The sequence below is a fragment of the Ptychodera flava genome, chromosome 3 (assembly GCF_041260155.1).
Source record: "Ptychodera flava strain L36383 chromosome 3, AS_Pfla_20210202, whole genome shotgun sequence".
NCBI classification, from domain to species: Eukaryota; Metazoa; Hemichordata; class Enteropneusta; family Ptychoderidae; genus Ptychodera; species Ptychodera flava.
In genome coordinates, this window is record NC_091930.1 from 36,223,852 (window position 1) to 36,367,004 (window position 143,153).

Sequence of the window (143,153 nt, forward strand, 5' to 3'; positions counted from 1 at the left end):
TGATAGAATAACAAACAAATGCTGATACACAGAGATGAACATTGAACAAATGCTAAAAATTACAGCAAATATTCAGCATCATCAGGTTGGGTTTACCTTGTAGCTTGTAAAGCAGTGTAAAGTTGCATGATAAAGAAGTGTTAATTTGTGCAAATGTATGCAAATCACCTGATTTCTTGGCTTCTTTTGCCTCCCAATTTCAAAATTTCCGAAGAATATAACTCCACTCCGACTGGGTCAAATTTTCTGAAATTTCACATTATGTTTTTTAAATGCTATATAACAAAACGACTATCAATTGGTTTTGTTTGGCAGTAAAGCTCTTACATTTTTAAAAAGAGGCATTTTGAATAAGAGGCATTTTAATTTTGCTGATCATGATTTTAATCAATTATTAGAGTGTCAGTCTTTAAACCCCTACAATTTTAAAATGAGGATGGATAATGCCAAATAAATTAGTCGTTTTATTCTACATTTACCCTCCTTTCAAGTGAAATATTACATTTCAGAAAATACTGTCTAGTTTTTTACTTAAATTAATTTTATCATTAATACCAAAATTGAGGTTTTTTACCCCAAATATACACCCACTTCATCCTTTGAGTAAACTACTGCTACCATACTAAACTTTAGAGTCTCTGCTTTTTGAAAATATACGGTATGAGGGGGTTTCCTTGTCATCTTTGATGAGAAATATTGCTTTGAAAAAAACTGTGTTGGCAACATGCAGCTCCACCTTAATTCAAACAAAACGACTTGCTACTCTGCCACTTCTTAAAGTAACATGGTCACGTTGGTTCTCTGGGATTTCGTCAGTTCAGTGTCTGTGTCACTATTATATTCAGAACCAACACCATCATCATCACTCTCAATGACTCCATTGACAGAGATTTCCAATTCAGAGTCACTGCTATCTGACTCTGACTCATCTGTGACATAAGTTGTTACATCTTTCCCTGACAGTTTTCTTAAATTGAATGAAGGTTGTGCATGTATATGTGCAGTTATAATTTGAACTTTTTCAGCTTTCAATTTTTTTTGTTTTGGTAATTTATGTTTATCAAGGTATTTATCTAATTCTTTTACGTTTAAATTTTGAAGGTTCCCACTCAAGAGCAACTTTAACCAGTCATAGTCCTCGTATTTTTTATCCTCTTCTTTTCTGTCCTTTTTCTATGTTTCATTCTCATCAATTTTACCCTTTCTAAATTTTTTAAATGTTTTACATAACCTTTTACAGTGCTTACATCTACTATAAACTTTTTTGAAATAAATTAATGGCCGTCTCATCTTCAAGTTGCTTTTCAGCGAATAGTTTTTTAATGTTGAAAATAAAAATATTATGTATTACTGTCAAAAATATATGGTGAAAAATTTATAAAAGGGTTGATTTTCCAATAATCCTGTATGTGCATCCAGAAGATCATGTGGCTCTGCATCAATGCTATGGTGTCGGATTGTTGAAATATTGTGTACACAAGAAATTTGCTGTAGTCCAAGAAGTGATCTCAGTGTGTATGAGGCTAGGAGAAATGTGGATAGGCTTACACATTGTGTATTGATGCTAATTCTTTTGTGTCCCATTCATTCTGATATGTATAATCAAAGATTCTCAGTGGCGGCTGGCAGAAAAGGCAAAAAACAAATTAACATGTATTGTTTCATGTCATCTGAAAAACATGCGCATCATGACTATTTTAAGATTAAAGTTTGTTAAAAAAAATTTGAAATATGAATGCTCTGTCAATTTGAAAAATACTGCTGACAAAATGTGAACTTTGACTTACACAGGGTTATCTGCATTTTAATATGAACATTGGATTGTTAATGGAATGAGCAGAATAACATGTGAATTCATGTTTTTAATAAGGTGTTTTGTTCAAGAAATGATCTAAAATATTCCTCAGCATTGTTGCTTTCCGTGGCAGCTACTTGGTTTTATGACAACCAAATTAGAAAAAAAGAGAAAATTAAAAACAAGTTGGCTTTCACCAATTTTAATTCCTAATGTTTAAAACTTTCACCGTGAGTCTGCATTCAGCATCATCAAATGAAATGTATGCTGAACTTGTGCATGTACATGTACATCTTACTTTCCAGAAATATCTGGATATCTGCAAATGATGTACAATTAAACTTCTAGATATATATCACTTTGCCAATTATCTGCTCCTCTGATTTCCTCTTCACCATTTCTAACTGACATGTTTACTTATCTTTGTGTGCATCATATGTATCAGTGAGACATAACGAAAAACGTATTCATATTTAGTAATTAACTTTTCTTCAGAAATTTACAACCAGATATGTTTATTGCTACCCTTTCCAAAAGTGTGCCACTTGCAGTCCCTGCAAATCATTCTTTTTATAGTCACATAACCCTGAAATGATTTGTTATATCATCGATTAAATGTCCACTACAGTTCCTGCAACTTGTTAGACTGGATATGTCTATAGTGTATAAGCATGCATGTATATATTAGGGGGGGCATGGAAAAAAAACACGAAAGATGAGGGGGGGGCCATAGATTTTTTCTATAATTTACTAGGGGGGCGTGGAAAAAAATCACCCAGAAAATAGAAAATCCTCCGCCCCCCTGGAAGTAAATTCTGAATCGTCCCTTACAGTTTTCTGAAATAGAAGAGATAATATGCATAATGATGAAGTGTCATATACTAATATGACATATGTGACGTGTGAATTTTGTGTTTTCGCGAAAGTCAGACACAATTTTCTGCTTGCAGGTGAGAACTACACGCCTGGTGCTGATAATACCAAACGGAAATACAATAAAAGTGTTTGCGAAAAAATGTTTGTGGAATCTTTTGTTGTAGGTTGGGCGCTTTAGCCAGTACTGGCGGGGGATGACAGAGAGGTGCCTTTGTGATGGGAAGAAAATCGACGAGAGGTTTTCTTGCGGGCAATGGAATGAAAACGGCAACAAAGTGAGAGTCCGTCAGAATAATTGAAATTTGACACTATACTGCCATTGAGATTTATTGAAGCGATATTTTAAAGCTTCTTTGATGATCAGTGCTAACGATTTCTATTAGAAAGATTTATATGGACGTATCAGCCTAAATGTCAATACCTGTTCGTTCGATCAGGCTTGGAATATAATCGTTCCAGATGCACATTCTCTGGTATTATGCCATGGCTGGTTCCATGTCGACTGACCACACTGTAAAGTTAAGTGTCAAGATAGGAACACCAATTAAACGCCTTTTTGTAACACTTTTGAACGCCTCTGGACGTTCAGAAAATTAACACTACGTGTTCAACCAACGTTCAATTTTGAACACACGTGTGCAGATTTTGAACGCTACGTGTTCATCAGACATTATATTGAACACCATGGTGTTCCATATCTGAACACACGTTGCACAGGAAATGTGTTCAAAAATTTGAACGCTTTTACGCGTTCAAAGGGCTGTAACACTTTTTGAACGCATGGACGCCGTTCAACGATAAGCGTGTTAAAGGCTAGAACACATGAAGCGCGCTTATTGAACACCTTTAATTTTGGGCGTTCAGAGGGTGTTCAAGCCTGGAAATAACATTACAGACGATTTATATCCAGTGAAATTATTTTATTCTAAAAATACACGAAACATTTCTAGAGTAAAATACAATAATTTACTGTAAAATGGGCAAACAAACATTGCAACTTTGTATGTAAAGTTTGTCAGAGGAAAAAACCAACAGTGTTAACACCTTGCCTATCAAAAAAAGCAATAAAAATCACCATATTGTGGATTACGTTTTCATGTTCATACTTGTTTAAGAATGTACAAAAATCATCTTAAACGCTCAAAATCTGGCATACTTATTGTGTTGAAAGGACCTATATGTATGAAATGCATTCTGCATTTTTGTAAGATGGTTTCTTAAGACATTTCCTCTTGTATAGACAATTGTAAATTTTGAAGAAAATAGAAGTTAGTCAAGGTTTCTCTGGTTCAGATGGTATATAGTTGTCCACACTAAATTAAACACAACATGTCAAGTTGTCAAAGTATCACAGTAAGGCACAACATGCAGAAAGTGGGGAAAGTGGGTCCTTGGCAGGGAAAACCTATTTCCTTGACCAACAAAGTCCTTCATAAACAAAAAGGTTTGTTTTTTTGTAATATCTTTAAATAAACCCTGAAATAAATGGGTGACATTTCAAAAATATACTTCTCGGGAATTTAAAAGATATTCGTAAAGACCTTTCAAATTCTGGTGTACCCTGCTATTAATTTTCTTCAATTTTTTACCAAAAATTGTAAAAATCACCCTTAAATGAAAAAAATGTACATTTCATCATAACTTGAATATATCACATTCTGGTAATCCCTAAGTCTTAAAAATGTCTGATATGTCTTTAATGTCCTAAAAATACAAAGTTGCAAATTTCTGCATAATTTGAACAATCTGAAAAAGACTATCAGTAGAGATCTATGTCCTAAATATCAAAGCTGTTCGATTAGCAGTTTTGAAAAAGATCTTTAAAGATTTTTGACCAAAAATGACAAAAATTGCCGTGAAAATTTGAATATTTCATCACAACTAGCACAAATTTGACTAAGGTCATTTTTAGGGACATGTTTACCAAATATTGAAGACGTCAGAAAAAGAGAAGAAGATTTTTGCCAAAAAATAGCAAAATTAGCCTCAAAAATATAAATTTGCAGATTTCATCATAATTTGAACATATCTGATTAGGGTAATCCCTTGGGACTGTAATCCAAATATTAAAGATTCGTACAGGCTGTTTTGAAGAAAAACCTTTGGATGTACAAATTTAAGGACGATGCTACAGATCCACCTATTTAGCTGACGGCAAAGCTAAAAACCAGTTGCTAAGTACAAGAGACGTGTTGAGCTACAATACAAAATAATCTACGGTTTGGTAGCAGGCTATGATCAACTAAATGTTACAAGGGCATAAGCTTTCAAAGACGTGAAATCTCCTTCATCAGTTGCAAGGGGGGATGAAAAATTGAAGCAGAAAGTGACAGAAAATTCAGAGTGAAAATTACAGAAAAATCAGTAATTCAGAGTGGACATTTTTACTCTGAATGGTCTGTCGCTTTCAGCTTTATTTAAATAAGGGAGACTACACGTCTGTGAAAGCTTATTCTCCGGCAACATTTAGTTGATCATAGCATGCTACCAAAGCTTAGATTAATTCAAAACAAAAATACAGAAATATTATCAAATTCAGTTACTGACCCTTGGAAGTTTAAATCTACATTAAAGATGAACTGAGGTTCTCAAGCTTGTTTCCAGACTGCTACCTGTACACTCATCTTCTTCGTTATCTGTACCACCAGCTTCTATAACAACTCTTAGATTTTCAGTTAAATCCAACTTTTTACATCCTGAAAAAATGCAACAATAGGTAATATGGCGAGATGAAGCTTTAAATGAAAGACATGGGCTGATAAGGTTAAGGAAAAGGGGAGACTTTCACTATACAGTGCCTCTTTCAATACTGTTACAAAATATTTGCTGCTTCTTGTCATCAACTGATTAAAATAAAAAAGCCAAACTCTCATATGCTGAAACAATACATTGTGTACTCTATGATGTTTAACTGATGTTTTGCATGCGATTGTGTCTACTAAAAGACATGTGTTAGCTGTGATTACGCAGCGGTACTATGCAAGGCGTATCGATCGCGCTCAGGTCAAGGGTTACCGCTACAGCTGTGTTGCGATGACCCTTGCATGACCCGAGTGAGATCGATCGATATGCCATGGCCAAAAGTACCACGGCGTAGTCACAGCTCGTTGTTGGTATACCAGCCACTGAAAGAAAAAGGTTTCTTCACGTAGTTAAGCTATTTCAAGGTACAATACAATTAATTTCAAAGGACGATAATATAGATGCTTCAAAAATCTAACAACTTTTACTATTTTGGAGAGGAAACTTACCCTTTCTGGTCTTGCTTCCGCACGATCACGACTTCAGGGTGCGTTTACAAGAAAAATGTCGCAACTTCCGTTTTGATGCATCATGGGATAGGAAAAGGCACCAAACTTGAACACCAAGTGTTTAGAAGTAGAACGCCTCTTGCACGCCGATGTTAAAATTAAAACGTTCATGGTGGTTTCTGATTTTCGTTTCTAATTTTTAAACTTTTAACACGTAATAAACGTGTAAAATTATTTTGTATACTTCCTTTTTTAGAAAAAACATGCTTTCAGCAATTGTAGGCCGGAAATATTTTTCACATAGTGTGAAATTCGTTACACCAAAATCCGTGTACGATTGCCTGACAGTGAAGCAATAGTAAATTTAATATAGCGATTGTAAAGTAAAAAACACAAAAGACTGTTAATTGTTTCACAGTATTGTAAAATTTCTGTGATGCTGAGTTTTTGAACACTTGAAGGGGGTCGATGTTAACACATAGTGTTCAGGTTTAGAACATCATTGTTAATAATATGAACACTAGTGTTAACAATATGAACACTAGCCGTTCAAATTTGAACACCGACATCTACATTTTGAACACGTAAAGACGCGTCTAGCGTCCGCTATTTTTACAGTGCAGTCTTTGTACGCTAATCCGGGAACTGTAACAAAGCCCATTCTTCGTCCTGGGATTCATCGCTCGGAGGTAGGTTTGGATTTCTGAAATCAACCGTATAGAATGAGATAACACGACATGTTCAGTGCCATGATTTGCCACATTAATCACGTGGTGGGGACGTAGATAAGGCTCGTGCCTTTGAAGTTCATTCATGGTGCACTGGCATGAGGACAACGACGTCAGAGGTTACAAGTTCCTTGTGGTAAATTCCCAGGGAACTATTTTGGTGAAAGAGGACCTCGTCGCGTGACCATATATGGTGGTGTCGTCTTGCAAGGTGGCAGGTGGCCAAAGCACCATGAACGACGAGGTCCTTGCAACCTGGCTGAAATTTTGTATTTGATCAGAGAAGGACTTTGAGAAACCTAACGAAATGGGAACATATAAAAAAGAGACCTTTCTGTTCACATTTATTGTGTGCTTATATCGACTCATACATTGGCTATCTTACTGTTTTTTGTTATGGTACGTCTATATCTAAGCTCACATGTTAAGTCCGGGTCGATGGTGTAATATGCACACACACACACACACACACACACACACACACACACTCACTCACTCTCTCTCCCTCTCTCTCTCTCTCTCTCTCTCTCTCTCTCTCTCTCTCTCTCTCTCTCTCTCTCTCTCTCTCTCTCTCTCTCTCTCTCTCTCATATGTATGTGTACATATGTCTATATTAATTTACCCTGTTCTTGCAAAGTTTGTCCAGTACTTCATTATCTGGAGTGTCATGTTTATCTCTTCTTGTGGCATTATGATGTAGTTTAAGAAGTGAAAACCAAACACAAACTGGACGTCTTCACCATGTGCTGCACCCATCCAAGGCATAGGCCAAAATGTTGAAGCCGGTACATGGGTCAGAAATACCTATAGACCTTACTACCTGCCTCGCTGTACGCCCGGGCTGACAAATCCGTCGGACAAACAAACATTTGATCGCCGATCATCTGAGACAACGCTTCGGCGTAGTTAGCATCATCAGAGCCCTCTTTTGCCCAGTCCACGTACATTAGCTTGACGGCGTCGTGTGCAGCCGGGCTCCTTTTCGCGGGGCCGAAGAGGAAATCTGGCAAGACTCCTCGAACTGAGATTTACTCACTGTAGGCTTAGTCTGGTTCACCGTGTACGGTAATATATCAGCAGCATGAACGTACCCTCGTCAGCATTTGCACCCATCAGTATGTCAATACTCGTTCGGGAAAAGCGCTCTTCGGCAACGACCTCTTTGGGGTTTTCTGGCAAGACTGTCCCGTCAACAAAGGAGAAAACGGCCCTTCTTCCAGCTGCTCTCCGATTGCATCTGATATTATATTCTACAAAGAAGAAATGGTGAAGGCATTTAGGTCAGAGGCGTAGAGTTTTGTGAAGCCTTTTGGGACGAACTATGTATAAAATGTGTTGCAAAATGGTGGTTGCCGATGGTAAAAATAGGTAAAAATTGTTAGTATGGTTATTTTATGTTAAGAATTAATTCAAAGGCTGATTTAGAAAAATATTGATATTAATTCAAACAAAATCGAAACAAGAGGTACGATTGCAAACAAAATTAACATGAAAAGGAAAATAATTCTTTAATAAAATAAAATAAAATAAAATAAAACTAAATAATTAAAAACTAAGTGTTATAGGATTATTCATGATTCACTCACCGTAGCTGGGTTGCTTGGATCATTGAAGTCTTCGGCTTGCACGGTACGGAGACACTTGACAAGTTCCTCCGATGTTTCTTCTCGCATCCCAGCACTTTGCCGAGACCGTGGGCGATCTTGCTTTGTAACGCCTTATCCATTATTGGAAAGGTCGGTATTGTAGCTGTTCCACTCTGTAAATATAAGTGCGAGATATTTTGGAACATGGTGCGGACTTACTGGACTTAAAAGGTCGCATTGTACTGACTTGTTACGCATACAATGTCCTATTTGAACATGCTAATAGCTGATTAATGCTAAGAGAAACTAATGAGCTATATGTCCTTTGTATGCATGCATGTATATATAGCTTTACACAGTAATTTATCACACATCTATATCATATATCTTTGAACCATTTCACTGAAAATGTATACAATTACTCAGAGAGAATGGAGAATGAAAAGGACAATTTTATAGCCGGTGTATTTCCTTCGTGTAATTGTTTCGATTTTAAAAAGAACCGTTCAAAATAAACGTGTACATCCTCAATCGTAGAGGAATAAACAAACGCTTTTTCGTAGGTCGGAAACTGAAGATATGTTTGCAATATTAACTCGTTTCCGTCTTCATCATACAGAGGACTAAATGTTAGCAATGACATTCATCCTTAACGCTTAAAATACATTGATGATTACAATAAACACACGTCACTTTTCTAATGCAAAGTGAGCCTTGTCAGGTCTACTTGAAACTTCCTTATGTACGACTAAAACAATATTGTAATTAATAATGCCTGTATGTTAGTATGAATGCATGTCGGTATCAATGTATGTATGTCAGTAAGTCTGTATGTCTGTATTTATGTCAGTCAGTCAGTCAGTCGGTCAGTCAGCCTCTATCTCTCTGTCTGCATGTATGTATATATGCATGTCAGTATGTTGTCAGTATATATGTCAGTAAGTCAGTATGCAATATGTATGTATGTCAGCATGTCAGTCAGTCAGTCTCTGTCTGTCTGTCTGTCTGTCTGTCTGTACTGTATGTATGGTAGGTCGAGTGTAGGTAGGTAGGTAGGTAGGTAGGTAGGTAGTAGGTAGGTGTAGGTAGGTAGGTAGGTAGGTAGGTAGGTAGGTAGGTAGGTAGGTAGGTAGGTAGGTAGGTAGGTAGGTAGGTAGGAAGGTTGGTGGGTAGGTAGGTAGGTAGGTAGGTATGTAGGTAGGTAGGTAGGTAGGTAGGTAGGTAGGTAGGTAGGTAGGTAGGTAGGTAGGTAGGTAGGTATGTATGTATGTATGTATGTATGTATGTATGTATGTATGTATGTATGTATGTATGTATGTATGTATGTATGTATGTATGTATGTATGTATGTATGTATGTATGTATGTATGTATGTATGTATGTATGTATGTATGTATGTATGTATGTATGTATGTATGTATGTATGTATGTATGTATGTATGTATGTATGTATGTATGTATGTATGTATGTATGTATGTATGTATGTATGTATGTATGTATGTATGCATGCATGCATGTATGCATGTATGTATGTATGTATGTATGTATGTATGTAGATAGGTAGGTAGGTAGGTAGGTAGGTAGGTAGGTAGGTAAGTAGGTATGTATGTATGTATGTATGTATGTATGTATGTATGTATGTATGTATGTATGTATGTATGTATGTATGTATGTATGTATGTATGTATGTATGTATGTATTGTATGGATGGATAAAACTTTCATCATTTTGAAGGACCGGAATTGTAAAGGCTAGAGGCTAACGAAAGCAAATAAATACTAACAATTTTGAATGTTCAACGTTTGAGCTTACCTTCATAATTGCCCGGTGGAAGAGTCCCTCCGCCAGTGGCGAAAACAACAAGAGATCGGCGCTGATTGACCCGGCGCTTTGCCCAGATATTGTCACTGTGTTGGCATCTCCCCCAAATGCTATCGAGATAGATAATAAAGATTAGCACTAGTATTATCAGGACAATGTGAACATTTTGCGTATGCCTTGATGTTAAGTGAAGGGGTTTAAGTAGAGAGGAACTACGACTGTGATAAAGTTATCAGAGAGAGAGAGAGAGAGAGAGAGAGAGAGAGAGAGAGAGAGAGAGAGAGAGATGAGATTAATTTATTCGTTAATTAATGAATTCATTTTTGAAGTACAATTCATTAATTAATCAGTTTGATTATTCATTCACCTATAACAATGTATTAATTCATTCATTATACTAAGTCATTCGTTAATTTATTCATTGTTTCATTACTTCATAAATTGATTGGAATTATTGAATTTCAAGGTTGTGTTTTGTTTGTTTGTTTGTTTCTATATCAGTAGGCTGATATGCTTCCATGCACACATGATCTGTTCTTGAAGATTAATGCATACCGTCATCCCCAATCTGCTACGGGGAAAACATACGACCCTTACTTAGACTAAAGAACCAAGGCAAAGCAATCGTTGTCGCTATGTGTTCCTGGCGCCTTAAAACCAAAAATAAATAGTTCGTTTATCAATGAAAGCTGTCCTGTGACAAATGAGTGATTGTATTACTCGACAAACACTTTTCCTTACTTGGTGGGTAATAGACGCGCCACAGCTAACTGATTACGCATGTTCTGGTTCATCATATTAGTGAGCGAAAGTTTAACAAACCAAATTTACGGGAGCCGCCATTTTTGAGAGCTTGTAAAGAAACAAATACGAAATATGCAAAGTAAACACGATCGGAACTAATATGGGATAATTGGATTTTCATATTTTAAAAATTCTCAAAAGTGTTAGGTGCCAGATAGTTGAGTCTTGCCATATTACAAATTACTCATAAAAACAAGTGTGTAATGTAAAAAGAAAAGCAGATGAAATTACATTTTGAAGATTAAATCGGCATTATTTCAGCATCCAATAATCCCAAATTAGTTCCAATTGGTATATTGTTTTTTAACACGCCATTAGAAAAATATAGCACTGTCATATTAATTCTCCCCCTCTTAATAGATACAAGATATCATTACCATCACGCCTAAAGAGTAAAATGAGAGAGAAAATTGGACACATGCCAAGAATGCTGGGATAGAATTTAGAAAAGTGTCTTCTGTATCAATAACTAGGTGTTAAAATTGTTAGATGGAACGGTGGTTATCAGCTTGCAATTGGAAGTTGGGCAGTACAGTTGCTATCGCCACCAATGCACAATACGTCCCTTATTAAAGACATTTGGTTGCTCATATGGTAAAAATTGCCAACTTATGTCAAACTTTTTGACAGTTTAAACAGAAAATCTATACCTACTGGGATGTGACAAAGCGTGTACTGTTTTCATTAGAGGGCTAAACTGGGTGTTTGAATTTAAAGTTTACGCAATAAGAAGTGCTACTTGGGCCCTCTCATGTGTACAACCGCCCAAGTTGTCGACAGTGCATCTTCAGATGGAAATAAAATTTACTATTTAACGTCTGGCGCTACGCCAAGGGCTGAGTCCTAAATAATATTTTTATACCTTCTCAGTACATAATCGAAGCTCGGTGAGTCATACCTGCTATGTTGTCCTGTACCCATTCCAATGCTGCTATCTGGTCGAGCAGCCCATAGTTACCAGTGGCGTGCTCGTCACCTGCAGTATGATGATAATGTTGCCATGATGAATCAACTATCTGCTGACTATATATGCTTATCAAATTGCAGGCGTATGAATAAATAACAATGGTCACATATATTATCATGAGTCATCCGCAAGAAATGGTGACTCAAACGAGTGACCACAACTCGTAAATACTTGCGTCAGTCAGTTGCACTTGCATTTCCAAACAAAAGCACAACTCATTGGTTATTGTCGTGTTCAAGCTAATGTCCCTTCAATTCCACTCTCTTCCTTTGTGAAGCCTACTTGCATTCGTTCAAGTTACATAGTATGACAAACAGCGCGTGTAGCGTTTGAAACTTTGACTCGCCTGTAAGAAAGAACCCCAGTGCACCAAGCCTGTAATTTATGGTTACCACGATGACGTTCCCAATTGCTGACAACTGTCGTACAATGAACCAGACCCAACGAGGAATCCGCCGCCGTGAATCCACACCATCACAGGCAGAGATCCGGACTAGGGAGAGAGAGACATAGAGACAGAAATACATAACAAGAGACACGTAAAGAGATTTACACACAGACAGACACATAGGTAGGTGCGAGCGAGGGAAAAAGACACTTCAGTAGCAAGTGAAAGGCTTAAAGGTTATCTCCTCGCTTGAGAAAGCTGGCTATCACCCTACGCGCCCGCGAAGGAAAACTTGTCATTGTTGACTTACATTACTTTTTTATGACCTAACGGCCTCTGTGTGCCGTTCAAAGTAACTTCTGTACTTCGCAGTTCTTCTTTGCTTCTCATACAGGACCGCCGTTGAATAGTGTCGTGTGCCATTCTTGTACATTTACTATTGTTTTAAAGGTGATTTAGCTGAAGCTCAGAAATAATAGTGAAGGGAATTGCCCTTACCTGTGTCACAGAGTAACATAAACAGAGTGGCAACACTTGCATGCCTTTTGTTCCATGGTCGTCTCAGTAGACTATTGGCTTTTCATATTAAAATGAGCTTCAAAGGTGTTAAACTTTTTGGAGGCTTTGTTTGTGGTTGATAATTACACGAGATTATGCGAAACATACGACGAGATGGCATCGTACTGCCAGTCGCGTAGCAACCATAGTTACTTTGTGAGCTCTCAGGCCAGAAACACTGCTTCACGCCAATCAAAACATAACAAAACATGCAACACTTGCATGCCTTTTGTTCCATGGTCGTCTCAGTAGACTATTGGCTTTTCATATTAAAATGAGCTTCAAAGGTGTTAAACTTTTTGGAGGCTTTGTTTGTGGTTGATAATTACACGAGATTATGCGAAACATACGACGAGATGGCATCGTACTGCCAGTCGCGTAGCAACCATAGTTACTTTGTGAGCTCTCAGGCCAGAAACACTGCTTCACGCCAATCAAAACATAACACGCCAGCAGTTTCATAAACATGTCCTTTTTTGACGCACGTGTAAAAGACGGTATGACTGACCGTAAGCCATTGAGTAAAACCAGACAGTATCGATAAAAGACTTTCAAATTTTGTTCAAACACACTCATTATATATTCATAAAAATATGAGAGGAATTTTTAAAACGGTGACACCCACTTTCCTGAAGCTCAAAACACTCCCGTTTTTGCCAGCACATCAATTCCGATCAGCACCACACGACAACAACAACACAAACTTTGTCGAACATACTTTCGCTTAACAATTGGTGAAAATCCGAAAATTACCGAGGGTGCATGGTCGGCACTCTTCGGAAAAGAGAGCCAAAAGCTTCGTGAGGCGAGGCAAACATGGATTGCTTACGTAACCGCTTCACGCCTTAAACAATAGGTGTTGCCACTCTGTGTATCTTACTCTGTGCCTCTGTTTGCGGCGCGTAAACATTCAAAAATAAACAGTCCTCACTCTGCGGTTCAGATCCAGGCTGCAAACTGTACATCGGCTGAATGCAAGTGGGGCGAAACTCCGTAGCATTGTAAACGCCTTCCCAGGCTGTTTTACTTTTTGGCGGTTGAAATCTCAGCTCGCCTACCGGTGGCTCGGCATAGGGTATCCCTCTGAAGACGTCGACCGTACGTTGAATGACGACGTCAGGGTGGATGAATTCAACAGCTGTGCCGGCTACCCTTCCCGAGGTGACCTCAACCACGGGGGCATCAGCGGCAACACAGCTAAAAAACGCGAGGCCGATTACGATATAGATATGCATAATATCTCCTGCAAGCGGCGAACTGTGTTCTCACGATACGGACTAAGACACGAGTCTGAGATGACAGTCAACAAAAGTCTGACAAAATATAGCCTATTTGCATATGAGTACAGAAAATCTTGAAGTGTCCTATAGGATCACTCGCAGTGAATGGGACACACTGTAAACATATGACTGACTGTCCACAGGTCAGTAGTCGTTTATAGGGTGGGGCTCAAATTTGAGAACGATTCGGGTGACGTAAACATTATTTCTGCAGCCGAGAACTCACGTTGTTTTCATTTAGAGAATGCTCAGATGGATTCATAAAGTCAACAAAGAATTAAGCAAATCATTGAATTGTGTCCTGTAAAAACACAAACGGAAAGCAACTCTTTCAGTCAGTAATTTCTCTCCCCATCTACCTACCAGCCTTGCTTTTGAGTGGTTTCATAACCAGTAGGTTTAATATGCATATCACTATTCCAGAATGGGATATTTAACGGGAAGATTTTGAATAATCTTTTGTTACCAAACAAATTCTTTAACGCTCCAATTTCTGATCAGAAATCAATTTTGACTGAATGTTTATTTGAATCTTTACTATCGCATTGTCAGGTGATATGACTGGCTGTAGGTGAATTTAACGGTACGAAAAACAAAGAGGCCCGTAGACCAATAAGGGTATAGTATCTCAGTCTATTTTGAAAATCATCACAAAGCTGCAAAGTCGATCTGTAAGCCAGGGATCGGAAACGTCAGGGTAACTGGTAACTCAACTGTTACGTTATTGAAAACTTCCATTTGAAACACGATTGGAACTAATTTGGGATAAGTGGATCTTCTTATTTTTCAAATTCCTCAAAAGTGTAAGGTGCCATATAGCTGAATGTTGTAATAGTGCAAATTACTCATAAAAACAAGTGTGTATTATAAAAAGAAAAGCATATGAGATTACATTTGTAGATTAAATCGACATTACTTCACCATCCAATTATCTCGAATAAGTTCCAATCGTGTTGTGAGTGATAAATTAATCACCACTCATGTTTTACGTTTAACTGACAGTAGCATTGATTAGCAGGGAGCTTAATGATGCATCCGGATGGGAAGATATCGAGGTGCACGTGACCCAAAAACTTGCATCGGTCGTTTCCGGTTCGTATACGTTCAGGTATAGGCAATCTTCGCTCTTGATTTCAGCGATGGGTTTCAACCAGAGGCACATGACATGTCGCTTCGCGATCGGTACTGATTCACAGTAAAAAGAGAGAGGAGAGGAGAGAGAGAGAGAGAGAGAGAGAGAGAGAGAGAGAAGAGAGAGAGAGAGAGAGAGAGAGAGAGAACAGATCGCGAAGCGACGTGTCAAATGCCTGCGGTTCCCAACGGATCGCATAAGCTTGAATACAAGCTGATCCATAGAAAGTAGTCTCCTCATCATACACCATCCCATCGAACGTCCGAGTCGGTCTGGGGTGGTCGGAATGCCAGGTCACCAACCGGTGGTTTGGCGTACGGTACACCCCTCAATATGTTTACTCGGCGCACGATGTCGACATCCCGGGCGAATATTCCACCGACTCGCAGGGCAGTTTTTTTTCTGAAACGATTTCTATAGCCGGGTCTTCGGATGCAACAAAACAAAGACATGCCATGTAGCTTGTATCAACGGCGACATCAAACCGACGTTTACAACAGCGCACGTCATGAAAAAATGTGATTTATTTTCACGGTTGTCTATTTATAAGGCTTTATTTGTATACAGAACAATGTTATCAATAATTTGACCTTTATTAATCATAGAATAATATCACAGAACCGCCATGGCGAGACAGTGCAAGTGCGAAAAACTCGGGGTATTTGCTTGAGTGCTTGCGGTATTCTGCGGTCGTCCCTGAACAGGCGTCTAGCGAATGTTATGAGAGCAGATAACACCGCAAGCACCCGAGTGCAAATACCTTGAGCACATCGTGCTTGCTCTGCCTCGCCATGTTGTTGAAACGGAAACACAAACACAGTGATACCCGGTACGACGCGTTTTGACGTCTGAAATTGGCAGAATGATATCTGCCAATTCAATTACTACTTTACATTTGCTTTGATGTACGATGATGTCATTAACTTCTCATTGGCTACTTATGCCACTCTCCTATTTCTGATTGGATAAAATTATAAAGGTTCGTGTATTTGCAGAACAGGTCCCGCTAAACTTCAAACATTTCGTTGCAATCAGAGCGGGAAAGAATATAGCAAATAGCTACACTCATTCATAATTAAAAGGGTTTGTGCTAAATCCTTTACACAGTAGACATATGAGCAACAAAGAAAACAGTTGTAAAAATATAGCAAAACTTTAAGAACTGTGATTTAACTCTCTTGGATATATTTCTTCATTGTGAAGAGGTGTAGCTTGTATACGATACTTTTCGGTTTGCTTATGAGATACTCGTTGTTTACAAACAAGTCCGGGTTAAATTGCTCATTGGCATACAGTTATGGCACCTGACATGCATTTGGTATTACACTGCATCGCAAAATACCGATGGTACGCGCCATTGCGTTAAACCGTTCCCTTTACGGGAACTAGAAATACTGTCTAAATTGAGGAGTTACCAACCCTGTCAAGCGTAGTTATCGTCTAGGTGATACTTTCAGTCGATCTCGAAGAACTTCACTCTGTGAAAGTTGAAACATTGTCTATGGAAGGAGGTCAGACGTAGTCAAAACGACACCACTCGCATCTCCTTAAATGCAAAGAACGCATCTTTTGCAAAGTTACGAGGATGGTGCGGTTCAGGTGGCGCTGTTTTGATTACTTCCAACTGTTCAACGTAAATCACTGTAATCACTGGTCTTTGCGATGTTTCCCTTGTAAATATATGCGAAACAGTGCACAAGAAATAAAAAATATATATAATTCGTCGGTGTGATTCGAAAACGGATCAAAGAACATGATTCCCTCATTTGCGAAAATTGTTCTTAATTAAATGTGAAATCGAGAAGTTTGTAAAGCATAAGCATAAAGAAACCGACAACTTTCATGGAGGGCTTGATGTCTTGGCCGGCACTCGTGCACTCATTACAGTTTTCTGAAAGCGAAGAGATATGCATAATGATGACGTATACTCATAAGACATATGTGACGTGTGAATTTGTGTTTTCGCGAAAGTCAGACACAATTCTCTGCTTGCAGGTGAAAACTGCATGACCGGTGCTGATAATACCAAACGGGAAGCCAACAAATGTGTTTGCCAAAAAAATGTTTGTTAGCATCTTTTACTGGCAGTTTGACGCTTTAGCCAGTACCAGCTGATGAACGAACTGCGGATAGTCAATTTTTATCGTTGGAGGGCGGGATGTAAGCAGACTGTTTTATTGTTCAGTTTTATTGCCAATGTGATGGAAGGGAAAACTACGGTTCAATGAGGAAGGGATTGGCGGGCTTCTTTAGTTAGGAGATGACAGAGAGGTGCTCTTGTGATATGAAGAGAATCGTTTGGAGGGGTTTTAGCCAGCAATGGAATGAAAAGAGAAACAAAGTGAGAGTACGTCTGCAGGGTTATTGAAAATCGACCTTATACTGCTATTTTATACAATGAAGCACTGTTTTTAAAGCTTTGTTGAAGATTAGTGGTAACGATTTTTATTAGAAAGATTTTTATGGACGTAACAGCCCAAATGTCAACATACCTGTACGTTTGATCAGGCTTGGAATATAATCGTTCCATAATGCACATTCTCTGGTTTTATGGCCATACTTGGTTTCCATGCCGACTGACCAGTCTTTGTACGCTAATCCGGGAACTGTAAACAAAGCCCATTCTTCATCCTTGGACTCATCGTTCGAAGGCAGGTTTGGATTTCTGCAATCAACCGTAAAGAATGATATAACACGACATGTTCAATGCCATGATTTGCCAGATTAATCACGTGACGGGGATGTAGATACGGCTCGTGCCTTTGAAGTTCCATCACAGTGCACTGGCTCGAGGACAGTGACGTCCGAGGTTACAAGTTCCTTGTGGTAAAGTGTCAGGGAACTATTTTTGTGAAACAGTACCCCACCGCGTGACCGTACATGAGGTTGTCGTCTGCTGGTCTTGCAAGGTGGCGGGTGGCCAAAGCACCATGAACGACGAGGTCCTTGCAACCTGGCTAAAAATTTTGTGTTTGATCAGAGCAAGATTTTGAGAAACCTGTCAAAACGGGTACAAAACCGGACTTTTCTGTTCACAATTACAATGTGATAATATGGACTCATACGTTGGCTGACTTGCTGGTTATTCTTATGCTACGTCTATATCTCAGCTCACATCTAGCTACGAGTCATTGATGTAATATACTAAATACTGTATGAAATGCAAATGTGCCACTGGGTTGATCTTGTATCAAATCAAATCAGTATGACAAAATATTTTGTGATCGTAACCTAACAGGCCAAATTTCTCTCTCTCTCTCTCTCTCTCTCTCTCTCTCTCTCTCTCTCTCTCCTCTCTCCTCTCTCTCTCTCTCTCTCTCTCTCTCTCTCTCTCTCTCTCTCTCTCTCTCTCCTCTCTCTCTCTCTCTCTCTCTACACATGTATGTATTTATTTACCCTGTTCGTGCAAAGTTTGTCCAATACTTCATTATCTGGAGTGTCATGTCTATCTCTTCCTGTTGCATGATGGTAAAGTTTATGAAGTGATAACCAAACACAAACTGGATATCTTCGCCATGGGCTGCACCACTCCAAGGCATAGGCCAGAATGATGAATCCGGTACATGGGTCATGAAATACCTATAGACCTTACTACCTGCCTCGCTGTACGCCCGGGCTGACAAATCCGTCGGGCAAACAAACATTTCATCGCCGTTCATCTGAGACAAAGCTTCGGCGTAGTTAGCATCATCAGAGTCCTCTTTCGCCCAGTCCACGTACATTAGCTTGACGGCGTCGTGAGCAGCAGGGCTACTTTTCGCGGGGCCGAAGAGGAAATATGGTAAGTACTCCTCGAATTGAGATTTGCTCACTGTAGGTATAGTCTGGTTTACCGTGTGAGGTAATAGCTCTGCCAGTACGAACGTACCCTCGTCAGCATTGGCACCCATCAGTAGGTCAATACTCGTTCGGGAAAAGCGCCCTTCGGCAACGACGTCTTTGGGGTTTTCTGGCAAGACTGTCCCGTCAACAAAGGGAGCAAATGGCCCTTCTTCCAGCTGCTCCCCGATTGCATCCGATATAATATTCTACAAAGAAGATTGGTGAAAGCATTTACGTTGGAGGAACAGAGTTTGGAAAAGCTGTATGAGACGAAACTTATAAAAAATACGAGTATATCGCGTTGCAAATACAAGGTGGCCTGGAGCTGCCGCAGATCAAAATACGTCAAAAGTATTAGTATGATTTGTTTTATGTTAAACATAATTTATAGGCTGATTTGTAAAAAAATAATTTATATTAAATTAAAAGAAACAAAAACAAAGAAACGATTGCCAACAAGACCAAATAAATTTGAAAAAGAAAATTTTTTGAAAATAAAATAAAATCAAAGTATTATCAAAGTACAACATTCAAAATCATTCATGATTCAATCACCGTGGATGGGTGGCTTGGATCAATGAAGTCTTCGGCTTGCACGGTACGGAGACACTTGACAAGTTCTTCCGATGTTTCCTTCTCGCATCCCAGCACTTTGCCGAGACCATGGGCTATCTTGTTGTGTAAGGCCTTGTCCGTTAGAGGTATACTTGGTGTTGTTGCTGTTCCACTCTGCGAACAGATCGTGCGAGATAGTTTGAAATATGGTGCGGACTTACTACATTGAACTCACCTCGGGGACAGATAGTCGGACTCAAAATTTTTACTTTTTTGTTTGATCTTAGACTTATCCGGGCTCATTGTAAAGCTTTTACCGTCTTTGTTTTTCCAAATTCAAATATTTTACCCCATAGAGTTAACACAGGAATGTACGTCATTTTGAATTTGAAGTGTTGCAAAATTTTGTTTGTTTCACTAGTTCCAAACTTTGCATGGTGACCCCATTATTTTCAATTTGGTAAGAAAAGTGTTGAAAGTTGCTTTGAGGAAAGTTCGAGCAAAAGTTGAAGTCTTTCACTTTCGAGGAGCACACCATTTCAAAAAGTCCCATTGTGCGAACTTGTCACGCTTACAAAGTCCAATTTGAACATGCTGATAGCTGAATTAATGCTAACAGAAACCAATTAGCTATACCTGTGTATGTATGCATGTATAGTTTTACACAGTAAGTGAAAAGATCACATCATATATTTTGAATCTTTTAATTGAAATTTGCACATTTACTCGGAGAAAATGGAGAATGAAAGAGGAGATCAGTTTAAACCTTTCACCCCCAGTTCCCTGTATACAGGTCCAACTTTACCATAGAAAACAATGGATTTGGGACAAACCATGATGGTGAAAGGGTTAAACCCGGGGCATTTCCTTCACGAAATCGTCTCAATTTTTACAAGAACCGATCACAATGACAGTTTCAAATGAATCTGTACATCCTCAGACCTCATGAAATAATACACATTATTTAGGTCGGAAATTGAGGATGTGGTTGTGGTATTAATTCGTTCCCGTCTTCATCATAAGGAGGAAAAAAACTAAGAAATGACATTAATCCTTAAATATTGAAATACATTGGTTATTACAATTAACCCAGGTCACTTTTCAAATGCAAAATAACTTTTACATCTGAGCCTTGCCAGGTGAATGTTAGTCAGTCAGTCAGTCAGTCAGTCAGTCAGTCAGTCAGTCAGTCAGTACGTACGTACGCAGGCAGGCAGGCAGGCAGGCAGGCAGGCAGGCAGGCAGGCAGGCAGGCAGGCAGGCAGGCAGGCAGCAGGCAGGCAGGCAGGCAGGCAGGCAGGCAGGCAGGCAGGCAGGCAGGCAGGCAGGCAGGCAGGCAGGCAGGCAGGCAGGCAGGCAGGCAGGCAGGCAGGCAGGCAGGCAGGCAGGCAGGCAGGCAGGCAGGCAGGCAGGCAGGCAGGCAGGCAGGCAGGCAGGCAGGCAGGCAGGCAGGCAGGCAGGCAGGCAGGCAGGCAGGCAGGCAGGCAGGCAGGCAGGCAGGCAGGCAGGCAGGCAGGCAGGCAGGCAGGCAGGCAGGCAGGCAGGCAGGCAGGCAGGCAGGCAGGCAGGCAGGCAGGCAGGCAGGCAGGCAGGCAGGCAGGCAGGCAGGCAGGCAGGCAGGCAGGCAGGCAGCAGCAGGCAGGCAGGCAGGCAGGCAGGCAGGCAGGCAGGCAGGCAGGCAGGCAGGCAGGCAGGCAGGCAGGCAGGCAGGCAGGCAGGCAGGCAGGCAGGCAGGCAGGCAGGCAGGCAGGCAGGCAGGCAGGCAGGCAGGCAGGCAGGCAGGCAGGCAGGCAGGCAGGCAGGCAGGCAGGCAGGCAGGCAGGCAGGCAGGCAGGCAGCAGGCAGGCAGGCAGGCAGGCAGGCAGGCAGGCAGGCAGGCAGGCAGGCAGGCAGGCAGGCAGGCAGGCAGGCAGGCAGGCAGGCAGGCAGGCAGGCAGGCAGGCAGGCAGGCAGGCAGGCAGGCAGGCAGGCAGGCAGGCAGGCAGGCAGGCAGGCAGGCAGGCAGGCAGGCAGGCAGGCAGGCAGGCAGGCAGGCAGGCAGGCAGGCAGGCAGGCAGGCAGGCAGGCAGGCAGGCAGGCAGGCAGGCAGGCAGGCAGGCAGGCAGGCAGGCAGGCAGGCAGGCAGGCAGGCAGGCAGGCAGGCAGGCAGGCAGGCAGGCAGGCAGGCAGGCAGGCAGGCAGGCAGGCAGGCAGGCAGGCAGGCAGGCAGGCAGGCAGGCAGGCAGGCAGGCAGGCAGGCAGGCAGGCAGGCAGGCAGGCAGGCAGGCAGGCAGGCAGGCAGGCAGGCAGGCAGGCAGGCAGGCAGGCAGGCAGGCAGGCAGGCAGGCAGGCAGCAGGCAGGCAGGCAGGCAGGCAGCAGGCAGGCAGGCAGGCAGGCAGGCAGGCAGGCAGGCAGGCAGGCAGGCAGGCAGGCAGGCAGGCAGGCAGGCAGGCAGGCAGGCAGGCAGGCAGGCAGGCAGGCAGGCAGGCAGGCAGGCAGGCAGGCAGGCAGGCAGGCAGGCAGGCAGGCAGGCAGGCAGGCAGGCAGGCAGGCAGGCAGGCAGGCAGGCAGGCAGGCAGGCAGGCAGGCAGGCAGGCAGGCAGGCAGGCAGGCAGGCAGGCAGGCAGGCAGGCAGGCAGGCAGGCAGGCAGGCAGGCAGGCAGGCAGGCAGGCAGGCAGGCAGGCAGGCAGGCAGGCAGGCAGGCAGGCAGGCAGGCAGGCAGGCAGGCAGGCAGGCAGGCAGGCAGGCAGGCAGGCAGGCAGGCAGGCAGGCAGGCAGGCAGGCAGGCAGGCAGGCAGGCAGGCAGGCAGGCAGGCAGGCAGGCAGGCAGGCAGGCAGGCAGGCAGGCAGGCAGGCAGGCAGGCAGGCAGGCAGGCAGGCAGGCAGGCAGGCAGGCAGGCAGGCAGGCAGGCAGGCAGGCAGGCAGGCAGGCAGGCAGGCAGGCAGGCAGGCAGGCAGGCAGGCAGGCAGGCAGGCAGGCAGGCAGGCAGGCAGGCAGGCAGGCAGGCAGGCAGGCAGGCAGGCAGGCAGGCAGGCAGGCAGGCAGGCAGGCAGGCAGGCAGGCAGGCAGGCAGGCAGGCAGGCAGGCAGGCAGGCAGGCAGGCAGGCAGGCAGGCAGGCAGGCAGGCAGGCAGGCAGGCAGGCAGGCAGGCAGGCAGGCAGGCAGGCAGCAGCAGGCAGGCAGGCAGGCAGCAGGCAGGCAGGCAGGCAGGCAGGCAGGCAGGCAGGCAGGCAGGCAGGCAGGCAGGCAGGCAGGCAGGCAGGCAGGCAGGCAGGCAGGCAGGCAGGCAGGCAGGCAGGCAGGCAGGCAGGCAGGCAGGCAGGCAGGCAGGCAGGCAGGCAGGCAGGCAGGCAGGCAGGCAGGCAGGCAGGCAGGCAGGCAGGCGGCAGGCAGGCAGGCAGGCAGGCAGGCAGGCAGGCAGGCAGGCAGGCAGGCAGGCAGGCAGGCAGGCAGGCAGGCAGGCAGGCAGGCAGGCAGGCAGCAGGCAGGCAGGCAGGCAGGCAGGCAGGCAGGCAGGCAGGCAGGCAGGCAGGCAGGCAGGCAGGCAGCAGGCAGGCAGGCAGGCAGGCAGGCAGGCAGGCAGGCAGGCAGGCAGGCAGGCAGGCAGGCAGGCAGGCAGGCAGGCAGGCAGGCAGGCAGGCAGGCAGGCAGGCAGGCAGGCAGGCAGGCAGGCAGGCAGGCAGGCAGGCAGGCAGGCAGGCAGGCAGGCAGGCAGGCAGGCAGGCAGCAGGCAGGCAGGCAGGCAGGCAGGCAGGCAGGCAGGCAGGCAGGCAGGCAGGCAGGCAGGCAGGCAGGCAGGCAGGCAGGCAGGCAGGCAGGCAGGCAGGCAGGCAGGCAGGCAGGCAGGCAGGCAGGCAGGCAGGCAGGCAGGCAGGCAGGCAGGCAGGCAGGCAGGCAGGCAGGCAGGCAGGCAGGCAGGCAGGCAGGCAGGCAGGCAGGCAGGCAGGCAGGCAGGCAGGCAGGCAGGCAGGCAGGCAGGCAGGCAGGCAGGCAGGCAGGCAGGCAGGCAGGCAGGCAGGCAGGCAGGCAGGCAGGCAGGCAGGCAGGCAGGCAGGCAGGCAGGCAGGCAGGCAGGCAGGCAGGCAGGCAGGCAGGCAGGCAGGCAGGCAGGCAGGCAGGCAGGCAGGCAGGCAGGCAGGCAGGCAGGCAGGCAGGCAGGCAGGCAGGCAGGCAGGCAGGCAGGCAGGCAGGCAGGCAGGCAGGCAGGCAGGCAGGCAGGCAGGCAGGCAGGCAGGCAGGCAGGCAGGCAGGCAGGCAGGCAGGCAGGCAGGCAGGCAGGCAGGCAGGCAGGCAGGCAGGCAGGCAGGCAGGCAGGCAGGCAGGCAGGCAGGCAGGCAGGCAGGCAGGCAGGCAGGCAGGCAGGCAGGCAGGCAGGCAGGCAGGCAGGCAGGCAGGCAGGCAGGCAGGCAGAGCAGGCAGGCAGGCAGGCAGGCAGGCAGGCAGGCAGGCAGGCAGGCAGGCAGGCAGGCAGGCAGGCAGGCAGGCAGGCAGGCAGGCAGGCAGGCAGGCAGGCAGGCAGGCAGGCAGGCAGGCAGGCAGGCAGGCAGGCAGGCAGGCAGGCAGGCAGGCAGGCAGGGCAGGCAGGCAGGCAGGCAGGCAGGCAGGCAGGCAGGCAGGCAGGCAGGCAGGCAGGCAGGCAGGCAGGCAGGCAGGCAGGCAGGCAGGCAGGCAGGCAGGCAGGCAGGCAGGCAGGCAGGCAGGCAGGCAGGCAGGCAGGCAGGCAGGCAGGCAGGCAGGCAGGCAGGCAGGCAGGCAGGCAGGCAGGCAGGCAGGCAGGCAGGCAGGCAGGCAGGCAGGCAGGCAGGCAGGCAGGCAGGCAGGCAGGCAGGCAGGCAGGCAGGCAGGCAGGCAGGCAGGCAGGCAGGCAGGCAGGCAGGCAGGCAGGCAGGCAGGCAGGCAGGCAGGCAGGCAGGCAGGCAGGCAGGCAGGCAGGCAGGCAGGCAGGCAGGCAGGCAGGCAGGCAGGCAGGCAGGCAGGCAGGCAGGCAGGCAGGCAGGCAGGCAGGCAGGCAGGCAGGCAGGCAGGCAGGCAGGCAGGCAGGCAGGCAGGCAGGCAGGCAGGCAGGCAGGCAGGCAGGCAGGCAGGCAGGCAGGCAGGCAGGCAGGCAGCAGGCAGGCAGGCAGGCAGGCAGGCAGGCAGGCAGGCAGGCAGGCAGGCAGGCAGGCAGGCAGGCAGGCAGGCAGGCAGGCAGGCAGGCAGGCAGGCAGGCAGGCAGGCAGGCAGGCAGGCAGGCAGGCAGGCAGGCAGGCAGGCAGGCAGGCAGGCAGGCAGGCAGGCAGGCAGGCAGGCAGGCAGGCAGGCAGGCAGGCAGGCAGGCAGGCAGGCAGGCAGGCAGGCAGGCAGGCAGGCAGGCAGGCAGGCAGGCAGGCAGGCAGGCAGGCAGGCAGGCAGGCAGGCAGGCAGGCAGGCAGGCAGGCAGGCAGGCAGGCAGGCAGGCAGGCAGGCAGGCAGGCAGGCAGGCAGGCAGGCAGGCAGGCAGGCAGGCAGGCAGGCAGGCAGGCAGGCAGGCAGGCAGGCAGGCAGGCAGGCAGGCAGGCAGGCAGGCAGGCAGGCAGGCAGGCAGGCAGGCAGGCAGGCAGGCAGGCAGGCAGGCAGGCAGGCAGGCAGGCAGGCAGGCAGGCAGGCAGGCAGGCAGGCAGGCAGGCAGGCAGGCAGGCAGGCAGGCGCAGGCAGGCAGGCAGGCAGGCAGGCAGGCAGGCAGGCAGGCAGGCAGGCAGGCAGGCAGGCAGGCAGGCAGGCAGGCAGGCAGGCAGGCAGGCAGGCAGGCAGGCAGGCAGGCAGGCAGGCAGGCAGGCAGGCAGGCAGGCAGGCAGGCAGGCAGGCAGGCAGGCAGGCAGGCAGGCAGGCAGGCAGGCAGGCAGGCAGGCAGGCAGGCAGGCAGGCAGGCAGGCAGGCAGGCAGGCAGGCAGGCAGGCAGGCAGGCAGGCAGGCAGGCAGGCAGGCAGGCAGGCAGGCAGGCAGGCAGGCAGGCAGGCAGGCAGGCAGGCAGGCAGGCAGGCAGGCAGGCAGGCAGGCAGGCAGGCAGGCAGGCAGGCAGGCAGGCAGGCAGGCAGGCAGAGCAGGCAGGCAGGCAGGCAGGCAGGCAGGCAGGCAGGCAGGCAGGCAGGCAGGCAGGCAGGCAGGCAGGCAGGCAGGCAGGCAGGCAGGCAGGCAGGCAGGCAGGCAGGCAAGGCAGGCAGGCAGGCAGGCAGGCAGGCAGGCAGGCAGGCAGGCAGGCAGGCAGGCAGGCAGGCAGGCAGGCAGGCAGGCAGGCAGGCAGGCAGGCAGGCAGGCAGGCAGGCAGGCAGGCAGGCAGGCAGGCAGGCAGGCAGGCAGGCAGGCAGGCAGGCAGGCAGGCAGGCAGGCAGGCAGGCAGGCAGGCAGGCAGGCAGGCAGGCAGGCAGGCAGGCAGGCAGGCAGGCAGGCAGCAGGCAGGCAGGCAGGCAGGCAGGCAGGCAGGCAGGCAGGCAGGCAGGCAGGCAGGCAGGCAGGCAGGCAGGCAGGCAGGCAGGCAGGCAGGCAGGCAGGCAGGCAGGCAGGCAGGCAGGCAGGCAGGCAGGCAGGCAGGCAGGCAGGCAGGCAGGCAGGCAGGCAGGCAGGCAGGCAGGCAGGCAGGCAGGCAGGCAGGCAGGCAGGCAGGCAGGCAGGCAGGCAGGCAGGCAGGCAGGCAGGCAGGCAGGCAGGCAGGCAGGCAGGCAGGCAGGCAGGCAGGCAGGCAGGCAGGCAGGCAGCAGCAGGCAGGCAGGCAGGCAGGCAGGCAGGCAGGCAGGCAGGCAGGCAGGCAGGCAGGCAGGCAGGCAGGCAGGCAGGCAGGCAGGCAGGCAGGCAGGCAGGCAGGCAGGCAGGCAGGCAGGCAGGCAGGCAGGCAGGCAGGCAGGCAGGCAGGCAGGCAGGCAGGCAGGCAGGCAGGCAGGCAGGCAGGCAGGCAGGCAGGCAGGCAGGCAGGCAGGCAGGCAGGCAGGCAGGCAGGCAGGCAGGCAGGCAGGCAGGCAGGCAGGCAGGCAGGCAGGCAGGCAGGCAGGCAGGCAGGCAGGCAGGCAGGCAGGCAGGCAGGCAGGCAGGCAGGCAGGCAGGCAGGCAGGCAGGCAGGCAGGCAGGCAGGCAGGCAGGCAGGCAGGCAGGCAGGCAGGCAGGCAGGCAGGCAGGCAGGCAGGCAGGCAGGCAGGCAGGCAGGCAGGCAGGCAGGCAGGCAGGCAGGCAGGCAGGCAGGCAGGCAGGCAGGCAGGCAGGCAGGCAGGCAGGCAGGCAGGCAGGCAGGCAGGCAGGCAGGCAGGCAGGCAGGCAGGCAGGCAGGCAGGCAGGCAGGCAGGCAGGCAGGCAGGCAGGCAGGCAGGCAGGCAGGCAGGCAGGCAGGCAGGCAGGCAGGCAGGCAGGCAGGCAGGCAGGCAGGCAGGCAGGCAGGCAGGCAGGCAGGCAGGCAGGCAGGCAGGCAGGCAGGCAGGCAGGCAGGCAGGCAGCAGGCAGGCAGGCAGGCAGGCAGGCAGGCAGGCAGGCAGGCAGGCAGGCAGGCAGGCAGGCAGGCAGGCAGGCAGGCAGGCAGGCAGGCAGGCAGGCAGGCAGGCAGGCAGGCAGGCAGGCAGGCAGGCAGGCAGGCAGGCAGGCAGGCAGGCAGGCAGGCAGGCAGGCAGGCAGGCAGGCAGGCAGGCAGGCAGGCAGGCAGGCAGGCAGGCAGGCAGGCAGGCAGGCAGGCAGGCAGGCAGGCAGGCAGGCAGGCAGGCAGGCAGGCAGGCAGGCAGGCAGGCAGGCAGGCAGGCAGGCAGGCAGGCAGGCAGGCAGGCAGGCAGGCAGGCAGGCAGGCAGGCAGGCAGGCAGGCAGGCAGGCAGGCAGGCAGGCAGGCAGGCAGGCAGGCAGGCAGGCAGGCAGGCAGGCAGGCAGGCAGGCAGGCAGGCAGGCAGGCAGGCAGCAGCAGGCAGGCAGGCAGGCAGGCAGGCAGGCAGGCAGGCAGGCAGGCAGGCAGGCAGGCAGGCAGGCAGGCAGGCAGGCAGGCAGGCAGGCAGGCAGGCAGGCAGGCAGGCAGGCAGGCAGGCAGGCAGGCAGGCAGGCAGGCAGGCAGGCAGGCAGGCAGGCAGGCAGGCAGGCAGGCAGGCAGGCAGGCAGGCAGGCAGGCAGGCAGGCAGGCAGGCAGGCAGGCAGGCAGGCAGGCAGGCAGGCAGGCAGGCAGGCAGGCAGGCAGGCAGGCAGGCAGGCAGGCAGGCAGGCAGGCAGGCAGGCAGGCAGGCAGGCAGGCAGGCAGGCAGGCAGGCAGGCAGGCAGGCAGGCAGGCAGGCAGGCAGGCAGGCAGGCAGGCAGGCAGGCAGGCAGGCAGGCAGGCAGGCAGGCAGGCAGGCAGGCAGGCAGGCAGGCAGGCAGGCAGGCAGGCAGGCAGGCAGGCAGGCAGGCAGGCAGGCAGGCAGGCAGGCAGGCAGGCAGGCAGGCAGGCAGGCAGGCAGGCAGGCAGGCAGGCAGGCAGGCAGGCAGGCAGCAGGCAGGCAGGCAGGCAGGCAGGCAGGCAGGCAGGCAGGCAGGCAGGCAGGCAGGCAGGCAGGCAGGCAGGCAGGCAGGCAGGCAGGCAGGCAGGCAGGCAGGCAGGCAGGCAGGCAGGCAGGCAGGCAGGCAGGCAGGCAGGCAGGCAGGCAGGCAGGCAGGCAGGCAGGCAGGCAGGCAGGCAGGCAGGCAGGCAGGCAGGCAGGCAGGCAGGCAGGCAGCAGGCAGGCAGGCAGGCAGGCAGGCAGGCAGGCAGGCAGGCAGGCAGGCAGGCAGGCAGGCAGGCAGGCAGGCAGGCAGGCAGGCAGGCAGGCAGGCAGGCAGGCAGGCAGGCAGGCAGGCAGGCAGCAGGCAGGCAGGCAGGCAGGCAGGCAGGCAGGCAGGCAGGCAGGCAGGCAGGCAGGCAGGCAGGCAGGCAGGCAGGCAGGCAGGCAGGCAGGCAGGCAGGCAGGCAGGCAGGCAGGCAGGCAGGCAGGCAGGCAGGCAGGCAGGCAGGCAGGCAGGCAGGCAGGCAGGCAGGCAGGCAGGCAGGCAGGCAGGCAGGCAGGCAGGCAGGCAGGCAGGCAGGCAGGCAGGCAGGCAGGCAGGCAGGCAGGCAGGCAGGCAGGCAGGCAGCAGGCAGGCAGGCAGGCAGGCAGGCAGGCAGGCAGGCAGGCAGGCAGGCAGGCAGGCAGGCAGGCAGGCAGCAGCAGGCAGGCAGGCAGGCAGGCAGGCAGGCAGGCAGGCAGGCAGGCAGGCAGGCAGGCAGGCAGGCAGGCAGGCAGGCAGGCAGGCAGGCAGGCAGGCAGGCAGGCAGGCAGGCAGGCAGGCAGGCAGGCAGGCAGGCAGGCAGGCAGGCAGGCAGGCAGGCAGGCAGGCAGGCAGGCAGGCAGGCAGGCAGGCAGGCAGGCAGGCAGGCAGGCAGGCAGGCAGGCAGGCAAGGCAGGCAGGCAGGCAGGCAGGCAGGCAGGCAGGCAGGCAGGCAGGCAGGCAGGCAGGCAGGCAGGCAGGCAGGCAGGCAGGCAGGCAGGCAGGCAGGCAGGCAGGCAGGCAGGCAGGCAGGCAGGCAGGCAGGCAGGCAGGCAGGCAGGCAGGCAGGCAGGCAGGCAGGCAGGCAGGCAGGCAGGCAGGCAGGCAGGCAGGCAGGCAGGCAGGCAGGCAGGCAGGCAGGCAGGCAGGCAGGCAGGCAGGCAGGCAGGCAGGCAGGCAGGCAGGCAGGCAGGCAGGCAGGCAGGCAGGCAGGCAGGCAGGCAGGCAGGCAGGCAGGCAGGCAGGCAGGCAGGCAGGCAGGCAGGCAGGCAGGCAGGCAGGCAGGCAGGCAGGCAGGCAGGCAGGCAGGCAGGCAGGCAGGCAGGCAGGCAGGCAGGCAGGCAGGCAGGCAGGCAGGCAGGCAGGCAGGCAGGCAGGCAGGCAGGCAGGCAGGCAGGCAGGCAGGCAGGCAGGCAGGCAGGCAGGCAGGCAGGCAGGCAGGCAGGCAGGCAGGCAGGCAGGCAGGCAGGCAGGCAGGCAGGCAGGCAGGCAGGCAGGCAGGCAGGCAGGCAGGCAGGCAGGCAGGCAGGCAGGCAGGCAGGCAGCAGCAGGCAGGCAGGCAGGCAGGCAGGCAGGCAGGCAGGCAGGCAGGCAGGCAGGCAGGCAGGCAGGCAGGCAGGCAGGCAGGCAGGCAGGCAGGCAGGCAGGCAGGCAGGCAGGCAGGCAGGCAGGCAGGCAGGCAGGCAGGCAGGCAGGCAGGCAGGCAGGCAGGCAGGCAGGCAGGCAGGCAGGCAGGCAGGCAGGCAGGCAGGCAGGCAGGCAGGCAGGCAGGCAGGCAGGCAGGCAGGCAGGCAGGCAGGCAGGCAGGCAGGCAGGCAGGCAGGCAGGCAGGCAGGCAGGCAGGCAGGCAGGCAGGCAGGCAGGCAGGCAGGCAGGCAGGCAGGCAGGCAGGCAGGCAGGCAGGCAGGCAGGCAGGCAGGCAGGCAGGCAGGCAGGCAGGCAGGCAGGCAGGCAGGCAGGCAGGCAGGCAGGCAGGCAGGCAGGCAGGCAGGCAGGCAGGCAGGCAGGCAGGCAGGCAGGCAGGCAGGCAGGCAGGCAGGCAGGCAGGCAGGCAGGCAGGCAGGCAGGCAGGCAGGCAGGCAGGCAGGCAGGCAGGCAGGCAGGCAGGCAGGCAGGCAGGCAGGCAGGCAGGCAGGCAGGCAGGCAGGCAGGCAGGCAGGCAGGCAGGCAGGCAGGCAGGCAGGCAGGCAGGCAGGCAGGCAGGCAGGCAGGCAGGCAGGCAGGCAGGCAGGCAGGCAGGCAGGCAGGCAGGCAGGCAGGCAGGCAGGCAGGCAGGCAGGCAGGCAGGCAGGCAGGCAGGCAGGCGGCAGGCAGGCAGGCAGGCAGGCAGGCAGGCAGGCAGGCAGGCAGGCAGGCAGGCAGGCAGGCAGGCAGGCAGGCAGGCAGGCAGGCAGGCAGGCAGGCAGGCAGGCAGGCAGGCAGGCAGCAGGCAGGCAGGCAGGCAGGCAGGCAGGCAGGCAGGCAGGCAGGCAGGCAGGCAGGCAGGCAGGCAGGCAGGCAGGCAGGCAGGCAGGCAGGCAGGCAGGCAGGCAGGCAGGCAGGCAGGCAGGCAGGCAGGCAGGCAGGCAGGCAGGCAGGCAGGCAGGCAGGCAGGCAGGCAGGCAGGCAGGCAGGCAGGCAGGCAGGCAGGCAGGCAGGCAGGCAGGCAGGCAGGCAGGCAGGCAGGCAGGCAGGCAGGCAGGCAGGCAGGCAGGCAGGCAGGCAGGCAGGCAGGCAGGCAGGCAGGCAGGCAGGCAGGCAGGCAGGCAGGCAGGCAGGCAGGCAGGCAGGCAGGCAGGCAGGCAGGCAGGCAGGCAGGCAGGCAGGCAGGCAGGCAGGCAGGCAGGCAGGCAGGCAGGCAGGCAGGCAGGCAGGCAGGCAGGCAGGCAGGCAGGCAGGCAGGCAGGCAGGCAGGCAGGCAGGCAGGCAGGCAGGCAGGCAGGCAGGCAGGCAGGCAGGCAGGCAGGCAGGCAGGCAGGCAGCGGCAGGCAGGCAGGCAGGCAGGCAGGCAGGCAGGCAGGCAGGCAGGCAGGCAGGCAGGCAGGCAGGCAGGCAGGCAGGCAGGCAGGCAGGCAGGCAGGCAGGCAGGCAGGCAGGCAGGCAGGCAGGCAGGCAGGCAGGCAGGCAGGCAGGCAGGCAGGCAGGCAGGCAGGCAGGCAGGCAGGCAGGCAGGCAGGCAGGCAGGCAGGCAGGCAGGCAGGCAGGCAGGCAGGCAGGCAGGGCAGGCAGGCAGGCAGGCAGGCAGGCAGGCAGGCAGGCAGGCAGGCAGGCAGGCAGGCAGGCAGGCAGGCAGGCAGGCAGGCAGGCAGGCAGGCAGGCAGGCAGGCAGGCAGGCAGGCAGGCAGGCAGGCAGGCAGGCAGGCAGGCAGGCAGGCAGGCAGGCAGGCAGGCAGGCAGGCAGGCAGGCAGGCAGGCAGGCAGGCAGGCAGGCAGGCAGGCAGGCAGGCAGGCAGGCAGGCAGGCAGGCAGGCAGGCAGGCAGGCAGGCAGGCAGGCAGGCAGGCAGGCAGGCAGGCAGGCAGGCAGGCAGGCAGGCAGGCAGGCAGGCAGGCAGGCAGGCAGGCAGGCAGGCAGGCAGGCAGGCAGGCAGGCAGGCAGGCAGGCAGGCAGGCAGGCAGGCAGGCAGGCAGGCAGGCAGGCAGGCAGGCAGGGCAGGCAGGCAGGCAGGCAGGCAGGCAGGCAGGCAGGCAGGCAGGCAGGCAGGCAGGCAGGCAGGCAGGCAGGCAGGCAGGCAGGCAGGCAGGCAGGCAGGCAGGCAGGCAGGCAGGCAGGCAGGCAGGCAGGCAGGCAGGCAGGCAGGCAGGCAGGCAGGCAGGCAGGCAGGCAGGCAGGCAGGCAGGCAGGCAGGCAGGCAGGCAGGCAGGCAGGCAGGCAGGCAGGCAGGCAGGCAGGCAGGCAGGCAGGCAGGCAGGCAGGCAGGCAGGCAGGCAGGCAGGCAGGCAGGCAGGCAGGCAGGCAGGCAGGCAGGCAGGCAGGCAGGCAGGCAGGCAGGCAGGCAGGCAGGCAGGCAGGCAGGCAGGCAGGCAGGCAGGCAGGCAGCAGGCAGGCAGGCAGGCAGGCAGGCAGGCAGGCAGGCAGGCAGGCAGGCAGGCAGGCAGGCAGGCAGGCAGGCAGGCAGGCAGGCAGGCAGGCAGGCAGGCAGGCAGGCAGGCAGGCAGGCAGGCAGGCAGGCAGGCAGGCAGGCAGGCAGGCAGGCAGGCAGGCAGGCAGGCAGGCAGGCAGGCAGGCAGGCAGGCAGGCAGGCAGGCAGGCAGGCAGGCAGGCAGGCAGGCAGGCAGGCAGGCAGGCAGGCAGGCAGGCAGGCAGGCAGGCAGGCAGGCAGGCAGGCAGGCAGGCAGGCAGGCAGGCAGGCAGGCAGGCAGGCAGGCAGGCAGGCAGGCAGGCAGGCAGGCAGGCAGGCAGGCAGGCAGGCAGGCAGGCAGGCAGGCAGGCAGGCAGGCAGGCAGGCAGGCAGGCAGGCAGGCAGGCAGGCAGGCAGGCAGGCAGGCAGGCAGGCAGGCAGGCAGGCAGGCAGGCAGGCAGGCAGGCAGGCAGGCAGGCAGGCAGGCAGGCAGGCAGGCAGGCAGGCAGGCAGGCAGGCAGGCAGGCAGGCAGGCAGGCAGGCAGGCAGGCAGGCAGGCAGGCAGGCAGGCAGGCAGGCAGGCAGGCAGGCAGGCAGGCAGGCAGGCAGGCAGGCAGGCAGGCAGGCAGGCAGGCAGGCAGGCAGGCAGGCAGGCAGGCAGGCAGGCAGGCAGGCAGGCAGGCAGGCAGGCAGGAGGCAGGCAGGCAGGCAGGCAGGCAGGCAGGCAGGCAGGCAGGCAGCAGGCAGGCAGGCATGCATGTATGTATGTATGTATGTATGTATGATGTATGTATGTATATCTAAAACTGACAATGTTTCATCATTTTGAAAGATAGAAAATGTAAAGCCCAAAGGCTAACGAAACCAAATCAATACTAACGATTTGCGCATTCGATGTATAACTTTACCTGCATAATTGCCCTGTGAAGAGCCCCTCCGACAGTGGAGAAAACAGCAAAAGATCCACGCTCATGGCCCACGCGCTTTCACCAAATATTGTCACTGAGTTTGCATCTCCCCCGAATGCTATCGTGATAATGATAAAGATAAACACTAGTATTGTGATGTAAACATTTTCATTTGTATGCATGACTTTGTTAAGTGAAAGGGTCCTACGACTGTTATGAATTTATCGAGGGGGAGATACTTGATTACTTTATTCGTTAAGAAATGAATTCATACATACGTTCGTTAATTAGTTAATGGATCAATTTCCTTATTTATTCATGTATTAATGTACTCATTAATTCATTAATTATATAAACTAATTCGTTTTTTCAGTATTTCATTAGTTCATTAATTGACTGTATTTATTGAATTTGCACTGTTTGTTTGTTTGTTTGTTTGTTTTGTTTGATTATCAGTAAACAGAGATGCCTCTATATACATATGATCTCGTCTTGAAGATTGATGTATACAGTCATGACTCAACTATACGGGGAACACATTATACAAAAACACCAATGCAAAACAATCGTTGTCGCTCTGTGTTCATGGCCCCTCTAAATCACAAATAAATCGTTAATTAATAAAAGCTGTCCTGTGACAAAATAGCGAGTTTTAATCGACAAACACTTGTCCTTACTTTTTGGGTAATAGTCGCGCCAGCGCGTTACTGACTCCGCATGCGCCCGTTCAATATACTATTCCAGTAACCGAAAGTGTACCCGACCAAATTTACGGGAGCCGCCATTTTTTAGAGCTTGTGAGGAACAAATACAACGTATGCAAAGTATTATATCTTAACAGGCTATTAGAAAAATATATCACTGTCATATTAAATCCCCTTCTCTTAATTGACACATCACGAAAGGTAGAACAGAGAGAGAAAATTGTTGTGCATATAAACGAGCTCGAATATAAAAAAAGGTTTTCTGTGTCAATAACGAGGTAATAAAATTGTTAGACGGGACGCTGGTCATCAGCTTGCATATGGAAGTTGTGCGGTAAAGTTGCTGTCGCAATAATAATGATGGCACAATACCTCCCTTATTAAGCACAATTGGTTGTTTACATTGTAAACATTGTCAACTAATGTCAAACTTTTTTTGACAGATTAAACAAAAAATCTATACCGACCCGGGTGTGACAAAGCGTGTGTTGTTTTCATCAGACTGTAAACTGGGTGTTTGAATTTACAGTTTACGCAATGTGTAGTGCTATACAGCAAGTGATCGACTGGGCATCTTCGGACGGAAATAAAATTTCTAATTTTAACCTCTGGTGCGACATCAAGGGCTAAGCCCTATATAATATAGTATACTGTTCAGTACATAGTTGATAATTTGCAAGTCGTACCTGCTATGTTGTCCTGTACCCATTGCAATGCTGCGATCTGGTCAAGCAGCGCGTAGTTACCAGTGACGTGCTCGTCACCTGCGGTATGATGATAATGTTGCCATGATAAAATAAATATCTGCTGACTATATATGCTTATCAAATCGTAGGCGTATGAAATAAATAACAATGGTCACATATATTAACGTGAGTCATCTGCAATAAATGGTGACTCAAACGAGTGACTAAACCTTGCAAATTCTTGCGTCAGTCAACTGCACTTGCATTAACAAACAAAAGCACAACTCATTGTTTATTGTTGTTTTCACGCTAGTGTCCCATCAATTCCACTCTCCTCCCTTGTGAACAGTAATTGCATTCGTTCAAGCTACCGAATATGCGCACCAGCGTGCGTAAGTTTGAAACTTTGACTCGCCTGTAAGAAAAAACCCAAGTGCACCCATCCTGTAATTGATGGTTACCACGATGACGTTCCCGATTGCTGACAACGGCAAACTGTCGTACAATGAACCAGACCCAACGAGGAATGCACCGCCGTGAATCCACACCATCACAGGCAGAGATTCGGACTAGGGAGAGAGGGATAGAGACAGAAATATAAAAGGAGAGAGACGTAAACAGACTGATAGACAGACAGACAGATAGACAGGTGCAAGCATGGGAAAAAGACAGACTTCAGTAGCAAGTAAAAGGCTTAAAGGTTATCTCCTTGCTAGAGAAAGGGTCAATGTACCATCAACGTACACGCCTAAGAAGGAAAATTTTCATGGTTAATTTTTATTAATTTATATGACCTAACGGCCTCTGTGTGCCATTCAAAGTAACTTTTGTACTTTGCAGTTCTTCTTTGCTACTTATGCCATACTTTAAACAATTAAGACTATGGTACTGTATCGTTGAATAGTGTTTTGTGCCATTCTTGTACATTTTCTACTGTTTGAAGGGTGATTTAGCTGAAGCTCAAAAATATAGTGAAGGCTTTACCTGTGTTTGCGGCGCGTAAACATTCAAAAATAAACAGTCCTCGCTCTGCGGTTCAGATTCAGGCAGCAAATTGTTCACCGGCTGAATGCAAGTGGGGCGAAACTCCGTAGCATTGTAAACGCCTTCCCAGGGAGTTTTACTCTGTGGCGGTTGAAATCTGAGCTCGCCTACCGGTGGCTCGGCATAAGGTATCCCTCTGAATATGTTGACCGTACGTTGAATTGCGACGTCAGGGTGGGTAAATTCAACAGTTGTGCCGGCTACCCTCCCCGAGCTGACCTCAACCACGGGGTCATCAGCGGCAACGCAGCCAAAAAACGCAAGGCCAATTATGATATAGATATGCATAATTTATCCTGCAAGTGGCGAACAGTGTCCTCACGATACGGACTCGGACACGGGTATGAGATGACAGTCGACAAAAGTCTGACAAAATATAGCCTATTTGCATATCAGTACATAAAATCTTGAAGTGTCGAATAGGACCATTCGCAGTGAATGGGACACACTGTAAACATATGACTGACTGTCCACAGGTCAGCAGTCGTTTATAGGGTGGGGCTCCAACTTGAGAACGATTCAGGTGACGTAAACATTATTTTTGCAGCCGAGAACTCACGTTGTTTCATTTAGCGAGAATGCTCAGATTGATTTATAAAGTCAACAAAGAATTAACCAAATCATTGGATTGTGTCCTGTAAAAATACAAACGGAAAGCAACTCTTTCAGTCAGTAATTTCTCTCCAAATCTACCTACCAGTCTTGCTTTTTGAGTGGTTTCATAACCAGTCGGTTTAATATGCATATCACTATTCCAGAATGGGATATTTAACGTGAAGATTTTGAATAATCTTTTGTTACCAAAGAAATTCTTTAACGCTCCATTTCTGATCAGAAGTCAATTTTGACCGAATGTTTATTTGAGTGTTTACAATCGCATTGTCAGGTGATACGACTGGCTGAAGGTTAACTTAAGGGTACGAAAAACCAAGAAGCCCATAGACCAATAAGGGTAAAGTATCTCAATCTATTTTGAAAATCGCCACGAAGCTGCACAGTCGATCTGTAAGCCTTGGATCGGAAACGTCAGGGTAACTGATAACTCAGTTGTTACATTATTGATAAATTAATCACACATATTTTACGTTTAACTGACTGTAGCATTAATTAGCACGGAGCTTAATGATGCATCCGGATGGGAAGATATCGAGGTGCTCGTGACCCAAAAACTTGCATCGGTCGTTTCCGGTACGTATACGCTCAGGTATAGGCAGTCTTCTTGATTTCAGCGATGGGTACCAACCAGAGGCACTTGACATGTCGCTTCGATCGGTACTGATTCACAGTAAAGAGAGAGAGAACCGATCGCGAAGCGACGTGTCAAATGCCTGCGGTTCCCAACGGATCGTAGGCTTGAATACAAGCTGATCCAAAGAAAGTAGTCTCCTCATCATATATACACCATGCATCCCATCGAACGTCGGTCTGGGGTGGTCGAAATCGCAGGTCACCAACCGGTGGTTTGGCGTACGGTACACCCCTGAATATGTTACTCTGCGCACGATGTCGACGTCCCTGTGCGAATATTCCACCGACTCGCTGAGCAGTTTCCCCGAAACGATTTCTATCGCCGGGTCTTCGGACACAACAAAACAAAGACATGCTAGAGACAAAGTAGCTTGTACCAACGGCGACATCAAACCGGCGTGACCTTTACCACTTATTTATAGTCTGCTTGCTTGGTTAACTGGATGAAGACTACTGACAGCGCGAGAGCGGTTAACTTTTGCTTGCCCTTCTTGGTGACCTAGTTAATAACCCGAACCCATTCGACGACAACAGCTACATATACTCCAGGCCGACAGTTAGACGTGGCGCAACTTCGAATGTGAATCTGTCCCTTGTCTAACAATATCCATTGTAATTTGTATTGGCAAGTAGTGACTTGATACTTTCAAGGTCTTTTAAAGTTCAAAATTAGTGCGCCCTCACCTACAGGACACAAAATCATCACTTCGCCAGAAATAACGCGTCTACCGCTTTAACGATTTTCTGCTTTAACTGTCGCTTTCCACCGTATACCTACATATATACATCCTACCTACCTACCTGCCTGACTGCCTACCTTCTTACTTATCTACACATACATATACATAGTGATATATCATTCACACTTACAACAAAGCACGCCATGAACAAATATGATTTATTTTGACGGTTGTCTAGTATTTATAGGGTTTGCACGGAGCACAGTTATCAAAGATTTGACCTTTATAAAACGTAGAATAACATCACAGAACCGCAATGGCGAGACAGTGGAAGTGCGATGTACTCGGGGTATTTGCTTGAGTGCTTGCGGTATTCTGCGGTCGTCCCTGAACAGGCGTCTAGCGAATGTTATGAGAGCAGATAACACCGCAAGCACCCGAGTGCAAATACCTTGAGCACATCGTGCTTGCTCTGCCTCGCCATGTTGTTGAAACGGAAACACAAACACAGTGATACCCGGTACGACGCGTTTTGACGTCTGAAATTGGCAGAATGATATCTGCCAATTAAATTACTACTTTAAATTTGCTTTGATGTACGGTGATGTCATTAACTTCTCATTGGCTACTGATGCCACTCTCCTATTTCTGATTTGATAAAATTATAAAGGTTCGTGTATTTGCGGAACAGGTCCCGCTAAACTTCAAACTTTTCGTTGCAATCATAGCGGGAAAGAGTATAGCAAATACCTACTCATTCATAATTAAAAGGGTTTGTGATAAATCCTTTACACAGTAGACATATGAGCAACAAAGAAAACAGTTGTTAAAATATACCAACTGTGATTTAACTCTCTTAGATATTTTTCTTCATTGTGAAGAAGTGTAGCTTCTATACGATACTTTTCGGTTTGCTTATGAGATACTCGTTGTTTACAAACAAGTCCGGGTTAAAGTGTTTATTAGCATACAGTTATGGCACCTGACATGCATTTGGTATTACACTGCTACAAAATACCGATGGTACGCGCCATTGCGTTAACCGTTGGCTTTACGAGAACTAGACATACTGTCTAAATTGAGGAATTACCAACACTGTCAAGTGTAATTATCGTCTAGGCGATACTTTCAGTCGATCTCGAAGAAATCAACTGTGTGAAAGTTGAAACATTGTCTGTGGAAGGAGGTCAGACGTAGACAAAAAAACACCACACACATCTCCCTCTCCAAGAACGCATCATTTGCAAAGTTATGAGGATTGTGCGGTTCAGGTGATACCGTTTTGACTACATCCAACGGTTCAACCAAAATTACTGCAATCACTGCTGGTCTTTGTGTTGTTTCCCTTGTAAATATATGTAAAAATTGCACAAGAAATATGAAATATATATATAATTCGTCGATGTGATTCGAAAATGGATCAAAGAACATGATTCCCTTGAAAGTGTAACAATCTCGATTGCAAAAATTGTTCTTAATTAAATGTGAAATCGACGATTTTGCAGAGGATAAGAGTCAAGAAACCGACAACTTTCACGGAGGGCTTGATGTCATGGCCGGCACTCGTACACTCATTACAGTTTTCTGAAAGAGAAGAGATAATATGCATAATGATGACGTATACTCATATGACATACGTGGCTTGTGAATTTTGTGTTTTCGCGAAAGTCAGACCCAGTCATCCGTTTGCAGGTGAGAACTGCACAACTGATAATACTGATAATACAAACGGAACGAGCCAGCAAAAGTGTTTGCGAAAAAATCTTTGTAGCATCTTTTGCGCACAGTTTGACGCTTTAGTCAGTAACGGCTGGCGAACGATCTGCGGATAGGCAATTTTCATCGTTGCAGGGAGGGATTTGTTTTCTTTTCTCCTTGAGCAAACGTAAGTCGACTCTCTGGTAGAAAGAAGGATATATAAGTTTATTTGCCAATCTGTAGAGAGGAAAAACTGCGGTTCATCGAGAGAAGAATAGGCGAGCTTTTTTACTTGGGAGATGACAGAGAGGCGCTTTTGTGATTGGAAGGGAATCGTCGGGAGGGTTTTCTTGCGGGTAATGGAATGAAAACGGCAACAAAGTGAGAGTCCGACAGCACGGTTACGGAAAATGGACGCTATACTGCAATTGCATATATTGAAGCAATGTTTTTAGAGCTTTGTTGAAGATTAGTGCTAATGATCTTTATTAGAAAGATTTTTATGGACGTTACAGCCCCAAATTTAACATACCTGTACGTTTGATCAGGCTTGGAATATAATCGTTCCAGAATACACATTCTCTGGTTTTATGGCCATACTTGGTTTCCATGTCAACTGACCAGTCTTTGTACGCTAATCCGGGAACTGTAAACAAAGCCCATTCTTCATCCTGGGATTCATCGTTCGAAGATAGGTTTGGATTTCTGAAATCAACCACAAAAATTATATAACACGACATGTTCAGTGCCATGATTTGCCAGATTAATCACGGGACGGGGACATAGCTAAGGCTCGTGCCTTTGAAGTTACATGACAGTGCACTGGCTCGAGGACGTCAGCTGTTACAGGTTTCTATTGGTATAAACACAGAGAACTATTTTGGTGAAAGAGTACCTCGTCCCGTGACCATATATGATGATGTCGTCTACTTGTCTTGCACGGTGGCGGGTGGTCAAAGCACCATGGCCGACGAGGTCCTTGCAACATAGCTGAAATTTTGTATTTGATCAGCCCAAGACATTCGAATAACGGGTATAGAAAAGAGACCTTTAAGTTCTTATATTATCAAATCAGTCTCTCACTCTCTCTCTCTCTCTCTCTCTCTCTCTCTCTCTCTCTCTCTCTCTCTCTCTCTCTCTCTCTCTCTCTCTCTCTCTCTCTCTCTCTCTCAGATGCATGTGTACACACGTACATGTATTAATTTAATTAATTACCCTGTTCTTGCAAAGTATGTCCAATACTTCATTATCTGAAGTGTCATGTCTATCTCTTCTTGTGGCATGACTGTAAAGTTTATAAAGTGATAACCAAACACAAACTGGATATCTTCGCCATGGGCTGCACCACTCCAAGGCATAGGCCAAAATGTTGAAGCCGGTATATGGGTCATGAAATACCTATAGACATTACTACCTGCCTCGCTGTACGCCCGGGCTGATAAATCGGTCGGGCAAACAAACATTTGATCGCCGATCATCTGAGACAACGCTTCGGCGTAGTTAGCGTCGTCAGAGTCCTCTTTCGCCCAGTCCACGTACATTAGCTTGACGGCGTCGTGTGCAGCAGGGCTCCTTTTCGCGGAACCCAAAAGGAAATCTGGTAAGGACTCCTCGAACTGAGATTTGCTCACAGTCGGTATAGTCTGGTTCACCGTGTGAGGTAATAGATCTGCAAGCATGAACGTACCCTCGTCAGCATTCGCACCCATCAATATGTCAATACTCGTTCGGGAAAAGCGCCCTCCGGCAACGACGTCTTTGGGGTTTTCTGGCAAGACTATCCCGTCAACAAAGGGAGCAAATGGCCCTTCCTCCAGCTGCTCTCCGATAGCATCCGATATAATATTCTACAAAGAAGATTGGTGAAAGCATTTACGTTGGAGGAGCAGAGTTTGGTGAAGCTGTATGAGACCACAAAAATAAATGTTAAATAATGTTAAACATATTTAAATGCTTAATTGTAAACAAAATATTCAATTAAAAGAAACAAAAGCAAAAGAAACGATTGCAAACAAGACCAAATAAATCTTTAAAAAATGCGTTTTTTCAACCAAATCAAATCAAAATATTATATATATATAGAGAGAGAGAGAGAGAGAGAGAGAGAGAGAGAGAGAGAGAGAGAGAGAGAGAGAGAGAGAGGAGAGAGAGAGAGAGAGAGGGAGAGAGAGAGAGAGAGACTCAAAATTATTCCTTGTTCATCACCGTAGCTGGGTGGCTTGGATCATTGAAGTCTTCGGCTTGCACGGTACGGAGACACTTGACAAGTTCCTCCGATGTTTCCTTCTCGCATCCCAGCACTTTGCCGAGACCGTGGGCGATCTTGGTTTGTAATGCTTATCCGTTAGGGGTATACCGGTGTTGTTGCCGTTCCACTCTGTGAACAGATCGTTCGAGATTGGTTGGAACATGGTGCGGACTTATTACACTAAAGGTAGAACGCACCTCGGGGACAGATAGTCGGACTCTGAAAGTTGTACATTTTTTCCCTGATCTAACACTTGTTGGGGCTCATTGTAAAGCTTTCGGAGAAAGAAAAACTTTTACCGTCTTTGTTTTTTGAAATTCAAAAATTTTACCCCATAGAGTTAACACAGGAATGTTGGCCATTTTGAATTTCAAGTGTAGCAAAATGTTGCGTAACTCGTTTGGCTAGTTCCAAATTTTGCATGGTGACCAAATTTTTTATTTTGATTTGGTCAGAAAATGGTTTAAAGTTTCATTGAGGAAAGTTTGAGCATAAGTTGAAGTCTTTCACTTTCGAGGAGCATACTAGTTCAAAAAGTCCCATAGTGCGGACTTGTTACGCTTACAAAGTCCCATCTGTGACATGCTGAATTAGCTGAATTAATGCTAACAGAAACCAATTACCTTTGTATGCATGTATAGTTTTACACAGTAAGTTAAAAGATAACATCATACGTTTTGAAATCTTTTAACTGAAATTTGCACATTTACTCAGAGAGAATGGAGAATGAAAGAGGGGAACAGTTTAAACCCGGAACATTTCCTTCATGGAATTGTCTCGATTTTTAAAAGAACCGATCACAATGACAGTTTAAAATGAATGAGTACATACTCAGACCTCATGAAATAAAACAGATTATTTAGGTCGGAATCTGAAGATGTGGTTGTGGTATTAATTCGTTTCCGTCTTCATCATGTAGAGGACAAAAAGTAAGAAATGACATTTATCCTTAAAGATTGAAATACTTAATTATTACAATAAACACACGTCGCTTTTCAAATGCAAAATGACTTTAACATCTGAGCCTCGCAAGGTTTACTTAAAACTTCCTATTGTAATACTAAAAAATATAATTAATAATGAGTGTATGTTAGACAGATGACAGTCAGTCAGTCAGTCAGTCAGTCCAGTCAGTCAAGTCAGTCAGTCAGTCAGTATGTATGTTTGTAACACACCTCATCCGCAGTCTGTATTCTAATTCGCAATTGATAGTCACGTGGGATGCGTTCTCTTTGTGCTGATCCACGTAAACGACGTCACAGGCATCATTTTTCGGAACTGTTGCCTGCCAGGCATCAGTTCTGAAAAATGATGCCCGCTGACGTCAAAAAACATTGGCGCATGCACGAACTGGAATGTAAACGATAAACGAAAAACAATAGTTGAGAAATTTCTCGGTTTATCCTACTTTCTGAAGAAGAACTGAATGCTCTGGTTGCCAACAAGGACTCGAAACGAACGATAATCAAAGGTGCATTGAACGTTTTGCAAGAGTTATTGTTATCCTGTCGGGAAAAAGCTTTTTTTGCCGAACCACTTCAACATATTACATCATTATGGCGACAAGTTTTGTGTATGTTCTTATGCAAGGCTACGGATGAGGTGTGTTATAAAACACATATTGACTGGCCATGCGGGCAACAGCATACGTCTTTAACCCCTCGGGCCTGTGAGTCACCCCCAAAAACAGACTGTTTCCCTCGCCTACGGCCTCGGGAAACAGTCTGTTTTTGGGGGTGACTCACAGTCCCTCGGGGTACAGACGTATGCTGTTGCCCTAATGGCCAGTCAATATGTGTATAATCCGTTATTGTGTTTTTAGACAGTGTATGTATGTATGTATGTATATGTATGTACTGTATGTATGTATGTATGTATGTATGTATGTATGTATGTATGTATGTATGTATGTATGTATGTATGTATGTATGTATGTATGTATGTATGTATGTATGTATGTATGTATGTATGTATGTATGTATGTATGTATGTAGTATGTATGTATGTATGTATGTATGTATGTATGTATGTATGTATGTATGTATGTATGTATGTATGTATGTATGTATGTATGTATGTATGTATGTATGTATGTATGTATGTATGTATGTATGTATGTATGTATGTATGTATGTATGTATGTATGTATGTATGTATGTATGTATGTATGTATGTATGTATATCTAAAACTGACAATGTTTCATCATTTTGAAAGATAGGAAATGTAAAGCCCAAAGGCTAACGGAACCAAATCAATACCAAAAAACTTTGGACATTCGATGTATAACCTTACCTGCATAATTGCCCTGTGGAAAAGTCCCTCCGACAGTGGAGAAAACAGCAAAAGATCCACGCTCATGGCCCCGGCACTTTCACCAAATATTGTCACTGCGTTTGCATCTCCCCCGAATGCTATCGAGATAGATAATAAAGATAAACACAAGTATTGTGATGACAATGTAAACATTTTCATTCATTTTTTTGTACACGTATGCATGACTTTTGCAAGGTTTTGATGTTTACTGAAAGGGTTCTACGACTGTTATAAATTTATCGAGAGGGAGATACTTATTCGTTAAGTAATGAATTCATACATACATACATACGTTAATTAGTTAATTAATCAATTTCCTTATTTATTCATGTATTAATGTATTCATTAATTCATTAATTATATAAATTAATTCGGGTTTTTTTCATTAGTTCATTAATTGATCGTATTTATTAAATTTGCATTCTTTGTTTGTTTGTTTTTTTATTATCAGTAAACAGAGATGCCTCTATACACACATGATCTTGTCTTGAAGATTGATGTATACAGTCATGACTCAACTGATACGGGGAACACATTTTACAAAACACCAATGCAAAACAATCGTTATCGCTTTGTGTTACTGGCGCCTCAAAATCAAAATTAAATCGTTCATTAATAAAAGCTGTCCTGTGACAAAACAGCGAGTTTTACTCGACAAACACCTTTCCGTACTTGTTAAGTAATTGTCGCGCCAGCGCCTTACTGACTACGCATGCGCCTGTTCAATATACTATTCGAGTAAATGAAAGTGTACACGACCAAATTTACGGGAGCCGCCATTTTTTGAAAGCTTGTAAAGAAATAAATACAAAATATGTAAAGTATTATATCTTAAACGCTATTAGAAAAATATTCTCCTCCTCTTAATTGATACAAGATATCTTTACCGTCACGTCTAAAAGGTACAATAGAGAGGAAAAATTGTTGTGCATATAAACGAGGACACACGCCAAACATGCTGGAATCGAATTTAGAAAAACGTTTTCTGTGTCGATAACTTGGTGAGAAAATTGTCAGACGAAACGCTGGTTATCAGCTTGCAATTGGAAGTTGGGCAGTACAGTTGCTATCGCAATGATAATGATGGCACAACACATCCCTTATTAAACACAATTGGATGTTTATACTGTAAAAATTGTCAACTTATGTCAAACTTTTTGACAGTTTAAACAGAAAATCTATACCTACCCGGGTGTGACAAAGCGTGTACTGTTTTCGTCAGAGGGTAAACTGGGTGTTTGAATATATAATTTACGCAATTTGTGGTCCCTTTAACGTATACAGCAAGTTGTCGACTGAGCATCTTCAGACGGAAGTAAAATGTCTAATTTTAACCTCTGGTGTGACACCAAGAGGGCCCTACATAATATAGTATATTGTTCAGTACATATTTGCGAGTCATACCTGCTATGTTGTCCTGTACCCATTGCAATGCTGCGATCTGGTCAAGCAGCGCGTAGTTACCAGTTGCGTGCTCGTCACCTGCGGTATGATGATAATGTTGCCATGATAAAATAAATATCTGCTGGCTATATTATTCTTATCAAACCGTAGGCATATGAAATAATAACAATGGTCACATATCAACATGAGTCATCTGCAATAAATGGTGACTCAAACGAGTGACTACAACTTGCAAATTCTTGCGTCAGTCAGTTGCACTTGCATCTACAAACAAAGGCACAACTCATTGGTAATTGTCGTTTTCGCGCTAATGTCCGTTCAATTCCTCTCTCTTCCTTTGTGAAGCCTACTTGCATTCGTTTAAGTTACAGAGTATGAGCAACAGCGTGTGTAACGTTGGAAACTTTGACTCACCTGTGAGAAAGAACCCCAGTGCACCCAACCTGTAATTTATGGTTACCACGATGACGTTGCCGATTGCTGACAATGGCAAACTGTCGTACAATGAACCAGACCCAACGAGGAATCCACCGCCGTGAATCCACACCATCACAGGCAGAGATTCTGACTAAGGAAAAGGGAAAGAGACAGAAATAAAGAAGGAGAGAGACGTAAAGAGACTGACAAATAGACAGACAGACAGACAGACAGGCAGACAGGCGCGAGCGTGGAAAAAAGACAGATTTCAGTAGCAAGTAAAAGGCTTAAAGGTTATCTCCTCGCTTGAGAAAGCTGGCTATCAACCTACGCGCCCGCGAAGGAAAACTTGTCATTGTTGACTTACATTACTTTTTATGACCTAACGGCCTCTGTGTGCCGTTCAAAGTAACTTTTGTACTTCGCAGTTCTTCTTTGCTTCTCATACAGGAACGCCGTTGAATAGTGTCGTGTGCCATTCTTGTACATTTACTATGTTTGAAGGGTGATTTAGCTGAAGCTCAAAAATATTTATACAGAAGGGAATTGCCCTTACCTGTGTTTGCGGCGCGTAAACATTTAAAAATAAACAGTCCTCGCTCTGCGGTTCAGATCCAGGCTGCAAACTGTACATCGGCTGAGGGCAAATGGGGCGAAACTCCGTAGCATGGTAAACGCCTTCCCAGGCAGTTTTACTTTTTGGCGGTTGAAATCTGAGCTCGCCTACCGGTGGCTCGGCATAGGGTATCCCTTTGAAAATGTCGACCGTACGTTGAATTGCGACGTCAGGGTGGGAGAATTCAACAGTTGCGCCGGCTACCCGTCCTGAGGTGACCTCAACCATGGGGGCATCAGCGGCAACGCAGCCAAAAAACGCGAGGCCAATTATTATATAGATATGCATAATTTATCCTGCAAGCGGCGAACAGTGTCCTCACGATACCGACTCAGACACGGGTATGAGATGACAGTTGACACAAGTCTGACAAAATAATGCCTATTTGCATATCAGTACAGAAAATCTTGAAGTGTCGAATAGGAGAGTTCGCCATGAATTGAACACACAGTAAACTTACGACTGTTCACAGGTCAACAAGTGTAAACAGCAATTACATCGGCGTGACGTTTTGTGGGGCGGGGATCCAACTTGAGAACGATTCAGGTGACGTAAACATTATTTTCACAGCCAAGAACTCAAGATGTTTTCATTGAGAAAATGCTCAGATTGATTCATAAAATCTTTGATGAACCAAATTATTCGAAAGCGTCTGCTTAGACACCGACGGAATGCAACGGAACTCTTTGGGTTTAATAATTCCTATCCCTACTTCCTGCCAACCACGTTTTTGAGTAGTTTCATGACCAATTCAAGCCTCGGAGTATGGGATATTTTACGCAAAGACTTTGAATTGCGTTTTTGTTAGGTCCACCGAAATTCTTGTACGCTCCAGCTTCTGATCACAGAAGTCAATATTCACCAAATGCTTATTTGAGTCTTTCCAATCACGTTGTCAGGTGACTGAGACTGTAGGTTAAATTAAGGGTACGAAAACAAAGAACCACTAAGCAAGAGGGGTAGTGTATCTCAGTTAAGAATAAGTTCTTATTATAACGCACATGTTGTCTGATTTTCCTACTTCCAACCTTTTTGGTTTTCATTGGCGGGGGGGGGGGAGTTTGAAGTCATTCGCAATAAAATTTGCCAGAATCACCTACTGTCCCTGAACGTGCAATGACCATAAACTCCTTCATGTCAGTTACCGAGGAATCAAACTTTACGACCACGCTGTGATGTTAAATAGCTTTATTGACGTTGCACAGCCTGCGACTTCTACACAAGATGTTATAGGCGCAATAAATTGATCAGAAAAATTCTCTATGGTGATCGAATTATCTGAACTTTACTTTGAATTCTTTTTGTAAGGCGAAATCTTTACATCGACCTGGTTGTAGAAAGTAACCTTCAGCTGTTCAAAATGTCCAGTCAGGGCAACCGTTGTACGACCCTTCAATGGATTCAAAAATACATTTATACATTTAGGATTGTAATTATGTTTTATGACCAAATTAGTAGATTTAATTATGTATGATCTTCCATGCTAGCGTTCATTCTTAGTTTATTACTGGTTGCTCGTGCCTGCTCAGACGGAAAAGATCCATCGCTCCGGATTCGAGGGCGCCACGCTCCCAATCTCACATAAGAGGGAAGCGTAGAGAGCGTCCTCGTGAGGGATGGATCGTTTCTGTCTTGTGTCAGCTACAGATAGATGAAGAACAAAAAGAAGCATTTCACATGACCAGCTGGTAAGGTAGTCCATAATTTTGAACGAGTTGCCGAAGTCATAAGATACGTTCCCACGAATCATACTATTTTATTATCCTTTTGAAATACAGTAGGAATGTAAATTTGTCTTGTCACGGTTTTAATTAATTTTCAAAACGTCAGTTCTTTACTCTTGTGCCAAACAAACATTTCGTAACCATCATTTTACGCATAGGTTCGGACACAAGTTTTTATTCGATGTAGTGAAATTTATAACACACCATAACAAAGACAATATGACGATTTCTTCCTGCCTTCAGAATGGTTCTCATACATGCATACATACATACATACATACATACATACATACATACATACATACATACATACATACATACATACATACATACATACATACATACATACATACATACATACATACATACATACATACATACATACATACATACATACTACATACATAAGACATACATACATACATACATACATACATACATACATACATACATACATACATACATACATACATACATACATACATACATACATACTACAGACAGACAGACAGACAGACAGACAGACAGACAGACAGACAGACATACATACATACATACATACATACATACATACATACATACATACATACATACATACATACATACATACATACATACATACATACATACATACATACATACATACATACATACATACATACATACATACATACATACATACATACATACATACATACATACATACATACATACATACATACATACATACATACATACATACATACATACATACATACATACATACATACATGCATGCATGCATGCATGCATGCATGCATGCATGCATGCATGCATGCATGCATGCAGACAGACAGACAGACAACAGACAGACAGACATAGTGATATATCATGTTTTACTTACAACAGAGCAGGCCCTGAAAACATGTGATTTATTTTTATTGTTTTCTATTTATAAGCTTTATTTGTACAGAGCGCTGTATCATTATTCGACCTTTACACATATATTTAAGAACGTGAGGATTCTTAAGTGCACTTAATGATCGCCAGAACCGAGCTCGTTGGTTGATTGGTCATTTCAACACATTTTAAATAAGCAAGGAGTCGATAGATTGCAATATTATATATATATATAGATATATATATATATATATATATATATATATATATATATAAATATATATATATATATATATATGAGTGCGTATATGTCTGTGTGTCTGTCTGTGTCTCTCTCTAGGTGTCTGTGTATAAATCTCCATAAATATTTGTGTAAGAGTTAGAGAGAGAGGGAGAGGGAGAAAAGGGGAGATTATCTCTCTTCTGGCATTACGTTATAGCTTAAGAAATGAAAACCAAACACAAACTGTATATCCTTGCCATGGCTGCACCTCTCCAAGGGAAGGACCAAAATGTAGAAGGCCGGTACATAGGTCATGAAATACCGATAGACCTTACTACCTGCCTCGCTGTATGCCCGGACTGACAAATCCGTCGGGCAAACAAACAACTCATCGCCGGTCATCTGAGACAAAGCTTCGGCGTAGTTGGCGTTATCAGAATCCTCTGTCGCCCAGTCCACGTACATTAGGCTTGCTGCGTTGTTTGCAGCAGGCCCACCTTTAGCCGGGCCAGAGAAAAATTTCTCCAAGCTAGATTTTCTCACTGTAGGTTAGGTACAAACGTACCCTCGTCATCATTTGCACCCATCAGTATGTCAATACCCGTTCCAGAAAAGCGCCGTTCAGCAATGACGGCTTTGGGATCTTCCGGTTAGACATTGCCGTCAACAAAGTGATCAAATGGACCCTCCGCCAGCCCTTCGCCGGCTGCGACCTGGATTAAATTCTACAAAGAATACGTGGAAGGTAATAGGGTTGGAGAAGTACAATGTTGTACTAAATTAGGTAGCTTTACAATATTCAGAAACAGGTACACGGTCATTGACCCAAATATACTGTATTGTATCGCACCAGCAATTTGATGGCACAAATAAAGGAATCTGATTGGTCGACAAGTGAAAATAACCGTGCTATATTCGCGATATAGCACGGTTGTAACATGCGCAAGCTCTTAAATTCCATAATTTTAACATTTCACGCCAGAATTTCAATAAAATTTTATGGTATAATAGCAATAAACCACGCTAGCAGCGGGGGTGCCATTCGATATACTACACACCCCGCCATCGCTCTTGAATATATTTTGTGAGCTGGTCAAATCTCATTGGCCTGGGGCTGTTTATTGCTTTAATTTTCAACACAAACACACATCAATAATATATATTATTGCCTGAATACATGGGTCTATGTGCCCGAGAGCAGGTGGACAATTTGCCCTGCGCCAGGAGGGCAAATTGTCTCCTCTGCGAGGGCACGTAACTCATTTATTACATGCCTCGATGTGACTGCAAATCAGTGCTGCATTGATTTGAATACAGACATCCGGGAGTTAGCGGGCTGGTGAACGATGTACTGACCGGTTTCCATGGGTTTCCCGGTCCAGTGAATCACTTCAACATTTTCGACGCCAAAGTAGACGCTTAACGCTAGGTGCAAAATATCCATGCGCGCACTGCTATTTTCACTTTCGTTAAAATCTGTTTGATGCTGGTCGATAATGGTAAAATTGTTTGAAAATGCCCTGTATGTCACTCGATGTCATATAGCATTAACTGTTAAGAGGCATTATTGCCTGAATACATGGGTTTATGTGCCCTCGCAGCAGGAGACAATTTGCCCTCCTAGCGTTGGGCAAATTGTCACCTGCTCTCGGGCACATAAACAAATGTATTCAGGCAATAATATATAATATCAAACAGATTTTAAACGAAAGTCAAAATAGCAGTGCGCGTATGGATAGACGTCGAAAATGTCGAAGGGCTTCACTGGACCGGGTAACCACGGAAACCGGTCAGTACATCGTTCACCGGCCCGCAAACTCCCCGGATGTTCCTATCAAATCAATGCACTAATTTCCACTCACATCAAGGCATGTAATAACATCGTCACCAGTACCACCACCACCATCCTCATCATTATCATCATCTTCACCCTCGGAACACCATCTGTGACTTAGCTATCCCCTTCATTCTCAATTTCAGATGCTTCCTTTGGTGATGTTTGAAATCGAAGCTCGCCTAGCAGTGGCTCGGCATAGGGTATCCCTTTTGAAGATGTTGACTGTACTATGAATGCCAACGTCAGGTGAGCTCAGAGATTTCAACATTTGTCCCGGATACCTGTCCCGAGGTGAACTCAACCAAGGGGGTAGGGGAAATCAGCGGCAACGAAGCGCGCAAATGCAAGGACAATCACAATAATATTATGGACATGCATTGTTTGTACGGAAATCGTACTGGCGCTTGAAACACGACGAATAAGAGTCTGTCTGATACCATAAGTCTCAGGGAGTGTCAAACTGCATTATTCATGTACATCGCGAGATCTTGACCTGTCCTATAGCAGCGTTCGCGCCATATACACCGATAAAACAAAACTGTTCGCAGTTCAATTCGTATGACGTAAGAGTTATTGACACAAGCCGAGAATGCATGCAGTTGCACTGTCAGGCTAGATAGATTCATACGACCGAGAAGGGATCAGTGTATTGGAGATCGTCCTCCCGTTTAAAAAACATAGTATGCAACCACAAGATTAATATTATGAAAACGCAACGAGGGGATAAAAGCGTATCTTTGCATTATATTGTCACGAGAGCTGACCATAATAAACCTTTCAGGGGCTATGCTTAATTAAACATGCACACACGGAAAAAGTAGGTGAAAATCAATCGTCTACGCTCTCAACGTGTGATGGCCACAGTCTATGTTCTGAGTTTACAGTCAGGTCTGGATAATGGTAAGTACTTCTGTCGACATTTCGACAAAAGAAACCTGTAATTATACTACACGGTGTTATAGGTGCAATGAATTGATCAGAAATCATGCGTTATGTCATCGCATGTCTGACTTTGTAGTAAAATGTCACCTTCAGCCTCTTCAAAATGTCCTGTCGCGTCAATCGATGTAAGATTTTATTGATATCAACAAATGGATACAAATTTAAAGTACATTGGAGTTTTGGGTCACTTTTGCATCAAATAAGCAAGAGTTCATTCTATATTATCCAGGTTTCGATCTCACTGTTTGGTATTCATTGCTATACCCGCTCATCAATCATTTTACTGACATACTTCAACCACGTTGGAACTAATTTGTGATAATTGCATCGTGAAGTAAAGTCACTTTTGTCTGCAAATGGAAGCTCATCTGCTTTTCTTTTTAAGTTATACACTTCTTTAATGAGTAATTAAACAGGGCAAAGAAAACTTTTGAGAAATTTGAAAAAATATGAAGATCAAATTATCCCAAATTGGTTCCAATCGTGTTTTCATTAAATTAATTTCAAAAATTTTTTAAAATATACTTTCGATCTAGATTGACGGATACGTGGGGTTATTTTCAGGCATTATGACCCGCATACCAATTTTTTTTTAAGAATGAGACTCTGGCACCGTTCATCCGGTCACTGTTTTTTTGGCATTTGCAAAATATGCTTATGGCAGCTCAGTTTTTTTTCATTTTCCGCGTCCAAATGTTTGCTTTCGAGCGTCAGTGTTTTGCGCTTGTATGGATCGTTTTCTTACACAGACAGCTGTCGAAAAGTTGTGCGCATGCTCATCGGCAGTGACGTCTTACTTTTTGGCCAAGGAACGCTTCACTTGCATCACTAACAGTACCTGAAGCCACAACAAAATTCGATTTTCTGCGAGCGATAATACCTCCCACCCACCCCCCGGCTGCATTCAAGCCAGATTCCCACCTAGCAACGGCAGTTGTCTTGATATGCAGCCATGATGGTGTAAATTCACTATGTTTCCGCAAAAATTCCCAATTGCGGTAGCAAGCACGTTAACAAACCCGCAACTTTTATTTCATTTCCCATTATTTGTGTTCTCTTCTCCTCTGTATCGTTGTGTTTACTTCTACTTCTACTTCTAAAATTATGTTCATTTTTCGCCAAAAACAACTTCTGTGTTCAATACCACTTTTTGCAATTCTATTCCTGCACACTGAATAATTCTCCTGACAATACAACTTGTCTTGCGATAACACTGTTATTGTATTCATTTAATTGCAATAGCAAGGCATTTACTACTTTTTACACCTCGACAGATTCTTTGAAGAACAAAGAAATGTTCGCACTTGCTATTTAGAATAAAAACAATACAAATGTTGTAAACAGGACATAATATTCCTTCTTATCTATCATTGGTAAAGTGGTTTACAGTCAATGTCATTATGGCAATATAGAAATTACTTCAGGTATCGCTGATACATAGGTATTAGATTATGCCAGCTCTCTTCGCACGAATCAAAATGTCAACTGTGAGCACAAAATACGAAAAAAAATGTCAGGTCTTTTTATTTTGTGGAAATACGCATTTTGGTTTCTTTGTACTTAAACATCAACAACGAAGAGTTTGTAAAGGAGGGATGTGATAAAACCAACTACAAACACGGATGGACTCAGTCTGGTATCTTCGGCGGCACCCGCGCACCCATCGCAATTTTCTGAAAGAGAACATAAATGTCAGATGCAGGAATATTTTTTAAATAAACGTATAAAGGCATATTTTGGTTAATGTCATGAGGAACGCGGCCGAGAACGAACCATGAGTTAACAAGATGTAATATAAAATTGAGTCAAGTAAATGATACTCATTATCATTATTATCTGTATCGTCATCATCATCTTATCATCTTTATCATGATCATGATCATGATCATCACCATCATCATCATCATCACTATTATTAATGTTGTTGTTGTTGTTGTTGTTGTTACTGTTGTTGCTGATGCTCTTGATGCGGAAGTATGTAATAGAGGATACAACCTCAGAATTGTTTTAATCACAACTAACGAGTGTCATTTTACCTTATTGTCTAATGCATATTTCGTTTGTCAACTTCCCAGGCCTGATACGCACGCGCACAAGGACTAGTTAAAATAACTGCATTTGGAAAGTGTTATGTAAATATCGGCACATTGGTATTCACCAACCTGTGCGTTTTATTAGGCTTGGGATATAATCGTTCCAGAATGCACTCTCCCTGGTTTTGTGTCCGTACTTGGTTTCCATGTCGACTGACAATTCTTTGTACGATAATCCGGGCACTTTAAACAAGGGCCAGTCCTCTTGCTCGGAATTACCAGTCGAGGGTAGGTTGGGATTTCCGAAATCAGAAAAAAGGTAATGCGTCACAAAAGGAAATTGGAAGGAAAGTACTCGATACGATTCATTACGTAACATCTCATATCAGTATTTTGCATGTTACATAAATATCTCTCTGTCTCTCTCTCTGTCTCTCTCTCTCTGTCTCTCTGTCTGTCTCTCTCTCAGAATATTTATGAATTTATGCACATACCCTGTTTTTGCAAAGTTTGTCCAATACTTCATTATCTGAAGTGTCATGTTCACTTCATCTTGTGGCATCATGGTGTAGTTTAAGAAGTGATAACCAAACACAAACTGGATATCTTCGAAATGTGCTGCACCCATCCAAGATATAGGCCAGACTGATGAAGCCGGTACATGGGTCATGAAATACCGATAGACCTTACTACCTGCCTCGCTGTACGCCCGGGCTGACAAATCCGTCGGGCAAACAAACATTTGATCGCCGATCATCTGAGACAACGCTTGGGCGTAGTTTGCATCATCAGAGTCCTCTGTCGCCAAGTCCACGTACATTAGCTTGACGGCGTCGTGTGCTGCCGGGCTACTTTTCGCGGGGTCGAAGAGGAAATTTGGTAAGGACTCCTCGAATTGAGATTTACTCACCGTAGGTACAGTCTGGTTTACCGTGTGAGGTAATAGCTCCGCCAGTACGAACGTACCCTCGTCAGCATTTGCACCCATCAGTATGTCAATACCCGTTCGGGAAAAGCGCCCTCCGGCAACGACGTCTTTGGGGTTTTCTGGCAAGACTGTCCCGTCAACAAAGGGAGCAAATGGCCCTTCCTCTAGCTGCTCTCCGATTGCATCTGATATAATATTCTACAAAGGAGAAATGGTGAAAGCATTTAGACTGGAGAAGAAGAGTGTCGTTAAGCTAAATGAGACAAAATGTGTACAAAAATACGAGTTGATCGTGTTATACAAGTTGATTGTGTTGCAAATATGGTACTCGGAGACTGCCTCCGATAAAAGTACGTCAAAATTATTACTATGTTTTCTTTTATGTCAAACATTAATTGAAGTGAATAATTTTCAAAATAATTCATGTTAAATCAAAAAATATCGAAACAAAAACAAAAGAAACGATTGCAAACAAGACAAAATAAATTTGAAAAACGAAAGAAAACATTTTTGAAATATATATGAATATATTATATATATATATATATATATATATATATATATATATATATATATATATATATATATATATATATATATATATATATATTAGAATTAAAATGATTCATGATGCATCACCGTAGCTGGGTTGCTTGGATCAATGAAGTCTTCCGCTTGCACAGTACGAAGACATGTGACCAGTTCTTCCGACGTTTTATCCTCGCACCCAACCACTTTGCCGAGACCATGGGCGATCCTGTTTTGTAACGCCTTATCCGTTAGAGGAAAACTCGGCATTGTAGCTGTTCCACTCTGTGAAGATCGGATCGTGCGAGACAGTTTGGAACATTATGCGGACTTATTGGGCTTACAAAGTCCCAATGAGCGGACTTGTTACGCTTACAAAAGTCCCATTTGAACATGCCGATAGATGAATTAATATAACCAGAAACCTATTAGCTATACCTCTGTATGCATGTACATGTATATAAATTTATAAATTTATAGTTTCATACAGTTATTCATCGTACAATATCATGTATCTTGAAATCATATAATTGCAATTTATACTTTTACTCAGAGAGAATAGAGAATGAAAAGGAGAATAGTTCATACTTGGTGCATTTCCTTCATGACATTGTCGCGTTTTTACGGAACCGATTACAATGACATTTTAAAATAATCTATTCATCCTCAGAATTTAATGAAATAATCCATTTTTCGTAGGTCAGAAAGTTATATTAAAGATATGTTTGTGTCCGTCTTCATCATAAAGAGGACAAAAAGTAAGAAATGACATTCATCCTTATCGATTGAAATACATTGATTATGATAACATACGTCGTTTTTAAATGCAAACTGACATTAACACCTGAGCCTTGTAAGGCATATTTAAAACTTCCGAATGTAATACTTAAAAGATATAATTAATAATGCATGTATGTCAGTATGTATGTGTATGTATTCATGTCACTATGTGTGTCATTATGTGGGTCATTAAGTCAGTATGTCTGTAGGTATGTCTGTCTGACTGTCTGTCTGTCTGTCTGTCTGTCTGTCTGTGTGTCTGTCTGTCTGTCTGTCTGTCTGTCTGTCTATGTCTGTCTGTGTGTCTATCTGTGTGTCTGTCTGTGCGTGCCTGTATGTATGTATGTATGTATGTATGTATGTATGTATGTATGTATGTATGTATGTATGTATGTATGTATGTATGTATGTATGTATGTATGTATGTATGTATGTATGTATGTATGTATGTATGTATGTATGTATGTATGTATGTATGTATGTATGTATGTATGTATGTATGTATGTATGTATGTATGTATGTATGTATGTATGTATGTATGTATGTTGTATGTATGTATGTTGTATGTATGTATGTATGTATGTATGTATGTATGTATGTATGTATGTATGTAGTATGTAGTATGTATTATGTCAGTATGTATGTACGTATGTATGTATGTATGTATGTATGTATGTATGTATGTATGTATGTATGTATGTATGTATGTATGTATGTATGTATGTATGTATGTATGTATGTATGTATGTATGTATGTATGTATGTATGTATGTATGTATGTATGTATGTATGTATGTATGTATGTATGTATGTATGTATCTATGTATCTATCTATCTATCTATCTATCTATCTATCTATCTATCTATCTATCTATCTATCTATCTATCTATCTATCTATGTGTGTATGTTTGTATTAAACTGACACACTGCATAAAAACCCTATGATACTTACTGTATTAACATGGATTATTGCCTGTATTTTAGCTGAAGAGTGCATATACAGATGAATACAGTCAAGAATCCTTTTTGTATTCAGCAAGCCTGTATTCATGTGAGTCATGTGAATTCACGTGTATTATTCTATAATACTGGCAACTCATTAATATGAATTTATCTGAATTATTGGGTTTTCATGTACAATGCTGTCATGATCTTGAAGGCCCGGAAGAATTTTGATTGTTCAACTTTTAAGCTCACCTGCATAATTGCCCTGTGGAAGAGTCCCTCCGCCAGTGGCGAAAACAGCAAGAGATCCACGCTGATGGCCCCAGCGCTTTCACCAAATATTGTCACTTTGTTAACATCTCCTCCGAATGCTATCGAGATGGATAATAAAGATAAACAGTATTATTGTCAAGACGATGTAAATAATCTCATTTTCTTGTATATGTATGCTTGAATTCTGTTAACGTTTTGATGTTTACGAAGGGTACTATGACTTTGATAAAATTACCGAGAGGGCGACAATCATTTAAATAAATAATTCGTTAACTAATTAATTTCTTATGTTGATTTATTAATTCATTATTTCATTAATTCTTTAATAAATTTTATTTATTGAATTTTTACGTTTTTCTATGTTTTGTTCGGTACCATATCATCCAACAGAGATGCCTCCATATACATAAGACTTTGTCTTGCAGTCTTGAAAACATACGACAGTAACTTAGATTTAAACACCAAGACTAATAGACGTTGTCGCTGCGTGTTCCTGGCAACATAAAATTACCAATAAAACGTAACAATTAAATCTGTTCTGTGACAAAATAGTGATTCTTTTACTTGACGAACAGTTTTCCGTAATGATTGGCTAATATTATACTGTTCAGTACAATACATAGTTGGTGTTTTGCGAGTCATCATACCTGCTATGTTGTCCTGTACCCATTGCAATGCTGCGATCTGGTCAAGTAGCCCATAGTTACCGGTGGCGTGCTCGTCACCTGCAGTATGATGATATTGTTGCCATAATAAAAAAGTATCTGCTGACTGTATATACCAATCAAATTGTACGCGTATGAAAAAGATAATAATTTTCACATATACCGCGTATGAGTCATACGCAAGAAATGCTGAGTTAAAATAGTGACTGCAAATTGCAAATTCTTGGCTCAGTGAATTTGTACATTACTTCATATGTCGAAAATAAACACAACTCATTGTCTCCTGTTGTTTAATTTTTACGTTAATGCCTGATAAATTCCACTTTCTACACTTGTCAACGTAACTGCACTCGTGCAAGCTACCTGATATGCGCAACAATGTATGTAGCGGTGGAAACTTTGACTCGCCTGTGAGAAAGAACCCCAGTGCACCCAACCTGTAATTTATGGTTACCACGATGACGTTCCCGATTGCTGACAATGGCAAACTGTCGTACGATGAACCAGACCCCCATAGGAATCCACCGCCGTGAATCCACACCATCACAGGCAGAGATCCGGACTAGAGAAAGATACATAGAGACAGAATAAAAAAGGAGAGAGAAGTAAACAGACTGATAGACAGACAGACAGATAGACAGGTGCAAGCATGGGAAAAAGACAGACTTCAGTAGCAAGTAAAAGGCTTAAAGGTTATCTCCTCGCTAGAGAAGGGTCAATGTACCATAACGTACGCGCCTAAGAAGGAAAATTTTCATGGTTAATTTTTATTAATTTATATGATCTAACGGCCTCTGTGTGCCATTCTAAATAACTGCTGTACTTTACAGTTCTTCTTTGCTACTTATGCCACACTTTATACGAGATCACCGTACCATTGAATAGTATTTTGTGCCATTCTTGTACATTTACTACTGTTTGAAGGGTGATTTAGCTGAAGCTCAAAAATATAGTGAAGGAATTGTCCTTACCTGTGTTTGCGGTGCGTAAACATTTAAAAATAAACAGTCCTCGCTCTGCGGTTCAGATTCAGGCAGCAAATTGTACATCGGCTGAATGCAATGGGGCGAAACTCCGTAGCATGGTAAACGCCTTCCCAGGCAGTTTTACTTTGTGGCGGTTGAAATCTGAGCTCGCCTACCGGTGGCTCGGCATATGGTATCCCTCTGAAGATGTTGACCGTACGTTGAGTGGCGACGTCAGGGTGGGTGAATTCAACAGTTGTGCCGGCTACCCGTCCTGAGGTGACCTCAACCACAGGGGCATCAGCGGCAACGCAGCCATAAAACGCGAGGCCAATTGCGATATGGATATACATAATAATTTATCCTGCAAGCGGCGAACAGTGCCCACGGGATACCGACTCAGATACGGGTCTGAGATGACAGTTGACACAAGTCTGACAAAATATAACCTATTTGCATATCAGTACAGAAAATATTTAAGTGTCGAATGGGAGCGTTCGCCGTGAATGTAAACGTATGACTGTTCACAAGTCAGCTGTTGTTTATAGGGTGGGGCTCAAATTTGAGAACAATTCGGGCGACGTAAACATTATCTTTACAGCCGAGAACTCATGTTGTTTTCATTTAGAGAATGCTCAGATTGATTCATAAAGTCTACATGGATATGTTTTATCGCCTTAGTGGGCTGAGACTAAGTGAGAAAAAGACAAAAGCCATGTGGCTTGGTTGTCTTCAAAATAGTCATGATATAGTTAGACAGATACAATAGACTACTAACCCAGTAAAAACTCTAGGAGTTTATTTTGGATACGACGAGGAGTTGTGTCAGCAGTTAAACTGGGATTCTAGAGTGAAGGCCCTAGAGAATGTTTTGAAGTCTTGGTCTCGTAGGCATTTGACCTTCTACGGGAGGGTTTTATTGACGAAAGCTTTCAAATTGGCCGTTTCTAAAATTCTGTATCTTTCGTCGGTTATCGCAATGCCTGAGGATGTTTGTGCACGCATTCAGGACCTTGTTGACAGCTTTGTCAGAAGAAAACGTCGTATCTCAAAATTGTTCTTGTGAGTGATTACTGTGTTGGAGGTCTAAGACACATACACGTTAAGTGTCAGGTCCAAGCTCAACAAGTAATGTGGGTAAAACGAATATTTTGTAGCAATGGTGCAATACGATGGTATCAACCGGGACTCGAACCCACAACGCACGGCACCCAATCACCTAGCGCAGAGGACAACAGACAAAGCGCTCGACTAAATCCCCAATCTCAAAAAAGATTGGTTCAATAGCCGACCTAATGATGTTACAATTCTGACTGCGCCCTCTCCACTCGCCGTAGAGTTCGTGAAGCACTCGCGCTAGCACACACGCTATCATACATCTCACACAAACTATATCGAAGCGAAGCAATGAATACAACGCTTTACACCGGGCGGAAGATAGCCTCGGGGACAACTTGGTCAGCTCTTCCACTTTCATATCAGATAACACGTCAACAATTTTACAGCAACATGACTTTTGGCGCACGTTGCCAGAAAATATATTGTCCTTTTTACCAAGATTTTATGTCAACGTTGTACATGCATGGTATTTAGCCAACAAAGGTGACAAGTTAGCTAATACACCACTGACTTACCAGTGGGCTAACCGAGTAAAATGTTTTTATGTTGTTATGCCTCCCAACGATAGCTACAGTGTTCTCATCAATGAGAATAGGACTCCAGTGCATAAATTAACATGAAAGTTACTCTACAATAAACTAATACAGCGGCATTCTATTCAGGTAACATCGAAACTTAACAAGTGGAGACAGAAATTACACATTGTTGCAATGAACTTTGAAAGCAGATGCCGTAGTATCTGTAACAATGTGTTAAGTGTCACAAAATAAATTAAGTTGCGAGATTTTCAGTGGAATTTTTTGCATCGATTAATTCCATGCAACAAGTACTTGTATTATTGGAAGAAAAGAGAAACTATGGAATGTTCTATTTGTAAGCAAATTGACTCCATTGAGCATAGATATTTAAATGTGACCTAGCTTTAAAATGCTGGAAATTTATATCAGGAATTATTTCAAAATTATGCAACTTTGATATTTAGGTCTGTGAACAAAATATTGTGTTCACGGAGCCTCTCAAAAATATTTCAAGCAAGATAGATTGCTATAGTATACAGCTTCTGATTTTGTTAGGTAAATGGAGTATCCATAAGTATTGGACATCAGGATCTACTATCTCCATAGAAAATCTTGTAAAAAGTGAAATGGTACTACGATTGAAAATTGAAAAAAGTTTACGAAGTAATAATGAGGATGTAACATTTTCACAGAGGTTTGAGGAAATAATTAGACTGATGTAATGTATTTTCTTTTCCTCGCATGTTTTTAATACCTTGTAAATAGTGACTCGTTTAAGAAAAGAAAAGAAAAGTCTACAAAGAACCAAATCATTCTGTAAAAACACCGACGGAATCCAACTCTTTCAGTCAGTAATTCCTCTCCCCATCTCCCGACCAGCCTTGCTTTTTGAGTCGTTTCATAACCAGTCGGTTTAATATGCATGTCACTATCGGAGAATGGGATATTAAACGTAACGTTTTAAATAACCTTTTGCAATTGCTACTAAAGAAATTCTTCAGTGTGCGCTCCAATTTCTAATCAAAAAAAAGTCGCTTGTACCAACGACGACATGAAACCGGCGTGACCTTAACTACTTAAAAAGTTTGTAGTCTGCTTGCTTCGTTCACTAGATGAAAAATACAGACAGGGCGAGCGAAGTGACCTTTTGCTGGCCTTTCCTTGTGACCTAGTTAATAACCCAAATCTATTCGACAAAAAAGGCTACATATACGCCAGCTTTAATACAAGCTGATTCGCAAGTAGTTGTCCTACTATACACGCCATCCCACCGAACGTCGGTCTGGGGTGGTTGAAATCGCAGGCCACCAACCGGTTGTTTGGCGTATGGTACACCCTTGAATATGTACAGTATACTAAGTTGGGACACTCATATTGACACCTTATGTAAGAAATTGTCATCTAAAATTGATGTCTTGCGAAAGCTGCGCACTTTGACTTCACTTAACGTTCTTCTTATGGTTTACAACGCCACTTTTCTGTCTGTATTTGATTATTGGACACAACAACAAAGACCAATCTTCTAAGAATTTTTAAGCTTCAAAAAAGAGCTGCTGGGGTCATTCTAGGTGTTGATTTATCTGTGTCTTCCCGAGTTCTCTTTTTACGTCTAAATTGGCTATCCACTGACTTTCGTATAGATTTTTTGTCGCTGTAATGACATTTAGAATCCCCAATGGTCTTGCACCCGGTTATTTAGACCAGTTCCGCTATGTCGCAGACATGAGCAATTTCAACACATGAAGCTCAAGTAACAATAATTTATATGCACCTTCTTTTAAGACATCTGCTGGACAAAGAACTTTCATTTACCGTGCTACTGTAATATGGAACGATCTTCCCACTTATATAAAGAATTGTTGAAAATGCGCCGCTTTTCAAAAAACGACTGCTTGGATTTTGTTAAATTACTAAATTTAAGTGTGAAGATTACTTCTTAGATTAATTTTTACCAACTGTACCAATTCTGTGTCATATGTATTTAACGAAGGACAGATTATTTTCTAGTGATGATGTATATTTCTGAGGCTCTGATGTAAATTACGAACAGTTTGTAAATCAGACCACCCTCTTTGAATAACGGTAAATAAATAAAATATGTGTACTTTGCTCCCGATGTCGCATCCCTGTGCGAATATTCCACCGACTCGCCTATTAGTTTTCCCGAAACGATTTCTTCGGGTCTTCGGCAGCAACAAAACAAAGACACGAGACAAAGTAGCTTGTACCAACAGCGACACCAAACCGGCGTGACCTTAACTACTTATTCGTACTCTGGTTGCTTCGTTCAGTGGTTCAGTGGATGACAACTATTAGTGAACAAAACCCTTTCGACAAAAACGCTATATATATGCCAGCCCGACAGTTAGACATACATGTAGCGCGGCCTCCAATGTTTATCTGTTCCCTGTCGAGGTAAATTCACTGTTTTGCGAATTGGTGACTTCATAATTTCAAGGTCTTTTAAGATTCAAAATTAGTGCGCCCTCGCCTAAGGACACAAAGTATCACTTCGCCAGTAATATCGCTTTTACCGCTTTGACAAGTTTTGCATTAACTGACGCTTTCCGCCTTATACCGAACGATATACCTACACACTTACCTTACATACATATATTATTCACACTTACAACAAAGCACGTCATGAAAAAATGTGATTTATTTTCACGGGTGTCTATTTATAAGGCTTTATTTGTATGCAGAGCACCGTTATCATTGATTTGACCTTTACTTACACTAATATAGAATAATATCAAAGAAACGCCAGGAGAGACAGTGCCAGTGCGATGTACTTGAGGTATTTGCACGAGGGCTTGCGGTGTATCATTCTGCAGCCGTCCCTGAACGGGCGCCTTGCGAGTCTTAGGACAGCAGAATACACCGCAAGCCCGACTGAAAAATACTCCGATCACTTCGCGCTTGCATTGTTTCACCAACGGGTTATGTTATTATGTTAATACGGAAACGCAAACACAATAAATTATATAGGCAGTACGACGTGTTTTCACGTCTAAAATTTGGCAGAATGATTTGGCAGAATGATGAATTCCCGCTTTTGTTATCAGCTTTCGTGTACAATGATTTCATTGAATTCTGATTGCGTACTTAAGCCACTCCCATAGTAGTTCTGATTAGGTAAGTTATTTATTACGTGTTTACAGTGCAAAGGTTTGGGTATTTGCAGATCATGGCTCACTGAACTTCAAGATTTTTCGATTAAAATGAGGGCGTGAAAGAACAGCAAATACCTACTCATTCATATATTACAGAGTATATGCTAAATACTTTACACGGTAGAAATATGTGCAACAAAGAAGACACGGTTGAACTGTTATTATATCTCGGAAGAGCCGGAGCCCATTGGAGCTGGCGTAATCACGCATACGAGAGAAAGAAAGACGAGATAACAATGCGGTTAATACTGTATAACGTATCAGTACTTTCACAACTGTGATTGTCTCTCTTTGATATAAATGTATTGTAAGCTTTGTCATGGCTATACTCTAAAATTATCTGTGCCGAATCATATGAAATGTTCTCTTGTGAAGTAGTAAAAGTTGCAGACGACAATTTTCGGTTTGGTATAAGATACTCTTTGTTTACAAACAAAGGTAGTCCCGGTTATGAGTGTTCACAAAGTTATGACATAATATTTTATGGTATTGCACTGCTGTGCTAATACTGATTTTACGCGCGCACGCGAAAATTAGTTTTAATAAAATGCGAAATTGAGGAGTTTGTAAAGGATTAGCGTAAAGAAACCGACAACTTTCACGGAGGGCTTGATGTCATGGCCGGCACTCGTGCACTCATTACAGTTTTCTGAAAGAGAGGAGATAATATGCATAATGATGACATGTACTCATATGACATATGTGACGTGTGAATTTTGTGTTTTCGCGAAAGCTAGGCACAATGCTCTGCTTGCAGGAGATGTAACTGCACGACTGGTGCTGATAATACCTAATGGGGAGCCACAAAATGTGTATGCAAAAAAAGGTGTGTATAAGCATCGTTTACTGACATATTGACGCTTTTTAACCAGTACAAGATGGCTGACGAAGTGCGGGCAGGCAATTTTCATCGTACGGTTTCTTCTCTCTTTGTTCAATGGGCAAATGGCAAATCAGACATGTAGGAAGAAGGATTTGTTTTTTTGCCAATGTGGTGAAAGCAGAAAACTATGGTTCCAGGAGAGAGAATTGCGGGGTTTGTACAGTAGGAAGAGAACAAAGAAGTGCGTTTTGTCATCTGGAGAGAAGTTTTTGCTGGCAGTGGAATCAAATCGCAACAATCTGAGAGTCCGACGGCACGGTTTTCCGTTATTGAAGACGTTATACTATGTGGTATATTCATTGAAGCAACATTTTTCAAACAATTTTGAGATCAATGCGAACGAGTTTTATTAGAAGAAATTGTAAATGTTATCGTACCTGTTCGTTTGATCAGGCTTGGAATATAATCGTTCCAGAATGCACATTCTCTGGTTTTGTGCCCATACTTGGTTTCCATGTCGACTGACCAGTCTTTGTACGCTAATCCGGGAACTGTAAACAAGGCCCAGTCTTCATCCTGGGTTTCATCGTTGGAAGGTAGGTTTGGATTACTGAAAGCAATCATAAGAAGGATGATTAACAGGACATGAGCTCAGTTAGTTGCAAGGACAATCACAAGGCAGGGACCTGATTAAGGCTCATGCCTTCTAAGTTCCACTACAGCGCATCGCGTCGAGGACACTGACGTCAGAAGGTACTAGTTCCTTGTAGTAATGTCCAAGGAACTAGTTTTGTGAAAGAGTATCTGGTCGGTTGGTGTCGTTCGCGGTTTTTTAGTTTTTTTTGCACGATTGCAACTGGAAAGAGCACCATAAACGATGAGTTGCTTATGCTGTAAGTGGAATTTAGAATTCGATGAGAGTAAGACTTTGGGAGACCCGTCAAAACAGGTACAAAATAGACACTTTTCATAATTATTGTGCTGTATACTCATACCTAAGCTCACTTATTGGCTTTTCTTAAAGTTCATCCATATCTAATTTACATGTAACTCAATTGCTGTAAATATAGTAAGACTTTGTGAGATAAAAAACCATAAACTTCTCACAAATTCATGTCATGTGACAAAAACGTGTTATGATCGCGATCTCAGTGTTGGGATAAATCATCTGTCTGTCTGTCTCAAATGTATGATTGATTGCTTGAGCATATACGTATGCACATACCCTGTTTTCGCAAAATTTGTCCAATATTTCATTATCTGAAGTGTCATGTTTATCTCTCCCCGTGGCATGATTATAAGGTTTAGGAAGTGATAACCAAACACAAACTGGATATCTTCGCCATGGGCTGCACCCATCCAAGGCATAGGCCAGACTGACGTAGCCGGTACATGGGTCAAGAAATACCTATAGACTTTACTACCTGCCTCGCTGTACGCCCGGGCTGATAAATCCGTCGGGCAAACAAACATTTGATCACCAATCATCTGAGACACAGCTTCGGCGTAGTTAGCATCATCAGAGTCCTCTGTCGCCCAGTCCACGTACATTAGCTTGACGGCGTCGTGTGCTGCAGGGCTCCTTTTCGCAGGACTGAAGAGGAAATATGGTAAGTACTCCTCGAATTGAGATTTGCTCACTGTAGGTTCAGTCTGGTTCACCGTGTGAGGTAATAGATCCGCCAGCATGAACGTACCCTCGTCAGCATTTGCACCCATCAATATGTCAATACCCGTTCGGGAAAAGCGCCCTTCGGCAACGACGTCTTTGGGGTTTTCTGGCAAGACAGTCCCGTCAACAAAGGCAGAAAATACCCCCTCCTCCAGCTGCTCTCCGATGGCATCTGATATTATATTCTGCAAAGGAAAGAAACGGTGGAGGCAATACACTGTAGTTCGCGCCTCGAAAGTCAAAGACTTAAACGTTTGCTCAAACTTTCCTTGATGAATCTTCCAACCATTCTCTTTCAAAATCTAGAATAAAAATAGGGGGTCACCGTACAACGTTTGGTACTAGAGAAACAAATTACTCAAGATCTACCGATATTTAAAATTCAAAATGGCCGCCATCCCTGTGTTACCTCTATGGAGAAAAATAAAATTTTCGAATTTCGAAAAACTTAGCCGATAAAAAGTTTTCTTGCACCAAGAGTTTTAAAATGAACACCTACAATTGGTATATCAGGAAAGATTTGTAATAGTTTGACAGTCCAAATTTGTGTCCCCTTGGTGCATTCTAATAAACTCTCTCTCTCTCTCTTACACACACACAGATATATATATATATATATATATATATATATATATATATATATATATATATATATATATATATATATATATATATATATATATATATATATATATATATTATATATATATATATGTATATACACGCATTATAAAACGGAATTTAAATTATTCATGATTTAATCACCGTAGCTGGGTTGCTTGGATCATTGAAGTCTTCGGCTTGCACGGTACGGAGACACATGACAAGTTCCTCCGATGTTTCCTTCTCGCATCCCAGCACTTTGCCGAGACCGTGGGCGATCTTGTTTTGTAAGGCCGTATCCGTTTGAGGTACACTCGGTATTGTAGCTGTTCCACTCTGCAAACAGATCGTGCGAGACAGTTTGGAATATTAATTGTGCGGACATTTTACACCTAGAGTGGTTTGTGCCTCGAGAGTAAAAGACTTCAGCTTTTGCTCAAATTTTCCTCAAGGAAACTTTCAACTATTCTCTTTCAAAATCGATAATAAAAATTCGGAGTCACCAAGAAAATTTTGGTAGTAGAGAAATAAATTACCCGATGGTATTTTTCTGATTTCTAAATTTGTTTTAAATTTTGTGTAGACCTCCTCCTTCATATACGTAGTGTTTCAAATGGCAAATGACTTAAACCTTTAAGCCTTGTTCAATTATGTCTAGTAATTATACAAAAATGATATTCAAGGTTAAGCAAAGATTTGAATAGACTACATAGGTTTGATAAGATGAACAATCAACAAATGATGATGATTATTCTTATCTGTAATAATTCTTTAATCTTACTCTGAATTACTTTAAAAGCGCTTTAGATATATAGGTAGGTAGATAGATAGGTAGATAGCTAGCTAGGTAGGTAGGTAGGTACGAAGGCAGATAGGTAAGAAGGCAGTAGGTAGGTAGGCAGGTAGGTAGGTAGGTAGGTGGGTACGTACGTAGGTAACTAGGTCGGTAATTAGGTAGGTAATGCATGCATGTATGTAGGTAGGTAGTTAGGTTGGTAGGTTGGTAGGTAGATAGGTAGGAAGGAAGGAAGACATAAAGCTGACAATGCTGTCATCATTTTAAAGTGTAATGGAAAACAAATCAATCCTGAAAAATTTAGGCGTTCGAGCTTACCTGCATAATTGCTCTGTGGAAGAGTCCCTCCGACAGTGGCGAAAACAGCAAGAGATCCACGCTGATGGCCCCGGCGCTTTCACCAAATATTGTCACTGCGTTTGCATCTCCCCCGAATGCTATCGATGTAGATAATAAAAGATAAACACTAGTATTGTCAATACAATGTAAACATTCTGAATTTCTTGTACGTGTTTGCATAACATCTGCAAAAATTTGTTATTTAGTGAAGGGTCGTATGACTGCGATATATTTATCGAGAATGATACGATTATTAGATAAATTAATTCATGAATTCATTAATCCGTTAGTCAATTATCTTGAGTCATTTATTCATTCATTCATTCATTATTCATTCATTCATTCATTATTTTATAAATTCATTCATTCATTCATTTATTCATTCATTCATTCATTATTCATTCATTCATTCATTATTTTATAAATTCATGACATTAAATTTTATATATTGAATTTTCATTGCTAAAACGATACCAGAACACATACGACCGTAACTTAGACTGAAATACCAAAACAACAAGAAGTGTTTTCGTTATGTGTTCCAGGCACCTCAAAATCATACATAAAGCGTATCTGTGAAAACTGTCTGTGACAAAATAGTGATCTTTTTACTTGACGAACAGTTTTCCGTACTGATTGACTAATATTCAGTACATAGTTGGTGTTTTGCGAGTCGTACCTGCTATATTGTCCTGTACCCATTGTAATGCTGCGATCTGGTCGAGCAGCCCGTAGTTACCAGCGGCGTGCTCGTCACCTGCAGTATGATGATAATGTTGCCATGATAAAATAAATATCTGCTGACTATATTTGCCTATCAAATTGTACGCGTATGCAATAAATAACAACTGTCACATGTACCGTGCATGCGTCATTGGCAATAAATGCTACCTCAAAAGAGTGACTACAACTCGCCAATTCTTTCGTCAGTCAAGTTATATATTACGTTCATTTTTCAAAAAGCACAACCCATTGTTTACTGTTAGTTTTAATCTAATATCATATCAGTTCCAATCTCTACCCTTATGTACGATACTTGCATTCGTGCAAACTACCTGCATGTAAGACGCGTGTAACGTTGGAAACGTAGACTCGCCTGTGAGAAAGAACCCAAGTGCACCCAGCCTGTAATTTATGGTTACCACGATGACGTTCCCGATTGCTGACAATGGCAAACTGTCGTACGATGAACCAGATCCCGTGATAAACCCACCGCCGTGAATCCACACCATCACAGGCAGAGATCCGGACTAGGGAGAGACATGGAGACAGAAATAAAGAGACAGACAGAACGGGACAGACTGACAGACAGACAGGAAGGTGCGAGCGAGGGAAAAAGAGACAGATTTCAATAGCAAGAGAAACGTTATCTCCTCGTGGCTACGAAGGAACACTATCAAAATTGGCAAAATTGTGGTTTATTTTTATTATTAATAATTTCTATGACTTCGGCTGCATTCACAAACACCTCTGGAGAAGGGATGGGGGATTCCGGGAGGGGGCTTCTAAAAATTTACAACATGCCAGGTTGGTCTGAAGAAATTAGCATTACAATAGGGGACTTGAAAATTTATTGAATACCAAATTCCTTTTCAAATACCTTCGGGCACTTTCATGTCCTGTCATTTCCATATTCGGCGCGCCCTTCGGGCGCAAGTTTTAGGGTATATTAAACAATTTATTGATGATCCAAGCAGCCAACTTGACACAAAAGATTTAGGTTCTCATGATCTCTATTTATCCAACCCCCATGTTGTGCAAAACTGTCCACTTTAATGACTAAAAGTTTCAACTTACCCTTCCAATAACAATTTGGGAGATACAGTAACTTATGTATAATAGTGAATGTATGCTAGATCAACATTTTCAGCAAGATTCAAAAAATACATTTCTTGTCATGTGCACTTGCAAACATCCCGTGCTAATGAAGTACATTTATATCAGTTATTAAACCTCTATAGATGAACAGATATTGCTAGTTTCATATTGGAAAATACACGTTCATAGTTTTCTCATAGACTACCGTGAAAAGTAAATCGATGAAATCAAAAAATCAATTTTTGTACACACATGGACTTCTTACCTGCCAATCCAAGCAAAGTACATTATCATGATCACACACATACAAACCTATAGCTTGTTTTTTAGGTGAAATTGTTAACAGTTTGCCCAATAGACGCCCAAGTATTATGATTTGATATTTTTGAACAAAGCTCTATATCGACCATATTTTGTCTTCCTTTTAGGGGGGACTTCAAAATAAAAGCAAGTCAGGAGGGGGAACTTGAACACATTGTGAGTTTGTTAGTGGGGTATTTGAAAAAGTCTGAGGACTTTTTTAATTCCCCATCCATAGTGCTCTTTATGCTACTCTAAGTGTCTCTTGTACCTTGCCGTTCTTCTTTTCACAGAACACTATCCAACAGCGGTCTTGCATAAAGTGTGACATCTTGTACATTTACTACTGTTTGAAGGGTGATTTAGCTGAAGCTCACAAATATAGTGAAGGGAATAGCCTTACCTGTGTTTGCGGTGCGTAAACATTCAAAAATGAACAGTCCTCGCTCTGCGGTTCAGACCCAGGCAGCAAACTGTACACAGGCTATTGGTTTTCCGTCGCGCCTGCGAAGGAAAACCCATAGTTTCTCGACTGCCTATGGGAAAACTGGTCATGGTTGACTTTTAGCAATTTCTATGACCTACGGCCTCTGTGTACCAGTTTAAGTAACTGTTGTACTTTGCAGTTTTTCTTTGCTACGTATGCCACACTTTATACAAGATTAACGTACCATTGAATAGTGTTTTGTGCCATTCTTGTATATTTACTACTGTTTGAAGGGTGATTTAGCTGAAGCTCAAAAATATAGTGAAGGCAATTGTCCTTACCTGTGTTTGCGGTGCGTAAACATTTAAAAATAAACAGTCCTCGCTCTGCGGTTCAGATCCAGGCAGCAAACTGTACACAGGCTGAGGGCAAATGGGGCGAAACTCCGTAGCATGGTAAACGCCTTCCCAGGCAGTTTTACTTTGTGGCGGTTGAAATCTGAGCTCGCCTACCGGTGGCTCGGCATAGGGTATCCCTCTGAAGATGTTGACAGTCCGTTCAATGGCGACGTCAGGGTGGGAGAATTCAACAGTTGTGCCGGACACCCGTCCTGAGGTAATCTCAACCACGGGCCCATCAGCGACAACACAGCCTAAAAATGCGAGACCAATCACGATAGAGAGACGCATAATTTCTATCGTAAGCTGCGAACAGTGTCCTCAGGATACCGACTTAGACACGGGTCTGAGATGACAGTCGACAAAAGTCTGGCAAAAATATAGCTTATTTGCATAACGGTACAGAAAATTTTGAAGTGTCGCATGCGCAGCTTTGCCGTGAGTTGGACACACATACAGGTCAACAAGTGTAAACAGCAGGGACATTCAGCAGCTGGCCTTTGTAGCGCGGGGCTCAAAAACTTGAGAACGATTCGGTTGACGTAAAGATTATTACTACAACCAAGAATTCGGGTTTTTCATTGAGAGAATGCTCAGATTGATTCGTAAAATCTATGATGAACCAAATTATTCGATAGAGTCCTCTTAAACACAGCCGGAATGCAACTCTTTGAGTTTAAAAATGCCTCCCCTACCTCCCTATCAGCCTCGCTTTTTGAGTAGTTTCATTATCAATCGGTTAAACATGCATGCTGCTTTTCAAGTATGGGATATTTTATGCAAAGACTTTGAATAGGTTTGTGGTGCAAGAGAAGTCTTGTACGCTCCAGTGAAAACGTATCACCACTCAGATTAGATTTCGATTTTTAACAACATATCAACAGTTTAAAGATGCCTTTGGGTAATTTATTTGTGTCTAAGATAAGTTGATATTATAACGCCTTGGTTGATTTTCTTCTTCCAATTGCAAACTGTTTCGGTGTTTTGGGATTTTTTTTTGGGGGGGGGATGGCCGTCATCGGTGATAAAATGTTGCCATACTTGAATGTGAATCATCTACCTAAACGTGCGGTGACCGTTACGGTAATCTTTTTTTATTGTCAGTTACCGAGGTATCTGACTTTACGACCACGCTTTGTGCCGTTTAATAGCTTTATTGACGTCTTAGCAACAGGACTGACTACTATACACAAAATCTTACACGTATGGCGGCAATTAATTGATAAGAAAATATTCTGTGTTATACCGTTACTTTTAAGTCTTTCTGTACGACGAAATCTGTACATCGATCTAGTTGTTAAAAGTCATTCAGCTTTTCGCATCTCCAGTCAGGGCCACCGTTGTAAGATTTGAGATTCCCATGAATGGATAGAAAAGTACATTAGGATTATAATTATGTTTATGATCAAGTTAGTATTTGAGTTATTATATTTGATCTTCCATGCTTGCGTCCATTCTTAGTTTATTACTCGATGCTTGTGCTTGCTTAGACCGAAAGACCCCTCGCTCGTCAGCGCTCCCTACGCTCACCCGCTTACGTAAGAGGGGGGGAGCGTAGAGAGCGCCTTCGAGTGACGGAGCGGAGAGCGCCTTCGAGTGACGGAGCTTTCAGCCTATAGGCTCTGCTCATCGATCGAATCACCTACAGATAGAAATATCATTTTTGAAGTACAGAAATGAAACGATTCACTGACCAGATGGTATGTTAGTCAATATTCTGAACGAGTTAGGAAACCATATGGAACGACTTCCCATGATTTATGCTATTTTATTGTCAATGTATAAAATTGCCGTACTCTGTAACTTTTGATACATTTCCTATTTTTGCATACTTCCTCTCCGTTCTTTTTGAATTCTATTTCTAAAACTAAGTTGAAATATCCGTTGTTCGATGTCTCAGAATAATCTGTACGTTCAAAGTGTATGCCGCGCGTTTTCACTGCTGTCCAAACACAAAAACCGTCTTTTCACTTTTTTGGACATTTCAACAGAATATTAGCTCTTGTATGTCACCATCAAATTGAATGATTTGTTCCCAAAATACTATAGAAGCTTATTGTTACCTTTTGAAATTCAGCGGTAATATAAATTTGCTAGTCACTTTTACTAAATTTAGTCATTTATATTATGCAAAAAACAACATTTTTTAGCCGCCATTTCAAGAATACGTTCAAACACAAGTTTTTCATCGATGTAATAAAAAGAATAACACATGATAGCAAGGGCAATATCACGATTTCTTGCTTGCCTTCGGAATGGTACTCATGACGGTGATACATACATACATACATACATACATACATACATACATACATACATACATACATACATACATACATACATACATACATACATACATACATACATACATACATACATACATACATACATACATACATACATACATACATACATACATACATACATACATACATACATACATACATACATACATACATACATACATACATACATACATACATACATACATACATACATACATACATACATACATACATACATACATACATACATACATACTTCATACATACATACATTCATACATACATACATACATACATACATACATACATACATACATACATACATACATACATACATACATACATACATACATACATACATACATACATACATACATACATACATACATACATACATACATACATACATACATACATACATACATACATACATACATACATACATACATACATACATACATACATACATACATACATACATACATACATACATACATACATACATACATACATCAATACATACATACATACATACATACATACATACATACATACATAATACATACATACATACATACATACATACATACATACATACATACATACATTCATACATACATACATACATACATACATACATACATACATACTGACTGACTGACTGACTGACTGACTGACTGACTGACTGACTGACTGTCATACTGTCTAACATACACTCATTATTAATCATATTTTTAGTATTACAATAGGAAGTTTTAAGTAAACCTTGCGAGGCTCAGATGTTAAAGTCATTTTGCATTTGAAAGCGACGTGTGTTTATTGGAAAAAAATTAATACCATAACTACATACATACATACATATATACATATTAATACCATACATACATACATACATACATACATACATAGTGATATATCATTTAGACTAACAACAATGCAGCTCATGAAATGATTTGATTTATTTTGATGGTTTTCTATTTATAAGGTTTTATTTGTACAGAGCGCTTTTATCAATTATTCGACCCTTACACATACATTTAAAAACGTAAGGGATAGTTGAGGGCGCTTAATCATCGACAGAACTAAGCTCGTTGGTTGATTGGTCTGCCCAATAATTTTCAAACAGCGAGAAAATCAATGACAGATTGCGATGATATGAAATTATTTAGCGATAAATTAGGTTGCCCGAATCCGAGATGGGACGCGACGATTCGTAGATCAGTTGATATCATACGACGTGAGGTTGCGAGGAGTAAAGGTCGGTCAGATCCGACGTTGGCGGCTCAGATACTTAAGCTGGTTGCCCCGTTTGATGTCTAAGTTCTATGTTTGTGATTCGATTAAAAGTCCCAGGGCACTGTCAAACCAGGCGCTCACCAATGATTCCAATAAAAGATAGCATTCAACGAGCCGTGCACAGAGTTTGCCAAGCCCATGTTCTACTAATAACTTTTAAAGAGAGGGTCTATCTGTAAACGAGAAATCATCTCAGCGAGTCATAAAAAGTTTGACAAGGTCAAAACCATAAACAATGTTGCCAGAAGCAGGATGATGGACGCGGGGCAACTGAAAAGTTTGACTGTTTATTATTTAAGCAATAAAGCACACCCATCGATGGTATACCACGAGATTTTGACCAGTTCACGACATATATGCACGAACGATAGCGAGTGCATGTATGGAGTGAACTGGTCAAAATCGAGTGGTATACCGTTGCTGGGTGTGATTTATTGCTATTATATCATAACAGTATATTGAAATTATGGCGTGGAACGTCAAAATCGGATTTTTGCTCAAGATGAGAGCTCGCGCATATGCCAGCCGTGGTATATCGCCAATATACCAAGGTTCTTTTTCCGTTCCGACCAATCAGATCGCTGTATTTGCGCCATCAATATACTGGTATGATATAATTATTATTATATCATACCAGTATATTGATGGCGCAAATGCAGCGATCTGATTGGTCGAGACGCGAAAAGAACCGTGGTATATTGGCGATATACCACGGCTGGCACACGCGCTAGCTCTCGGCAAGAGCCAAAATTCTTTTTTGACTTTCCATGCCAGAATTTCAATATACTGTTATGATATAATAGCAATAAATCACACCCAGCGAAGGTATACCACTCGATTTTGACCAGTTCACTTCATATATGCACTCGTTATCGCTCGTGCATATATGTCGTGAACTGGTCAAAATCTCGTGGTATACCATCGCTGGGTGTGCTTTATTGCTCAATTATAACATGCCACATGCTCAGTACGTGTCGCGATTCGCCAGAATACGTCAGATGACGAGAAAATAGATACGTCTAGTCCCTAATGAATGGACAAAAGTGACATCAGAGGGTATTTTTTTGTAAAGCTGTTTCCCTAGGGAAATAGTTTTGACCAAATTTGGAAAAGTGTCCGGTCACGTGACCGTAGTGTCATGTGCAGCTTTGCAACAATGGTGGATGACTAGAATGTGATGTGCGTTCGGGATGAGCGACGAGTCTCTCGCTAAAGTAGATTTGCTGACATTTTCAAACATTCCAACAGCATTGGAACTTGAACAGCTCATCGACGAAAAATATTCAAGTACAACCAAGGATGTTGCTAGGTATGCTTAGAATATTTGTGAAAGAAAATGGTACCACGTACAACGACTGAAACCGCTGTGGAAATATCGTCAAGTAAACTTGTCACAATGGACTGTTGCGGTGCAAAATATCAAACCACATTAAAAACTATAACATAATACAACATGAGCATGTGGTGTGTTATTATAATGAAACACCTAAAACCTGGTCTTTATTCTGGCTATAGAGCCCGTTTATTACCCCTCGTGGCCGTGTGCTACCAGAAACACATCGCTATTCCCCGAGGCCGTTGTGTTTCTGGTAACACACGGCCCCTCGGGGTAATAAACGGGCGCTTTAGCCCTCATGACCAGGTAATAGGTGTCTATTAATACCATATAGGGCTAAGTCCTTGGTGTCGCGCCATAGGGTAAGATTAGAAATTATATTCGCCTCTTAAGGTGTATAGTCAACGCTTACATGGTTAGTAATAGTCATGATAAGAAAGTCAGCAGCGCTTATACTTTCTGAGAAAACTGGATTCATTTAGAGTTGATAGAAATATTATATCCCTATTTTATAAAACATTCATTGAAAGTGTTTTAACTTTTTCCTTTATTTGTTGGATGCATAATTTGTCCGTTAAAAATAAAAAAACTCATTAGATAACATCGTTTCAATATGCTCCAACATAATCGGTACTCTTGAGAGGAATTTGCTTTGTTTTTACAACCAACAGCTGCTCCGGAAGGCTCACTCTATAATATCATGTAAAACCCACGCTTTATCTTCAGACTTTGTTTTACTTCCTTCCGGAAGGCGTTTTCAGTGTTTCGGATCCTCTCAACCTATCTTGTCGAATCTTCGCCTCAATACCCCAACAAAGACCTTTACTCCTCGCAACATCACTTCGGATGGTATTAACCGATCTACGAATCCTCAATTTCGAATCTCTGGAACGAAACTAAGGATCTTATTAACTTTCCTTGGAACGTGATCATCCCTGCTTAATTTCGAATCGTCGCGACCTACCATTCAATATGTTGACTTAATCTCGTCGTTGATCAGGCGCCATAAAACTATGATCTTGAGTGTTAACAAGGTAGATACGTATAAATGAGTATGTAAGAAATTCGAATTTAATAGTCGATATAATGAGGAAAGAGGAAAGACGTTCAGTTGTTCCTTAAAAGGTAGGTATTCAGATTTTTTCCGCAAATTGTTGTTGATCAATCATCAAAACTGACAAGTTTACGAATGATTAGCGTTAAAAAGCCGACGACGAGAATTGAAGGCTTGATGTCTTCGCCGGCACTCGTGCACTCATTACAGTTTTCTGGGGAAAAAAAGATAGAAAAAGGGTGATGTCAATTTGCTTTCACGGGACTGGACTACTATGTTTGCCCAGACCCATTGCGATACTTAAAGAAAAGCGCTGAACGACTAATGACTAATTAAAATGGGCAGCCAACAAAACGTTTTGAAAAGGAATGCATATGAGCGCCTTTTAAAGGAAGGGATAGCGTTTCTAATCGTATCGGCGTGGTGGGCCAAGTTGGAGCCGACAATATTTATCGTCACCTGGCAGGGATTTTTTTTACTTAATGGACAAAAATATAAGTTGGTTAGCAGAAAAAATGATTTGTTTGCTGAGGACATCGGTGACTTTTGTCCAAAAATATAGTAAGGGTTCATTAGCATGCCACAATGCAGCCCTATCATCACCATGATCAGGGTCGTTTTCAACAAGCTGTTTTGCTTCATGAGATAAACCTGGCACACCAAAAACCTGTGATAGTAATGTTATAGTACTCCCAGCGTAGCCCAGTCAGAATATATTTGCAGTCTTTTAAAGGACTCTTTCCAAATTTGTAGCAGAAGGAATGAAAATAAGCAATCATCACCATCAACATTATCATCATCATCTTCATCAATATCATCATGGGCACTTTGACTCCTTCTCAAAATGTGGTTTCAAGTGAACACTACATCACGCTGTGCTGAAGCGATAGTTTTGGCTCTTCGACAGGATCGATACCAGCGCGCGACATAAGGAAAACAAACGTTAGTATCAACATACCTGTTCGTTTGATCAGGCTTGGAATATAATCGTTCCAGAAGGCACATTCTCTGGTTTTGTGCCCATACTTGGTTTCCATGTCGACTGACCAGTCTTTGTACGCCAATCCGGGAACTGTAAACATGGCCCAGTCATCATCATCGGTTTCATCGTTTGAAGGGCGGTTTGGATTTCTGAAACCGTAAAATGTTTGATTTAACGGGCCATGTCTGTGCTCATTTTGCGCTATTATTAGCAGAACAACTAATTTGACTGTAAAGGATATGAGGTTTAATAGTGACCTCGGAGCCCTATGATAACATTTTACTGACGGAAGGGGTACTAATTTCTTGACCTAATACCCTAGGAAACTGCCCGCTTGATGAAAACGGTGCCATATCGTATGACGAGAAGTTATCGTCTGCAACTTTTAAACAATCATGGCATGTGTTTAGAGTACAAAGACGACAAATCGATCACAAAATGACCAGATTTTTCATTCCATATTGCGTATACCCATCCGCTGGGTTGCAAGAGATGTTTCCAAACACAAAAAAATGTGTGATAAAAGCGACGTATAGATCGAATTCGACTAACGATCTGGAGGGCATTTATAACTTACATATACTAATAACGAATCTCATGTGTTCATGCTTCGGTGTGTTTAAGTTTTGAAAAATATTCTTCAATCCTTTTAAGATTGCACAGGTGAAGTAATCGGTATTATCGGAAATAAATGATGATCAACTTCAAATATAAAAGAATGCCCTGATATGGAAAATTCTCTCTCTCTCTCTCTCTCTCTCTCTCTCTCTCTCTCTCTCTCTCTCTCTCTCTCTCTCTCTCTCTCTCTCTCTCTCTCTCTCTCTCTCTCTCTCTCTCTCTCTCTCTCTCTCTCTCTCTCTGAATATAAATTGGAACAAATATGGTATGGAGATATTATATATATATATATATATATTATATATATATATATATATATATATATATAATATGCATAGAGAGAGGTAAAATAATATATATTATATATATATATATATATATATATATATATATATATATATATATATATATATATATATTGTAATTATGCAATTATGCACATACCCTGTCTTTGCAAAGTTTGTCCAGTACTTCATTACCTGAAGTGTCATATTCACCTCATCTTGTGCCATTATGGTGTAGTTTAAGAAGTGATAACCAAACACAAACTTGATATCCTCGGCGTGGGCTGCACCACTCCAAGGCATGGGCCACACTGACGTGGCCGGTACATGGGTCATGAAATACCTATAGACCTTACTACCTGCCTCGCTGTACGCCCGGGCTGACAAATCCGTCGGGCAAACAAACAACTCATCGCCGGTCATCTGCGATAAAGCTCCGGCGTAGTTAGCGTCGTCAGAGTCAACTGTAGCCCAGTCCACGTACATTAGCTTGACGGCGTCGTGTGCAGCAGGGCTACTTTTCGCGGGACCGAAGAGGAAAGTCGGTAAGAATTCGTCGAACTGAGATTTGCTCACTGTAGGTTCAGTCTGGTTTATCGTGTAAGGAAGCGCTAACGCTATTACAAATGTACCCTCGTCAGCATTTGCACCCATCAGTATGTCAATGCCAGTTCCAGAAAAGCGTCCTTCAGCAATGACGGCTTTGGGATCTTCCGGCAAGACATTGCCGTCGACAAAGGGAGCAAATGGACCCTCCGCCAGCCCTTCTCCGGCTGCACCTGGTATTAAGTTCTACAAAGAAAAACGGTGAAGGCAATTAGGGTTGGAGAAGTATAATGTTTTAGTTTAGTAACATTGCTAGCTTGACAATATTTAGACAGTTAAATGGTCATTGAGTCAAATGACTGTATTTTATCTATGGTACCAGTATATTGATGGCGCAAATAAAGTAATCTGATTGGTCGAGAAGTGAAAATAAGAGTGCTATATTCGTGATATATATATATATATATATATATATATATATATAATATATATATAATATATATATATATATATATATATATATACATGAGCTCTTTGGAAAAAGACTTTTTTTAAATTTCGCGCAAGAATTTCAACATACTGTTATGGTATCATAGCAATAAATCACCCCAGCAACATATATACTATCCGGTTTTGACCAGTTTACTCCATATATACGCCTCCCGCCATCGCTCGTGCATATATGTCGTGAAATGGTCAAATTTTGTGGTGTTCTGTGGCTTAATGTGGTTTATTGCTTAACTTTACAACACTCATACACATATGAATATCATCATCATCATCATCATCATCATCATCATCATCATCATTTGAATATCGTCTGTGATTCAACCCATCCTCCTTATATGTAAATTTCAGATGCTTCCTTTGGTGACGGTTCCAGCGGATAGTATTTTGACATATCAAATCAATTCCAGCAATCGTTATCATTCAAGGCAAGTAAAAACCAGTACCAAGAAACAACACAAAAGAAATACAATGACAAGATCCATATAGTGCAATCTCGAATCATTAGTTAAGTGGTGGTACCAGGTGTCCGGAGTGGGTAAGCGTACCCTGCTAGCATGCTACATCCGTCTAGATTGAACTTGTGCGACAAAGTAATTGCACAGTAATTCAGCTAGCTGTAAACTCTTGTGAGTTAAAGCTGGGAATAAGGTCTGCCATCATTTGAGTGAAATATTTGTCATATTTGGATATAAGATCCACATATCTACCTTAGAACTTCTAACATGATGTACCCATCCTACTTTGTGAAAAGATCACTTTAGGAAGTCCTTTATTCCTAAAGCTGTGTCAGTTAAAACTCTCAGACCAGTAAAACTTTTGATGTAAACTGTTGTTGTGTTACGTTGTAGTGTTTATTCGATGAGCCGAAAGATAAATTTATGTTTTTTTGGACAGACAATAAAGTATTTGAATTTTAATATTGATAAATTCTGTCAGTTTTGACCGGAAATGCGTTATAATGCAATCACCGCGAACGGATCTACAATTTTGCTGAACTCCTTGGCTGGCACCGTACGGAGACATTGAACCAGTTCTTCAGATGTATTCTTCTGGCATCCAACCACTTTGCCGAGACCATGGGCTGCCTTGTTTTGTAATGCTGTATCAGTAAGAGGATTGCCCGGCATCGATGCAGTTCCACTCTGTAAACAGACAAAGTAAACTCATAAACACCTGTTGCCTGGTCATGAGGGCTATAGCGCCCGTCTATTACCCCGAGGGGCTGTGTGTTACGAGAAACACATCGCTATTCCCCGAGGCCGTAGGCCACGAGGGGTAACAGACGAGCGCTATAGCCGAATGAAAACCAGGCAGTAGGTGTTTTATAACACACCACATGCTCATGTTGTATTGATATATTTGAGGAATTAGAATTACAACGTAAATGAATATTACGACCGCTCATCTTAGCATTCGACGGACACGATTACCTGCATAATTGCCCTGTGGAAGAGTCCCTCCGACAGTGGCGAAAACAACAAGAGATCCACGCTCATGGATCCAGCGCTTTCACCAAATATTGTCACCCTGTTGGAATCTCCTCCAAATGCTACGTTGAGAGAAATAAAGAATAAAATATCGGTATATATTGTCGAGATAACACTCTCTTTTTTCATGTTCCTGACTCGTGGAAACTTTATGTTGTAAGAAGCGAAAGGGTAGCATGTGTCTCCCGTAAAATTTGTTTATCTAACAACAACAAATGTACCAGTTTGACGATTGTCATTAAGTACTAAAATCAATCAATTTATTTATTTATTCTTACTCGTTTTCTTGTTGTGTTCGATTGTATTTAGTATATGGAGATGCCTTATTTACATATGACATGATCCAGTGAACACTACGGCTTCTACAACAGTCATCACTTAAGGTAATATGCACCTCGAAAGTAAAAGACTTAAACTTTTGCTCTAACTTTCCTCAAGGAATCTTTCAATCATTCTCTTTCAAAATCAAGAATAAAAATAGGGGGTCACCGTGCAAATTTTGGTACTAGAGAAACAAATAACCCAAGATTTACTGATATTAAAAATTCAAAATGGCCGCCATCCCTGTGTTAACTCTATGGCGAAAAATAAAAATTTTCGAATTTCAAAAAACTAAGCCGGTGAAAAGTTTTCTTTCACCAAGAGCTTTAAAATGAACCCCCACATGTGGTATATCAGAAGAGAACTGTAAAAGTTTGAGAGTCCGAATGTCTGTCCCCGAGGTGCGTTCTACCTTAAACAGGGTGCTTGGAGCTGCGCTCTAGAGTAGTACGGGACCAGTACGACCAATGTGAACACTGTACATGCTGAATCTCTAAACAAGAAAGTCGCACAGGCGCAGTTCCTGTGACAAAATCTCTTTAACAGATTCTGAGAAAACACACAACGGTACCACAGCCAAAAAGACCACTACACTGAAAACGTTTTGCCGCTATGGATTCCTCTACACAATATAATGCGGAAAATTAAATAAGTCTCGTGAGAAAAATAATTATCATTGCACTTGACGGACAGTGCTATTACATTTTTTCTGCTATCAGTCATTAAGTACGTATTTAATGTAAAGTTAGCCTCACCTGCTATGTTTTCCTGTACCCATTGCAAAGCGGCGATCTGGTCGAGCAGTCCGTAGTTACCAGTAGCGTGCTCGTCCCCTGTTGATCGACATTGATGTTGGGATGATCAAATTAGTGGTCGTTGATGACAAAGTCCCCAATGAACCAAATGTTTTGAGAGTTCTTAATCCCTCTTTGATTTTAAAAGTTCTTGTTATGGTACGTAGTGCGAGAGAAATTTGCCGGCGGGTTTTAAAATCATAGGACAATGCCCCAGTCATTAGTTTGAATTGGAGCGTTTCAGACATGTCCAAGAAATGATTATGAGACTACAACATAGACAAAAGCCCCCCCCTCATTCCAAACTGAATCCCATTGTAACCCGAACTGATATGCATGTGTCTGTCATCGTACATTGTCCTTATATCAATTTTTAATTAAATCCGTTCAGATATACGTGATAATGATTTTGATATGAGAAAAATCATAACAAAATGGACACCGAGTATCCATATTGGATGATGTCGTAGTGCGTTTTGTGTCCTTGTATAGAGTTGGAATAAATTGATTCGTGTATTTTTCTATAATAACTTTGAATGTTAAAAATAGTAACAAAATGGCCACCTATATACTTGGTGACACATTGGATTGTAGTATGTCATACCTACAGCTATAGACATGAAAAATGAAATGAAATGGGTGGTAATCGGCCATATTGGATTGTATTTTAAAATAAATCAATATACACATTAAATACATATGTACATATCTTTGTAATATATTTGACATAAATCAGTCCATGCATGTCGTAGTTATGGCTCTGTATAGGAGAAAAGAAACAAAATTTCTACTTTTGTTATGATTTTGGCTGGTATCAGAAAATTTGCCGATGTGAATATATAGGAAAATTAGTTATGTTCTTGTGCTTACTTTAACAAAAAATTGTACACGCGTGTATAGCAATGACACAGAGTATGTCGTTGACAACTTCGACACAAATGTGTTACAGTCTGTCGTGAATTACATTATTGATTTATATTTTATTGCTATTATTATTGTTTACATTGTTATTCAGTCATTTCCTGTTCAAACCAGTTGTGTTCTAGTATTACACTCGTTCCTGTGGGAAACTGACACAAACTTTATGGACCAGGCCATTCTAGCCAATCACAATGCAGCCCGCTAAAATTGTTTTGTCCTACCGAGCCTATAGCATATAAGCACGCATGCCATGTATTTTTGGGCACTGTCAGCGTGAGCGTGAGCGAGAGAGCACATGTAAGTCATGTAACAGTACTGCAGTCAATAAACGTGCGTTCCCAGTTACAGTTCAGCCAAGTGTCATTGTCTTGTATCGTCACCCACTCATTGCTGTGAAACGAACCCCCTTCCATTGTGGCTCACCCACAAAGTCATTAGGTACTGCTGTAGGCAATTACTTATCGAGATGCCTCATACTACCGCTAATATGTAGAACAAAAACATTACAAGACAGTCAAACTTCAATGCGACAAATAACATATATAATTTGTTGTTTTTAATGCTGGGGTTATTAGTGTCTCACACTTATTCAGTCCTGATAATTCCATACACGGTCACACTAATTATTCTGAAAGGCACGCAAGCTACTAATACGCATCTACAACATACATGAAAATTTGACTCGCCTGTTAGAAGGAATCCAAGCGCACCGAGCCTGTAATTTATTGTTACAATCACGACTTCTCCGATCGAAGACAGAGCCAAACAATCGTATGATGAGCCTGACCCTGTGATAAAGCTACCACCATGAATCCACACCATCACTGGCAGAGATTCGAACTAGAGATATAGATAGAGGGGAGAGAGCGAGAGAGACAGACAGACAGACAGACAGACAGACAGACAGACAGACAGACAGACAGACAGACAGAGGCAGCGACAGAGATATGGACAGACACAAACAGTGACAGACAGATAGAAAGAATAACAAACAGACAGAGACAGACATAGAGACACAGACAGAGAGACACAGACAGACATAGACAAACAGACAGATAGTCACACAAAAGAAGAGGGAGCGACAGGAACGGAGACATGGAAAGACAGACAGACAACCAGATAGAGGGAGTTGGAGAAAGAGAGATGGAGAGACGAGACACGCGCAAAAAAAAAGTGAAATTAAAGGTAACTCTCTCGCGAGAGAAATGTGTGAAATGACTTGCATCAAACAAGTCTGCAAATGGCAACGTCCCATGTTATTGACTCTAGAATAAATTGTTTGACTTAGCACCTCTCTGATATATGCGAAATCGTTTTCAATCTAAAACTTGCTCGTTTCTCTCTTACGTAACTCGAAAAAAATTACACACTTGACATTTTTTTGATATACTGAAGTAGGCGCCTGCTTGCGATAACATAAAAGTATAAGGAACTTTACCTGTGTATGTGGTGCAAAAACATTCAAAAATAAACAGTCCTCGCTCTGAGGGTCAAATCCAGGGGAAGCCGCGTCCTCCGCCTGAATGCAAATGGGGCGAAACTCCGTGGCATCGTAAACGCCTTCCCAGGCAGTTTTACTCTGTGGCGGCTGAAATCTCAGCTCGCCTACCGGTGGCTCGGCATAAGGTATTCCTTTGAAAATGTCGACCGTACGTTGAATGGCGACGTCAGGGTGGGAGAATTCAACGGTTGTACCGGCTACCTCTCCTGAGGTGACCTCAACCACGGGGGCATCAGCGGCAACGCAGCGTGCAAATGCAATGACAATCACAATACGGATATGCATTATTTCTACGGAAGTCGTAGTGGAAATAGATGAACACAATAGACAGCAGTCAAAATGCACCCTTAATGTACATGAAGACAGCGAGGGCTTGACTTGTCCAATTGGAGCGTTCGCACAGTACACAGATGTTATGTAAGTATTCGCAGTTCAATTCGTACGTAAGAGTTACTAGCACGGCCAAGAATGCATGCGGTTGCTATGTAAGCAAGGCTAGATGGATACAATCAAGTGGGGATCAGTGCATTCGAGACTGTCCTCCCGTAAAATCATCGAATGCGATCACAGGTCTCATAATATTGCTACACCCCTCAAGTAAACAGTCATTGACAAGTGGCTTAATGACCAGTCAGTACGCTCTTCATATCAGAAAAAATATTTGATCATTTTATGGGATATTTGGCGATGAAGACTTTCTGCAAATAATGTCGTTACTATTGTTATAAAACAAATTCTTTGTCACTCAAGCTTCCCAATTAGGGGGAAATATTTTTGGGTTTTTTCGTTCGACAATATGTCACTATCGAAACGTCCAACAATCTGCGTCAACAATTGAACCATGGCCAGAATGTATCACAAATTCGCTGTTTGATTATCGTAAGTCTTTTCTACTACCAAAGTAACGTCTTTGAGAATGGTTGAGGTCACGCGCGATGAGTTTCTTTGGCGACGCGTGCACGCGAGTCATCGACGGACAACGCGACAAAGGAATGGCAAAATGTAGCCAACTGGTAGACCAAGACAGCAAACTTTTGACGACAGAGACTCGAAGACATTTGAATCAATGATCACAGCCTAGCGTCGCCTTCGTACAACTCACATAGATCATGACGCGATTTCATTGCAAGAGGGCGTGGTAACTGACTCGTCAAACACGACTTTTCCACATATGTACACAACAAATTGTGTGGTTGACACACAATATGAACGAATGCAACAAAACGATAAAGTCTTGCGCGAGCTTTAGGTAGATGCGTATTCGAATCTGTGTATCATATTGTCAGGAGATCTGACTGTAATCGTACACCTTTGGGCGGGGGGGGGGGCTATGCTTAATTAAAACAACACGGAAAAAAGAAACTCGTCACCTTTTTAACTGTTGTTCTTTTTCGAAAAACGTGCGAAAATTCCACTAGATTGTATTGGTACGCGATGGTTTTTGGTACATATGGTTCGACCCTGCAAAATTTCTCAGTGTATGATACTTGATCATCGTTCAGGTTAAAATTTTGGATTTCTTTCGTTCGAACGGAGGTACTTAGCTTCTCTGCGTCATCAATGTAACGTCTCTGAAAGATCTTCATCTCATAACTTTGCCATCTAGACTTCTTAACTCGAAGTTTTCCTTTGGCGGAAAGCGTTAAGGCCACGCGTAATGCAAAATCATGCAGTGTGTGTTAATCAATAATTTACGATCTCTTGACGCGTAACAGCCACAATCTGTTTTATTGTTTGCGGGCCAAGACTCTAACTTTACGATCAAGCTTTGCTGGTAAACACCTGTGTTGACGTTTTTGCAAAGGAAGTCTGCGATTATATTCAAGGTGTTATCGGTGCAATAAATCGATAAACAATAATCTACGGTCATCACATTCTCTGAACTAGTAGTAAAATGTCACCTACAGTTGTTCGAAAATCCTGCCTGGACAATCGTTTTATTAGTTTGCAGATTTTAATAAATGGACAAAAAAGTACACTGGGGTTTGAGGTTACCTTTCTTCAAATTAGCAAGGGTGCATCGTTTTTGACCGGTTCGGTTCTCAATATTGGTTATTGATTGCTAGCGCCCGCTCATCGATCATTTAGCGATATACTTCATTAGATATAAACACATTTTCAAGCATATTTCCGATCAAGATGGATGGAAACGTGGATCGGAGTTATTTTCATGTATTGTGGACTAAATATCTCACCTACATGAAAATAAGGCTCTCGTGCCGTTCACCAGGTCATGGCCCTTGCAAAAAACATGCATGGTGTAAAACATTTTTATGGCGGCTAAGCTTTTTATTTTTCCCGCGTTCAACTTTCTGTTTTCGAGCGTCAGTGTTTTCACCTGTACGGATGGTTTTGTTACACAGACAGCTGTCGAAAAGTTGTGTGCAGCCTCACCGGCAGTGACGTCTTACCTTTCTGGCCGAGGAACACTTCACTGGGTATCAGTAACAGCACCTGAAGCCACGCTAAATTAGATTTTGTGCCAGCAATAATAACCCACCGCCACACCCACCCACCGGATTCCAACCTATCAATGGCGATTGATCTGCAGCCATGGTGCCTGTAATGTAAGACATTCCCGCAAATTCTTCTAGTTTAGTAAACGTAGCAATACATTCACGTTCAATAACCTGCAAGGTTTCTTTCATTACTCATCATTTGTGTTCTCATTTTCTCTGTTTTGTTGTTTACTTGTACTTCTACTTCAAAAAACCAAGTCCACTTTGACAGGACATTCTCTATTAGTGTTTCATCCGATGGCAACTTTATTGCTGGCAACTGAATAATTCTCCCGAAAAGACTAGCTTGTTGGCAATAACGTTGTTTTATACATAGTAAATTGAATAAGCAAGGCAATTATTTTACATCTCGATTGATTCTTTGAGAACAAATAATATTCGCACTTGCTATTTAGAAGGAAACAATAAAATTGGTATGAAAGAGGACAGCAATTATACCGGCCTGTTTAACAAACATTGGTATTGTCAGACATACTGTCATGTCAATGGATAAGCTTATCTCTGATACGTTGACATCAGCAGTGCCAATTCTTCTTGTGAGTCAAATGTGAGTACAAAATGCAAAAAATATATCAACTTTTTATTTTGTTGAAATACGCGTCTTGATTTTTTTTTCTTTTTTTTTTTTTGTAATTAGACATCAACATCGAAGCGTCTGTACAGAAGGGATGTGATAACACCAATTGCAAACACGGATGGACTGGTATCTTCAGCGGCACTCGTGCATCCATCGCAATTTTCTGAAAAAGGACAGTAATGTAAGATGAAGGAATATTTCGAGCACGACTTATAAAGACATGTTTTGGCAAAGTCATGAGGAACGTAGCCGAGAACGAATGTTCAGTTCACAACTTACACATTGAAATAGAGTCAAGTAAATAATACAGTTCATTCTGTCTCATTATCACCTTTTTAACCACCACCATTACCACCACCACCACCACCATCAACACCAACACCACATCATCATCATCATCATCATCACCACTACCACCACCACAACTACCACCACCGTCACCATCATCATCCCCACCACCACCATCATGATCATCATCACAATCATCATCACAAATATCATCATCATCATCATCATCATCATCATCATCATCATCATCATCACCACCACAACATCATCAGCATCATCCCCATCCTCATCATCATCATCATCGTCACTATAATTTTGATATTATTCTTATTCTTCTTATTCCTCTTCTTGTTGTTGTTGTTGTTGTTTGTTGTTGTTGTTGTTGTTGTTGTTGTGTTGATGATGATGATGATGATGATGATGATGATGATGATGATGATGATGATGATGATGATGATGATGATGAAGATGGTGCTGGTGCTGCTTTTAATGTTGAAGTATGTAACAGACGGTGCAGCCTCAGAGTGATTTTAATCACCACAATACGAGAGTCACACTTATTGTTTCATACACCTTTCGTTTTCTCAATTTCGGACTGATACTCACGAGCACAACGACAATTGAAAAGATTTAGAATTAAAAGTTAAGTAGCTATCGGCGAATCGGCGTTTACCGACCTGTTCGTTCTATCAGGCTTGGAATGTAATCGTTCCACAATGCACACTCCCTGGTTTTGTGCCCGTACTTGGTTTCCATGCCGATTGACAATTCTTTATACGCTAATCCGGGCACTTTAAACAAGGGCCAGTCCTCTTGCTCGGAATTACCAGTCGAGGGTAGGTTTGGATTTCTAAAATCACATAACAATCAATATGTTACAGAAGGAAAATGGAAAGAAAGTGACTGATACTATTGATCCAGTAAAAATTTCATCTCTCTTCAGTATTTTGTATCTTTCGTAAAAATATCTCTCTGTCTGTCTCTCTTTTTCTCTCATATACGAAGACACGCATATATATATATATATATATATATAATATATATATATATATATATATATATATATATATATATATATATATATATATATATATATATATGTATGTATGTATGTATGTATGTATGTATGTATGAATGTATGTATATATACACACACACACACACACACACACACACACACACACACATATATAATATATCCTGCATTTATGCACATACCCTGTTTTTGCAAAGTTTGTCCAATACTTCATTATCTGAAGAGTCATGTTCACCTCTTCTTGTGGCATGATGGTATAGTTTAAGAAGTGATAACCAACACAAACTGGATATCTTCGAAATGTGCTGCACCCATCCAAGATATAGGCCAGACTGATGAAGCCGGTACATGGGTCATGAAATACCGATAGACCCTACTACCTGCCTCGCTGTACGCCCGGGCTGACAAATCCGTCGAGCAAACAAGTATCTCATCGCCGGTCATCTGAGACAACGCTTCGGCGTAGTTAGCGTCGTCAGAGTCCACTGTCGCCCAGTCCACGTACATTAGCTTGACGGCGTCGTGAGCAGCAAGGCTCCTTTTCGCGGGGCCAAAGAGGAAAGCTGGTAAGAATTCCTCGAACTGAGATTTGCTCACTGCAGGTTCAGTCTGGTTTATCGTGTAAGGTAGCGCTAACGCTATTACAAATGTACCCTCGTCAGCATTTGCACCCATCAGTATGTCGATACCAGTTCCAGAAAAGCGCCCTTCAGCAATGACGGCTTTGGGATCTTCCGGCAAGACATTGCCGTCGACAAAGGGAGCAAATGGACCCTCCGCCAGCCCTTCTCCGGCTGCACCTGGTATTAAGTTCTACAAAGAAGAACGGTAGGGCATTTAGGTCCACGACTCAAATATACTGTCTGGTGTATTGATTGCGCAAATAAAAGTAACCTGATTTGTCGAGACGTGAAAATAAATTATCGTGCTATATACAGGGTACACCACTCCGCTGTGACCAGTTCACTAAATAGCAGTCGATATCGCTCGTGCACGCATGTCGTGAACTGGTCAAAATCTTATGCAATGCTATAGCAACAATGTGACTTATTGCTTAATTTTGTAGCGGCACATATATTAAAGAAAAGTTAATTAACGCGCATCCACATATGCGTATCATCATCATCAACATCATAATCATTATTATCATCCGAACATTATCTGTGATTCAATGCATGCTCTTCATTATCAGTTTCTGATACTCCCCTTGGTGATGGTTCCAGCCGGTAGGAAAAGGTCATTTCAGACCGTCATTGAGTTTTATAGCTGCATCAATTAAATTACTCTGAAAATCTTCTGTTGTTACGCGTTTTAGCGTAAATTCCATGTTTGTTATGGACAGACGATAAAGTACTTTAATTTGGCGTTAATTAATAAAAAAAATCTGGTCAGTTTTGACAGAAAAAGCTTTATGATCAAATCACCGTGAAGGGAATAATAATTTTGCTGAACTCCTTGGCTGGCACCGTACGGAGACATTGAACCAGTTCTTCAGATGTATCCTTCTGGCATCCAACCACTTTGCCGAGACCATGGGCTGCCTTGTTTTGTAATGCTGTATCCGTAAGAGGGTAGCCTGGCCATGATGAAGTTCCACTCTGTGAATAAATAGAGTAAATATTGAGGACACTTTAATTTCCTCAAAAAAACTCCGCATATGCTACATTCGAATGCTTATATTTGAATGCTTATATTTGAATGTGGGGTACATAATGTGATAACATTACACACGATGCTTTCATTAAGGCAGGCAGGCAGGCGGGTTGGAGGGTGGGAGGATTTGTGCGTGGTTGGATGGATGGGTGGGTTGGTGGGTTTGTGGGTAGGTATGTGCAGGTAGGTACGTATGTAGGTAGGTAGGTCGGTTGGTAGGTTGTATGTATGTATGTATGTATGTATGTATGTATGTATGTATGTATGTATGTATGTATGTATGTATGTATGTATGTATGTATGTATGTATGTATGTATGTATGTATGTATGTATGTATGTATGTATGTATGTATGTATGTATGTATGTATGTATGTATGTATGTATGTATGTATGTATGTATGTATGTATGTACGTATGTATGTATGTATGTACGTATGTACGTACGTACGTACGTACGTACGTATGTATGTACGTATGTACGTGCACGCACGTACGTACGCACGCACGTATGTATGTATGTATGTATGCATCTATGCATGCATGCATGTACGTGCGTCCGTACGTTCGTGGTTAGGTGTATTTGTGTGTATGGAAGAAAAGAGTGAATTTTATTATTTATCATTTGAGAGATTGACATTGCAAACCCAAGTGATTATCAATAGGCGTTCCACCTATAAGCTTACCTGCATAATTGCTCTTTGAAAGAGTCCCTCCGCCAGTGGCGAAAACAACAAGAGGTCGACGGACATGGACCCAGCACTTTCACCAAATATTGTCACCCTGTTAGCATCTCCTCCAAATGCTACGTGGAGAGAAAGTGAGGAGAATACGTCGGTATTACCGAGATAGCACTAGTTTTTCAAGTCTTGAAAACTTTATGCTATAAGAAGCGAAGGGTTGCATCAAATTGAGGTATATCTCCCGTTAAACTTGTTTTCGTAATGTTTTTATCGAACAACAACCAATCCAAAAGTTTGAAGATAGTCATTTATTAATAAATCAATTTATTTATGAATTTGTTTATTTGTTAATTGTTATAAGTTTACTATTATTGTTTTGCAGCAAATAGAGATGCCTTATTATAAAATGAACTCCTCCGGTAAACACTGTGGGTTCTACGACAGTCATCTTTTGAAGGAATAGGTTTGATGGAACTGCGCTCAATGGTCGTATGGGACTAATAAAATCAATGTAGTCACTTTATCAAAGGTATGTTGGCAATAAATGAAAGTATATTTGGCATGATATATGATTTTAAAATTTTCAGCTATCTTGACGTCATTCAGCATTTTATTGTGCATGAAGTAGATGCTTGTTAACAAGAAATCGCGTAGTGTTATGTCCTGTTGTCTTGCTATCATCCTGTTTAGTATATATTCGATGTAAAATGGACCCTACCTGCTATGTTGTTCTGTACCCATTGCAATGCTGCGATCTGGTCGAGAAGTCCGTAGTTACCAGTGGCGTGCTCGTCCCCTGTGGATTGACATTGATGTTGGAATGATCAAAAACATGGTCGTTGATGACATCCTCTGAATGAAATGCTTTTGGGAAATGTTAATCCGTGTTTAGAGTTCAAATGTTCTTGTTTGCATTTACAGCCATCATAGTAGCTGCGAAAGAAATTGGCCAGCATGTACAATGCCATAGTCGTGCGTTTGAATTGAGTCGTTCCAGACACCTCCGTGTAATGGTTGTGGAACTACAATATGGATAAATGGCTGCTTTACTTCCAAAATGATTACATTGTGACCTTAACTGATATGCGGTTACTAGCCATGTTGGATTGTATCGCAAACAAATTAATAAAACTATGTAAATTCATGTATTGTTTATGTCCTTGTACCACTTTTGATACAGCATGCATGTCTTAGTTATGAGTCCAGAAATGAAAAAACAAACAAAATGGCTACTTTGCTGTGATTTTGGCTAGTATCGGTACACAAGAACCTTATGACCGTATGCCGTACATGTATGGCATAAGATCATGTCCTTGTACTTTGACAAACTATCGGTCCCACAATTTCTGAGAAAAATCTGTGAATAGATTTGGACAGGCGGACTTAACACGATTGGAACTAATTTGGGATAATTGGATGGTGAAGTAATGTCGATTTAATCTACAAATGTTATCTCATCTGCTTAAATTTTTATATTACACACTTGTTTTTATGAGAAATTTGCGATATTGCAACATTCAGCTGTATGGCAGCTAACACTTTTGAGAAATTTGCAAAATATGAAAATCCAATTATCCCAAATTAGTTCCAATCGTGTTACTTACGAACGGATGGAAATTATCAATGCCGTAAGTCCACAGGGAATAATCTCTGATGACATGTGCTTGCCCTAACGCCATGATGTGATTAATAATTGTCACATATGCAATGAGTCACTGTCAGGTATACCGTCACAAACAGATGGCTACCGTGACAACATCCTTCTGCGCGCGTACATTTCGTATACCATTTTCGAATGGTAAGTGATACCACCCACCTGCAACTTTCAGGTCACACAGCCCTAAAGATATATCATAGATTCATAATGATTTGTGCTCTTAAAGTTCTTTTCAGTGAATTATGGTATGTATGCTTTTCATAGCTTGATAACTTCTAAAATCATGTTTTTGAGCACAATATTCCCCTCGATTCAAATTATGCATGGTTTGAAAAACAGTAATGGAAAGAGGTGATAGCGTCTTTGTAAAACTGGCCAACAACAGCGTCCTCGGATAGTATAAGGGTAATTATGGGAACATTGCAGCAGTGTTGTCAAAGAGAATGTTACCGATACTTTGCAGAAACATGACTCAAAAAATTTGCATCCTTGAGTCTCCGTTAACCAGCTTCTCAAAAAGAATTTCATTTGTCCTACATGACAGCAATGACATTTTGTACTTTTTCGTGCAGATTTTGAAAGTTCTACTGTAATATCTCGACGTACTTTTATTAAATATCACTGATCAATCATCGTTATAAGGCAGGCAATCTTCAGCTGACTCTAAACATGGCATTGTTGCTTGTTTTTTCAAATACTTGTGGCATTCGTGTCTCACGTTCCCGGTCGCGATAATTTAATTCACAGTCGTAGAAACGAGACTGTCAAGCGCGCAAGCTATGAATACTTATCAATACGAGTTTAAAACCTGACTTGCCTGTCAGAAGGAATCCAAGCGCACCGAGCCTGTAATTTATTGTTACAATCACGACTTCTCCTATTGCAGACAGAGCCAAACAGTCGTATGATGAGCCTGACCCTGTGATAAAGCTACCACCATGAATCCACACCATCACAGGCAGAGATTCGGACTAGGCAAACAGGGAGAGAGGACGAGGGAGAGACGGACAGAGACAGAGCCAGGGATAGGGATAGAGACAGACAGTGACAGACAGAGGGAGAGTGAGAGACATACACGGATATAGGGAAAGGCAGACAGACAAACAGAGAGAGAGAGAATGTGGAGACAGACAGACAAAAACAGACAAAATTATGTAGCAAGCTTATCAAGTAAACATGTCTACTAATGGTAAATTCCCATATTGTTGACTCCAGGTAGTACTTATCCGATCCATAATTGCTCATTTCTGCTGTAAACTTACTTAACAAGATCCACATTGGAAAGGTTTTTTTAAATATAAGTTGCACCACAGACAGTAGAAGGGGAACCATTTACTGTCTTTTATTGTAGAGATGTAGGTGTCAGCGTACAGCTACCAAAAACGCAAAGGGAGTTTTACCTGTGATTGTGGTGCGAAAACATTCAACAATAAGCAGTCCTCGCTCTGCGGGTTGAATCCAGGGGAAACTGCGTCCTCCGGCTGAATGCATATTGGGCGAAACTCCGTGGCATCGTAAACGCCTTCCCAGGGACTTTTACTATGTGGCGGTTGGAATCTGAGCTCGCCTACCGGTGGCTCGGCATATGGTATTCCTTTGAAGATGTCGACCGTACGTTGAATGGCGACGTCAGGGTGGGTGAATTCAACGGTTGTGCCGGCTACCTGTCCTGAGGTGACCTCAACCACGGGGGAATCAGCGGCAACGCAGCGTGCAAATGCAAGGACAATAATGATATGGAAATGCATTATTTCTGGACAGAAATCGTAGTGTCACTTGATGCACAAAAAGGCAATCTTCTAAGACCTTATTTCACAAGGGCTGTCAGAATGCACCCTTCATAACTATGAAGACAGCGAGATCTTGATTTGTCCAATGGGAGCGTTCGCGACGTATACACCGATGTAATAAAACTGTTCGCAGTTCAATTTGTATTACGTAAGAGTTACCAACACAGCCGAGAATGCATGCAGTTGCTATGTAGACTGAGCTAGATGGACACATACATTCAAGAGGGGATCAGTTGTTTAACGACCATTCAGTCCACAATGCATTGACCAAAATATTTGGTCATTTTATTGGATATTTGGTGATGAAGACTTCTGCAAATAATTTCATTAACTATTGGTACCACAAAAGTTCTTTGCCGCCCATCTTCTAATTCATTATTGAATCGTCCTACAATCCGTGTCAGCAATTGAACCCCGAATATATCACAAATTCGATGTCTGATTTTCGTAAGTCTTTCGTACTTTTGAAGGTTTCATCTGCGAGAAAAGTTAGGGCACGTCATCTGCTACTTCCAAATTTTTTCGTTCGGCGGAGAGCCGATCATGCGCAATACAAATCATGCAATGTGTGTAAATCAATCATTTAGGATCTCTCATGGAGTGATGACCACAATCTATTTTATTGTCGACAGTTTGCGGTCTCAGATCTGACTTAACGATCACGCTTTGATGGTAAACACCTTCGTTTACATTTGGGCAAGGGAAGCCTGCGATTGTTATATCACATGTGGGGCAGGATGCGTTTACTATTTTCGATACACCTGACATCACTTCCTGGTCTTTTGGCCAGAGGTCCATATATCTTTCTTTCATGACTTTGACTTTGTTTGTGTACCGTCTATTTACTGTCTGTTCTGTGCTGTTTTGTGTCTATGTTTACAACTATTGTCTTACAAATTTTGACCTAGTGTTATTGGATTATGGATTGGTATGATTGCGATTATTATACAAGGTATTATTGGTGCAAAAATCGATCGGAAATGCTCTATGGTAAAGTTAAATCGTACAGCAATGGTTAAGGCTAGGGTATGTCCTATTAAGTTGCCCGTGAATGTCCTGCTAACGATGAAGATCACGTTTTGGATTCTAGCCGAAACCAATAGGAAAACACCAGACGATGTGTACATTTAGCAATAGACGCTACGGAAATCTCTTGCTAGGTATCGACATCTCAAGTTTACATTCCCTACAAGAAAAATCTCGACCCTTTACAAGTTAAACAAGTCTACAATTCCCCAGTCCTGAGAAACGGAGATCTGACTTTGACAAAAGCAAGGTATACCAAAATGACTGTAGATTCCATCAGAGCAATGAAAATAATAATAACAAAATCATACACACAAAGTCTGGTGAGGACCGAAAAGACAGTTCTTCAAGAAGTAATCTAGTCCTTGCCAAGACAACAAATTTTAATCACAAATAGAAAGAAGCATTTAAAAACGTATTAGAGATTAACAAAGTTGAATAGTAGTTGTACAGGTCTTTCGGTAAGCCTTCATCGTGTTTACTTAAAAAGTTATGTAACATTTCCATCTGTAGTATTTGAGAATTTCATCCTATATTTTGCTTGATTTTCTTCAAAAATCTTCCCCAGTCTGTGGAACTCTTTCTCCTATAGCTGTCGAATGTTGTTTGCAAATTTCAAATTTTGAAAGCTTGAATGGCTAATTTTCTTGTTTCAGTAAAACATTCTTTTGTCTTACACCGCCAGTTTGACGGCTTTGAAACGATGATAATACTTGTGATGTCCAAGACCAACGGACAGTGAATTGAGCAGGATGTAAAATCGCCAAGTTGCAGAGTAGTAAAGGAGGAAAACGCCGAATTGTCCTTCAATGTGCACTAATGGTGTAGACGGTGTAAATTTATCACTGGCATATCATGTTCGATTTGCCGAATGATACATCCTATGGTCCTAGACATATGTTCAGATGGAAATCAAAGGAGGACGCGGCCGGCAATGTTTCCAAGTCTCATTTAGTTAGATTTTGCGGTTACGGAAATAGCGTTTTAGTGCAATTTTTACACAAAATTAATCATTGTGAATTTGTGGAGTCATTCATAACGACACGAGTGCGGATACCTATTTGGCCGAGCACTTTTGTAGGTCTGAAAGTGAAAGAGTTCTGTAAATACAACGATTAAGGAGTGTAGGGCGAGGTCAAAATTTCAATGTAGTAGAATAAAAAATTAAATCCCTAAGTTTCCCCCGTTAACCCCATCCCCTAGAAATTAATTGACAACACGATTGGAACTAACTTCGGATAATTGGATGGTGAAGTAATGTCGATTTAATCTACAAATGATATCTCATCTGCTTTTCTTTTTATATTACACACTTGTTTTTATGAGTACTTTGCGATATTGCAACATTTACTATATGGCACCTAATATAATTTGAGAAATTTGCGAAATATGAAAATCCAATTATCCCAAATTACTTCCAATCGTGTTTGACTTACATTGAACCTATTTCCGGGATCTTTCTATATATGTAAAGTAAAGCAATTTAGGGGTGAAATAATTACGAATAAGAAATTCATCATCAACAATGGGAACAAGCTTTAGTGTTGTGTTGTCAATAATATTTTAACTTAAAAAACGGCAATGGATTTTCATCCTTCTCAACTTGTGTCTTTCGAATTTTAAAACTTTTACTGTTTTTTGTTATTGAAAGTGTGTTTAATACCTTGATTTAATGTATAATATTGTGACAAAACTCTCCACAAGGACCGCTCAACTTGAATCTACGATAGCTTGACAAAAACCTGCCCAAGCAGAGGTCCTCAAGGCATACACGTACAGGTTGCGCTGCCTTCGACTAAATAAAGCTATCGCCAGTCTCCATAGCTAAATAGTACTATGATTTTGCGAACGACATACTTTAGGCTGGTTATCACAGGGGAAAGAGGCGAAATTAGCAGAGCTGAGGACAGTTGGTCGTTCTGACGACGGCCAAACTCAAACTAACTGAGAACACGCTTTCTTCCAGCAATTTCCGGCTAATCACGTGATTCCAGAACGTATTTCTAATTGGCATGCAAAAAGAACTATGGCATCATGCGTATTCTGGATCAAGTATATGATGAAAATTTCCTTCTACAGGATACACCACATTACTCTTGAAAATGGCTTTGAAATGTATTTCTATCCCAGTGCCTCGGACAAGATTGTCACAAAGTTGCATTATAGTGAAGACTTACCTTCCAAACATTATTTAAATATCATAGATCTTGCATGAAAATAAAGATTCTAATGGTCAAAAAACATGTATTTGTCACAAACAGGTTTATTAATAAATTTACTGTTACAGTACCTAATAGAAATGTATAACAACACACAAATGCACTTTGAGTTTAATTAGTTTTTGCCAATTTCACTGAATGTTCTCTTTTCTTATACCAAAAAGATGAAAATGACTCAGTCTTTATCTTTAAAGTTCTGAAACTGTGGTGACCGTTCGATGCTGTAATACACATATAAAATCAAAGACTTAGGTCGTTCGCTAATCCATTTACAAAATAATCTGTTTATTGTTTTCTTGCCTACTGCAAAACATTTAAGAAGCAGACTTCAGAATACTTTATTAGAGTGTAAATACAATGACGAATATCTCAAGAAATTTAAAATACACATTCCACTAAAGTTTCTCGATACGTTGATCGTTCTTGAATCATCAGACTGTGGCTTTTTCATTTTTCATTTTAGTACTCATTCAACAGGCGAACCCTTTTACATGATAAGGTATCCATTATCCACTACCCCACGGAGCAATGAGGAGTAAAGTTCCTTGCTGAGGGGCACAACACCGTGTTGGAGTCTCGAACCAACAATCCTCCGACTGTGAGTCCTGTACCCTAACCATTGTCCCTCGCTGCCTTTAGTGCCTCCATGCTTGATGATTCCCTTAACTGACATTAAATATTATGCAAGCTTTAAAACAGTTTGTGCTATTTATTGTTGACTTTAACATCTAATTTATAAATCGTTAAATTATTTAATATTTGCTGACAGAAAAATTAATATTTGCTGATAGATCAATAATCTGTGGTCATACATTAGACCTGGTCCTCACAAACTATGATTCTCTTATACAATCAATTACCACTGACAACCTTTACTTGTCTGATCATTTTCCTGTCCGTGTCCAACTGGTTTTACCCAAGCCCCCATTAATTCAAACCAAGGTTACATATCGTCGTGTAAAGGCAGTTTCTGTTCATGACTTCAGCAAAGAAATTCAGTCATATGACTTACATAAATCTTCTGCAGATCTTTAAACTACAGTTTCCAGATACAATAATTCTTGCCTCAAGGAACTCTTGGACAGACATGCACCTCTCAAAAGTCGGATTCTCACTTAACGTCCCGATACTAAATGGTACACTGCTGAAATCTCTGCTGCAAAACGACTCAGAAGATCCCTCGAGAAAAACTGGCGCAGTAATAAACTTGAAATACACAGAAAAACATTTCGTGACCAATGCAAGAATTATTGAACAGAAGTCTACCAATCAAAATCGTCTCTTCAGAGCTGTCTCCAGCATAACTGGGCAAACGTCAAATCAACTTCCAACCCACTCAACAGCTGACAAAAACGTGCTGAATTATTTAGTGATTATTTTACAGAGAAAATTGTTAACATTCGTAATAAGCTCGACACGTTCAACCCATGTAGCCACATGCCACCAATCCAAAAACAAGTCACATCAACTTTAGCTTCCTTTATTTAACAACAGTCGGTGAAGTGAGAAAAATCATCAGTGAATCGCCATCTACATCATGTCAGCTTAACCCCATCCCGACAGCTTTGCTTATGGGATTTCTCAATCACGTTTTGCCAACAATCACCGATATTATCAATTTGTCATGTCATCATGGAATAGTACCTGACTCACTGGATCCAGAAATACTCAAGAACTACAGACCTATATCTAATTTACCATTCATTTCTTAAGTAACAGAGAAAGTTGTTGCAAATTGACTCAACGAGTATCTTACCGGCCACTAGCACTCATTACTTGAACCATTCCAGTCTGCCTATAGAAAGTACCACAGTACTGAAACAGCACTCCTTAGAGTCAACAACGACATCCTCATGTCACTTGATTCGCATCAACACGTCATACTTGTTCTACTCGATTTATCTGCTGCATTTTACACCATCGACCATATCATTCTTCTTGAAAGACTAGCTGATCTTGGCATCAAAGACATCGCCTTGCAGTGGTATTCATCTTATCTCTCACACCGATTTCAATCAGTTATCATCAACGGGAAAGTGTCATCTCACAAGATTCTACGCTTTGGTGTACCCCAAGGATCTGTTCTTTGGCCACTACTGTTTTCATTATGTATTACACCTCTGGGTCAGTTAATTCGACAACACAATCTACAGTTTCATCAATATGCCGATGACAATAAACTTCACTTGGCTTTCACTCGCAATGACACCTCCAATGCAGTATCTCGCATTGCAGAATGCTTAGTTGACATCAAGATGTGGATGACTAACAACAGAACTGCAGTTGAGTGATGGGAAGACAGAAGTCCTCAAAATCAAGCCAAAAATGATATTGCCCCAAATCAAATCAACAACATTCATGTTGGATCCTCTGCCCGAAACATCGGAGCCATATTTGACGGCAACTTCCTGTTTAAACAACATATAACTGCCACTTGCCAGAGTATATTCATGCACATCCGGAAAATTGGTCAAATACGTAAATACCTGTCTGAAGAGACCTGTCTTAAACTAGTTCACTCTGTGTTATCAGGAAAATTAGACTATTCCAATGCACTTCTGACTTTTGCAAAGAGCCCAAAATTGTGCCGCTCGTCTTGTTACTCACTCTAGAAAATTTGATCACGTCACACCTATTTTCAAACGACTTTATTGGCTTCCAGTAATCTACAGAATCCATTTAAAGTCTTGCTTATGACGTATAAAGCCACCAATGGATTAGCCCCATCATACATCACAGAACTTATTGAGCAGCATAAACCGTGTAGATCTGGAGCTGAAAGTCCCGAGAACTAAGCTTAAATCATATGGAGACCGGTCATCATTTACACTGCTCCTCTTCTCTGGAACCAAATTCCAGACGAAGTTTCCTGTGCTCCAACTGTGGAAAGCTTAAGTCTACACTCAAAACCTACCTATTCAAGAGAACTTATTTTGATTAATTCTGTTAATCGCCAGTGAGCATCCCTAATGGATACTAGGCGCTCCATAAATATTGTTATCTATCTATCTATTTTAAAAAAGTAGTTATAAAGCTGTGAGAACATAGAAATGTAAATTTTACAAATTGTTAGATATAATGTTGACCTTAACAACATAATTATTAGCTGACGTGTTCACACGTGGGCTAATGTCATAGCGATGTCTGTCTGTCTGTCCGTGTGTGTGTGTATGTTAATGTGTGTGTGTATGTGTGTCTGTCTGTCTGTTTACACGATTGCTCAAAAACGCCTGAATGGATTCAGATCAGATTTGGTTCACAAGTACCATATGCTACTTGCAAGAACTGATTAGATTGTGGTTAGTATGGCTTGCATATTAATGAAGTTATGCAATATCATTTTTCCGTACAATGGTTTCCCTATGGAGAAGGTTATGACAGTTTAGACATATATCAAGAAATACTGTACAACAATTTCATGAAACTTTTCACAGATGACAATCTAAGAACATTATGACGATACTGTGTGTGTCATGTCAATTATCTTCTCATTTGCATATTTAATGAACTTTTGTTATTAGTGAGATAACTCTGAAATTCCTGCACCGAACTTGATGATACTTGCGATAAATATTGATCTGATATATATCGAATTATTCTTAGAAGAATTGGGCAGTGTCAAGTTAATAAATAGCTCATTTGCATATTTTATGAAGTCTTATAATTAGTCATATAACTCCGATATAACTGCACTAAATGTGATGAAATCTGCTGCAGATACTGATCCGACTGATATCTAACTTTGGTGTAAAGCATTTAGTTGTGTGGAGATAATGAAGGATTCCTTTGCATATTTAATTAACTTTGTAATTAGGTGTATAACAATGAAATTACGGCACCAAAGTCAGTGAAATCTGGTACAGATATTGATCTGATAATTATCTCATTGTACCAAGAGGCATTGAGCAGTGTCAAGTTAATAAATAGCTCAATTGCATATTTTATGAAGTTTCATAATTAATCATATAACTCCGAAATAACTGCACCAATTGGATGAAAACTGCTGCATATAATGATCCGACAGATATCTAACTGTGTTGTAAAGCATTTAATAGTGTGGAGTTAAATAAGAGTTCATTTGCATATTTAATAAACTTTGTAATTAGGTATATAACTCTGAACTTACGGCACCCATTTCAGTGAATTCTGGTACAGATATTGATCTGATAAATATCTCATTGTAGTAAGAAGCATTTGGCTTTGTAAAGTTAATGAATAGCTCATTTGCGTATTTATTAAGTTTTCTAATTAGTCGTATAACTCCGAAATGACTGACTCAAATGTGACGAAAACTGCTGCTGATACTGATCTGCCAGATATCTAATTGTGGTGTAAAGCATTAAGTTGGGTGGAGATAAGTAACTTTGTAGTTAGTGATATTACTCCAAAATTATAGCATTAAATTTGATGAAACTTGCTACAAACATTGATCTGATAAATATTCAATTGGGCTATGAAATATTGAACGTCGTAAAGTTAATTAAGGGCTCATTTGCATATTTAGTGAATTTTGTAATTAGTTATATACTCTAAAATTACAGAATTAAATTTAATGAAAAGTATTACAAATATTGATCTGATGGATATCTAATTGTCCCATATAGCATTGAGCAGTATTAAGTTAATTAATAGCACATTTGCATATTCAATAAAGTTTAATTTTGTAATTTGTGATTAAACTCTGAGAGTACTGTGTGAAGTTAATAAAACCTGCTACATATAGTGATATAACAGATATCTGATCGTTCTGTGAAGCGTACTGTTGTCAAACACGCGAGCACATTCAGTTCACATCTGGTTTATAATCAAATTACACAGAGCACCTCATTAAAAGTACATCAAGAAAATAGCAAACAGACATCACACCTAAGTTTTGTATTTGTGGATTTATGTTGAAATATTTTACCACGGTACGATGGAGATTCTCAGTAGCCAGTTTACGTATCACAACATATGTGCAATGCATAGTGATTAGTTGACTAAACTGTGTAATTAATTGAATGGTGTTGTACCCTAACGATACATCAATTTCGCAAATTATTTTAAGTTTGCTTATCTAATCATCATATTTCAGCAAACAATTAGCGCTTTGACTCCTAAATGATAGCATAGCTAAATTTAAAAACATCTTTAGAAAACAAGTCATCGTTGATGACACAGTCCCCACTTGTTAATGGGTATTTTGATTACTGGTCCTCAGAGAGGATACAGTCCTCTTCATTAGGTCTGTGATAAAAATACTTTTGAATGAATTGGCTTGATACATGTCTGAGTTATGGTTCAGGACATGAAAAAATCGTAACAAAATGGTCGCACAGTGGCCATATTGGATCGCATCACAAAACAAATTGATGTGCATAGCTATGACATTGGTCAATGTCCTTATACCAACTTTGAATAAAATTGGTCGAAACATGCGGATATGCCTGAGAAATGGCTCTGTACATGAAAAAATCGTAATAAAATGGCCGCCTGGCGGCCATATTGGATCGTATCACAAAACAGATTGACGTGCATATGTATGACATAGGTCAATGTCCTTGTACCAACTTTGAATAAAATCGGTTGAGATATGCCTGAGTTATGGCTCTGTACATGAAAAAATCGTAATAAAATGGCCGCACAGCGGCCATTTTGGATTGTATCACAAAACAAATTGCCGTGCACAGCCATGACATTTGTCAATAACCTTGTACCAATTTGAATAAAATCGGTTGAAACATGCCTGAGTAATGGCTCTGTACATGAAAAAATCGTAATAAAATGGCCGCCTGGCGGCCATATTGGATCATATCACAAAACAAATTGACGTGCATCTGTATGACATATGACGTAATCCTTCTACCAAGTTTGAATGAAATCGCTCCAGGCATCTCAGAGATATCTGCGTGAACGGACAGACAGACGCACGCACGCACGCATGCACGCACGCACGGACGCACGCACGCACGCACGGACATGACCAAACCTATAATCCCCCCGGACGGTGTCCATGGGGACTAATAAACGTATCTCCATGAATTTAACATTAAAAACGCCGATGCGTTTATACGTTACCATGTTTGCTTTTAATAAACTCAAACTACTCGGCAACATCTAGTTCAGTACAAGTTTTCAACTGTAGGAATTACTGACGTAAACGAAGTAAGGTCAGCTTATTTAGCTAGCGTTTCTTCAACAATACGATGCAATGTACGTAGATCAATATAACACTCCAATAAAAATAAACAGTTCTACAACACAACCTGATAAGATATACTGTTTACAATGATATCAGAGTGACAGTCAATTCTTACAACACATGTAAATTCATTAAATACAGTACATGTTTAGTAAACACCAATATTTTTCCTACAATATACAGTAATGAAATATGTAACAGTGGCATTGACATACTTATGCCTGATTCATAGACACCATGCACTTATGAGTGCTTCCGATTGATGCACTAGAGGAAACTTTCATGATGGTTACTTAAAATATATCCATCATATTATCAGGATTGCAATATTAGTTCAGACACGGTGAAGCAAATACTGAAGCTTATTGCGTTTGTGTGAATCAAGAAACGATGCAGTTTATGCTAATGTGTAATTTCAACGAACATGTATTTTCATAGGATCATAAACACATTTTCAACATTAAGTACTATGCGCCTCGAAAGTGAACGACTTCAAGGTTGCTCAAACTTTCCTCAATGAATCTTTCAACAATAATGTTTCAAAATCAAGAATAAAAAATCGTAGGTTATAGTGCATATTTTTATACAAGAGAAACAAATTCCGCGAGATTTACCGATATTTAAAATTCAAAATGACCGTCATCCCTGTGGTTGTTAGTCCCCACGAACACCCTCCGAGGGGACGTATAGGTTTGGTCATGTCCGTCCGTCCGTCCTTCCGTGCGTCCGTTCACGCAGATATCTCAGAGATGCCTGTAGCGATTTCATTCAAACTTGGTAAAAGAATTACTTCATATGTCATACATATGCACGTCGATTTGTTTTGTGATACGATCCAATATGGCCGCCGTGCGGCAATTTTGTTACGATTTTTTCATGTACGGAGCCATAACTCAGGCACATCTCAACAGATTTTATTCAAAGTTTGTACAAGGACATTGACCTATGTCATACATATGCACGTCAATTTGTTTCACGAAATGATCCAATATGGCCGCATGGCGGCCATTTTGTTACAATTTTTTCATGTCCTTAGCCACAACTCAGGCACATTTCAACCGATTTTATTCAAAGTTGGTACAAGGACATTAACCTATGTCATGCATATCGACATTGATTTGTTTTGTGATTCGATGAAATATGGCCGCATGGCAACCATTTTGTTACAGTTCTTTCATGTACAGAGCCTTAGCTCAGGCACATCACAACCGACTTTATTCAAAGTTGGTACGAGGACATTGACCTATATCATACATATGCACATCAATTTGTTTCACGATATGATCCGATATGGCCGCATGGCGGCCATTTTGTTACGATTTTTTTCATGTACGAAGCCATAACTCAAGCACGTCTTTACCGATTTTATGCAAAGTTTGTACAAGGACATTGACTTTTGTCATGCATGTCCACATCGATTTGTTTGTGATGCGATCCAATATGGCCACCGTGCGGCCATTTTGTTAGGATTTTTTAATGTACGGAGCCATAACTCGGGCATGTCTCAACCGATTTATTCAAAGTTGGTACAAGGAAATTAACCTATGCTATGCATATCCACATTGATTTGTTTTGTGATCGATACAATATGGCCGCCGTGCGGCCATTTTGTTACGATTTTTTTCATGTACGGAGCCATAACTCAGAAACGTCTCAACCGATTTTATTGAAAGTTCGTACAAGGACATTGACCCATGTCATACATATGCACGTAAATTTGTTTTACAATATGATCCAATATGGCCGCATGGCAGCCATTTTGTTACATTTTTTATGTACGGAGCCATAACTCAGGTGCGTCTCAATCGGTTTTATTCAAAGTTGGTACAAGGACACTGACCTAATTATTAGCATATCAGTATGTATATAAATACCAAAAAGAGCTTATATGATGAGTCGGTGGCGTCTGTATGTCTGTTTGCATGTATGTGGTTATGTATGTGCGGATGTATGTCCGTCACACTTAAAGGATCCCATACCACCAAAGGTACCATCTCAATATTTGGTGTACAGGTAGATGCAGGGGTTGAGATGTCACGTTGTTCAAATGAACACGTCAGTGTCAAAAATGTACAAATGAGGTAAGAAAAAGGGAAATCCTGGAAATGTGCAGGAGTGGTGGCATGCCAGTGACTGAAACAGGCTACTCCACTGACCTTGAGTTATTTCCTGTCATTGTTTGTGAACTGTTACATATTAACAGAACTGCTCAAACCATAGACAGTAGAGGGTGGAAGACTGTCTATGCTCAAACTAAGAGGGGCTAGCAGTTTCTGCTGTGCATGTTGCTAAAGTCGATCTCCAGTACCTAAAGTTTCAAGTTATTGTAACATCCTTAGCTCGGTTATTGAACCAATCTTTTTAGGATTGGGGATTTAGTCGAGCGGTTTGTCTGTTGTCCTCTGCGCTAGGTGATTGGGTGCCGTGCGTTGTGGGTTCGAGTCCCGGTTGATACCATCGTATTTCAGACCTTATTTACTTTTGTAATTCTTGTTTTTCTGGTTTAAATATTTCTGGTTGTTTTTCTGGTTGTACCGTGCAGAAATCATTGTCATAACATCAACGTAAAATTTTCCTGCACTGAACATATAGGAACAACAGTTATTGTTGATCTTAGGTACCCATATTGGTATTTACCGATTTTAATAAAATTTGAGCGACACAGTATAATTGCGGTATTTTTGAATTTTCGTAATTAGTCTTATATGTCAATAAATACTGCATAAAATTTCATGAAACTTGGTACAGATGTTAAGCCCACATTGCTTTAACAAAGAAAAAGATATTTATCAGTGTCACGTTAATGATTTGTAATTGCATATGAATGAACTTTCCTAATTAGAGTGATATATCCACAAATACTGAGTTAAATTTGATGAAACTTGGTACAGATTTTGATCTCATAGTGTTGTAAATACAAATCAATGACACTAAGTGGTATCATATTATATAAATTATTGTTAGTTTGCATTTACACAATGGAAATTTTGTTTTTACGGTGAATGTCCAAAGTACTGCATCAACCTTTATGAAATATGGTACCCTATGATAATCTGTCAGTGTTAGGATCGATTAAGTACTAATTGATTCATTTTAATGACCTTTTGTAATTAGTTTGGTGGCTTACATTTGTTTTATGTTTTCACTACCATGGAACTCATTTTCGGCCATTAAGCCCCATCTGTATCACAGTATTTTTAATCACAGACCTAATTAATGAAGAGGACTCTTTACTCTCAGAGGACTTGTAATTAGAGTACCCATTAACAAGTGGTGACTGTGTCATTGTCAATGACTTGTTCTATGGACATAAACGCAATTTTCGACTAAAAAGTGAGGCGGTGAAATGTTTTCACGCCAAGAGCTTTAAAATGAGTCCCAACAAGTTGTAGATCAGAAAGGAATAGTAAAGTTCGGTTCGAACATTTGTCGCCTCCAGCATGATCAAATTTCCTTTTCTTCTTCGGGGATGATTTTGATTGTTCGTTTTAATGAACGCTGAAAAAATGTTCTCATCTCAGAAATAACAACAAACTTCAAATTTAATTAAAATCAATTATATATAATATTCATTTCATGTGAATTATCCATGCAGCCTAAGTTGCTAGCATTTTTTCAGATGATACGCCAGAAATACAAACACTCCCTGAAGAGAGTTTGTAATGTTGAATATCATGCTAAGGATTTCATTTTCAACGAAGGCTTCAACTAGAGCAAGGACCCATGTACATCCTGCAATGATGAAAATCTTTGCAAACACTCCGCAATATTTCCTCCATCCACCTTTTGGGGTTCTTACCGAAGAAACTGTTATGTTGTAAACAGCCATGACAAAACAAACTGTATTGAACACAACAATAGCGATAACAGGGCAAACGAAAAACACAACGAGTGCCAGACGCCTACGAATCCAGCATATACCATCCTCAGCATAACCGACACGAAACTTTGTAATTTGGCTTAGATCAAGAAAAATGCAAACTGAGACAATCAAGCCGGGAAGCAGCCAACCGCAAAGACAGTAACCAACAAACCACTTGACATTTTGAGTTACAGACAGTGCGTTCTTTATCGATCGGAATGTTCGATAAATGTCAAAACTGACCACTGCCATCCATGAGAAATTGGCCAACCATGAGTAGTGTAACAAAACCGCCAAAGGGAAACAGAATACAGGTATTTCGTTGAGACCCATACTCGATAGGAACATCAACTGCGCACAAAACATCGAAATCACCATATTGATCATCAGCTTGCCAGGGAAGTTTTGCTTTGCAGATTTTCGAAAGTAAATAATGATATGCACTGCCAGACAAATAATAGACAAAGAAGAACATGAAACTGTCAGCCATGTTACATACTTAGGCGATGATACCTTTGAAAGAAAACACACGAATGCCATCGACTCATTCGCGAATATTTCAAACATTTGACTATGTATCAAGTCATCCCCAACTTTGAAAATAATTGTGTCTTCATCTACACGGAAATCAGATTTGTTTAAAAAGAATTGCTCAAAAGATGCCGGACATTTTAGGCGGCCTTTTATCACGATATCGTTAGCTGATGTATCGTTATCATCGACGGTTGGATTGTGTGTACAACCTTGTAGGCTTGGATCGAACAATTCGCCTTCTTTACACCGATAATCATGAGAGAAGTCGTTATTCAGCCAAGCCTTTTTCTCAGATCGGAGTGACACCGAAATATAGCCATCTACCTTAATATTAAAAAACAGACTCAATGTATGCCATGTCCGAATATTAAATGACCAACTTACGCTTTTACCACAGTCAAGTATCCAATGCAAGTTTCGAGGGTTGCAAATGACACAGTCGATGTTTCTGTAGAAAGTTGTGAACTTAACATTTGAATCGGAGAAGAACCCATAGGGAGATGATTCGTATTCGTATAGTGTAACAATTGAAAAGTAAGATTTACAAGTACGTTCCGCCCGTTGAAGTTCTGATTGGTTTGCATAGAGGGATGGTTTGCATGAATCAACCACATTATAGACACAAGGACGCAGATCAGTCATACCATTTTGTTCCATGGTGATGTCCACGCCATTGTCTTCAAGCATTCTCTGACTTTCATTCAGAATCACCATCACCGGGTTGCTATTAAGGTGGAATTTGTGACATCCCAAAGGTGGTATAGACCCACGGTAATGTTCCACAGAATAACTTCTTCCTGTTTGATTCCGTTGCACTGTGCGCAGTAAATGTTTGCAAATACGTCATTTCCTGCTGGCCATGTCGTAGGAATACTTCTTAGGGATAATCTACAAGGCAAAAAGAAAGGCCGAGAAATACATAAAGCACCCGTTTTATCCGATATAAATCATTGAAAATCCAGTTAATTAAGAAACTATGAATAGGTTGTATCCAGTTTAAGGACTTTCTTTTTCTTGTTCAGGTGTTTGCTGAACACTTTCAAAGCAAACTACTATACCTCCATATATACATCTGATCATTATAGATTCTAAACTACAGCCAGCCTGGTAATGAACATAAGCGTCAGGTTAATCATTCTGAATGTTTTTACCTAAAAAGATCCTGAGTCATAGCCTATCTATTTCTACTGGATCAATTTTATATGACAGTAACACTAAGAAAGATTGCCTCTTTAACATTGCCAAATGATATAGCTCTCGATTAGTGAAATTTTGCAGAAATTTTTCAGAGATAGGTAGTCAAAAAACTTTATACACAGTAGTCGGTCAAAGTGTAAATTCAGTGATTATTCACGTTTTCGAAAAAATGAATGCACTAAGTTTTGGTGAGGACAGATCAAGTGAGGTTTTATTAGTCCCCACGGACACCGTCCGGGGGGACTTATAGGTTTGGTCGTGTCCGTGCGTGCGTGCGTCAGTCCGTCCGTCCGTTCACGCAGATATCTCAGAGATGCCTGGAGCGATTTCATTCAAACTTGGTACAAAGATTACTTGACATGTCATACATATGCACGTTGATTTGTTTTGTAATATAATCCAAAAAGACCGCCATGCAGCCATTTTTACAATTTTTAATGTCTTTAGCCAGATATCAGGCACGTCTCGACCGATTTTATTCAAACTTGTTACAAGGACATTGACCTATGTAATACATAAGCACATTGATTTGTTTTGTGATACGATCCAATATGGCCGCAAAATGGCCACCCTTTTGTTACGATTTTTACATCTGGAACCATAACTCAGACATGTATCAAGCGAATTTATTCAAAGTTTGTACAAGAACATGTTATATAAATATGTACGTCGATTTGTTTCACGATGTGATCCAATATGGCCACATGATGACAATTTTGCTATGTTTTTTTCCCTGCCAAGAGCCATACCTCTGGGGTATCTCAACTGATTTTTTCAAAGTTGGTACATGGACATTGACTTATGTCATACATATGCATGTTGATTTTTTAGACAGTAAAATCAAATATGGCTGCGTGGTGGCGATTTGTTACGATTTTCTCATGTACAGAGCCATGCTAATAGTCCAGTCAAAATAGGGTTAGACCCACCACAAATTGCAACAGAATTTTTTTCTTCAGAATGCATTTTAGAGAGGTACCCAGAACAACATATTAAAAGTTTACTCGAATCCACCTTGGGGAAATATGCCTAATTTGCATAAATCAAATATGGCGGCCAACCATCGGACAAAATAACATAATTGGCCATATATCACATGTTAAACAAGCTATTTCAGTGATTTCAACGTCTGACACTAGTAATTTGGCTCGGGGAATCATTTTGGAGGTAAATGTTTCATATAGGCACTTCATTAATTTGCATAATTCCAATATGGCGGCCAACATTCCTACAAAATACATTTTTGGTCATATACCATGTATTAAACAAGCAATTTCAGTGATTCCAAAGTTAAAAGTATATTTCTATGGCATGAACAAACGATTTTCGAGATGCAATGATCATTGCATCGGCATTTTGTTAATTTGCATAAATCCAAAATGGTGGCCGACATTCCTACAAAGGTCATTGTCGGTCATATACCACACATTAAACAAGCTATTTCAGTCATTTTAAAGTTTTAATATTTTTCTTGTACATGAAGAAACACTTTCAGTGGTTCAATTTTCACAAAGGCCCTTTGATAATTTGCATAAGTTAAATATGGCTGCCATATTAATGCCCGTTTCTTAATAGCTTCTCATATAAATAAGGGTTTGATATAGGTTTTAGCACTAGGAATCTATCGAGAAGAAACTGTTGTCCTTGGACATTTATTTTTAAAATTTTGATTTTTCTATATATGATGACTGTTAATGATTGTTAGTCTTCTAAATAATATATTCTCTTTCTGAATATAACATTGGGTTCATCTATGTACGGCATTTTTGTAATTTGTATGGGTGTTTATCACTGTACAGTGTCAAAATTAATTTGTATGGGTGTTTATCACTGTACAGTGTCAAAAAATGTAATCTGTAATGTTTACTGTTAAAAAAGACGTGTTCAACATCTTAAGTTTTTAATTTAGATTGAACCCCTTTCTTATGGATGGGCGCATCTTTATAAGACCCCCCTTGATGATAGGCAAGAAGTCATTACATTTAACAGCAAAAATACAATAAACACAACAAAGCTAAAAAAACAGAAAAACGACATGACCACGAAAAAAATGCCATAATACGCACAAATTAAAACTTAGCACTATTGCAAACAATGTCAAATTCATAAAAACTTTAAGGACACGCAAACTCACAAAAACTGAATACTGCATGCTTTAGCAAAGGCTTATACTTAATCCAAAACACAGAATCCAACCATTACACAATACAAACAAGTACACCAGGAGTCGTTTTTTTTCCAAGTGTCATTTTTCAAGATTTACATGTTTGTATCGTGTAACAGTTGGATTCTGTTGGGCTGATGAGTTGTTTGAATTAATGATAAACCTTCGCTAAGCATGCAGTTTTCAATTTTTGTGAGTTTGCGTGTTGATCAAGTTTTTAAGAGTCTGACATTGTTTGGCAACAGCGCTAAGTTTTAATTTGTCTGTATTGTGTCATTTGTTTTTTTTATATCACACTTTTTTTAGTTTCTCCATTTTTATTATCTTTGTTGTGTTTATTTTTATTGTATTTTTGCTGTTATATGTGATGAATTCTTGCCTATCATCTTCGGGGATGTACAAAGATGCACTCGTCCATAAGAAGGGGGCTCAGTCTAAATTAAAAACTAAGGATTTTTGCACACGACTTTTTTAAAACAGTAAACATTAAAGATTACATGTTTTGACACTGTAGACTATAAAACATCTATAAAAATCACAAATAATGCCGTACACAGATGAATCTAATGTTTTATTCAGAGAGAGCGATTATTATTAGATGACTAACAATCATTAACGGTTGTCATATATAGAAAAATCACAAAATAATTAAAATTGCATGACTCTCTTACATCTCAATAGTAAAAGCTCATCAACATATACGTATTTTAATCCGTTCGGATGTCAGATAATTTTGTAGTTTTACCAAATTCACTTTAAACTTTTTTCAAAATACAATCTATTAATGGAGCATGTTAACAAATCAGGTATCATAGACACCTAGTAAAATAAACTTTTATTCTTTAATGGATCGTTATTGTAAGTAAATTTACAGTTTATTTTCCACATTTTAAAAATAATTGTTTAAGGACATAAGATGGAGCTGCACGTTGCCAACACACTTTTTTCAAAGGAACATTTCTTGTCTAAGATGACAAGGAAACCCATAGAAACTACTTTGTAAAATGTAATACTTCACTTGAAACAAGAGTACATGTAGAAAAAAAATGACAATTTTATTTTTCATTATCTATCCTCATTCTAATATGGCATGGGCTGAAAGACTGACATTCAAAAAAGTGCTGAAAATCATGATTAGCAAAATAGAAATGCCTCTTATTCAAAATCTAAGAATTTATGGCAAAAAAAATAGTTGTTTTGTTATATAGCATTTAAAGAACATAATGTGAAAATTTCAGAAGTTTGACCCAGCCAGACTGGAGTTAAATTATTTGGAAATCTTGAAATTGGGATAAAAGGGAAGCAGGAAATCGGGTGATTTGTATACATTTGTATACATTAACACTTCTACATCATGCAACTTACGACTGCTTGCCAAGCTAGAAGGTAGACCTGACCAATTTTTAATCTTGGGTTAACAAATTAATCAAAATTGGATGAATATTTGCAATTTTCGTTTGGAGCACAATACGCTTTGTTGGGTGCAGTACCTTCTTAACAGTTTTTTTCATGATACTCCTATTGCTAAAAACTCTACCAGAACCCTATTTATATTAGAAGCTATTTGGGTATTAATTTGGTAGCCATATTTAATTTGTGAATGTTATCAAAGTGTCTTTTAAAAACATTGAACCGCTAAAGGTGATACTTTATGCTCAAGAAATATATTTAAACTTAAAAAACGGCTGATTGTTTAATACGTGATATATGACAGAAAATTTCTTTTGTAGGTACATTGGCCGCCCTATTGGATTCATGCAAATTAACAAAGTGCAAACGCAAATCATTGCAAGCCAAAAATCGTTTTTACATGCAAACACAATACACTTTTAACTTTGAAATCATAGAAACAGCTTGTTTAAACCTTTGACTGCTGTAATTTTACATCAAAATTTTAATGCAATATTTTTACCAATTCCTGTGAATTTTTCTTTACGTTTTTCATAATTTTGGACCAAATGGATTCATTTTTCATCAGGTACAGTTTTTTATCAAAATTTTGGAAAATAGCAGAAAAATGACTGTAGTACATTTTATAAAGTTGACAAAAATAGGCGCTCAAAGGGTTAATACGTGGTATGTGACAGAACATGTCCTTTGTAGGTATGTTGGCCACCCTATTTGATTTATGCAAATTAGGGAGTATCTATGCAAATCATTGAATCTTGAAAATCTTTTGTCTATGCCAAAGAAACACACTTTTAATTTTGAAATCACAGAAATAGCTTGTTTAACCCTTTGACTGCTGTACTTTTTTGACCAGAATTTTATGCAGTATTTTACCAATTTCTGTTAACTTGTCTGTACGTTTTTTTCATAATTTTGGACCAAATGGATATCATTTTTCATCAGCAACAGTTTTTTATCAAAATGTTAGCAAAATAGCTGATAAAATTACTGTGGTACATTTTATAAAGTTGACAAAAATAGACCGGCGCTCAAAGGGTTAATACGTGGTATATGAAAAAATGTCCTTTGTAGGTATGTTGATTACCATATTGGATTTATGCAAATTAACGAAGTACCTATGGAAATCATTGCATCTCAAAAATCATTTGTCAATGCCAAACAAATATACTTTTAACTTTTAAATCACTGAAATAGCTGGTTTAATACGTAGTATATGACCGAAAATATCTTGTGTAGGAATGCTGGCCGCCATATTGGAATTATGCAAATTAGTGATGTGCGTTTATGAAACATTATACCTCCAAAATGATTCCCTGAGCCAAATAACTAGTGTCAGACGTTGAAATCACTGAAATAGCTTGTTTAACATGTGATATATGGCCAATTATGTTATTTTGTCGGATAGTTGGCCGCCATATTTGATTTATGCAAATTAGGCATATTTCCCCAAGGTGGATTCGAGTAAACTTTTAATATGTTGTTCTGGGTTCCTCTCTAAAATGCATTCTGAAGAAAAAAATTCTGTTGCAATTGTGGTGGGTTAGGTGCCAAAATCTCGTAGATTGACTGGACTATAAGACATATTTCCACCAGTATCATTCAAAGTTGGTACAAGGACATTGACCTATTTCATACATTTGCTCGTCAATTTGTTTCACGTCATGTAGTCAATCAAACGCTTGTATTAACTCTGTTTGCAGGATTAGGAACGGTGACAAAAGGTTGAGATCAGTTTGTGAAATTAATAGTATAGAAATCAAGCATCGTCATGGCCAAGTGTTTGACTGGGAGGAGAACTCCATTAATGCGAGAACCTGAGATTGAAAATTGCGGCTTTAAGTACTTGTGTAACAAATCATTATTAAGCGACGTTAATAACTCTATCCTCTTCTTCTACGCAACATGCTATACCTGTGCATGTTGATTACGATTTAGTTGAACAAGGACTAAAATTTGTCTTAAATGTAGTTTGTAGTGCCACAGATTTAACTTACCCAACCGTGTAACATTTTCACATTTTTCACGGATGATGTCATCCTGCCACGATTCTGGACATTTACGGTTCATCCAATAACCCATTGTTGCTGTGTCTGAAACTAGAGTACAAACATGCACAGGTGTGGTGTCTTTTTCTTCATTGTATCTGCTGTAGTCGTCAGGCCTATGGTCGGATCCCATCAGGCACACGTCTCGGTAGTCATAGCAACAGTCTCCAAAGTATGGACATTGTTGGTCACAGTTGCAACTCCATATGTAACCTTTACCTTCGGATACTAAATTTATATTTGACTGCCACCGGAATTGCCTATCGCACCGAGATGTGTTGGTTGATGTGTCAAAGCAGGAATCATATCGACGGGAAGTTTCTTCTTCAACACATACGTCGGCCATTGTATTCGCCAGGACACTGCGAAAGACCACCAGCAAAATCAACCTACAAACTGTATTCGTGGTTTGTTCTGCAAATGAAATTTATAAGATATTAAATTATACCAGCGTGTCAGTAACGGCATTGCGTAGTTTTGATGGAAGAGAGCTCGTGATGACCGTGGCATAAAATAGACAAATTTTCAACAAACAGCATTAAGGGAGCGTTCAGTTATTATTGCCGGGGGTGGGCCGGCAAATTCTTCCTGCGCATCAGTCAAAATAAGTGAAACCCCCCTACCCATTGTACAAAAAATTGATGACCCCCCTTTCAAGATGACAAAAATTTCATGACCCCCCCCCCCCACATTGCTTGAGTAAAGCTGCACACACAAACACCTCGGGGTATGGAGCAATAGAATCCCCCCAGAAAGAGCCTAGATTTTTTCAAATGACTTCTTTACAAAACTCAAAAGGTGTTAATGATCAGATTTCCCCTTGTGACTTGCTATAATTTTGAAATTACCTCTCAAAGGGTTTGGACAGGAATTACTGGTGGATCGCATATTTTTGCCCAAGCATGTGTGTACAAAATTTTGATATTTGGATTTAATTAAAAATCAGCTGTTGATGATGTTGATTCACCATACATGGTATACATATATTTTCTCATGCATGTATGAGAAATCTATGTAATACTTTTTCAATGCAAAACTATATCTGTGCATTTATAGATATTTGATAATTTACATAAATGTACGGTTGTTACAACTGGCATGCGGACAAAGAGTTTGACCTTAGAATTTCACCAAAAATGTTCATCCACTATACATGGGGGTCAATGATAAAATTGTGAATATTTTTTTTTCCAGTGAAAAACTTGGTATACTTGTGCATATACAGATGTTCAATAATTAACATTATTTTACTTGATTGGAATATGATGGTTAAAGGTGCATATTATGTGTACAAGAAATCTGATTATGGAACTTCACTGAAAATGTTCATCCACTATACATGGGAGTCTATGAGGAAAATATGAATAATTTTTTTCCAATACAAAAATAGGTAAACCCATGTATTTATGTACTCTCGATTATTGATATCAATGTACTTGATTAGATTAGTGTTGTAACAAATTGATGTGTTCGCCAGAAATTGGATTTTGGAATTATACCAAAACGTAGATTCACTGTACATGGGAGTCTATGAGGAAAATTAATATTTTTTTCCAATACAAAACTATCAAAATCTGTGTATTCATAGAAATTTGATAATTCATTTTTAAGTACTTAGTTAGCCTAGGATGGTTAAAGGTTGATATGTGTGCAAGAAATTGGATTTTGGAATTTCACCGAAATGTTGATTCACTATACATTGGAGTCTATGAGAAAACTAAGAATAATTTTTTTTAAATGCTAAACTAAATTAATTTGTGCTTTTATAGGTGTTTGATAATTGATACAAATGTACTTGATTCAAATAAGGTATTTAAAAGTTCAGATGTGGACAACAATTATGATATTGGAATTTCACTTAAAAGTATTATTTAACTTTTCATGGTACTAGTAGTCTCAGTACAGGTAACTGTTAAATAATTTCCCTGACAAAACTTGCTATATCTCTAATATGTAAGTAATAGGAATTGTTCATCGCCCTCAGTGCAGTGAGCTTGATTTACAATAAGACAAGCCTCAGAGTTGTCAAGTCAAGATGTTCATGTGACAGATAATTATACTTTTGTTCAGATTTACAGGTGAATAACTTCCGAGAATGAAATAGTGCAACGAATCATTTTTATCTCCCAGAATATTTCTGAACACTGAAACTGCTTTTTGACGGGACGGAATTGTGAAAATTAAGTGACCCCCCCCCTCTGAGCTGTTTGAAAAATACATGACCCCCCCCCTTTGCAGTTTCAAATTTGAGGTGAACCCCCCCCCCCTGGATTTTGCCGGCCCACCCCCGGCCATAATAACTGAACGTTCCCTAAAAGGGCCCCTGAACTGGCATAGAATCTTAAAGGCCTATGTTGGTACCAGATTGTCTCATCAGAAAATTTACCAACCAGATTACAATATCAATATAAAACAAAAGGCTATCACACATCCATTATGCTCTTACAGACTAGAACAAAGGCGATCTCAGGGATAGCGAACAGTGCATTTAATACGTAGGTATGGCGTATTTAGATAGCGGGAAAAGCTGGCATTAGAACGAATTAGATAATTACATAAATGAAGATAATGGCTAGCGTACTGTACACGTTAAGAGCATAGCTCTGAGAATTACCGTATTAGAGCAATTTGGCATGTTCGTACCGAAATCAGTGCTGTCACTGTCTGCGTCGCTGCACTTGCTATAACGAAGTACGTAAGCCATCTATCCATTAAGCCAAAATGCTCGTTCCCCGGCATCTAAATTTCTTTTAGACTCCGATCAGGGTATATTCTGATCCTGCTTTTCGCTAAAACCATCTAGATAAAAGATAGTAATGCCATTAATACAACATTTTTCCACTATCACAGCCTAGATGAGCACTTGACTCCCTTGATTGCAGTGGAAATTGCATGTCTACCGCATGAAAGTAATCTGTGCATCGAAAATTCATGCGCCGGGCCAGTCACGACCAATATGAACCCCATATTCGCCACATAACTAAAACAGATCTCAAAAATTGCTAGGTTTGTGCATTTTGTTAGACTTTCAAACGTATGAATGATTTTTAAAACATTGTCATGCCATACAAATTTTGATAGAGGAGAAATATGGGCCGCCACATTGTTCGTTTAAATTGTCGAGAACATCCACAGGGGGCTGTCTACATGTCCGTCCCCAGGGGTGGGTAGGTGTTTCGTTATATCGCTAATAAAGATATATTCTACCAACCTTTGGTGTTTCGGTCTTAACTTAGCACTGCCCTTGACAATCTTGCGTATACGTTTTATCAACATGCTGCGTCTATTATCTGATGAGTTTGAGTGCCTCATTAGCCAAAGTAATCAAGGGTAAATTACTAATCTGTGGACGCTCTCACCAGATTATTACCGGATTAAATTTGACACAGTCAATAACGAACGCACCAGCAAGGTATAACTGAAGTTATATCTTTATTAGCGACATAACGAAAAACCTACCCACCCATGGGGACGGACATGTAGACAGCCCCCTGTGAACATCGTAGACCAACGCAAAAAAGTTCCGACTCACCAAAACTGTATGTATGTATGTATGTATGTATGTATGTATGTATGTATGTATGTATGTATGTAGTATGTATGTATGTATGTATGTATGTATGTATGTATGTATGCATGCATGCATGCATGCATGCATGCATGCATGCATGCATGTATGTATGTATGTATGTATGTATGTATGTATGTATGTATGTATGTATGTATGTATGTATGTATGTATGTATGTATGTATGTATGTATGTATGTATGTATGTATGTATGTATGTATGTATGTATGTATGTATGTATGTATGTATGTATGTATGTATGTATGTATGTATGTATGTATGTATGTATGTATGTATGTATGTATGTATGTATGTATGTATGTATGTATGTATGTGTGTGTGTATGTGTGTATGTATGTATGTATGTATGTATGTATGTATGTATGTCAATGTATGTATGTATGTATGTATGTATGTATGTATGTATGTATGTATGTATGTATGTATGTATGTATGTATGTATGTATGTATGTATGTATGTATGTATGTATGTATGTATGTATGTATGTATGTATGTATGTATGTATGTATGTATGTATGTATGTATGTATGTATGTATGTATGTATGTATGTATGTATCTATGTATCTATGTATATCTATTATGTATCTATGTATTCTATGTATCTATGTATACAAGGCCTTGCGTTTATGCTATGAAACGGCTTAGCAGATAGGGTTGCTTTGCTCAAACATACCTTTTGATACTTTTTGTGTCATTTTAGGTCAAAACACTCCCTTTTCGTAAATGCTTGCCCAAGACCCATTGATTTCGGAAATATGGTTATTAATATGGCCTCGCTTTATTCTTGAAATTGCATCGAAATCTGTTATGTAGCAATTGTAAGACTATTTTGTGAATCTTGAATAACAGTAATAATTTTCAAATAATGCTCATCCGACATCCTTTGAATTTGGTATACTGATACCCAGACATGACCTTAGTTGTGAGAAATTGTAATGAAATCTCCAGTGCAACATTTTGAAGATTTTTTTTGATATATTTTGTTATAAATCCTTTGTACGAAAACAGCTCCCCTTTGAAATTTGGCATTTAATGTTTTGGAATGGTTGTAACATTACTAATTCAGACAATGTTATTCCTTAGGCGATCATCTTCTATTTGTATCTCTTTACACAAGAACCAATTTAGCACTACTTCGAGTTAACGAAGCACTTCTTTTGAAGATGCCAAATTTGAGCAAGAGATGGGAAGGTTATGATATTTCACCATGGTCAGTGTGCCAGTTATCACACTTGTATGATTGTTTGGCAAGTTGTTTCAGAAGTAAGCTTCTCCAGTTGCATGTGTTAGTGAAGGTGTAGTCAGAATAGAAAAAAAACGTTTGTATCCTACATCATGCTGATTCAAACAATATTCAGCTTGTCGATAGAGCCTGTATATGTAGACACTACTGTTGATAATTGAATAAGAGTCGAGATTGAAAGTCACTTTTCAGTGATACAAATGTACACCCCACTTTCGAATGCTTTGACTCTGACGTTTGTGTCATTTGACGCCAATGACAAGATCAGGCCGGAGAGCAACATGTTCAATACAACGATAGTAAAAAAAGTAACAACGAAAATGGCAAAAAGGGACAACAGATGTATTCTGTAACTATTCACAAAAAGTGTGTTGACAATGGTACAAAGAAATTGCACAGTTTACTTCAATGCCTATATGGCTACCTGTATTTTGTCATTCTGCAATGAATACATTGTCCATTGATTAGTAGGTATGTTAAACTTCATAGTTTTTTCAACATTGTATTGTTTATCAAATCATTGTTGTCAAAATAATGTTAAAATGCTTTTAACTTATTCACAGGGCCCGAGTATTAATATACAGCAGCCTTATAAGTTGCCATTTCGATGTATATGAAATGCAACTGACAGCAGTATAAGTATTTATAACGCATATGTTGATTTGGTAGATAGGCTTAATACTTAGTATTTCAACATGATAAGACGTAAAGCAAGAAATCAGAGATAAAACAAAAAGTAAAAATACGCATCACAATTTCATCTTTGTAATATTGTTTCTTGAAGATAGGAAGATCAGAAAATATTTAACGATCAACTTGTCATACTTTTGACTGATGGATTTTTGAATTCCTGTATATTAGAATAATCAAGAATTAAAGAAAAATGATTTTTTTACAAATGTACAATGAGATGTGACTGTTCTTCACGAAAATCACAGAAAATCAATATATAAAACCATTTAGTTCAAGTTTATGCAGTCAACATAATGTTACTTTCTCATCGTACAAGTAATTCGGGCGAAATAAAATCGTTATTAAATGGAGGTTTTTATCTTATTTACCAAATTCGCCGTTACTATATACAAAATGTCTGAGATTAAAAGTTTCATGTGATGAAATATTTCAACCTTCTAGTATTGTATATCTTTGTCAAACCTTTATAAGTAGCATCTTGTTAACACATGTTTGTACCTTAAAATCAGTTTCTTCAGCAGGTGACTGTGCTCAGTTTTTCAATATTTGGATAAAATGTGGCCAGGAATTCACAATGTGCATACTCTCCCATGAACACCATTTTCGGTGCTCATAAGCTGATTCCATGCGCCTGATCAGATTGGAATGATCTCAAGTCAGATTTCATTGAGTAATCCGAAAAGTCCACTGAAGAAATTTAAAAGTGAATCAATTTAAGAACTTGCCTTAGGAATATGGCTCTTGAAACATGATAACAAAGGATATTCTTTTCGTCAAGGTCGTGTCGAAACATCGGCAAGTAGAAGTGTACAATAATTTTTTTCTGCGCGTACATCCCTAATAAATATTCGGCTTTATGATTGTATGTGGTCATGATAATGAAATCTGTACAATCCTTTCATATTGATAATCACTACTTAAAATGAAATGTTTTGGCTCCAGTCCGTTGTTTTGTTGTGTCAAATTAATTAATTTAGTTCGAGACAAGTTTATTCTTTGTTGTGGGGAGTTGGGCCTCCATTAAAACTGACAAGATAATTAAATTTGCCATGTCGAGTTACTAAACATAGTTCGTGTAAACCATTACTGTGAAAACATTAACTCTTCTCATTTGGCACAGATACATTTAAAATCATCTAGCCGAAAACTTAAAAAGATTTATTTAGCGCGCCAGAAAAACAATGATGTTGTACTTTGTTTTTTAGAAATATAAACCAGAAAAAACGAAAGTTCGAAATGAGAAACTACACATTATCTCTACTTCCTTATTGGGTTGAAATCTCAGCACAATAACTTACCATGTTTGATGAATCGATGTGACGAATTGTGCCTTCTAGCTCTGCTGCCTTCTCCGGCGAATAGAAAGTCGTGTCTATCCAAGTCGTATTCTGCGGCAGTATGTCTTAAAGTAGCCACCCACTAAACATCTCCTGGCACGTGATGTCTTGCATTTCGGAAACGTCGGGATTTAAAGGTCTCTGCGACTGGTGGCACAAGTTTTTTAGCCATTGAAAGTAAGGTCACAAATATCATATTTCAAAGACCGCCGACAGTCGCACCTACATATGAATTGCACTAACCTTTCATGATATTATCTTTATTTCCAATTGCGAAAAGCTCTGTTGAAATTGTTTGACAAAGGGGGTAGGGTTGTCACTCGCTTTTGATCAAGAAGAAGATAGAGGGTTATCATTTTGGCAAGCATACTTTGGAGGCCTGGTTCAGTATCTTTAAAGCATTCGGTTTTTAAAAAGCACCAATCCTCCCCTATTAATTTAGTCTAGGTCCTTACTAGAAAAGGATATTTATATGACTGCAAATTTAAAGTATGGAACTCTGAGATGCTGAGGTACGGTGGTAAAATCATACCAGGTCTGCTCTGGACAAACATAGGAGAATTGGTTTGAATAAACGAAATAGATGATGATGCTAAAATGAGGGGTGACTAGTACCCCATTAAAATACAAAAAACAACATTCTGTCGTTCCACTTAGATAAAATCGATTATTTTATATATTTATATGCATCGAAATCATGCTCATCTTATGTATTATAACAGCTAAACTTTCAGCGATGCAGAGTTATTCAGCCTTGCGTCCGTTGTCAATCGTCAACTTTCACAACTATGTACATCTTCTCAAAAAGCTATTCTCTTTATATTTAGCCAAAAGTCACCCGCGATGACTAAGTTTTAATTTGTTCATTTATTCACTTATCGCATTTGTTCAATTATCATATTTATTTGCCTCTCGAACAGTATTTTCTCTATTACTAATGTTCGGACAGGTTTCAAACTCTATGCGCGGTCTAATTATCTTTATTTATTTATTTCACCGGAAATAACGATACACATTAATGTCTGGTGAGAACCAAAAAGGTATTTCTTCAACAAGTAATCTAGTCCTTGCCAAAGACAACAAATTTGAATCACAAATAGACTGAACCAGCTAAAAAATGTACTAGAGATTAATAAAGTTGAAATAGTAGTTGTACAGGTCTTTTGGTATGTCCTCACATGTTTACTTAAAAATTATGTAACGTTTCCATCTGTAGTATTTGAGATTTTTATCCTATATTTTGCTCGATTTTCTTCAAAAATATTCTTCTGTGGAACTCTTTCTCCTATAGCTGTCGAATGTTGTTTGTAAAATTTAAACAAAATGTGAAAGTTTGAATGACTGATTTCTCGTTTCAGTTCAACATTCTTTTATCTTACACCGCTAGTTTGACGGCTCTAAAGAGGTGATGGTACTTGTGATGACCAAAACCAATGGACCGTGAAATGCGCACGATGTAAAATCGCCAAGATGCAGAATAGTAAAGGCGGTGAACGCCGAAATGTCCTTCAATGTGTACTAATGGTGTAGACGGTGTGAATTTATCACAAGGATATTACGTTCGATTTGCCAACTTACACATCCTAGACAATGTTAAGATGGAAATATTTCCAAATCTCATTCGCGCATTTAGTTGGATTTTGCGTTTTACTGCAATTTTTACACAAATCATTGCGAACGTTTGAAGTCATTCGAAATGACATGAGATGCGCGATACATTTGCGACCGACCACTTTTGTAGGTCTGAAAGTGAAAGAGTTCTGTAAATATAACGATTAACGTGTTTAGGGGCGACGACAAAAATTCAATATTGAATAAAAATTTAAATCCCTAAGTTTCCCCCTTAACCCCATGCCCTAGAAACTTAATTGACTTAGTATTGAACCTATTGCCTTGATCTTTCTATATATGTAAACTTAAGGCAAAGGGTCAGTCAATTTAGGGGTGAAATAAATGAAATTAAGAAGTTCATCATTAACACTAGGAACACGCTTCAATTTTGTGTTTCAGTCAATGTAAATACAACAATACTAACAACACATTTGACGTTTATCAATGAATGAACAACAACAACAACAACAACAACAACAACAATAAAGTCCAGGTTTCCCCTTTCAGAGGTATTAAGTTCAAGAACTATCTCATCTGTCCTTGTGGTTGTAACAACCGCACCCTGCCTCATCTAGGGGACTACACGTGCACCAGAAATGTAGCAAAATATCATTATAAATTCCTAGTGCAACAGCGACCAACAGCCTACATTGTTCACGCTAACAATGGCGGGGGCGGTCTTCCACGTGTTATAAAATACATCAATTGACTTCAACATGGAAGTGAGAATTTCTGCTTTATTTTATTTTTTCAAAATATTCATCCCATACAATTTTTACCTTAAATTTATTTGTGGGAAAAAACTCTTTTTAGGTCAACCCTCCCACCCATCAAACTAAAAGGATTAAGTTTTTTTCTTGATTGAACTTTTGATGTCGCCCCTTACGATGCTTGATTATCAATATTGTACGTGCAGTAGTAGGAGGTTATTAGGCAAAATACTCGTGCATCCTTTGCTGTATTTTCATCTAACCGTATTATTATACATATTACATTCGTGACTGGGGCATCAAATTGTTCCAATATTGACCGTTTTCGTGCAATGTCAACAATTTCTCTTCCGATTCGTAGCGGACACGCTTCTGGACAGTATGTGCACTACAGGTACAGAGCGAGAGACATATTCCGACACTCAACCAATGGGTCGTTGAAACCGTTCAACAGTGAACACGTAGATGCAGTGGCAGGGGGCGCCTACAAACGGTAAATTTTATGGAACGGGAGTTACGTACGGATTTTTAGAGCACGCAGTATACTGTTGTTCTCGATGGTAGATGTATAGTAATAATCCTGCAGGAAACTGCGCATCAAAACACGCTTCCATGCCGCTCGTCTTCTAGAGTTTTCTTTCCTGAGGCGAAAAATAAAGTGTACTTACTATTCTCTTCTGATGAAATACTATCAAATGTCAGACAGTAAAATGGAGGCTTACAAATGGTTGTGCGCCAGAACCAACAGTTCGTATACTACTGTAATATCCATGCCAGGGCACCGATTTTCGCGAGAAAATTGCCGACCCGAGAGTTTGGCTAAAGGAAACAATTGGTCTAAAGTCATGTCGGTCTTATGTTCTTAATTTCGAAAGTGTGTTAAATATGCATATTATTAACTAGCTGCAGTAAAAATACTTAACGAATTTAATTTATGTTTTATCATAGCAAATTCAATGAATACCGGGAACAGATATATATTTCCTACATAGGAAAGTTCATTAAATATGCCAGTTGGTAGTTAGCTTATCTAAAAATCCTAAAACGTTTTCATGGATGTTATATCGTAATATGTCCAATGTACATAGCAAGTTCGTCGACTTTGATCAAGTCAATCAAGATATATATATATATAAATATATATATATATATATATATATATATATAACATTAGTAAAGTTCGTTTAATATGCAAATTGGCTATTAGCTGATCTCAAAGTGGTAAACGTTCATCAATGTTATAATATAATAGTATATTCAACGTAATTAGCAAGTTTCATCAACTTTGAATAAGTCTATTGATATATATATATCCCTAATATATTTCCTTAATTTGCAACAAATTTTATCAAATTTTCTTCAGCTGTTATCAGCTTGTATGTTTTTTCTCAAAGATCTTTAATCATGAAAATAATCATAATATATGCACGGCACGCCCATCAAATGCTCATCAGTTCTTGTTATTCCCTCGAGATATATATGTACCAGATTTCATTCCAATTCTATCCGCTGTTCTTGAGATATCGCACCAACTGGCAGACAGACAGACTGACGGACTTACACTCAGATAGACAGGCATCTACAGTTTCTGGTGCGCACGACACTGTTTCTTTTCCTCACGAGACACTATCTTGCGCTAACGACATTATTTCTTTTTGTAATAAAAACGTTCCTTACAGGCTTATATAGTTTTACCATACAAAAATGCTACGGAAATAAAACGTCCCTTATATCGAACATGCGTAGTCCGTCACGTGGCCCTATTTGACAAGAGAAAATGTCTCAAATTTGTTAGCGTGAACGGCGCAACTTTACAAATGTGTATATCTGTATTATTTTATACAAATTTCACACTTGAAAGCGTCCCTAATTTCGGTACGATAATGATGGGTAGTCACGTAGGCATAATTGACCAAAGAAATATATCTCAAACTGTTGAGGCACACGGCCTAACATAGTGTTATTATTCAAACTCGTCTCGCCCGGTAACCTTTGGCTCCCTTTCCTTTTGCCGTAAGTGAAAGGTTTGACCAACGCCCCATATACTTAAGTTACTGGCTTGGGAGAAGTGAAAGTAAGATAGATGTGACCATCATTGTCTGCGCCTTCCCCGTCACTTTTAGGCTTGTCTCTTGTCCTTGGCAGACACAAGATATCTATGTTTACCACGTGCACGCCCGCCTATATTTCTTCAAGAACATTAGATCATAAGCATCTGACACACACACCACACACACACACACACACACACACACACCACACACACACACATATATATATATAGAGAGAGAGAGAGAGAGAGAGAGAGAGAGAGAGAGAGAGAGAGAGAGCAGTGATTTTTGTTTGTTTGTCATAATCTCATGCAGAATCATCTGTAAGCATGATTCATTGTAAAAAATTCACTTAAACAGTACAGACAGGTTGTGTTTTGATGTTCTTAGATTTTTCGTGGCAAAAACTTCGCCATGAGAGAAGTTTAGGCATAACACGCCATTTCCCAAAGTGCTGTGTGATTTAAACGTGGTGTTGAAGTCGCCCAAGGCTGTACAATGTATCGGGGGTATGATGACTTGACCGTTGAAGTACTTAAACCGTAAAATTGCTTGTCGCAAAGATGCAAGATTAAAGAAGTCCGAAATGCCCATCAAGATGTACTTATGGTGTAGAAGGTGTACAATTATCACCGACATATCATATTTGATTTGCCAACTGACAAATCCGGAATAGAAATATCAAATGCTGAATTCCAGAAGGTCGCATATCACTTCTTTTTTCTACAGATGTTTCACAATGAACGCTATGCACAATCTCTCTTAAAAGTTTCATATAAGTTGAACATCTCAGTGTGACTTACCTATATTTGGATTTGCTATATCGTTTATTACATGCCTTGATGTGCAAATGCAAATCAGTACATTGATTTCAATAGAAGCATCCGGGTGGTTAGCGGGACGGTGAACGATGTACTGACCGGTTTCCATGGTTATCAGATCCAGTGAAGCCCTTCGACGCTTTCGACGTCAAAGTAGACGCTTAACGATTGATGTAAAATACCCATGCGCGTGCTGCTATTTTGACTTCCGTTAAAATCTGTTTGATGCTGGTCGATATTGGCAAAATTGTTTGAAAATGCCCTACATGTAACTAAATTTCATATAGCATTAAATATGAAGAGGCAGGTAATAAAAATATTATAGCTTAGATACATGGATTTATGTGCCCTCGCAGCATGAGAAAATTTGCCCTCCTGGTATCGGGCAAATTGTCACCTGCTCTCGGGCACATAAACCCATCTGTTCGGGCAATAATATATAATGAGGGGAACATTGGTTAAAACGTCGGGCACGTATGATTTCGTGTAGAAGCATTAGGGCATCTCTTGTATGTTGACAAATAGATGTCGGATGGTTAAACTCTGACCTGCATCGAAGAAGCGGACTATAGGTTGTCCTGCGTGTCACAACTTAGTAACTTAGTCGCTGGAATGACTTCCTTCAATGGCAATTCTTCAAACGTATGTAGAACGGAACAATTAATGTCAAAATCAAAAATGTAGATTATGCTGATATACATCAATGTGACTATGGTCTCAAGTTTGAGCCTCGTTCTGGTGCGGAGGCTATCGTCAAATATGATGATCTCCAGTCACTATAAACTGCTGGTCTGCGGATGATTCTGTGACATAGGTACTGTGTTTCCATCATAATTGTCCGTATGATTAGTATTTATTTGCAGTTTTGTTATTTTTAAAATATGTAACAGCATAGCCTGGCGCAAGGTTTCACACTGATATTATTATTCCAACAATTAAATGTGCATATGTCAATCACTATGTTTGCATCAAATTTTGGCATTTATAATGATATCAACACAATGTGTTTAATAAGGGACTTATTGTGCCATCACTATCATTGCCATCGCAACTGTAATGCGCAATTTCAATTGCAAGCTGAAAACCTTTCAGCCTAATTGCAATATTTGCATTTAGCTACTGTTACTGAGGACGTCTCCTAAATTAAATTAACTTTATCAATATTTTTTATTTAATAAAACGGCAATGGAGTTTCATCCATCAGGACCGCTCAACTTGAATCTACGATAGCGTGACAACAAGCCTGCTCGAGCGGAAGTCCTCAACGCATACACGTACAGGTTGCGCTGCCCTCGACTAAATAAAGCTATAGCCAGTCTCCGTAGCTAAATAGTACTATAGTGTTGCGATCTACAGATTTTGGGCTGACTATAACGGTAGAAAGAGGCAAAATTAGGTATAAACATAGCATAGCTGAGGACAGTTGGTCTATGTGACAACGGCCAAACTCCCTCCATGAGAACACACTTTCTTCCAGAAATTTCCAGCTAATCACGTGACTCAAGAACGTACTTCTAATTGGCGTCCAAAAAGAAGTATGACATTATCAGTATATTGGATCAAGTCTATGATGGAAAATTCCCACACAAGAACCTTCCAGACATCTTTAGCTACAGTCATCATAGCAAAACGATGGTACAATACGTTAGCAATCTGCTAGCCACGTATTCTTTACCGTTTCTATAACAATACTTTGCATTCGGTGCCATCTTTAACGTGTTTATATTGTCAACGGATGGTTTGAATCGCGATCCGTATGGATAACACAACGCATAGAGTTCAAAAGACGGTTGCTTAACATAACAATTTCTGTACCAAGGAACGCAGGCTTATTTAACTCATGATGTGGTGTATCCTTCCGCAATATACACCACACTACTCTTGAAAATGGCTTTTAATTGTAAGTCTGTCCAAGTGCCTTGGACAAGAACGTCACAAAGTTTCATTATTGTGAAGACTTAATTTCTAAACATTATTGAAATTTTATGAAATGTTGATCCTCAATGAAAGTAATGACTCTAACAGTCACAAAACATGTATTTGCCACAAACAGGTTTATTAATAAACTTACAGTACCTAATAGAAATGTATAGGTGCACACAAATGCACTTTCAGTTCAATTAGTTTTTGCCAACTTCACTTAATATTCTCTTTTTTGTAAAGCATAAATATGAAAATGACTCATTCTTTATCTTCAAAGTTCTGAAACTGCGGTGCCCAGTCGATGCTGTAATACACATATCAAATTGAAGACTGAGATAGTTCGCTAATCCATTCACAAAATAATACACATTTATTGTTTTCTTGCCAAATGCAAAACCTTTTAGAATGAGACTTCAGAACACTTTCAGTTTAAATACAATGACAAACATCTCAATAAAATTTGAAATACAAATTTCACTAAAGTATTGGATACTTGCATCGTTCTTGAATCATCAGACTGTGGCTTTTTCATTCTTCCGTTTACTACTCATTCAACGGGCGAACCCTTTTACATGATGAGGTATCCATTATCCACTGCCCAATTGGGCAATGAGGAGTAAAGTGCCTTGCTGAGGGGCACAACACCGTGTTGGAGTACCGAACCAACAATCCTCCGACAGTGATTCCTATACCCTATAACCATCGACCCACAGTGTCTTCAGTGCCTCCATTGTTGACGATTCCATTAACTGACATTAAAGATTATGCAAGCTTTAAAACAGTTTGTGCGATTTATTGTTGAATTTAACAACTAATTAATTAATCGTTAAATTATTTTATATTCGCTGACAGAAAAAAGTAATTAAAAAGATGCCAGAACATAGAAACATAAATTTTACAAATAGTTAAATATAGTGTTGACCGTAACTGCATAATGATTTATTTGAAAATTACACCGAGCACCTCATGAAAAGTACATCAAGAAAGTGGCAAACAGTCATCACACGTAAGTTTTGAATTTTCGGATTTATGTTGAAATATTTCATCGCGGTATGATGGAGATTATCTGTAGTCACATTACATATTACAACATATATGTGCTATGCATAGTGATTAGTTGACTAAACTGTGTAATTAATTCAATAGTGTTGTAGCCTAACGGCACATCAATTTAGCAATTATTTTAAGTTTATTTATCTCATCATTATATTCCAGCAAACAATTAGTGCTTTGACTCCTAAATGATGGCAGAGCTAAATTTAAAAACACCATGAGAGAGTGAACAAAACCATATTTCCATCAATTTAGCATTAAAAACGCCGATGCCTCTGTACGTTACTATGTTGCTTTTAATAAATTCAAACTGCTCGTCAACATCTAGTTTAGTTTAAGTTTTCAACTGATGGCTGTAGGAATTACTGAGATAAACGAAATAAGGTCAGCATATTTAGCTGCCGTTTCGTCACAATACAAGGCAATGTACGTAGATCAATATAACATTCCCATAAAAATAAACAGTTCTTCAACACAACGCAATAAGATACACTATTTACAATGATATCAGAGTGACAGTCAGTCCTTACAACACATATAAATTCATTAAATACAGTACATGTTTAGTAAACACCAATATTTTTCCTACAATATACAGTGATGAAATATGTAACAGTGGCATTTACATACTTATAATTATGCCTGATTAGCAGAACCCCATGTACTTATAAGTACTCACGAGTTATGCACTAGAGAAAACTTTGGTTTCTTATGTATTGCATTTTGAACGTGTGAATCAAGAAACGATGCAGTTTATGCTAATGTGTCATTCCTAGGACAAAAGTACAAAAGTAACATGTAATTTCACAGGATCATAAACACATGCCACATGTTTGGCTCATTTTCAATATTAAGTACTATGCGCCTCGAAAGTAAAGGACTTCAACGTTTGCTCAAACTTTTCCTCGAAGAATGTTTACAAAAAATACTCTTTCAAAATCAAGAATAAAAATCGGGGGTTACCCTGCATATTTTTATACTAGAGAAACAAATTTCCCGTCATCCTTGTGTTTATTATATGGAGAAAAAACGCAATTTTCGAGTAAAAAGTGAGGTGGTTAAAATTTTTCTCACACTAGCTAGGAGTTTTAAAATGAGCCCCCACAAGGAGTAAATCAGAGACGAATAGAAAGGTTTGAGGGGTCGAACATTTGTCGCCTCTATTATGACCAAAATTCCTTTTCTTCTTTGGGGATGATTTTGATTGTTTGCTTTAATGAACGATAAACAAATGTTCTCATCTCAGAAATTACGACAATCTTCAAATTTTATTTAATTCAATTTAGTCTTAGATTAATATTCATTCCATGTGAATTATCCATGCAACCTAATTTGCTAGCATTTTTTCAGATGATACGCCAGAAATACAAACACTCCCTGCAGAGAGTTTGTAATGTTGAATATCATACCAAGGATTTCATTTTCCACGAAGGCTTCAACTAGAGCAAGGACCCATGTACATCCTGCAATGATGAAAATCTTTGCAAACACTCCGCAATATTTCCTCCACCCACTTTTTGGAGTCCTTACCGTAGACACCCTTATGTAGTACACAGCCATGACAAAACAAAATGTATTGAACACAACGATGACGATAACAGGGGAAACGAAAAACACAACGAGTGCCAGACGCCTACGAATCCAGCATATACCATCCTCAGCATAACCGACACGAAACTTTGTAATTTGGCTTAGATCAAGAAAAATGCAAACCGAGACAATCAAGCCGGGCAGCAGCCAACCGCAAAGACAGTAACTAACAAACCATTTGACATTTTGAGTTACAGACAAAGTGTCCTTTATCGATCGGAATGTTCGATAAATGTCAAAACTGACCACTGCCATCCATGAGAAATTGGCCAACCATGAGTAGTGTAACAAAACCGCCAAAGGGAAACAGAACACTGGTATTTCGTTGAGACCCATACTCGATAAGAAAATCAACTGCGCCCAAAACATCGAAAACGCCATATTGATCATCAACTTGCCAGGGAAGTTTTGCTTTGCAGGTTTTCTAAAGTAAATAATCATATGCGCTGCTAGACAAATAATAGACAAAGAAGAACACGAAACTGTCAGCCATGTTACATACTTGTGCGATGATACCTTTGAAAGAAAACACACGAATGCCATCGACTCATTCGCGAATATCTCAAATATTTGACTTTGTATCAAGTCATCCCCTACTTTGAAAATAATTGTGCCTTCATCTACTCGGAAATCAGATTTGTTTAACAAGAATTGCTCATAAGATACCGGACACTTAAGGCGGTCTTTTATCACGATGTCGTTTGCTGATGTATCGTTATCATCGACGGTTGGATTTTGTGTACAACGTTGTAGGCTTGGATCGAACAATTCATCTACTTTACACCGATAATCGTGAGAGAAGTCATTATTCAGCCAAGCCTTATCCCCATATCGTAGTGACACCGAAATGTAGCCATCTACATTAATATTAAAAAACAGACTCAATGTATGCCATATTCGACCATCTGATAACTCACTTACGCTTTTACCACAGTCAAGTACCCAATGCAAGTTTCGAGGGTTGCAAATGACACAGTCGATGTTTCTGTAGAAAGTTATGGACTTAACATTTGAATCGGAGAAGAACCCATAGGGAGATGATTCGTATTCGTATAGTGTAACAATTGAAAAGTAAGATTTACAAGTACGTTCCGCCCGTTGAAGTTCTGATTGGTTTGCATAGAGGGATGGTTTGCATGAATCAGTAAAATTATAGACACATGGACGCAGATATGTCTCATCATTATGTTCCATGGTGATCCTTACGGCATTGTCTTCAAGCATTCTCAGGCTTTCATTCAGAATCAACATTACATTACCAAAGGTGGAATTTGTGATATCCCAAGGGTGGTATAGACCCATGGTTATGTTCCACAGAATGACTTCTTCCTGTTTGATTCCGTTGCACTGCGCGCAGTAAATGTTTGCAAAGACGTCATTTCCTGCTGGCCATGTCGTAGGAATACTTCTTAGGGAGAAATCTACAGGTCAAAAAGAAGGCCAATTTATACATAACGCATGCGTTTTAAAATCCAGCCAATTCAGAAACTTGGAATAGGTTATATTCAGTTTTAGGAATTTCTCGTTTTCTGTCAGGTGTTTGCAGAGCACTTTTAAACCAAAATACCGTGCCTCCAAATATATACATATGATCATTATAGATTCTAAACTACAGCCAGCCTGGTAATGAACATAAGGGTCAGGTTAATCATTCTGAATGTTTTATACCTAAAAAAATCCTGAGTCATAGCCTATCTATTTCTACTTTATTAGTTTTATATGAGAAAGATTGCCTCTTTAACATTACCAAAGGATATGGCTCACGTTTGCTTAATAAAATGATGCAAACATTTTTCAGAGGTGAGTAGTGAAATACTTAATTCACAGTAGTCGGTCAAAGAGTTCCAGTGATTATTCACGTTTGGAACAACGAAGTATTCTCCCAGATGTGCCCTAAGTGTCAGTTAGGATTTTGATCAATGGACAAAATGTCGTGCGGAAACGTCTGATCAGGAAACCGAAAACATTTCTCATGTTTGCAAATGCATAAGGCAATTCTGATTCAGTTCGTCTTGTGATAAACATCGTAATCACGTATGAGTTTCATGGTGTACAAAATTCTGTCTTTAAGTGTAAAAGGTAAAAATATCTGGCACAATATGATTTGTCCCTTCTCCCAGTTTCCCTACATTTATATAATATTAGCAGAAGTTAAAGAATTTTTAATGATAATGAGCCTGTCAGCTTGTTTAGTGATTTGTACGAACATGATCGTTCCACCGTTACATATTCTACGAACGTTAAACAATCTTTACAATACCAAATCGACATCTATATTCCCAATGAGAATACAACAAATTGGTAAATATGAGAAGTAGTTACTTGACGATTGATATGAAAAAAAGAAACAAGGATATATTTTTCATTTTAAAGAGAACCTTTAATTTATTTTTTGCGAGTTTTTTCTGTTGAATTACTATTACCGCAACTTACTTTTTGGAGCAGATTAAACTAATATAGCCAATAATCTCAGCTTGAACTTGTGTAAAAAAATCATTACAGAACGAAGGTAATAACTTTTTCTTCTTGTTCTTCAAAAGGACAAAATTGATTGTCTTCAATATATTTTGTAGTGCCATAGTGTTAACTTACCTAACCGTGTAACATTTTCACATTTTTCACGGATGGTGTCATCTAGCCACGATTCTGGACATTTACGATTCATCCAATAACCCATTGTTGCTGAGTCTGAAACTTGAGTACAAAAATGCACAGGTGTGATGTCTTTGTCTTCAGTGTAGTCGGTGTAGTCGTCAGGATTAGAGTCCGATCCCTTCAGGCACACGTCTCGGTAGTCATAGCAACAGTCTCCAAAGTATGGACATCGTTGGTCACAGTTGCAACTCCATATGTAGCCTTGTTTGTGGGATAATTGATTTAAATTCGACTGCCACCGGAATTGCCTATCGCACCGAGATGTGTTGGTTGATGTATCAAGGCAGGAATCATATCGACGGGAAGTTTCTTCTTCAACACATACGTCTGCCATTGTATTCGCCAGGACACTGCGAAAGACCACCAGCAAAATCAACCTACAAACCGTATTCCGAGTTTTCGTCTGCAAATAAAGTTCATGAGATGTTATATTATATCAGCGTTTCAGTGACGGCAATGCATCGTTCTGATTGGACGAGAGCTCTCGATGGCCGCAAACTTAAAAAAGCTGACAAACTTAAGCTTAAAGTTAAGCTATTAACATTGAGATAATGGCAAGAGCAGTGGAAACATTCAGAAAATTGTTCTTAAAATTACCGAGTCATAGTATGTGGCATATGCTCTGGCAAATCAGCTTTATTTGCCGTCTTCGTCGCTACAACTGCGGTTGCGAAGTACGCATGTCATGTATCCTTTGCGTCAAAAATTCTCGTTCCTATGCATCGAATTTTAGTTCGACTTTGATCGTGTAATATTTTGATCCTGCTTGCTGCTAAAACCATCTAGGAAACAGCTGCAATTAACGCTATAAATGCGAAGTTGTTATACCATAACGGCAATAATCCCCGATTTGGTACAATGCACTCCATATAGCACTCGCCTAGCTGTCCATGCTGTATGACGCGCATGGAATCCAAATCTCGTATATACCAGCCTGCGAGAGTCGTAATTGTTAATTGAGTGCCATTAAAAGTGAGGAATTAATCGACATACAAAATCTGATACAGATGTTCGAATTAAACGTCGGTGGCGCAAAAAACTGCATAAACTGCCCGACAAAATATGTGCCAAAATATCTAAATTCATTCTTTGCAAAAGACAAGGATGTATGTATGTATGTATACAACAATGTATGTATGTATGTATGTATGTATGTATGTATGTATGTATGTATGTATGTATGTATGTATGTATGTATGTATGTATGTATGTATGTATGTATGTATGTATGTATGTATGTATGTATGTATGTATGTATGTATGTATGTATGTATGTATGTATGTATGTATGTATGTATGTATGTATGTATGTATGTATGTATGTATGTATGTATGTATGTATGTATGTATGTATGTATGTATGTATGTATGTATGTATGTATGTATGTATGTATGTATGTATGCATGTATGCATGCATACATACGTACATGGTGTTATACACACATGCATGTATGTATGTATGTATGTATGTATGTATGTATGTATGTATGTATGTATGTATGTATGTATGTATGATGTATGTATGTATGTATGTATGTATGTATGTATGTATGTATGTATGTATGTATGTATGTATGTATGTATGTATGTATGTATGTATGTATGTATGTATGTATGTATGTATGTATGTATGTATGTATGTATGTATGTATGTATGTATGTATGTATGTATGTATGTATGTATGTATGTATGTATGTATGTATGTATGTATGTATGTATGTATGTATGTATGTATGTATGTATGTATGTATGTATGTATGTATGTATGTATGTATGTGTGTGTGTGTGTGTGTTTGTGTATGTATGTATGTATGTATGTATGTATGTATGTATGTATGTATGTATGTATGTATGTATGTATGTATGTATGTATGTATGTATGTATGTATGTATGTATGTATGTATGTATGTATGTATGTATGTATGTATGTATGTATGTATGTATGTATGTATGTATGTATGTATGTATGTATGTATGTATGTATGTATGTATGTATGTATGTATGTATGTATGTATGTATGTATGTATGTATGTATGTATGTATGTATGTATGTATGCATGCATGCATGCATGCATGCATGCATGCATGCATGCATGCATGCATGCATGCATGCAGTCGAAAATGCCAAAATGGGCTAAAGAAATTGGGAAGACGGGTATTTCAACACCACAATTTGGAAGTTATCAAACTTAAACGATTACTTTGGCAAGTTCTACCAGTAGTTAGCTTCTCAATTTGTATTTGGTAGCTGAGGTGCAAACAGAACAAAATGTTTAATTTTCACAACAGCGTTTCTCAATTTATACAATCTCACCATGTATCTTTGTGTGGGTAAAATGTACGCACTGATTCAGTATTGTGTTAAGCAGTCAGTGATATTCATAGTATAATATGAAAAAATCTAAAAACTTTGTCTTGTGCTTGAAAATGATACCTTTGTAAACACAGCAACTGTCAAACATTAATCAGAGAAAACAAGAAACACATCAAATTCATGTAACACAATCATTCTGAGTGTCTGTGTAATTGGCCCTTAATTATCATACCTGCTGTTATTAATTATTTAGAGCTGTCATGCTGTTTTAACGATTTATGAAAGCAACAAGTGCGACAAAATCAGCAGCTTTTAAACAACGTCACAAACCGATCAGAAAGTGTGATAATTTTTTTTTTCAATATCAGCGTTCCTAATATAATGAAAATGAGAAAACACATAGTATAGAACAGTCCATCAATGCGCGATGAAACTCGTGTACATGTTTTGTCTGCACATTCTTTAAAACGTGAATCATAAATGAAGTGTAAGTGAAGAGAAAGGTGATACAGAATGGCATATTTTATTCGCTTAAACTTACGATATACGTATTACCTGGTATTTTATGTCAATTGTACTACGCATCAGTATGGTAAACTTACATCAGTTGTCTGTATGTCTGCACTAATTAATTTAAAACTTGAAAATCACTGCATGTATGACTGCAGTATTTGGTTCGAAGATTCACTCTGAGTCATATACAGGGTTTGGTTACAACTAACGTAATAATTCCAAAATATATGTAAAAGTGAGGGTGAAGATTTAAACAGTGGCTTAGGTCAACAATTCTTTAGCTTGAAGCTATCTTAAGTAGAAATGATGCATTTTTCTATTCTAATGTTTGTAACAATATTTCTTCAAATCCGCTCAGCTTTGGTACCATGAATGTTCTGATGATTGTCTAGAAATGAGTAGAATTTTGTGATCGTTCGGGGCAGAATTAAGAAAAATATCTTTATTTATGTTATTTCACTCTTTTCCAATGATAATTAATTAATTTGATATTTGGCACACACGTTGGCAGCGACATTTGTTCACACACGCTCGAAATGTCTATATATTTGCATTAATGAGAGTCTAATGTAGGTCTCAATAAGGTTTTGTGGGTTGACCTTATCATCAAATGCCAAAATACTGACATTCTCAAAATATGCTGGTGTTATATTTTTCACAGATGATTCGTAGGTTCGTGAGGCGATACAATATTGACTTTTGCAAATTCCTATGAAATTCACATGTTTAGAGCAACTTGCAACATGGTTTTTTCCAAAATATGAGTCAGACAGCTTTCAATAAGAAGTATACAGGTTCATTTGCTTGAATGTTTTCTCTTCCGTTCTTATGATGATGATTTAAACAATCCTTTCTAATTTTAGTTATAAAAGTAAAGATCTATTTCAGTTATGTCTAAGTTTGATCTTGGGTAGATTTGACTGGTTAAGTTCTGCAAGGAATGTTGTTGATTGCACTGTATTATCGATTGTAATAGCCATGCAAAGCAGAAGCCATGAGAGTTAATTTTCATCATTTTTTTTTATTTTCAGTATAAAATTTCGTATCAGAAACTAAACATCGGATTAAGTTGAAATTATTTTGTTCGAAGATTCACAGAAGTTTTGTGACACATGATATCTCTTAAGATTTAATAAATGATATAAAAGTTTGAGACTAGCGTATTGTTATTTTGAGAAATGTGAGAACCTTGTAAATTCGTTCGTTATCTGGTTTAAATAAATCCATTATCTGTACACAGAACATACATACAATAACTACTCCTTGAAACTCAAATTCTAGTGCCCTTATTTTGTTGCTTAAATGCATTAGTTAGAGAAAAACTAATACATATTTTATCAACGAAATCAATTCATTTTTTCCTGAGATTACTTTTATGAATCTTAATTAAAAATTAATTAAAGACAAGACCCAAGATTTGTTCAAAATGTGGTTTTTGGGCAGAATTTTGTATATGTGTTGTTCTGAATTTTTACGAAACTGCCAATGCATTTACATTGATTTCCCTTTACGAGATATTCAAAATGTACCTCTCAATATTACCCAGGTTTTGTTAATAATTCCGACAATATGATACTAATTTTTTTCAATGGAGACGCAGTTCCTATTAATGTCAGTAGATTTTGATCGAAAATGGAAGCCTAGAGACACTATTCTCAGACTGTTGTTCAAAACCATGTGAACATTAGGGAATTATGTGTCCTTGGAGGCTTAGTTGGCGTACTGCAAAGGTAAAGCGCAGCCAGGGAGGTAATCACTCCAGCCGTGCAAAAACACCCCAAAACATTGGAGTACGTAGATTGTGATCAAAAATGGAAGCTGATGTGAAGTAACACTATTTCACAATAGAAAACCACGTGAATAATTCGCAATAATACGTGTCTCTTGGAGGGTAAGTTGGCGTATAACATGAGAAGATCACAGCCAGGTAGGTCATTACTACATCCGTGCAAAACAACCAAAGATACACTGAATCATCTTCCCTCGATGTTCTTCAAAGTGTAAGTAACAAAGGAGCTACGGCCGATGACACATCATCGGTAAATTATGTTTACTACTGTCATGAACCGATTTTGTTTCCCATAAGCGCCCTTCGAATGTTTTGGTGTATGTCTCTCAGAAACGTATTCTTCATGTCCATAGCATTGAAAAGAAAAAATTATCAAATGTTTGCCATGTTTTCAGCTAGCAAAACCTTATTTTGATATTTCTTTCTATTTTTACCTGCATTTTTGTTCGTTGAGGACAGGGAGAGGGAGGCCCTCCATTAAAACTAACAAGATGATTAAGCTTGCCATGTCGAGTTGCAAAACATACTGAATTTTGAACAATTACTGCAAGGAAATTTGTACAGATACATTCAAAAATCACTGAGACGAAAACTTAGAAAGATTTGGCAAGTGGGCTAGAATAACAATGAATGTTGTTAGGTTCGTAAACGATTCGAGAAATATAAAACCAGAAAAAATGAACTTCAACATAAGAAAATACCCATTATCTCTGATTCCCTTATTTGGTTTAAACATCAACAACGTAACTTACCATATTTGATGAATGGATGTGGCGGATCGCGCCTCCCAGCACTGCTGCTGTCTACTGCTATGATTAGAAAATCGACATAACGAGAACTAATGTGTCTGTATTCTGCGACAGTATGACTTAAACTAGCCGGCCACTGAACGCCCCAGAGAAAATGAGGTTCCGCATTTCGGAAACGCAGTTTTTCAAACGTCTCGGCGACTGTTTACACAAATCATTTTGCCAATGAGCGCCAGGTCGCGGATAGGTAAATTCACAAGGACCCTTTTGATCTTCTCAAGATTCAGTAACTGTCATGTTTTTTTTTCGCAAAGTGGTCATCATCCATTCTCACTCATGCAGATGCACATAAACAGTTAACCTTTTCACTGGCTTTATCTTCTTACGTCGACTCTTCGTGTTTTACGGTTTATCTGACCCATACATTCAGTTGTCCAAAAACAGAAACGCCCTTTAAGCGGGCGGTACACACTTATGCATGGAAAATAAACGCTTAATGTAATCACAGACTAGAACAACATTTTATGGAAAGCAGTCAAAACATATAGCACTAACAAACTGGCTTGCCACTAATTCAGAATCGAAGCTACTTGCAATATGGAAGCCGACGAAATCACGATCACAGAAATGTTGTGTCAGCTGCATGACAAAATCAGAACACTGTATGGACGAAGTTTAAAACTTAAAGGACACGCCTTTTTTTAAGAATTCATATACCGTCTAGATAAGTGCTTACCACAGGGAGAAGTAGGAATTTCACATAACCTCAGGTGATATCTGTTGTATGTCGAACAGCGTCATTGTAATTTTTTTGCAAACGGGAGTGCCACTTGCTTTTAATAACAACAAGAAGAGAAAGAGTCAACATTTTTTGCAAGTATATTTTGGAGTACTGGTTCAGTACCGATCAGCTGAAGAGTCACAGTTCGGTTCTTAAGTTAGATTAATAACACCCTTGACTCTAGCTGACAACATTGTCTGAATAAACTTGAAGTCATTTTACGCTATTTAAAAATTGACTTTTCTTTGCCTAGCAAATTAATTGCAAGGCCTATAACATTAAGCAAAAGTTATGATGATTATGTTTATCGCTACTGAAACTGAGAGCAATGGTGTAGAGAGAAACCCGAACTTCGCTCTTTTATATTTACTTTCACAAGCATTGTAATTTTTTTCAACCCTGCAGTGCGACCAGAAAATGCCGCAAGAAACCGCAAGTACCCTTCCTGTTTTCTTGCGGTTAGTAATGGCCAGCGGTACCACTGCACTAACACTTGGCCCAAGTCTGTGAGTAAATTTTTTTCTGACTGCGACGAATAGGAGTTATCACTGGTTAAGGTTCATGTGATTCCGGCAGAAACCGTCTTTTGTTACTTCCATAGAGCATTTTACTGCCGATCAAATTCACTTCGGACATGCGCAAATACACTGCAAGTTTAGATGTGGAAAGAACGTAGTTCAGATTTTACTGTGATGAAATTTACTCAAAAGAGTTTCATACATCGAAAAGTATCATCAATGCGTTTTAAACTGCTGAAATGGCTTTATTTAACGTAATATCAGCGACTCGATCAAGTCTACATCTATATTGCACCGTAACGGAGGTAGAGAAAAACAAAGATTTTTCTCTGTAGAGAGCAGTTGAATGCACACAATTAACACCTGAAGCTTGTGGTAACTTACTTAAAGAACACAAACGGACACCTGAAGCACTTCCTCTGATAATACCAGTTCGTGTTGATGACAATTTTTCTGAAATGCATCCACTATGTAGAATGGTGTGACAAATATCTTTTTTCGGCCTGGTCACGTTTGTTCCAAATTTGATTGTATATTTATCTTAATGAACTGATATAACCACAGCCAACTTGAACAGTTTGACGGCGATTTGTTGCAGTTCTGTAGCCCCTTACTCCCCCGACGATGTCCCTCTATTCTCGCCGCGAAACATCGGGGATTGTGTGCCGTAACGGCCAAGTCGTTTTTGCGTCATATTAAGGTGAAAACAAATGACCGAACTTCGGATTTTTCGACTGTTATACGGTACAATATGTTTCAACGTACATGAACGTTTAATTCTACTCTATCTCATACAATTTCTGTATCGTTCACTGTCTTGTAGCGTCTAATCTAAATCCGTCTCCATAGTAGAACTCACTGAGAAGGAACTTGCCATGGCGTCTCAAACGACACTTTGCAGTAGTGTAGCAGCTTTTTTGTAGTTTACAACTTATTTATAGGCAACATGGTGTCAAACATGACCAGTATATAGGACAAGGGGCCATTACAAATTCTGAAAAAAGCAATTTTATCCTAATACTTAGGCGTTCGTGAAAGATGTCAAAATATTGGGCTCATCTACAGACCTTCCGTTAGGATTTTCAAACCTGCATAAGGCTGTACGCAAATGGTTTTTTATTTGCGTAAAATGTATCAAAAACGCGTACATCATGTAAGTTCCTATAAACTAGCTGTATGGGCGAAATCGAAAACCGGTTCAAAAGTCAATGAATAAAGTGTTCAGTTCTGTTCTGTTCTCTGTCAACGGTATTCATTTCGTTACTTTCACTGTCTACTACTTTTAGACGATGTCTAAATTTGCTGCCTCAATTCTATCATTGGTGCTCTGAAGTCAAATTCGCAAAGTTTTAGCCCTTCCATGGTTATCACCATCAGATCATTTATCGCACCTTAACTCAGACAACTACGTTTCGATGTTTTAATCCTGTTTTGGGTACAGAACCTACGTTCACATGGGACAGATGAGACTGAAATCACGGCTGCAATTATGGCCGACTTTGTCGCCATGGAAACATGGAAACGTGGACACATAACTGCTGCTCGATGGCTGGCTACCTTCGCTAGTTTGCTTGCTTGACGTCTTTTCTACTTTCACCTTTTTTCGATGGTGCAAATAAACTGTCGACGATCCTACGTTTTGACATATTTTGGAAGTACTGACTAAACTGTAAACAGCAATTGGAAAAACTACCGTACCACCCTGATCAAAAGTGTAG

General features: G+C 41.0%; 7 protein-coding genes and 1 long non-coding RNA gene across 9 annotated transcripts; all 8 read right to left on the bottom strand.

Annotated features, from left to right (window-relative positions):
- Positions 1 to 7,776: 7,776 nt before the first annotated feature.
- LOC139129256 (carboxylesterase 4A-like) lies at positions 7,777 to 14,010 on the bottom strand. Its single transcript, XM_070694900.1, has 6 exons — positions 13,656 to 14,010; positions 12,176 to 12,322; positions 11,761 to 11,838; positions 10,050 to 10,168; positions 8,237 to 8,409; positions 7,777 to 7,900 (listed from the first exon to the last, which is right to left on the bottom strand). The coding sequence occupies exons 1-6, from the start codon at positions 14,008 to 14,010 to the stop codon at positions 7,894 to 7,896; spliced, it is 879 nt and encodes a 292-aa protein (XP_070551001.1). The 3' UTR covers positions 7,777 to 7,893.
- Positions 14,011 to 15,844: 1,834 nt separating this feature from the next.
- LOC139129915 (acetylcholinesterase-like) lies at positions 15,845 to 59,129 on the bottom strand. Of its 2 annotated transcripts, XM_070695607.1 has the most exons (8): positions 58,734 to 59,129; positions 58,171 to 58,324; positions 57,745 to 57,822; positions 57,077 to 57,195; positions 19,565 to 19,738; positions 18,584 to 19,215; positions 17,680 to 17,852; positions 15,845 to 17,078 (listed from the first exon to the last, which is right to left on the bottom strand). In XM_070695607.1, exons 1-8 carry the CDS (start codon positions 58,809 to 58,811, stop codon positions 16,969 to 16,971), a joined length of 1,518 nt encoding a protein of 505 aa, XP_070551708.1. In that variant the 5' UTR covers positions 58,812 to 59,129; the 3' UTR covers positions 15,845 to 16,968. The 2 variants fall into 2 exon arrangements, 1 of the variants encoding a protein (XP_070551708.1); XR_011551719.1 differs by lacking the exons at positions 15,845 to 17,078; positions 17,680 to 17,852; positions 18,584 to 19,215; positions 19,565 to 19,738 and adding exons at positions 53,242 to 53,281; positions 53,771 to 54,767; positions 55,209 to 55,382.
- On the bottom strand, positions 32,941 to 36,159 carry LOC139130252 (carboxylesterase 1E-like). The gene is made up of 4 exons (XM_070696003.1): positions 35,319 to 36,159; positions 34,750 to 34,903; positions 34,335 to 34,412; positions 32,941 to 33,062 (listed from the first exon to the last, which is right to left on the bottom strand). Exons 1-4 carry the CDS (start codon positions 35,664 to 35,666, stop codon positions 32,941 to 32,943), a joined length of 702 nt encoding a protein of 233 aa, XP_070552104.1. The 5' UTR covers positions 35,667 to 36,159.
- Positions 37,506 to 53,849, bottom strand: LOC139130253 (acetylcholinesterase-like). Its single transcript, XM_070696004.1, has 9 exons — positions 53,771 to 53,849; positions 49,168 to 49,371; positions 47,535 to 47,644; positions 45,385 to 45,538; positions 44,971 to 45,048; positions 41,210 to 41,340; positions 40,220 to 40,851; positions 39,537 to 39,709; positions 37,506 to 38,890 (listed from the first exon to the last, which is right to left on the bottom strand). Exons 1-9 carry the CDS (start codon positions 53,847 to 53,849, stop codon positions 38,781 to 38,783), a joined length of 1,671 nt encoding a protein of 556 aa, XP_070552105.1. The 3' UTR covers positions 37,506 to 38,780.
- Positions 59,130 to 64,064: 4,935 nt separating the features above from the next.
- LOC139129914 (cholinesterase-like) lies at positions 64,065 to 71,162 on the bottom strand. Its single transcript, XM_070695606.1, has 8 exons — positions 70,657 to 71,162; positions 68,867 to 69,020; positions 68,450 to 68,527; positions 67,750 to 67,868; positions 66,798 to 66,971; positions 65,586 to 66,217; positions 64,798 to 64,970; positions 64,065 to 64,186 (listed from the first exon to the last, which is right to left on the bottom strand). Exons 1-8 carry the CDS (start codon positions 71,002 to 71,004, stop codon positions 64,077 to 64,079), a joined length of 1,788 nt encoding a protein of 595 aa, XP_070551707.1. The 5' UTR covers positions 71,005 to 71,162; the 3' UTR covers positions 64,065 to 64,076.
- A 5,517-nt stretch (positions 71,163 to 76,679) lies between these two features.
- Positions 76,680 to 77,810, bottom strand: LOC139129918 (uncharacterized). The gene is made up of 2 exons (XR_011551720.1): positions 77,643 to 77,810; positions 76,680 to 76,898 (listed from the first exon to the last, which is right to left on the bottom strand). It is a non-coding gene; the product is annotated as an uncharacterized lncRNA (long non-coding RNA).
- Positions 77,811 to 78,059: 249 nt separating this feature from the next.
- Positions 78,060 to 85,021, bottom strand: LOC139129257 (acetylcholinesterase-like). Its single transcript, XM_070694901.1, has 7 exons — positions 84,586 to 85,021; positions 83,834 to 83,987; positions 82,188 to 82,265; positions 81,055 to 81,173; positions 80,593 to 80,766; positions 78,729 to 79,360; positions 78,060 to 78,144 (listed from the first exon to the last, which is right to left on the bottom strand). The coding sequence occupies exons 1-7, from the start codon at positions 84,931 to 84,933 to the stop codon at positions 78,060 to 78,062; spliced, it is 1,590 nt and encodes a 529-aa protein (XP_070551002.1). The 5' UTR covers positions 84,934 to 85,021.
- A 2,443-nt stretch (positions 85,022 to 87,464) lies between these two features.
- Positions 87,465 to 94,893, bottom strand: LOC139129917 (acetylcholinesterase-like). Its single transcript, XM_070695608.1, has 8 exons — positions 94,461 to 94,893; positions 93,878 to 94,031; positions 92,122 to 92,199; positions 91,407 to 91,525; positions 90,493 to 90,666; positions 89,251 to 89,881; positions 88,710 to 88,882; positions 87,465 to 87,907 (listed from the first exon to the last, which is right to left on the bottom strand). The coding sequence occupies exons 1-6, from the start codon at positions 94,806 to 94,808 to the stop codon at positions 89,330 to 89,332; spliced, it is 1,425 nt and encodes a 474-aa protein (XP_070551709.1). The 5' UTR covers positions 94,809 to 94,893; the 3' UTR covers positions 87,465 to 87,907; positions 88,710 to 88,882; positions 89,251 to 89,329.
- Positions 94,894 to 143,153: the final 48,260 nt, after the last annotated feature.

Bases quoted from the DNA above. Each gene is read 5' to 3' on its own strand.
- LOC139129256 (XM_070694900.1), bottom strand. From the start codon at position 14,010: ATGCATATCTATATCGTAATCGGCCTCGCGTTTTTTAGCTGTGTTGCC. The intron at 10,169-11,760 runs GTATGACTCACC...CTATCTCGATAG, and splicing joins GGTACAGGACAACATAGCAG to CATTTGGGGGAGATGCCAAC. The intron at 8,410-10,049 runs GTAAGCTCAAAC...TTATATTTACAG, and splicing joins TCCACCGGGCAATTATGAAG to AGTGGAACAGCTACAATACC.
- LOC139130252 (XM_070696003.1), bottom strand. From the start codon at position 35,666: ATGCATATCTATATCATAATTGGCCTTGCGTTTTTTGGCTGCGTTGCC. The intron at 34,904-35,318 runs GTAAAGCCTTCA...CTCTCTCCCTAG, and splicing joins TTTACGCGCCGCAAACACAG to TCCGAATCTCTGCCTGTGAT. The intron at 33,063-34,334 runs GTACGACTTGCA...TTATCACGATAG, and splicing joins GGTACAGGACAACATAGCAG to CATTCGGGGGAGATGCAAAC.
- LOC139130253 (XM_070696004.1), bottom strand. From the start codon at position 53,849: ATGGAAACCAAGTACGGACACAAAACCAGGGAGAGTGCATTCTGGAAC. The intron at 45,539-47,534 runs GTCTGAGCAGGC...CCTTTTCCTTAG, and splicing joins CGGAGCGATGGATCTTTTCC to TCAGAATCTCTGCCTGTGAT. The intron at 45,049-45,384 runs GTGAGTCAAAGT...ATCATACCGCAG, and splicing joins ACTGGGGTTCTTTCTCACAG to GTGACGAGCACGCAACTGGT.
- LOC139129915 (XM_070695607.1), bottom strand. From the start codon at position 58,811: ATGTACAATTTGCTGCCTGAATCTGAACCGCAGAGCGAGGACTGTTTA. The intron at 58,325-58,733 runs GTAAGGACAATT...ATCTTTCTCTAG, and splicing joins TTTACGCACCGCAAACACAG to TCCGGATCTCTGCCTGTGAT. The intron at 19,739-57,076 runs GTGAGCTTAAAA...ATCTGTTCGCAG, and splicing joins TCCACAGGGCAATTATGCAG to AGTGGAACAGCAACAACACC.
- LOC139129914 (XM_070695606.1), bottom strand. From the start codon at position 71,004: ATGCGTCTCTCTATCGTGATTGGTCTCGCATTTTTAGGCTGTGTTGTC. The intron at 67,869-68,449 runs GTACGACTCGCA...CTACATCGATAG, and splicing joins GGTACAGGACAATATAGCAG to CATTCGGGGGAGATGCAAAC. The intron at 66,972-67,749 runs GTAAGCTCGAAC...ATCTGTTTGCAG, and splicing joins TCCACAGAGCAATTATGCAG to AGTGGAACAGCTACAATACC.
- LOC139129257 (XM_070694901.1), bottom strand. From the start codon at position 84,933: ATGCATATCCGTATTGTGATTGTCATTGCATTTGCACGCTGCGTTGCC. The intron at 80,767-81,054 runs GTAATCGTGTCC...GTCTGTTTACAG, and splicing joins TCCACAGGGCAATTATGCAG to AGTGGAACTGCATCGATGCC. The intron at 79,361-80,592 runs GTGATTGCATTA...TTTTCTTTGTAG, and splicing joins AAATTGTAGATCCGTTCGCG to AACTTAATACCAGGTGCAGC.
- LOC139129917 (XM_070695608.1), bottom strand. From the start codon at position 94,808: ATGCATTTCCATATCATTATTGTCCTTGCATTTGCACGCTGCGTTGCC. The intron at 91,526-92,121 runs GTAGGGTCCATT...CTCTCCACGTAG, and splicing joins GGTACAGAACAACATAGCAG to CATTTGGAGGAGATGCTAAC. The intron at 90,667-91,406 runs GTAAGCTTATAG...ATTTATTCACAG, and splicing joins TTCAAAGAGCAATTATGCAG to AGTGGAACTTCATCATGGCC.